General features: G+C 40.2%; 1 protein-coding gene and 1 long non-coding RNA gene across 3 annotated transcripts; one reads left to right on the forward strand and one right to left on the reverse strand.

Annotated features, from left to right (window-relative positions):
* Window positions 1-10,939: 10,939 nt before the first annotated feature.
* On the reverse strand, window positions 10,940-67,082 carry LOC141988105 (uncharacterized). The gene is made up of 5 exons (XR_012639658.1): window positions 67,023-67,082; window positions 39,806-39,959; window positions 26,025-26,230; window positions 11,827-11,930; window positions 10,940-11,058 (listed from the first exon to the last, which is right to left on the reverse strand). It is a non-coding gene; the product is annotated as an uncharacterized LOC141988105 (long non-coding RNA).
* A 51,756-nt stretch (window positions 67,083-118,838) lies between these two features.
* ISL1 (ISL LIM homeobox 1) lies at window positions 118,839-130,710 on the forward strand. 2 transcript variants are annotated; one of them, XM_074953936.1, is made up of 6 exons: window positions 118,839-119,354; window positions 120,131-120,320; window positions 123,182-123,441; window positions 125,782-126,068; window positions 127,508-127,675; window positions 129,812-130,710. In XM_074953936.1, exons 1-6 carry the CDS (start codon window positions 119,327-119,329, stop codon window positions 129,926-129,928), a joined length of 1,050 nt encoding a protein of 349 aa, XP_074810037.1. In that variant the 5' UTR covers window positions 118,839-119,326; the 3' UTR covers window positions 129,929-130,710. The 2 variants fall into 2 exon arrangements, with proteins under 2 accessions (XP_074810037.1, XP_074810038.1); XM_074953937.1 differs by having other exon boundaries at window positions 125,785-126,068.
* The last annotated feature ends 13,469 nt before the right edge of the window (window positions 130,711-144,179 follow it).

Consider the following 144,179-nt stretch of genomic DNA (forward strand, 5'->3'; position numbering starts at 1 on the left):
TCTCAGTAGTAGCCACTGATGCTGAGCTAGCAGTATTTGCAAGAGTAACCTGCATCCACTTATGGGGTACAATAAATTACTTCCCCCAGGATCAAGGGGGCAGGGCAGTGAAAGCATTGTGACTGCATAACAATCTCTTTGCGGGGCATTTCATTTCCTGTGGTGGCACAGCAAAAGTCACCCATTACACAGGATATTGAGCAAAGGCAGCTCAATGTAGCCCTGTGTAGTTTGTTGCTAATGTCCTAAAATATCCAGAGTGGCCAATGCCATAAAAGCCTGCTTGAGTCAAAACCTATCGTTACTACTGTTTTTTTCATCATGGAGGTCATGCCATTCTGGAGACCCTATCTTTAAGGTAGAGGCCAACGTTAGGAAAGGCTGTTTCTTGTACGACTCAATGTAATGGGGAAACATTTTTTTTTTAAATATATTGTGGAAAAGTTCCACAGATTCCTATGAAACGGTTTGGTTCATTCAACCAATGACTAGAAAATAGCAGGGTGATAAGCCAAATTAGAAAGCTCTCTTAAGGATTTCTTCACATAATATTTGCAAGTAAGATCACAGTGTGACAAATAAATGAAAACACATTAAACCAGACTGCACATACAAACAGAAAACACAGTAGGCACCTTTCAGTAAGAATTAATAGTAATTTTTTCCAAAATAAATATAAAATGCAGAGCAGTTCTGAAATGATATCAAGGAGGCATTCTTTTCAGACAATATTCTCCCCATAGCGTAGGTCTTTTTCAGTTTCAGTTGTGCTGGCTATTTTCAGTACTATAGTCAATTTCTCCATGGAAACATTCGCCCCAAATAGTAAAATTTTCCTTTCATGCACTACTGTGCTTGACAAGATACAATAGAACTATAGCTTTAGCTACAATTTAAGTAGAATAGAAGTTCTTCCCCTTCCCCCATGTGACGGGGCTCATGTTGAAGGAAGACACTTATTTTCATTTTAGGATAGATGTGGGAGCCAAACCATGCTCGTTGTAATCAGGGATAATTCCAGTGGAGTTCTTTCATATTTACACAATTGTAACAGAGCAGAATCTGGCCATGTGTCTATTTCTGCCTTAATAATTCCGAGAAACAGAAAATAAGTTCTATTCGCTCTTCTGGTTGCTGCTCTGTCACTGGAAATCAGAACAGTCCCTCAGCATAAATTGGGTCATCAGACACTTCCATTATGTTCAGGTTAAAAATTGATGTAGGCAGTTGCTTCTAGAGAGAAAATACTTTCAGTTTACTCATTTTGGTAAACTTCCAATTCAAGTGTTATTTCTGAATTGGTAAGTGAATTCTCCATTGATACCAGACATTGGATATTAGAGTTGATGGCAGATAACCTCTGCAGCTCACAGTTAGTTAATGAACCAGAAAAAAAACATGCACAATGCGAGAGAGCTATACAACTGATTGCAACCCAATGACTATAAAAATTAAGAATAGACTTTGTTATAAATTATGGGCCAAATTCCCCTCTGGTCCAGGAGACACAAGCAGACCTGTGACAGAGGAATAGAACTCTACATGCCCCTGTCTTCCATGGAAGTTCCACAAGAGTGCAATTTGTGATCAGAGCCTGAATGCTCTCTTAAAAGTGCAACGATCTGCTTACTTTTGTTCGTAAATGAGGAAGGAAAGACAGCAGGAAATGAACAACTACCAACAGTGTGGTGATCCTGAGGGATAGGGGCCGAAAGCGAACTTAAGAATGTAAGATGTCTGAGAAAGTGAAGTCAGGAAGAAGGAATGTCCAGGAATTTGTTCAGGTAATGAAGGTCTCCATTTTGAGTGGGCTGTGAGGCAATGTGTAGGAGACTGGATCAGCCTTGCCTAACAGGGTCCCGTTCTGCAAACCTTTATTCACAGCAGTAGTCCTGTTGTGGCCAATGGAAAATGTCTGTAGCAGCAAGGTTTGTAGGATTGAGCCCCCCCACTGCAGGGGGAATGAATCCATGGTGCAGGCAGGAAGTTGAGGGAAAGGATCAGACACTGGCAGAGATGCCTGTGGAGTGGTGAACAAAAACTACAGAGAGGTGAGGGCACCTCTGGTCCATTGGGCTATAAGTTTGTCCACTTCAGGCCTAAAAAAAACCTTATGCTTCCCTGCTAGTAATAAGTTCTATGGCCTGATGACAGCATCACGTTGAGTTGGTGTTGCCATCTGCCCCTCGCCTCCAAATAGCCATTCCCCCGCCACAGAGAAGCACTGAATATCATGGATCTCTGCTGGAAGGATAATTCTGATGCTGAGCAGTAATGGCAGAATCCTGATTGGGAATGAGCAGGATAAGAAGCACATACAATAAGCTCCACACACTATATGCAGCATAGTTGTAGCCATGTCAGTCCCAGGATATCAGAGAGACAGTTTACTCCTTTTGGTAAACCTAAAAAGATACTACCTCTCCCACCTTCTCATTTCACAAAACTTTAGATGTTTTCAGGAAGGAAGTATGAAGGCATTAGAATGAGAACTTGGTGATATATATTATAAAAGTTAAAGAATAAATGAATGGGGGTCTATACAGACTACAATACAAAAATATTACCATGTTCTGTTATTAATCAGAAACCACATTTTATTTAATTGTTCATTCATGTAGCTCAAACAGCGAGCCACTGAAAACAAGTTTGGTTTTATGGAGTTGACACCTATTAGATGGGCAAACTGGAAGCTTTGTGTTTACTTACTGGAAAATTTCTATCCTTAGGAAAGTGTAAAGAACCTAACAACTCTTTTCCCCCTCCTGTTCCGTTTATCCCACTTATCACATTTTTGCAACTACTCTGCTGGTCACTGATTTTTCTCTGAAGTGTTCCACACTAAATGTTTTTGCACAAGTTAAAAACATTCAGTTTCACCCTGGAACATCCACAAAAACAAAAAAATTGTTTTTGCCTAATTCTGATCGCAAAAGGTTACTTGAGCTTTCACTTTAACATACAGCAAAGCTAAAACTACCTCAACCACAAACAGCAGTTCCAGGGAAAACAGCATGCTCCCATTGCCTAGGGCAACATGCAGATGATGGATAGTATAACAGATGAATCTTCTCCTCGACTTCATTCTAAACTCTCTCTACTAATTGTCATCGATATCAGTGTCACTAGACTAAGCCACTATTTCAAGTCAGCAGCCTTCCCCAGAAGCACTCCTCCTGCCTCTTCTCTTGGGGTTTGTCCCTTTGCTTGTGCAATCTGTGGCACTACTTAGTGCTGAGGCCCCTGCTGTCTCTGTGCAGGTAACAGATGATAGATATGGATTCTGTGTCTGGAGTTTGGCCTCTAATGTGTGATGTGGGTGTCACTGATGCATACACTGCTGCAGAGTAGAAGCAGCTATTGTCAACATGCATGTTGAATCACTGCAGGAAATAAATGAATTAAACTTGTGCTCACCAATATGTAATTTTCTATATACATATTAAAAACTGTCTGATTGCAAAGTCAACTACTCAAAAGTTAGGAAAGGCCAGAATTAAGGTTGCCCAGGCAACCTTAACTTGGCTCCCTTGTTAATATGCACTACGATATAGTCTTTAATTACATGATCAGATACTAATTTTTCCACAGGACCTTTGCCTCATTCAGTGCACAGGATGGACTGTGTTCACTGAATGAACAGTGATTCAATATTTTATCCTTATCATTCAATGGCCTTATGCCTTATCTACCACATACTATTCAAACCCTGCTCTGAATTCAGAATTATTAATTTTCTCCTAGAAATTTCTATGGTGCTCATCACTGGGATTTTTGTAGCACCCTGAGTGCTTCACAGACATTAATGAACTTAACTTCACAATGCCTACGGGGTGAGAGGGGTATAAAATGTCCATTTTACAGAGGAGGAATGGAAGGACAGAGGCATGCATATTAAGAGCATCAGCTAATTTTGGGTGCCCAGTCTGAGAAGTGTAGGGCCTGATCTTTTCACAGTACTTGCCATTTTATAGCGCCGTTTGTTCATAGCATAACTCCCATAGACTCAGATGCAATTGTGAGTGTTAAGCACTTCCACAAAGCAGCCCCCAAGGTCTCAAGTTGGGCACCCTGAAAATGAGGCGCACACAGTGGTCATGTGAATAGTTTGATTTAATTCACTTCTCCAGCATCACACAGTCACTCAGTGGCAGAGGCAGGGCTAGAATTCAGTTCTCCAGTGCAGCATTCAACTGCCTTAACCATGAGACTGCCATTCTCTTCCCATCATCCCCTACCTCATTCAACACATGCCTTTCAACTTCGTTCTCATTTATCGTAGGAGTGCTCAGACAACAGCCTCCTATACTACACAATCTTAATTCATTCTCTGAACACTGTCCAGCTGTGTACTGAAGGAGACAGAAGTCCTGTGGGAAAAATAATAATGTGATTATGCAATGAATCATAATACATACACACACACACACCCCCGCTCCTAAGCCACCTATTCCAATCAAAAGCCTTCAGAAAACAAACATGCCTGACATCGTTTATAAAGAACAACACTTGCAATATTTTGTTTTTTATCTACACAGTGCCATAGAAAAGGGATCAAGATACAGCCCTGACCAAAGCAGAAGCGACTCCCTTTGAATTCAATGAGAACTAATCTACTGACACTGGTGTAAAGTTAGGCCAAGATATTACCTGTGCTTCAGGCAGATGCAAACTAAGGGTCAGATTCTGTTTGACTTACTCCATGGGTAGTGGTTGAGGGAAAGGAAGGTGCAGGAACATCCCGCCTCTTTACGCCTCCAGTGCAAGGCTCAAGCACAATAATAGCCCCTCAACTTGAGGGAAAGTTAGGTACAGATTCATCACTGCTCTTATTTATGGCAGCTCCCCTTCATCAGGGCTGCCTATGGGCAGTTGTGCAACATGATACTCCCTTGCACCCCCACCCCTGCCTCTGACACCCCGCTCTGGTGAGGCTGCCCTAGAGGGCAGTGTAGGATTGCTTAAGAGAGCCTAGGCAGTGGCTGTGAAAGTGGAATTTTCCCCTGGGCAGTTGTGTGGGGGGGGTGGGGGGGTTGCGGGTCCTGTATGCTGACAGAACCAGCAGATGGGAGAATCCTTTCTATATATTTTAGCCTAGGAGATACCAGTTAGAAAGAGAGTTCTGCCTGTCTGTTAATCAGTACCACATTTTATTTTACATCCCAACGTGTGTTGTGGACCAATACTGTCCTCTGTTCACCCATTCCCCTCCGACTGTCTGGGGAGAAAAGGACTTTGTAGCCTAGGCGTACTTTTAAGACCAGCTGGGTTACCTGTAAAGAGCTGAGCCGAATTCTAGAGTGGAGTAACAGAGCAGAATTTGCTCTGCTGTCCAGAAATAGACTTGTCACATTAATGGTCAGCTGCTTAATCAATCTGCATTAGAGAGAGCGTGCTATAAGTTCAATAGTTATGTTTTAACAGTTTTATTTTAATTTGTTTAATGAATCTTGACTAAAATAGTGCACTGAGGGGAAACAGGGACTGAGGAGTCAGGGCTAATGGATGATGTTGCTCTAGCAGCCCCAAATATTTTGACACAATATTCAGATTTAGCCAGCCACTCTCCTATGCAGAACATCCAACATCATGAAGGGGCATTTTTTGTATATAGTGAGAAGAGGGTTGGCAGGAGTTTTTCCATTAGCTCAGTGTACTCTGCTGATGTCTGCCCCAACCATATTTAATTGGCATCTCCAGAGACTGCCCACTCCACTTAGCATTCAGTGGCATTGTAAGCCATTACTTGGCCCTTAAAACAAAACAAGTCCGTGCCAGGCTTGAGAAAACAGAATTAAAGGAAATATCAAAGGCAAAATGTTCACATAAGATCCAAAACATATCATAGTTTTTTTTGCCAGCGATCTTGACAGAGATGTCTATTTTCAGGTAAGAAATTAATGCACTATATTCAAAGAGTGATGGATTGTGACTCTGTACTACCTTAGGGCTGTGAGGTTGCGGTGTTCCAGTCCAATATTTGAAGGGATGGAAGCCAGCAGGGTAGTGCTGAGACTCAGGTCTGTACAAGATATGAAGGGGCAATGGGAATATTCAGGTGGAGGGTAGCATGCAACTGGCAGAGGGAGCTGAACCAATGGTGTGATAGCCGGAAAAGGAAGGGGTGATAAAGCCTGGATAAGGTGGGGAATGAAAATTCTGAAGTGGGGGATAATCGGAAGTGAGTGAATGGGCATGCTGAATTGGGGTGGGGGGAGAGAGTTGGGAAAGTGAGAGAGGAACCAGCTTGAGACTACAGCCATAGGCAATTTGACTTATGTCAAGGGTGAATTTGACTCCAGATATTTTCTATTTGAATAGATAAACTGCTAGCTGATGTAAATTGACTTCTGAAGAAAAAAAAAAGAGTAGCAAACAAGTTCATTGGTAAGAAACATTGCATCTGCCTTCTATAGAAAGTTTGGCTGGCTGATTCCATACAAGGGTTAAAATTTACATCATGACTGTTTAAGAGTGTGTGCAGGTTAAACACACTGAATCCTCATCCCATACACAGTAAGGCAGCTACAAGTCAAACATAATGACAGTGCTGATTAATTAGGTACTCCTACCCCCAGCACTTGAGAGTGATTTATTGAGACACATCTCTAACCTGATCCATTGTGCTGACTGGATTAATGGAGTGAGCTAGAGAAATTCACTGGCAATGTTAGATACAGAGCAAGAAAGCATTAACCCTTGGAGCTTTCTTATCTACCCTATTGACAGAATATTAATTATGACAAAACATACATGTCTGATCCAATTATCTTTTCATAGTTTAGCATATATTTTTATTCAGGCATAATGATTCTGGAGTGAAAGTCATTTTCCACATAAACATATTAAAAATACATGGAGATGCTGAATTTCCAGCATCCACCCTAGACAGGAGACTAAGTGTATTCCTTTAATTCTTCACCATTTGTTTTAGATTCCTAGAACAACTGATGAAATGAGGAAAAGAAGCTCCTACAGAACATAAACCAGGGCATCATTTGATTACACATGTACAAACACACACACAATGCATAATAAATACCATGTTTTTGGTGGGTCTGACTCTAAATTGGACTTTCTTCATGGATTGGGCCCCATCTCTAATATTGTATAAATTAAGTTGCAGTCAGACCAAATTCACTGCCCCATACTAACTGGAAGTCATATTACACAAGCTGCCCACAACACCTACTCCACTGGCTGACCTGGACTTGGACAACTGCATTCCACAACGTGGGTGGAACAGGATGGAAAGACCCAGCCTGTTTCACAGGCAGCCTCCATTTGGTTCAAAAATCTTTACATTGCTCTTCCCTAGAGGAGGGCAGTGACATCACTGCACCTAGCATTCCTCTCAAAGTGAACCCCTGCTTGGGCATAACTGCCCACAGAAGCTAATTGGGGCATGTGTACCATTTACACACCCATGTTAAGAGCTGGGTCTGCAAAATTGTCAGTCCCCATGAAGCAACTGATATGGTCAAGGCATAGGTAACATGAAAGTGATGACAGCATGATCTTAGAAAGAGATGAAGGCAGCAGTATCCGACCCTGGGGGAGGATGATTTAACAAAACACATATTTTCTACAGCATAAGTAGTACTTTTTACATTTACCATGGAAAACATTTTTAAATTCTGAAAACTAGAAATTCAGCTGTCTAAATATTGATAGACTAGTTTGGGAAGCATTTCATGGAGGAGGAGGAGGAGGATAATTAAACAATTTGAAAGATTTAAAAAAACCCAAAACCCAGAAGTCTAATGTTCGTTTCCCAAATCCGTATTTATCCATGAAGCCAAACTACAAAAGCAGATATTCTATCCCTTCCTGGATCTGTCTGAGCTTATTTTATCATCTCAGGAATATAACTTTTTAATCTATGAAGGAGTAACAGGCTCATGTGCAGCCCAAATAAAGTTATAAACTATGGAACATACAACCCTCTGCAGCATTCCAAGGTATAATTGAAAGATTAAATTTAATCAATAAAAAGGGTAAACCTAGGGCAGTCAGATGAGCCCACCTACCTACAGCTACAATAACTTGTTACTCTGTGTTCATGCATCCAGAGGAGGTCTTTGCTATGTGAATAACTTGCCCACCAATACCTGTGCAGTATTACATACATTAGGAATATGCATACTGCAGAGTTAAAGAATCACCTCATATTTTTAAATCTCATTGAATGTCCAGGGATTCTAGTCATTCAAGGTTATATGAACACAAAAGGGCACATCTTTTTGTTCTGTTTGTACAGCACCCAGCAAAATGGGGTTCCAGTCCATAACTGGGCTCCTATGTATTACCACAATACAAATAAAAAGGTGAGAAAATAAAAGTAAGTGTACTCAGAACTAGTTTAGTTCAGAGGATAAAGAGCATACTGCATCTGATTTAAAAATAGCCTCTATGTGATGCCTACCCTGAGGCACCTCCATTGCTCTAAATACAGCTAATATTTAGATATATGTTAACATTGGTTATACTGTAAAGTTCATGTCAACAGTTACGAACCACACTAATTTAGGACCTGAATTACTGAAGTGTAATTTGGCCAATATGCTCCCTTTGCACTAACGGACTAATTTAGCATGCAAGAAATGAGTGGGGTATAAAAACTGAACTAATTACCTTTTCAATATACTGAATGTTTCCAAACAGCATAAGTCAATTTTCCTTTAATTCAGGCATATTATTAACCTTATTCCCTTAAGTCTCATTTTGCAGCACCTTATTCACTTATGGTGTAGTATAAATAATAATTCCATGTATCAGCTTTGGTTCCTCAATGAAAATAACCTTGGCTACATTGTTTCAAGTCAGTCAGCAGCTAATGGATTCAACAAAGCAGTTAAGCACATGCATAAATCCATTCCATCCCTATTCAGCAGAGCACTTAAGCATGTGCTATGCACCATTGAATTCAACAGGACTCAAGTACTGCCTAACTTTAAGCACTTGCTTAAGTTCTTTGTTGATTTTGGGTCTTGGCTGACATTCTAGGCAGCTTTGAGAGTTTTGTTCATGTATCTATGAGAGTCATAGATTTTAAAGCCAGAAGGGACTACTTAGTCACCTAGCCTGACCTTGAGTATTACATATCATAGAATTTCACCCAGAAATAGAGATATAGGGTACAGGTTTCAGAGTAGCAGCCGTGTTAGTCTATATCCGCAAAAAGAACAGAAGTACTTGTGGCACCTTAGAGACTAACAAATTTATTAGAGCATAAGCCTTCATGGGCTACAGCCCACTTCATTGGATTCATAGAATGGAACATATAGTAAGAAGATATATATATATACATACAAAGAAGGTGGAAGTTGCCATACAAACTGTAAGAGGCTAATTAATTAAGATAAGCTATTATTAGGAGAAAAAAAAACTTTTGTAGTGATCATCAAGATGGCCCATTTAGACAGTTGACAAGAAGGTGTGAGGATACTTAACACAGGGAAATAGGGTAGGCACACTTTATAAACTGTGATGATAAATAAGCACCTAAACAACTCAGGTAATGGATTCTTATTTTACTAAGATATACTGCTACTACAAACCATATATGAAACTCTTTATGTCAGTAGAAAGGCATTTTCATACAGTGGGACAGTGATAGATCTTTATTAAGTGCATTCCCCTTGCTCTTCTGAAGCAACCAGAAGAGAGAAGACAGAGCATGGTGTACAGGGAAGGGCTGTGATGAGGAGGTTCTCTTCCAAATGTCAAAATATTTCTGTTTGTGAAGAAAGACAAAACTTATCCTGAAGTCTTCATGAGTAGAGCTGGATGGGAAAGGGTTGTCTTGTCCCACAAGAGTTGGATTTTTGAAATCCATCCCTCGCTCACCCCATACACCTGGTTTGGGACAAAACCCAAGAGATTTCAGATCAGGTCAATCAAAATGTTTTCCTAATTTTGAAACATTTGATTTTTGTGGAAGAGCTAAAATTTTGAAAGTCACTTTCAACTGAAAAACAAAAACTTTTGTATTTGAAAATGGAAAAACAAGACACTGACAATTTTGAAAGTTGTTTTATTCAAAAAAAAAAAAAAGATTTTCAGATGGAAAGATTTATCAGAACAGAGCATTTCCTACAGACAGTTTCAATGAATCAGCATTTTGACCAAAGATGTTTTGTTGCCAAATTCCCAACAAGCTCTATTTACGAGCACTTCTGTCTAGGCTCTGATACCATGCTTATTACTGTAGCATCTGAGTGCCTTCAAATAGTACATTTAGCAATGTGTTTTATTCTCTCCAGAGGGAGAACTGTGTGTGCAGTGTAATGTTTTCATATAGTTTTTTGTCTGGAGATGTTGCTTTGTGTTAACATTACAGAAGGCAGGATCAAAAAGCGTGCTTTGTACTTGCAACAGAATGGGGTGAGGTTTGTGATGATCTTCAGTTCCTGTAGGAATTTGGTCCCCAGTCAAGCGCTGGCCCCTCGCACATGATCAATGGAAGAAAAAAAATTGAAGAGTGAGCAATTTATGTTACTAATACTGTTATGTGGCTTTGTTAAAACTTTATAGGGAAGGTATTATTTGAGGAAAGCCTGATTTACTCTTCAGTTAGCTCACAAATATTTTCCCTGTCTAAAGCCAGTCAGATTACATACAAAAAGGCCGTCTGATCCTGGTCAATTGAACTTATATGGAGATTTTCTATTTAATACAGTAGATTTCCCAGAAGAGGTGAAGTACTGTCTCAGTGACAGATTTTTAGGGGGGAGAAAAATGGGGTTTAAAATTCAAAGTGAAGAGAATGTAGAAAAAGTGTATATGAAGCCTCTCACCTCAAGGTCACTAGTTCAGATTTACCTCAGGCTCACCTTCCTCCGCAGCAGGTGGGTGCTGGTCACTTACCCAAATAATCTTGGTATCTCTCATTTAGTCATTTCCCGCTATTGTGGGGGCCTTTGGCACTGGTGTACCTTGGTTCCTCAGATTCTTTGCCCATGGCACATAATAGTCCCTTCTCCTGTTGACTGTAATACTCTGGTGTCTAATTTTGGTTGTTGGGTTTAATGTGTGTCTGCTGGATGATGGTGGTTTCTGATATACAGAAAATTGGATTAAATTATCTTCTGGCCTTGAATTCTGTAATTAAGTCACTGTTTTCTCCGGACTGTTTACTGGTTTATATTAAGGATCTGATCGAAAGCCTGTTGAAGTCAATGAAAATAGTGCCCCTGACTAACCGGAGTTGGATCAGGTCCTAAATGAGGTGGTGATTTCACTCTAATACCTACTGTCCACAAAAACAACCCATTGCAATTATAAGGCATAGCACTAAAGAGTGTTGTTACAGATTGTTTCTCTCTGAATGGGTGCTCTTTGGGAAGTGTTGATTTAACACCAGGCCTTATCACTCTCTGTGGTTGCATGGCAAACCCAGCTGCACTTGGAAACTGTTTTTTTTCTGCCAGCTCACTGGCATAAATTCAGTTTTATTCCAGGCTTACTGTTTGTTATAAACATAGGCCTAAGTTCTGAGGGATGCATAGACTCATGATTACTACCACATCAAGGAGCGCCACACGGTCTGACCTTCCAGCAGGATGATCGGACAGGTGCAGTAGAACTAATAGAGTGGTTCCTGCATCATCATCAGGACCCATAGACCCCCAGCAGTGCTAATCCTACCAACTTTCACTAGAGATGTAGGAAGTACCCAAGAGAGCTCCAGAAGACAAAGGCAATAAGGGACCATCCCACATTTTCCTACACAAAACATTAAAGGAAAAGCTAAATGAGGAGGGAAATGATATTCATGCATAGCTGAAGTTTGGAAAAGTTTTTCATTTCTTCTGGGCCACTCACCTTTGAAACAGTCCCATGCATCAGGGCATAACATTGCTCTTATCCTCAGCTCCAGTGCCTCCTGGTGGCCATCTGCCACTCACCAGGTCTTCCATGGCTGAGACCTGTGGGTATCCAGAAGATCCAACTGAAAGTTCATAAAGCATCCCAACAAAAAGAATTTGGTTTCCCCTCTTGGGCAATTTCTCAGCCCATCTTTTTGGGCTGAGTCTTCAGCCCCACCCAGGCACAATATTACTTATGTTGGGCTTCCATACCCTTCCTCAGGTGCTGGTAAGGGAACTCAGACCCACCCTCTACTCTGGGTTCTGGCCCAGTGACCCTGTATTAAGCAGCTAGGTCTGCTTCTTCAGACATGCTGCTGTTTCCCTGCTTCCTATTTCTATGACCCTTTGTGCTGTTTCTCCACAGCCTGTACTTAATACAACCTGTCATAAATATAAAGGGAAGGCTAACACCTTTAAATCCCTCCTGACCAGAAGAAAAAACCCTTTCACCTGTAAAGGGTTAAGAAGCTAAAGATAACCTCGCTGGCACCTGACCAAAATGACCAATGAGGAGACAAGATACTTTCAAAGCTGGAGGAGCGGGGGGGGGGGAAACAGAGGGTTCTCTCTGTCTGTGTGTTGCTTTTGCCGGGACCAGAGCAGGAATGGAAGTCAGAACTCCTGTAAAGGGCTAATAAGCAATCTAGTTAGATATGCGTTAGATTCTGTTTTGTTTAAATGGCTGATAAAATAAGTTGTGCTGAATGGAATGTATATTCCTGTTTTCTTGTCTTTTTGTAACTTAAGATTTGCCTAGAGGGATTCTCTAGGTTTTGAATCTGATTAGCCTGTAAGTTATTTATCATCCTGATTTTACAGAGGTGATTCTTTTACTTTTTCTTCAATTAAAATTCTTATTTTAAGAACCTGATTGCTTTTTCATTGTTCTTAAGATCCAAGGGTTTGGGTCTGTGTTCACCTATGCAAATTGGTGAGGATTTTTATCAAGCCTTCCCCAGGAAAGGGGGTGTAGGGTTTGGGAGGATTTTGGGGGGGAAAGATGTTTCCAAGCAGGCTCTTTCCCTGTTATATTTGTTAGATGCTTGGTGGTGGCACCAATAAAGTCCAAGGGCAAAAGGTAAAATAGTTTGTACCTTGGGGAAGTTCTAACCTAAGCTGGTAAAAATAAATCTTAGGGGGGTTTTCATGCAGGTCCCCACATCTGTACCCTAGAGTTCAGAGTGGGGAAGGAACCTTGACACAACCTCAGGCCTCTGGCTTGTCCCATGTCCTTGTAACTTTTCTTTTTTCTGTGGAGGGAGGGGAAGCTGATAACCCTTTGCCTCTCTCAGGCTCCACTAAAGTGCTTTCACTGACCCTCTTCAGAGCCTCCCCCACGGAAGCCTAACCTGTGCTTACAGAGTTCTCCCTTTATTGCTTCTTGTCTTAGCATGTTTTCCCTTACTGCCTCTCTTTCGCAGGGATCACCCTCCTCCTTGTAGGCCCTAGCTCAGTGATTCTACCCACAGAACCCTGACCTGCCCCCTTTGTGTTTCTCTCTGCAGGAAAGTGCTACCTTCTCCAGGTCCTTCCCAATAACAGGAAACCCTCTTAGACTTTCTTCTCTCAACTGACCTCCCTCAGCTCCTAACAAGGAGCAGGTGCCTAATGGGTCTTTAGCTAACTCTGCCTCCTCTGGCTGGGAGGCAATTACTTAATCACCCGTCAGGTGCAGAGCATGGCTCTTCTTTTATAGAAGGTGATGGGAGTCACCGCCTCATCAAATCCCCCACCCCCCACCATCAATGCAAGACACTCACCCTCATCAAATCAATTCAAAATGGTCCCCCCAGTAAATCATTCCACTAACTTTCCCCATCCCCCAACCCTATCAGCAAGCAGTGGAGCAGTAAAAAGGGAACCTGTAACAGAGGTCCCTTCCTCCAATCTGTGGGTAGACACCAGTGCAGGCTCTCTGGCCATTGGTGGGGTATCACTAGAAGTATTCTTATCCTTCTCATGTCTCAGGTGGAAGTTGCAGCATTGTTGGGATGTTTATTCCCCATTCAGGTGGGGAATGGGAAGAATAGTACCTGGATTTTTCATACCCCATCTCAGGCTAAGATGGGTGGCAGCTCAGAGCAGGCATCATCATGTATACACCAGGTCTTTGGTGGGGGTAGCACCAGGATCTTTACTCACCCAGGACTCAGGGAGGCAAGAGACAGGCAATGATACAATCCTTCCTGAAGTGGCCCAGTGTGCAGGGGGGACTGCACCATCTTTTAACTAGTGTAAAGGTCTGTCACAGTCTGCTCCTTAAGATCATGTGGACAGTTCCTCACCATGGAGTCAATGACTGGCAGGGTCAGGCCCAAGTATAGGGCATTTCCAGCTTCTCAGTAATTTAGCCCTCCCAGAGTGTCTCAGGGGAGTTTATATTTCCCCCAGTTTTATATCTCTTGCATGTTATATAGATACCCTTCAGATGTTTTGGTTAGGTTTCCAAAAGGTAAAGAGAATATTTGGACATAGATAAAAAAGAGAAATAGAAACACTCAAAAAAGCTGGACTGGCTCCAACCACAGAGAGACAAAAATATTTATAGGGATTCCCATTACCAAAATCTATTCAGGTTTCCACATATAACCCCGCACATCTGTTTAACTGAATGAGTTTGATACTTTTTAGGGCATGGGGGAAAGTTAGGAGAGATAAGATGTATGTATCTTCATGCACTTGTCAAATATTATTTGCAGGATTCTGCTAAAGGATATTTGGCTACGCCATTGCTCAAGTCCAGACTGCATATACACAATATGCACACACATGTTGGTGTTGGGCTTTTGTACTTATTTAAGAATGAAACGGATTTATATAGTATTTTCAGATAGCATTTTGAGTTATTTGGAACACTGATTGCATGAAAGTTGTAGTTTGATGAATTAAAGTCTGTACAATTTTGAAAAGATAATGTGCTAATTTTCATATGAGGTGAAAAATATGTATTTGAGTTATTTCAATTTGTAATCTGACAATTTCTTAATAGATTTAGCAGCTGCTAGGAGTGTTTAAATGCCTTTACTTCAAGATAGACTTCCAGACATTTTTTTAAATTGTTCAGTCCAGAACAAAGTCAAAGGGTTTGCACTGCAGTGATATTTTATTCCCCTATGCTGAACTCTATATTTTAGTTTTAGGCTACTTGATTTCACTGGATGTGCTCTCTAGCCTTTCAAGTTTATTTGTATTGGGCAAGAAGCCAATGGTGTTAATGCATGGAAACCAGGTAGTTGTCAGAACTACTGTGGCAGCATGTCTAATTTTGTTATATTAAAGCTGTCACAAAACATTGAGTAAGAGATTACATGAAGTATGCATAGGGCAAATAGTTTATAACTTAATAAACTAATAAAGTTTTGAACAAGCTAAACCAATTCCTTTTATGTGTCCCCCACCCCACCCTGGTTTCTCCACTCCCATTTCCCCACTCTCCTTTAAACCAGTGCTAGAATGACTGGTTGAAACTGAAAACTTTTTCATGTCCAATAATAGAACGCAGACTTTTGATGATTTAACTAGAGTTACTAATTACTGACTACTCACAAAAACAAAACAAAAACCAAAAACAATACATAGACACACTATTTCTTGATCTATTGGGCAAGTCAATTCACCTTCCTGTGCCTTATTTTCCCCTTTGTTCGTCTGATCTATTTAGATTGTAAGCTCACTGGGGTAGGGACCATCTTGTCCTATCTATATGTACAGTGCCTATAACAATGGGATCCTGACCTTGGTTGGGGCCAAACAATCATTTAATCTACTGATCTGACCAAAGAGTGGCACAAATTCATATTTAGTTCATTATAAACAAAATATGCATTGGTATCCAGGCATAGCCGTACCATATGCCCCACTTCTGTGAGTGTAGGCCACAGGGAAACAGCATATCCTGGCCCAAGAAACAGAAAAATGGGGAGTGCTGCCTCCATAGCTAGGCTGAGATTGGCCTACAATGCCCTAGGACTAGAGCCTCTTCATGCTGCTCCAAGATCTCTCAAGCAGTGACATGTCCCTGTGGCACAATAACATTAGGGCCTCAAGAGAATTAGATTCACCTAGCAACCTGCAGGGGAATCTGCTGCTGGATAACAAGGAGACCGAGAGTTCCATGAAATGGGAATTGAAGCAGGGACAAGGGATGGCTTTAGCTTCCCTCTCCTGTGTTTCAGTTTAGCATGCTACTTTATTTGCATTGTGAGACATGATCTGAGATGCCCCTTAATGCATACCATGGAACAACACTAAATTCAGACACAAGAGGGCAGCCCCATACAGAGCCCCACTGAAGCAGTTGTTCCTGCCAAAGAACCATAACTTGAAGCGCAGTTCATTTTTCTAGGTCCCTCTTCTCTCCTTTCCCTGAAAGGCCTTCTCTACATATCTGTGCTCTTCAAAGCACAGCAATGTCCTTCCCTTGATTCTGTGGGAGTCCCTTCCCAGCATTCCATGTGTTTCAGATGGCACAGCTAGGAAAGGGCCAAAGATGGTGGGAATGGTGACTCTGTGCAGGATGCTCACCCACACAAAGTCAAAGGTCTTTGTTGGTCCCATCAGAATTTATAGCCCACTTTCCTTTCCGAAAGTTGCAACTCAGTTGAGGAAGAATTCTGGGGCCAGTGAATTCCCAAGCTGCTCTGTCTTGGAGCTGGAGGGGTTTGTGAGAGTTTGGATCTGGTGTTAAGACAAAATATCCTGATAAAACTCCATGGTCTGAGCAGATCTTAGGAAACCCAGTAGTTAGAGAGTGAAATCAGGGGACAATTTCTCAGGTGGGCATTCTAGGGAAACTTCCTTACCCTTAGGTAGGAATATCCTGCTTGTAGGTATGATTTGGAACAGAGTTAATTTTTTTTACTAATGATTATATTTTATTTTAAAACACAAATATTGAAAAGATTAGAGAGCTGCAAGCAGAAAACACAGATTTTGGAAACACTTTCACTGGCACTCATATATATATAGATAGATAGATATAATGATTGGCTTTTAACTGAATCCAGTAGCAGAAAAACGCTGCTGATAATGTGGATTTCATAAATTAGAAATGAGAACGCATCTATCAAGGTTATTAGGAGCCTGCCATAAAGAATCCCTGTATTCCATTGCCTGAATAGTTAGCAGGTAATTTGGCACACCACTGGGAAGTAATTCCTCTTATTTGAAGGGGATAGGGGCTGGTATTCAACCTTGGAAAAATATTTCATTTGAAAATCTATTTCTAGTCTGTATATAATAGAGAGAGATTTAGAGGAATTCATATAATGTAACAAATCTATTTCAGCAAAGAATTGAAATGGAAAAAGGTATTTCTCATCTCTTATTCATCCTGCCAATGTATAAATTTAGGAAATTCTTTACATTTTACTATCAAGAAAACTACATAAGTACTACCCTCTTTCAGAAGAAAGAAAAGTCAGTGAATATTATACAGGACTCTTGACAGTTCGTTTCCTTTGGGTACCGTGATTTTACATTTGAATTTGACCCAAATGATGTGCATGAGAAGTGTTCAGCTGGTAAAAATGGGTCTTCTGTGAAACTGTCATGTTTTTGGCTCATTTTAATGAGCGGTGGTTTCATGTCAAAGAGACACTTCACAATTGTTACAACTGGCAGCATTTTTTAAAACTAAAATAGCCTGATTAGAACTGCAGTAAGCTTGTCACCAGAGACTCGTACTCAAGCCCCTTCAATCTCACAAGCTCTCTGCAATTTGCTTGGCATGAAACTGGCATGAAAATTGTGCCACTGAACTAATGAGGAACAGAAAGAGCTCCAGTCTCCAAAGCCAGTGTATCTTTGGACACCCCTCTGTTAACATTCAGAATGAGATCACTGCATCATTTTGTTTGCCTAAATATTTTTTTCTACAAAGCTGATCACGTTAGGTTGGAGGATTACACACTGAAATAAAAGGAAAGAGTGTGGACAGAAACCTTTTTCAAACCCCCACCCCTCCAAAAAAAACCCAAAAACCCAACTAAATATTCTCTGTCCCCCAGTGCCAGGAGATTTTACTCAATTGAGAACAGCAAGGGAGAAAAACCTTACACTGAGCTGTAGTCATTTCAACTGGACCTGAGTTTTTTTTCCCCCCTTGAACACTAGCATGTTGGCTTCATGCTAGAGTTTTCTTTGCCAAATGAACATCAGTAAGAGTTACAGATAATTATCTCAAAGAAAAAAATATTCATTTTTATTGCCCAGTAGCAACACCTATTCCTGTTGGTGCATAACTGCTTGCATAGTTTCTAAATTTTGCCTGAACACTGATTGTAGGATGTGGACTGATTAGAAATATCAGGTCTGATTCTACAGTCAGTGTTCAGGCAAAGTCCAAAGCCATCCATATTTAGTTAAGAGCCCTCCATAACTGTAGAAAGCTTTATGCTTATTTAGTATCTGTTCTGCACTGAAAAGTCCCTGCCCCGAGGAGCTCACTGTGTAAGATATCGACAAATGAGATACAGTACATTGGCCAAATGAAGCGAAAAGACAAAAAGCAGTGAGAAAATAGAGTAAACTCACACTATTTCCCTCTTCTCCCTTTATTGGGCTTCTTTATGGATTTTAGACACAGCCCCACAGTGAGAAGTGCAGGTGTCTTTCCCCAGTGGAACCACTAGGAGTCACTGTGACTCAGCAAGGCACAGTGCCCTCTGGAGCTGTCAGTTATATGGCTGGGGCATGTCCACATCACAGCCTTTTGGGCATGGAGGCAAACTCTTCTCCATGGACAACCAGTTCTGCTGGCCAGTGCAGTGGGGAATGAACTATGGCCCCCAACTATGGCCCCCTTCTGTCTGCTAGCTCTGTGTGGGCTTCTAATAGGGGTGGGAATGCACAGCAACAAGACACTCTTGTGATTGGTGCATGCAGTTACCAAATCTGCATGCCAAACTAGGTAACTGGGTGTTCAAGTTACCACATCAGAATACACAAATCTCATTATGGTAATCTGCGTATTGTACCCCTTACAATGTTTCCATGGACTTCAGTGGATGAGGCAATGGATAACCCAATGCAGAAGAAAAAAGTATTCTCTTTGTGTTCTTTCAAGTTTCATGACATGTAAGTGGGGGGAGAAATAATCACAATTAGTGTTTTTGGACCTAACCCTGCAACCCTTACTCATATATTCTTACTGTGGATTTCAATGAAACTGCTTTAGAAGGTATGGGTCCCAGGAATAGGTCCATACATTGTCAAGTACAGTTTAAAAAGAAAGATTCCCATTAGTAGAAAACATGACTCAGTTTTCAGGGGCAAGACTAATTTTGAATTAGAAAAATATATTAGTCTAAATAGGGTTTTTAAATGTTAATCATATCCAAATTATAAAGAAAATTAATGTATGCACTAACTAACTAACAGACAATATGTGCTGTGAAATGAGAGGGGTGTGTTAAAACAGAACTGCTTATAATATCTGGCACAACTCCCAGAAATCAACCCATTTCAGGTTCTCCAGGCAGTGCCAAATAAGTTTTTGTTTTCCACCTCTACGAATGTAAACACACATGGTGGTGGGGAACGGGGAGGTCTCAGGGTCATTCTGGCTTTGTCCGCTTCTAGAGCACATCTCCACCCACAAATGCTTCTGAAGCTCTGATTTCCAACATTATTGTAGCATAAAAGAAGTTTAAAAGAGCTGCATGTATACTTCATAGGAAGGTAATAAGGCATTGCAAGACTAACTTCACACTTCGCTTGTCTGTCAAGGGGGTTTCTCCTTCATAACAATACCCCAATGTTTTGGTAGGCAGGCTCCAGTCCACTTAGCAAGTGAGGAGGCATGGGTGGAATGCCAGGTATGTCTACAGAGCAAAGCAGTGCAGGCAGCCTGACGCCAGGAGAGAATAGGCAGGTACCTATTGAGTTACAGGATTTCTACAAATCTAATCCACGTGTAATGTGAGACTTATTACAGAGTCAGCCTCTGCCAGGGCTGTGAAAGTCTGGGGATATGAACAGCCCCAGAAACAATGATCTCAGTTAACTCATTACAACCCAGCTCTAGCTGACCAAAACTAATACTCTTAACCTTGTAATGCATTTTATAAACAGCGATTACAAGCTGTATTGTAACAAGCATTTAATACGAAATGTGAGTAATTATTGATAGGGCACTAGATAATACTATTCCCACAGCAACATGGATATTCCAGTGGGGTCTGCTTAATATACCTTATGAGAGCTATGAAAAGTAGCAGCTAAACAGACCGATTTAATAAAATACTTAATACAACCAATACGTTATTCTTAAATTACTGAAAACTACATAAATCACCAAATGTGTATTTCTAAGAAGGAATTTTTTACAAATAAAAACTTAATGCAACCTGTATAAGAGAGATTTTCATTCATTTTAAAATGATAAGTCCCTATTTCACTGTTAAAAAACAACAGGACAGAAATGTTATCAATGTCACTAAATGATCATTAGAAATAAAATATTCTGTTCAGGTTTTGGATACCAAGACAACATGCTGCAATTTCACTTCAATTATTAAAAAAAACAGATACCTGGCAAATACTCTGTTTTCTCTAAAGTCATTATTACATTAGATAAGGGCCTTGATGGCCCTTGGGCAATAACCACTGCCCCAGCTATCAGGAGTATCTTCCTTGCCACCACTCTCCCCTTTCCCAGATAAGATCCCTCCCATCACATCTTACAATTGCCTGACCTACCCAGAACTGAACAAGGCCTTGCTCAATCTATCAGCAATTTCTGATTCTGTTGACCATAGAGAGGAGGACTGGTGTTACTGTGGCTAATAAACCATCAGAAATGTTTCTAGAATTGCTCTCCAGTGGTTCAGGTCACACCTGGAAGACAGGAACCCAAAAGGGCTTGATGTATCAATTGGAATCAGCATTCAGGCTCTTGTCTTGCACCAGGCTGCACATTTTGTTCCTTTCCTCAGGATATTTAATCATCACAGGAGGCCCTTAGGACAGGTATTAATAGCCATGGCATACAATATTATCAGTATGCTGCCCCTGATACTCATCTGAACATTTAGGGTCCCAGACTCCAGCCCAAACCTAAACATCTACACCACAATTAAAGAGCCCTGTAGACCTGAGCCTTGCAGGTCTGAGTCAGCTGAGGGAGGCCAGCCACAGGGGTTTAATTGCAGTGTAGACATACTCTTACTGACACATATTCTGCTCCAGCTACCTGAGGGGAATTGTACACTGGATAATAGAAGAGTTTTCTTATGTTGACGCCAACCAAGTCAGAAGTTGACAGTTGATTGGTGTCACCCTCAGGATAAATTCTCTGCCCAGTTAGTTCCACGTTTGTTTCGTTTTGTTTTTTGTTGACGGCCACAGCCAGACCTTTAAATTTAGGGTTCCTATCTTACCACTTTCTAACCATGCAAACTAAACTGCTACAGGTGGTTAAGGATGCATTTCTTCCATAACTGTAACCTGAAAATAATTTGTCCCTGGAAGTGATCTCATCATAGCCTTTCACACCCTTGTCACCTGACTAATATAAGTCCCTCAACTACAAGTTACCAGGCACCAGCAAAATGATTTCAATGACTTCAGTGACTGCAGAATGTAGCGAGGTTTGCTCAGCTGAGGTGAACATGTGTGAATATTAAACCTTCCCTGAATTCTCTGCACTGTAAAATGGTGATTACCAGTTTATTATTACTTACGGAGCACCAACAGTGTGACTGGTGTGACAAAACAGAAGAAAAGACATGGTCCCTGCTTCAAGGAGCATAAGACCCAAGTTAGATTAGTCAAATCACTTCTTGGTGGTGCTGTAACCCACATTAGAGAAGTGTGGGACTTTCTTCCCTTTAGTGGCGGGTCTATACAAGAGGTTTGTGAGTCTGGTACTGTTTGCAGTTAGGGACCATACAGACAGATTTTTTGAAGGTATTTTACATGCTTAAAGGTGCAGATGAGGGCCTAGTGATATTGTCAGAAATGCCTCAGGAGTTAGGAATCTAGGTGCTTCTGAAAATCCCAGGAGGTAGCTATCTGCATCTTTAGGCACCTAAATACCTTTAAAAATCTGGCCTTAACGCCCTGATCCACAAAGATACTTAGGTGCCTAAGTCTTGGCTTTAGGCTCCACTGATCCACAAAACTCCTGCTGAGTCCTGTAGGTGACTGAACTCACTCAGTGCCTAAGTTTTCAGGGTAAAAATTCCCTAGGCGCCTATGTTCCCGCCTCTGGGCATGCCCTGCTGCCTCCTTCTAGGCATCCAGACACCTATTTCCGGCCTGAGTCCCAGAGCGACCAACACACCAGGGAAGATAGGTGAGTGAATGCCTATCTCTTGGGTGAGACTTCATCCAGTAGGTACGTTCACAGGTTGCCTGCTGCATTCAGTCCCACTCAAAATCCAGCCAAAGGAGAAGGAGGTGATGATACTACCCACCTCTTAACTTTTAGCCAAGTGGTTAGAGCATTCATCTGGGATATAGGAGACCAGGTTCAATTCCTCCTTCTACATGAAGGGGGAGAAAGGATTTGAACAAGGGTCTCCAACCTCTCAGGAAAGAAACTACTGAGTTATGGGATAATCTGATGTGGGACTCCTTCAGTCTCACCTGAGGAAGCTGTTACACTGTAGATAAATAATGAACAAGTGTTTGGAGCAGGGGGACTCCACTCTGGGTCTCCCACCTGCCAGATGTATGCCCTATCTACCATGCTACAGAGTCATTCTACTTAAGGCCGGATTTTTAAAGGTTCCCAATGACTATTTAAGTATTTATCCACAGTAGAACAGTCATTGGGCACCTAAATACAGTACCTTTAAAAATCTGGATCTAAGTCCATTACTTCCCAGTTTTAATTCCCACTGCCATTGGTAGCCACTAGAATGTCGAATGGGTTAGGACTAAAGGGTTTTTTTACTTTTATTAACACTTAGTGAAATGGTAATACTGTAGGTAATGTAAATACATATTAAGAAATATATCTAACAGATATGGAACTGGAGCTGAACATGCTTTGTCTAAATGAGCAGAACCAAAATCCTCACTACAAAACCTCCTGAACTTTGTAGGTAACAAGTCACAATCAGAATCTAAGCTTACCCCAAGATCATTTTCTTTGAGCTAAGCCCACATCCAAGATGCAAACCCATCTTCAATAAGAATAAGTAAACAAAAATGTTTTAGTGCCACTTCCTTGTGTAGAAACAATATTTTCTTCTCCATTCCCCAAAAGAGTAATAGAGGAGCAAAACTATGCTACATGCTGATTCTTAGAGGCTAATAAATACTTCTGAGTTGCCCACTATACACTTTTTTTAAAAATCATAATCTTTCTCAACAGAAACTTTTAAGTCTGTTTTTTGAACAGCCTGGCACAAGTTGATTTGTTACATCTAGGCTGTAAGATATTTGAGTTCTACACTGTCTCACTCCTTCCTACAGTCTCTCAGTCTCTCTTTGCCCTCTTTACTCCTCCCTTTGATTGGTCTTATCCCTGCTTAACCTCTGTGGTAGGTAAGAAGACACTGTTAATCAATGCTTACATTTTGTAGGCCTCTTAAAAATAGCATTCACAACCTGCCAAAGCAAGAATGTAGAAGGTAATCTATAGTAATCTTCTCAACACTAGGAACACTTTTGATTAGGATGATAGCATATTTGAAAGGGTAGCCATTTCTAAGGGAAATATCTTCTCTGTGAAATACAAGCATATTAAACCATGGAGTGTAGAATTTTCTCTATATTTTAGAACAGTGAAATATACAATCTTAAAGAACCTCACTTAATTAACTCCACTGAATGCTACAAAGCACTATGTAAACTATTGGATTCTGCTAGATTTATTGCAGTTTTTTTTGTTTTTTGTTATAACACAGCTGGAATGCATGAAATACAGTGGCCATTTCTTTTGTAGTTAAATGGATAAAGATTTTTCTGCATACATTACTCTTTAACACATGCACATCAGCTTATTAACTCAAGCTTGGTCATTCCCTGTAATGGAGGCTAAAAGTGCTAGCTTTTCCAAATGTCACTTCCATTTTATGTAATGCACATTCTTTTCCTCTAAGTAATGTGTGACAGCCAATCATAAAATTTACTATCTTTCTTTTGATGTACACTCACCTTTTCCATGGGTACAACATTTTCTTCTTGATTTGGTGTGAAAGATAACTGAAGAGTGTCAGGCTGTTAAATTTAGATTCTGAAGTTTTGTTTTATTTGTTAAAACATGAATACATGTAGAGTTCAGTCCAGGAAACATGTGTGTAAGTAGTTACTCACATAAGTAACTTCACTGAACCCGTTATTCACATGTTTTGCAGACAGCATCCATGTTAACATCTTTCAATGAGTACTCCCCCTACTCCAGATTAGCAAACTAAAGCTATTTAAATAAGATGCTTTTTTTAGTATACCCCCCAAAATACTGACAATTTTCTTACATTAATCATGAGATTCCCCATGAACTACTGGTGTTGTTTTTTTTCATACTGAGACTTAGGAATTCACATTTCATATTCAGTTACAAAGCTTTCTAATAATAAGATTTCTGGTTTGGGAGCAGTCTTTCTTTTCACATGTTTTTCAGAGTTTTTCCCAAAGTCGAAAATGATGATAAAGATGATTAACATCTTGCATGTTAATTTCCTACCCACACACATTCCCTTTCCTGAAAGTCTCTGGAACCTTTCAAGTTACTCAACTAAACACTTTTTTTTCCCTCAGACATTTGTGGAGTACTTTGGAGGAACTTGGCTCAGTGACACTTAAAAGTCTTGTGCATGTGTTTGTGTGTGTGAGAGAGGGATACAGAGAATGTGTTTTTTGGGAGAGTTGTCTGATTAACAACCTTGTTCAGTGAAGTCTTATCAAAGGCAGCGGAAGGGCAACCGCCCCCACACTGGCCAGCTAAAGTGAAGGTACTACTGTGAAAGGTGAAAGCCAGGTTAGTTTATGCTCCATACCTATTCAGTCTTTGGCCTCTTTTGTTGGGGCTGCCAAAAGAAGTATCAATCAGAGCTATGCAAACTATTCACATGAATCACCAAACCCACTCATACTTAGCCTTGGGTTTGGGTACCTCACAATTTTCACACCAAACTTCTAAAATATGACCAGTAGGCTAGCGAACTTTGCATAGGTGGGAAGCTGGCAAATTCCTTCCCACCAGCCAGTCTTCTCAATCTCTCACCAACATCCTTGAAGTCAAAGCTAAAGGCTTCTCCTGAGTCCAACTAAGGGCATTGTTTCGAACCAAATTAACATAAATCAGAGGCTTGTAAAGTCACCTGTGTAACCTGATCCCTTTTGCTGTACTCCAGGGGAAGGAACCTGGCAGATACTTGGCCAGCTCCCACCAGAGTAAGCATGCTTAGTAGATGGGTGTGTTATGCTGGTGACGCCAGCAGAGGCCAAATGAGCAGTGTGTTGACTGGTGGAGATCTGCCAAATTGATTGTGAAGTGAAGGCATCTGTTGGCTTTAAGAAAGCAGTCTTTTAGTGTCCTTAGTTGCTAGTCTGTTATAGTTGTCATTTAGCATTATTACTCCCTACTCTACAGCTCTTAGTAATTTGAGTGGTCTGGGAGTTTCCCTTCCAGTAATGGTCCCAAAGACTGAGGACCAGCAGGGATATTGGGGACAGTATATTTCTGTTTTGTATATTTCTATGATGTTCCATTAGGTAATTATTGAAATACAGGAGAAGTTTGATTCTCTTTCATATTATGTTACATGATGTTATTAATAAAGAGGTTATCTATCATTAGCCGCGGAGTATTAAGTAGCAGCAGAATATAGCTACTCCAGTTATTATTTGATCCCACTGGGGTTGTGGGTAGCAACTTGCTCCCCTACTACATATGCACAGTCCAACAATCAAGTCAGCATTTGTCAAACACTGGATTAAGGAAATTCAGGGCCCTACGTACAGAGATATGGGGCCTGCCACTGGAACCTCCCTTATCCTGGAGGGACAGAGGTGGAGGCAAGGCCCCAGCTCATTTCTTTGGAGGAGCGATAAAGACCTTCTCTCCCCTCAGGATCATCAGGCATGACAGCAGGACCCTTTCCTCCTGGGAGTGGCAAAACTCCCTCCCCATAGAATCAACAAGAATGGCTATCAGCAGAGATGCTGGCAGAAAGTAGGGGGTCTGCCAGTACTTACCACAGCCGCAGGCGTGTGTCTGCATGGGTGGGTGGGACACACCCAGCTCAGCACACTGCATCTCCTCTTCCTGCCATACATCAGATAAGAGAGCACTTCATCGCTCTCAGAGTAATGTTCAAGCTGTATGCAGACTCAAGCAGATGTTGCTGTATTGCAAACCTGGACCATGTTTTCAAGTTTTTCTTGGCTCGATCATTGCTAGACTTAAACAACAAACAAAAATCACAAAGCTGAGATTCCAACATAATCATATGACTCCAGGAGCTAAGGACCAAAGCACAAGATAAAATACCTATGGTTTGAACTAATACCACCTTTGGCCTCTCCAGCCAGATCATTTTACACAGACTGTGAGTTAGCTATGCTCTACTTTCATGGGATGAAGTACCCCAACTCCTGGCATCCTGTAATGGTACATTTCACTAGGGTTTTTTTAGGCATAAATTAATGGCCAATCTCCCAAATGGGCCAATCTCAGACTGGGAAACAGCTCATGTCCCTTGATAGTACCTTAAGCTTAGGCTTTTTCATTTAATCTTTGTCTGAGGCCCACCAACTAGTCAGTTTTACCATATAAAAGTTGCAAATGTTCACTAAAAGTAGTTTAACCACATAACAAGAGCCAAATGTATACAACAGTCTCACAGTCCCAAAACAGAAAATTGGAATTACAATAAAACCTCAGAGTTTTCAGACTGACACCGGTCCACCACAAACCGCCTTTGGAACATGAAGTACGCGATCAGGCAGCAGTAGCAGAGACAAATAAACAAACAAACAAACACAAATACAGTACTGCACTGTGTTAAATGTAAACTACTAAAAAATAAAGGGAAAATTTAACAAAAGAGATTTCACAAGGTAAGGAAACTGTTTCTGTGCTTGTTTCATTTAAATTAAGATGGTTAAAAGCAGTATTTTTCTTCTGTATACTAAACTTTCAAAACTGTATTAAATCAATGTTCATCTGTAAACTTTTGAAAGAACCATAACATTTTGTTCAGAGTTACAAACAACCTCCATTCCTGAGATGTTCATAACTCTGAGGTTCTACTGTAACTGGTTAGAGCCAACTGCAGATAAATAACATAATTATAAACCACAGTATAACATTTACAGCACCTGTCCAACAGAGCTAATGGATGTGAGGACTTCCCAGCATGAGGGGTGCAAAGAGTAGATTAGGCCTGGCTTTCTTCTGCCCCATATTTAAAGGGCCAGCTTCACTACTGGCCAGCCAACTAAAGAGCTTCTTCTGGCACAGCTGTGGGGACCAATCAGGAAGCTGCCCTAAAAGAGCAAGCAGTAACTGGCAGTCCTCCCACAGCGTTTCTGGCAAGTATAACTTGGTTACTCTCTATGGAGTGGAGGGGGCAGCTGAAAGAGATTAGTCTGAAGTAATAGCAGGATATGCGTTGTGAAAGGGAACCCTCCTGTTTATACAATGTTACTTTTGATATTTCCAGTTATCTTTTAAGGATTGTAAAGATTGCAGAAAATCTATTAGCCCCATAATGGGCATAGATTATTTATTTATACGGTTTAAGGATTTCTAGAGTGATTCATAATGAAAGAACAACTATAAAAGACCACTAAATATGTATCCATTTGTATTGGAAATAATTATAACTGTTAGGTAATGCTGGAAATAATGATAAATCACTGCTCCAGATCCAGCAGTGCAACCTGGTTTAGTAATTAACTCAATCATTAATTTTGGCCAATAGAGATTATGGTTAAAAATGGTATCTGAAAATGAAATACAACACCACTAGTTGCATTCTGTTACTGTGTGTTTGTGTATTAGACCCCTTATTTTTAATTTGCTGGTGCACTACAGATAAACTTCAGAAATTTTTCCACCCTGCTTCACCAGTTCATCCCAGTGCAATCTAGAGGGACCAGTCTCTCCAGGTGTGAGATAATAAATTTTCAGTCATTTTTGATCCCATGTGTGTTTTCAGGCTATAACTTCTTTTGTGTGTGGTTTGGTATTGGTTTTGGTTTTTTGGAGGGCAGGAGAAACCTTTTTGTAAGACAAAACTACATTCTTTAATGAAAACCCAACCTAAGCTGGTTATTTCATTCAGAAGCATGCTAACAGATTTATTCTCTCATATGCTTAGTAATTTTATTAATGTTTTACTAGGTTTTTAAATATTGATACTTCAGCAGAAAAGTAACAATTCTATAAAAATACTCCGATTAACTCACAGGGTCCCAACCTCAATATTGGTATTTCTTACCCATGGAAGACTCATAACATTTTTCCCTATGAAGTTTCTCCTAGATACAAATTACACAGTTTAAATAATGAATGAGGTCATTATTTAAAGTGTATAATTCACTGTTTTATTTCATAATAATACATTGAAAAAATTAATGTGCAATTTCCCAAAAGTTTTAGGACTAAAATTTGCCCTGAGTTTGCACCCTCGTGCACACAAGCAAAAAGAGGACAGACACAAAAGAAAGAGTTAAAAAAGAGAATTAGCAGACAAAAGTTATTTGATTACATTGTGTATTTTCTTGCTATGGAAGGTTAAAAAGGGGATCCATTAAAGCAAATATTTATTTTAAGAATTGTTCTGCAGATGGATCAACAGCAAGGTGTTCCAGTTTATGTTTGTGAGGAAACCAGAATTTGGGGGAAGATTTTCCCAGAAGAGTAACACATGCACGTGCGCACACGCACACACGCACGCACGCACGCACACACACTCTTTAATAATTGCCCTTGCTGTCCCTTTGTAGTCCCAGTCCCTGAGGTTTTCTGTAGAGTGGCTGGGCTGCATAGTTTTCAACACTGAACTCCAAATGAGGTACATACCAGAGACCACTGTGACAGACAGAGAGAATATTCACTAACCGTTGCAATTAAAATAAGTCATTGTTGTTTTGCATACTGGTCAGCTTCCTCCTCTAAAGTGCAGATATGTAATCTTGGAAATCTTCCTAATTCATCTTTGTAAAACTAAGATGCTCAAGACATACTGGTTGCATTAAACAACATTATTTTGCCTGCAACTGTATTATCAGCATTACAGTTTCTCTGCAAGACCTAAAAGTTATTTATCAGTCGCTATTATTTGACAGGGCAAGTTATTTATTTACAGGTTTTCGAATTTGCATGCAAGTTGATTTGCTGTTGATAATTAGATTGTTGTAACTGCCAAACAACCATGTAAGATCTGATATGAGTATAGCCAAACATATGCTATAATTTCATGGAGAGAAAAATGTGCCAATTGATTTCATTTTATTTGACATTCCTTAATTTGCTTATATTCATAATTATCTCAATCCTCTTTTTTACCTTTTTACGATAGAAGATTATAGTGTACTATCTATGCTTACTTGATTTTTATGATTGTTGAGTTTTTTAGTAAATAAAATCCCAATACCAAACCAATAATTATTGAAAATAGTATGTAAGGCCATCCCTGGTATAAATCAGCATAGTTACAGATCTGGCCCCATAATCTTAAAAATATTGTTATATTCTAATTGCTGCAATCCTTTTATGAAATGTATGGGTTGTCCTCTGTTGATTCTTTCTTGTATGTACCTAAATACAAAAAAAAAACCAAAAGTTTTTCTCTGAATAATGATGGCTGTTAAGAAAATTAGGTAAATATCAAAAATGTCTGGATGTTGGTTACATCTTTCTGTCACTTGCCAGTACAATAGATAGATTATATCTGCAGCTGAGGATGCAGAGTTTCATTTAAATATATATGTACACACATTACAGGCAGACAGAGGCTGTTTCATTCTGCAATGATTGAAAAAAGGACAAAACCAGTCACATGTTTGAGGCATTCATAACTGTATATGCACTAACATATAATTGTTGCAGTGACTGTTTCACTTTTCTCTTCTGCATATTCTGATGGTCCCAGAGCTGTTGGATGTCATGAATCTGTGAACTAGGTAGAAAGAAGAGGAAAAGAAAGTGACTGCCTTAGTTTCTAGGATTTATCCAAAGAAGATTCTTCTTGTAATCTACGGCTGCAAGGGATAAAGATATTTCTTCAGGTGAGATGTTAAAGAAAGGATCTTGTCCATCTATGCTCATTGTGCAGAGGGGAACTGAAGATTCCATAACCTATTTTAAGGCAATGGTGGAAGGGAGCAAGAACAGTGGGAGAAGGTGAACCCCAAAATACTGGCCAATATTACTTTTTATAATAAAGGCAAGTTCTGCTGTACAAGAAAGTGTGAGAGCGAAAGCTGAGAGCATATTGACTACATAATTACTGTATTATTGGTGTATCTGTGTTTGTCACATTATTTTGTAAAAGTGCATAGGAATATTTTAAGTATTGAAGATATTATTTAAAACAATATCTATTGTGTCCTAGTTTTTCCTTTTAAATATGGATCTACTAACACTGTAACCTACTGGAGTATGTGTGTTACAGGTCCCCCTCTGTGCCCGATCCACAGAGGATATGTGTCTCTTTCAGTCTCATCTAAACAGCATTAGGCTGTTTACATCTCATCTGTAACATCTGTAATATCTCAGAATTTTTACTTTGGAGGTCCCTAACTGAATCCTGGTGTGTTGGACAAGATGGCAGCCATTGCAATATCATCACATATTGCTCCCTTTCAAACATAATTGATTCTGGAAGCAATACAGTCTGGAGATACAGGCAGTTGCGCAAGGCATCAAGGGTCATCAAATTCCATAGCACTATGCGACTTCTGGCCACAGTGTAGAGCAACTGAAGATAGTGCCATTTTGAATAAGCAAATCAGCAAAGCATGCACCTCTAATAATGGTTTACCTCAAGGATCTGTGCTGGCTCCTTCAACATCAACCTTAGTGACTTATCTGACAATTTCATGTACGTTCATTTATGCTGGTAACATCGCTCTTGCAGTACCAGGCAAAGACCTCACCGCAATCCGTGACACCTTCTCCACTGACCTCAAGATAATGGCAGAATACTTTCAGTATTTGAAGGTCCATCCCAATGCCTCCTGAACCTTAGTAATAGACTTTTACCTAAACAACAAAGCCTCCAAGGAACCACTCAATGTCACCTTTTGCAGTCAGCTGGTCCGAAATGAGCCCTATCTGAAGTACTTGTGTGTAACCTTGGATTATCCCAAACAAACACTGGATTGCTGACCCGATTGTTTCCCCAGAAACAGTGATCTGCATTGAACCACTTTAGAACATTGCATGGCAGATGCTGTCATGGCTTACACCTTTGGAAGATGAAAGGAATGTACAGTGTGACTGTGGACACCATATTGTAAATCAGTATCCACTATGATCGTTAGTGTCATCTCAAATCAGTCATGAAGAGATCAAATCCAGATTAGTGAGCCCGTGGGTAATCTGAACATTGCTATTCACGTCTCTTGCCGTTCAAAAGAAGATTATTCTGGAATCTCGGGACAATTTGTATTTTGGGTTTTCTACCATCAGGATTGCAAAATCTTTTTTTTGTTTTGTTTCAAGTTTAATTTAATTTTTTCCCTTTGTGAGCTGCAGATACACAGCACCAGCTTTCAGCATTATATGATAATATCAATGCATTAAACATAGGGATTATATATGTTCAACTGGTTTTTTTAATACTTGGATGAGTTTGTATATTCCCGTAGGTGAAAGTGACAACATCTGTTCCTCCTATGTTAGTATCTCTAATATAGGAGACATGCTTGTGTGAATGAGAAGTAAACACTGACTTGGAAAGGAAGATATATTGTATAGCATAGCATTTATGGTTTTTTTGTTGTTTTATAGCCCCTCAAAAGGTTAGTTTTTCCTCACCTTGCAAGAATGACCAACATGCTTCCTAAAGGATATAACCTCTCCAGATCTCACCTATCACCCGCAACCAATCTGTTGGCAAATGTTGGAGAAAGGATTGGGCTAGATGGACCACTGGTCTGACCAACCCACTGTGGCAGTTCTTAGATTCTAAGTGTTATAGAGGAGATCTCAATTAATGGATGTATAAAACAAGGTACCTGTGTCTGTGATCATTGTTTGAAAATATTATTAAATTATCCTGTATTTGCTAAACCAGTTGCCTGGCTAGTTGGTGACCACTTCTACTCACTTTTTGGAACTGCATGATGGACAAGGCCTCATCACAACTGATCTTGATCCCCCTTTCTAGTTGTGCTTGAACTCAGCTTAGTGTTTGTTTGAATTGAGACTGTTATAAAAATGAATATGCTCAGAATAGTCTGTTCCTTCCTGCATAGTTTCCTTACATTTCTATGTAGTGACTGATCCAGCTATTCATGCCAGGAGCTGAGCTCAAGTTCTGCTCTATAATTATTTAATTCATTAAGCATTTAATTTAATTCACAGCTAATTCAGGGGAACCTGCATTGCTCCAGAAAGAGCATCAGAAATGTTCCATCTCAGGGAGGCAGGAGCTTCACAGAGACTTACAGAGACTGCAAATATGCACTCTTTTATGGGATGCAATTTACTTTTGCTCAAACTGAGCTGCTAGTTTCCAGTGCCCAGAGGGGACAAAGCCCTGGTTTTGCATCCTTTATGTCCCTTTGGGGTACAGTGTGTCCTCCAGGAGAGCAGGAAGGGGTCAGTCCCAGCACTTCTCTCAGTGATAAGACTATAATTATGTAAGGCCTGCAAGTAGGCCATATAAAGTGAGGGAGGGAGCTCTTTGTGTCAATTACCTCTTGCCCTCCAACTGCAGCCCTTGTAAGGGCCAGGCAGAAGCTTCACTTTAATTACTGTATAAAATGTTTAAGTGAAAAATTAGCAATTGGGGGTGGATTTTTCCAAAAGCCTCAGTATTGGCTTACCGCAGCTCCTCTTCAAGTCAGTGGGAAAAATTCCACAGACTTCAGTTAAAATAAAGTTAGGCCAATGCTAAGTGCTTTTAAAAAATCCTATCCTTTAAAATGAGCTTGCAAGACTGAGGTCTTGTGTACACAGAAAAGTTGACTGGTGCTGTGGATTTAAGCCTATATAGTTATACCAGTATAATTTCCCATCTGGACACACTTATTCCTATATAAGAGGGACTTTTTTCCAGATTAGTTTGTCACTTTGGAAGGGATTTAAGATAAACTGAAAAAAGTCACTTTTATTCTGGAATAAAAGCAACCACATGGGGATTTACCAGTAAAACTATATTTGTTTAACTATATCAATATAATTATACTGGTATAACTGGCTTCTCTTTAAAATGTTCCTGGTTTACCATTTAAACTTTTAAGCTATTCAGGATTATTTTCTTCAAAGGTAACCTTATGCCCAATTTTAAAAGTTATAGCTTTATCTCAGAATTATTATTTTTTAAAATATACCATAGTTTTTTTAAGAATCATGTAAGATCATGTAATAATCGCAATGAGATGCTCCATGGTTCACATTATGGAGCAACAATGACTCACCCTGGAATTTAACAGTACTTGGTCCTTGTCCTCATGCCTAATAAGCAAGGCATGTGATTATTAGACCAAACTACACATCCTGGAGGTGTGTGTGTTGTTACTTACAAGCAAGTCCAGCACCAATAGTAATCCATTTTCTGCATGGATTATTTTGTCGCTGTTATAGATTAAACAATTCAGGGCCAAGAGATGAGGGCATAAACCATACCTTCAACTGATATTCTGTTCTCAGAACCTGTAATTTTCATACGTCTTACTAGATTACTGACATCACTGGGACACTGATTTACAAATCTTCAATGACTTAGCCTGGCTTTGCTCTACTTGAGTTGGATCATATACTCATTTTCCTTAAATATTGCCCTTTTCATATAGAATTTTCAAGAAGAAACATGGGACCAGGGCTCTCAGCTGCAGATATAATTTTATTAATAGAAACCACCTTGAATAAAACTGTTAGCCTAGTTATCATGTTGGCAATTCTCTTTGTCAAATCCTTTATGGGCCTGATTTGTTTTATACTTGCATTTCTTGGTCACTTTCACATAGTATCACTTGCCTCAGCAATATACAAGTATGCTGCTTCATGAAGTCTTGGCATTGATCTTTGATAAGCAAGATTTTCATTCTCAGGACTGTTAATATGTGTATGGTTTGAATGTGTGAGTGGTTTGAATTACAGTCCAGGAGCCCCACCCCCATTCCTCTCCCAGTTCACCCACTTCCCGTTCCATACACTCTCTGAGCCCCATTCACACAGTACAGTAGAACTGGGCTTTACTACATATATGCACTGTTCCTCCCATGAAAGACACCAACCCACAAATTATGAAATGGTACCTGTCCCTCTGGCTGGGGCAGCACACCTTGTGTCCCATCAAGGCACAGCTCACCCTACTGCAAGTCTTCTGGGTCTGTTTCTGTCTCTCAGAAGTCAGGGTAGTGCTGCTTTGGACCTCAAAGGTAATCAGGAACAAAAACACACTGAAAGGCATAGTTGTCTCCAAAACCTTCAGTGGGTCCCCACCCTTCTGGCGAGGGCTTGTTTCCAAAACAGCCTGTGCTTCCACTGATCCCCTTCCCAGATTCTGATTGTTGCTTCCAGAAGGGCTTATCCAGCTGGCAAGTGAGCTCCATCCCAGGGCTGCAATCAGACATCTCTCCCCGACAAGAAAATCACAGCTCTTTCCTCCTTCCTGATCAACCCTGAACTGGGCTAGGCCCTCTCCTTTTATCTATTGTCTTCAGGTGCAATGGACCAGTGCCAACTAGATCCACAAGCTTTGCCCATGGAGAGCCTGTCTCCTGACTTAACACCCTCATTGCCAGTTTGGGGCCTCCCTGCCCCATCTCAGTATAGTCCAGACATCTGCCCCCAGTCTAATATAGCAGAACCACACCTTTGTGCATCAGGCAGGGTCTTTCCATTGACATAAAAAATGGGACAAGATTTCCTTTAAAAATTATAAAACTCCCTACTAGTGGATATGGTAAATCTGGAGCTACCTTGATGATAAAAGAGGGAGATGCTGTCAAGGTCCCTTCAGTTAGAAACGTGCTTGCCACACTGGTCCAAAGCAGTTTGAATCTGGTGACCTAATGGGCGTGCTGCAAAGCCCATCTCTTTGGTGGAGGAACAATGTCAATCATTGTCTTCTGTGAAGCAACTTTGGGCACTACAAAATAATAAATAATCAAAAAGTAGACAGAGCTACTGAGGAGAGGGAGCTTGCTCTTTTAATTGAGGTTTTGTTGATAGGTCAAAAAAACCAAACAAACCTGAGAAAACCTATGAATCGGGGGGTGGCGTAAATATTATTAGCTTCATAATTACCTTTCTTTTCAGGATCACAGAATTTTAAAAGTAGTCATGGGGAAGATGGATTGACAAGAAAAGGGGCTGGTGAGATGGTCAAAGGTACATGATAAAAAAATCACATATACATGTCAAATAAATACATCACACCACAATTTATCACATGACTATCATCTCCACATACGCGATATCCAGTCATCTTGTCCCTGGATCTGGCAATATTGCTTGTACATCCTAAAAAGATAAGATGACTCAATGGAGACAATATAAGCCTATAGTCACATCCTTATGCTAATCTTCTCCAAGGGCCCATTCTGCATTCTGAACTACCAGTTCTGTTGGCTGTGAGAGAGTAGTAGGAAAATAGCACAATACCTGCTATGTACTCTTGTGTTCACAGTTCACTAAGGCTGGACAGCCTATTAGTTAAAAATATCTGATGCAATAGTTCAGTTTAACAAGACACATTAGTGAAAAATCTTTAACAGTTAACACTCCACTGTGTTGATTTGGATTGAACCTCTTATTGGGAGGAGATGTTTTAAAGAAACTTTAAGAAGCGTTGCTTAGGAAAACAAGTGCTAGTTTTAGCTTTTCTTGTTCATTTTGTGCTGCCTATTCAAATATTGACATAGAATAGTATGTTTAGGCACTGTCTAATGTCCTACTAGAGATTTTGCTGTTGCACAACCATCATAATTTAGCTCCTGATTAGAGCTCAACGGGTTTTCCTGTCCCTGGGAAATTTTCATTATTTTGAAAAAATTTACTGTCCCTAATAGGACAAAGTGTTGAAATCTCAACAATCCAAAAAGCCCTGTTTGTTCGGATCAGTCAAAAAGTTTAGTTTCAATTTTGACCTTTTAAAATATATTTTTACTATAATTAGCTTACATTTCTAAATGAACAGTCATAACAAAAAGATTGTCCTGAAAATATCTAAATGTGATGTTTCAACGATTTCACAACTTTTTTTCAAAGACATTTTTGAACAGAGAAATTTGTTGAAACTGACCTTTCCTCTGAACAGCTTCAGTTTACATGAATCACTATTTTCTGCCAAAAAAATTTCATCAAAAAATTCCTGACCAGCTCTAGTCCTGAATTGAAGCCTATTGAAGTAATTGAATAGCTTCCAATTGACTTCAGTGGAATTTGGATTAAGCCTTTAGAATCCTGGGTCCAATAGCATAATTCATTTTTTTGCCTTTTGCAGTTGCAAAATAGCTACTGCCTGGATGGATGAATTCCGAAAGATGCAAATGAGCATCTGAAAGAAGCATATCAAAAATGATTTGGTCAGGAAATGTTGCAGGATTTCCAGGACTTCAAATGCCAGAAATATCATGACATATCACCCAATATTTTAAAATTTCCTCTTCTAGCTGAAACCAGGAAGTAGAGTTTTCTTTAAAAAAATACTATATTATATTTATATTTATATTTCTAGTCTAACTCTGTTTTTAAGATATCCTTTTGAATGTTGCTTAAGAAAATGCACTGAAAAAAATATATTTTAAAAGCTTGACCGGGCTTTTTCAAACCTCAAAGCTTCAGGCTGGAATTTTCAAAGGCACCCAAGGGAGATAAATGCTGAGTCCTGTTGAATTTCAGTGTAATTTGGGCATTTAACCCTCTTGTGCTCTTTGGGAACTCCCACCCACAGGCTTCAGGCACACATTTATGTAAGACTTTATTTTATCTAAAACAGGCCACCTTGGCATTGATAACTTCAGGCTGGTATGCAGAAGGGAGACCCTCTTTAATTTCAGTTGTAGGACTCTTCTAGAAAAGTAAAAGACAAGACTGTATGAGGGCTTGTCTAGGCTTGTCAGAGTTTTAGGAGTTTACATTATCTTAGACTTCTGGGGATTCTTCAAGAAGCCATATTAACATTGTAATAGAAGATGGGAAATGAGGACCCTTAATTATAGGTACCAATTTCAAAGGTAATAGTTGACATGGCCTAACAGTGGCTCTCACTTACCTTTGGTTTAACCATGTTTTTAAAGTGGAATCACTTTAGATTTCTTGAGTTAATCCCTTTTGTTGTGTGTGTGTGTGCATGCGTGTTAGTGTGTATTGTGGAGAGAGAGAGAGAGATATGGTCATTTACAAAGACTGAAAGGGGACTTTCTAGTCCAAAACATCCTAAGATTTGCCTAATATTACTTTGTGCCCATTTAAACCCTTTAAATTGTCATCTTAAGGTTTGGTGTTTTTAAAACATCGGTCCTTTGTTTCTCAACCTTTTCTTTAGTATGGCTTTCATGAATGGATTATGATGGTCAGGCTGTAATACCATGAATGGAAGATTTAGGACCTGTAATCTTAAAAACACGGCTTGGCGCCAGTAGACAAACAATGTACTGCCCAATCTGTTATCTCAGCCTACTAGGCTTTCACTTCTTACCTGCTTTCAAAGAATATCAATTCATCCATGTAGTCTAGTAAGTGGGAGGCATAATCTTCTCAAACAGGTAGTTTGCATTTCCTGGGTTTTTTTTTTTATATACTTCCCTATAACATACTTTTCTATTTGGTAGCACAGCCCAACTCAGTTGAATTTGCAAAGCTTTAAGCTTGTTTGAAAAAGGATCTCATGCTAGCAAGATTTTTAAATTAAACACAAAAAGTCTGAGCTGATTTTTAAGGGGATTTTTAGTCAATATGGATGCTGTAGTTAATAATGCCGTAATATGACAGCATAAAACAAAACTATGTCTTTGGAAACGAAAATTATTTTAGATTGTTAATTTAAGAGTGCTCTTTATTAAACAGATTAATGTGGTATAAAACAGTACAATGAAAATGTAAATAGTGTCACGATTTATCACTCTCAAAGATCTAGAAATAAATATGCAACAGCAAATGCAAACAATAGTAAAATAAGCTAGGGCTGCATGGTACTGAATGGCCTAAAGTACCAATGGTACCCAGGTGATGAGGCCCTTTAAGTGATCACACAAAATACTGTATTTCTTAAAATACTGGTGGTATTTGTGACATTCAATTGAATAGCGATATAGTATAATCTGAGGACTAGAAACTGATTTTATTTACAGTACTGTAAATCCAAAATAACTCCATCGATATCAGTGGAGTGATTCTGGATTTACACTACTGTAACTGAGTTAGACATCTTACCTCTGAAGGTTAAATTGAAGTGAGAATGATGTTAGAATTGTGCTGCCAGAGAACTGTACTTCCTTCAGTTGCATTATTACTCTCCAGTATAAAGGGCAATGTGGTTAGTAGAAGAAAAAGCAACTTTAAAAAAGTTATGTCTTTATTTGGTGGAAGAAACTTCTGCTGTACTTTGAATGTAAAATGCTACATTTTTATTTTTACAGTAGTGTACATCTGAGAGGTGTTAAGCAAATAAATAGCATTCTCAAAATCCACTTGAGGCTCTGATTTACGAAAATTGGAGACTTCCTTGACCAGGCTTTTGTAACGGTTTTCCTGTCGGTATTGAAAACTCCAGGATGTTCAAAAAGTAGGTAATAAAACTGCCATATGATATTTCTGGAAATTCAGATGAAAAAGGCCAGTCCTGTTTCATTATTTCAATTGAAAATGGCTACAATTAAAAGAACACCCCCCCACACACACACACACTAATGTTAGAAAAAAGGAAAATATATAGAAAAGAAGAGTCCAGAACACTCATACGACATCGTTACTGGAAGCCAGATAGGTTGTATATTGTAACTTAAATGTTTAAATTACCTGGAAATATCACTGGTCTGAAAATTTGTATCAGAGGTGTGTGTATATCAATATATTGTTTATATACAAAAACAACGAGGAGTCTGGTGGCACCTTGAAGACCAACAGATTTATTTGGGCATACGCTTTCGTAGGTAAAAAACCCACTTCTTCACATGCATCTGAAGCTTATGCCCAAATAAATCTGTTAGTCTTTAAGGTGCCACCAGACTCCTCATTGTTTTTGTGGATACAGACTAACATGGCTACCCTCTGATACTTGTTTATATACAGTACACACAACTAAAATTCCTGGCAGTCAACGCAATCTAAGTCAATGTCATTGCACAGAAGCAACTGAGAAGAATTTGGCACATGATCTTTTTTTGTGCTGTGTGTATAGATGAGAATAAGGGGGATGATATTTAGACAATAAGGGCAACACTTTCAGAAAGAAAGGCATGAGGTGAGAGGTAGTAGCACTTCCCAAAATCACAGGAGTGTGAGATAAATACGGTAAAGATTATGAGGTAGTCAGATACTATGGTAATGGGGGACATATTGATACCAAAGACAGATATGTGCATACAAAGAGTCACATTACCAATTATGAGTCCATATTTGTACACAGTTACCAAATTGTCCATGCACACTGAATGTTTAAAAATTCAAGCAGATGCTTCAATGCCTAACCAACCGTTTACTCATGTAAATACTTAACTTTCAAATTATCACACTTTTTCACTTGCTAAATGTAACTGAGATTTTTATTATATCCATGTTTAAATCTAGTCAATAATAGCAGTTCTAAACTTCATATATAGAATCAGGCTTAAATAGAAATTATACATACCTGTATACAGCTTTTAGACAGCCTAATATTCAAGGTATTTGGATCCAAGGTTTTGGTTTGGGCCATTTTTTATCAATCAATAGCCCTTTGAAGACTTCTAAGTAAAAATAAAAGCATTCACTTCAAGCTTTCGGATCTGTCCCTTTTGTCCTTGCTGTCTGTAAGTAACAAAGTAAACAATGCCAAACAACATTGCAGCGGTAACAAAGTAAACAATGCCAAAATAGATTTTTACTCATTCTGAACAGAAGACATTCCAAAATATATCCAGACACTGTTCTAAGCAGGAACAAATTACACATAAATACACATTTTGTGCCAGAATGTGTGTGGTATCATTCATTTAAATTACAGCAGGCTTCAATTGTGGTCATTGTGCTACAATATCATTGTGTTAGGTGCTGTACAAATCATAATATGATATTTTGTCTAACCCCCAAATGACAAGAGTTTAGACAAGATTGCAACATATTAGTAAGTAAAGGGTATTTTTTTTAAAACCTAGGTGCCTAATTTCACACTCCTAAATGCTTACTTAGGCCTGGTCTACACTATGGGGGGGATCGATCTAAGATACGCAACTTCAGCTATGAGAATAGGGTAGCTGAAGTCGATGTATCTTAGATCGACTTAGAATCACTTACTTTGTGTACTTGCGGCACGGGATCAACAGCTGCCACTCCCCCATTGACTCTGCTTCCGCCTCTCACCCTGGTGGAGTTCTGGAATCGACAGCAGAGTGATCGGGGATCGATTTATCGTGTCTACACTAGATGCGATAAATCGATCCCCGATAGATCGATCACTACCTGCTGATACGGCGGGTAGTGTAGAAGTGGCCTTAGCCTCCTGCATTTTCAGAGATGATTAATATCTGCAGTTTTTATTAACTTCAGAAGGGATTTGTGGGTGATCAGCGCCTTTGGAAATCAGATCATTTTTATTAGGTGCCCAAACAAACTGCTAAACCATAGGCATCCAAGTCTGAAAATGTTGGCCTTAGTAGTAATTTAAAGATAGGTAAATAAAGAGACAGTTTTTATGCAGATCTTCATTCAGGAAAAACTCCCATTGGCATCCACGGCTTTCTAAAAGGCTAAGGATCCTTTGAGTTACAGAAGACTGGACATTCTGCAGTTCGTAGAGCTAGCTGACAATTTTTTGACAAAGTGCCAATTTGTTAGAAAATGCCAATTTGTCAAAAACAAAAGTTCTTGCGCTAAAGGGTTGATTTTGACAAACTTTCATTGAGAAAGTTTCTCTGGTCCATGCTGGAATTTCAGAGAAAGAAAGAGTGTTCAGAATAGCTTTGTGATTAGGACCCTCACCTGGGATCTGGGAGATCTAGATTCTACCTGAATCAGTTAGAACAGAGGCTTGAACTTGAGTCTCCAACATCCCAAGTGAGCCCAACCACAAGCTATTCTGGTCCCTTTGTCCCCATGCCCCCAAAATTCAAGAGGTTCAGTATGGGAAAAATCTTTGAAATCTCAAAAAAATTCAGCTTTAGCAGTGCCTTAGACTGTATAATGCATATAGCTAAATTCAAGTCTAGCATTCAAAAACAGCAGCAGAAGGATTTCCAGTGAAAATCCAGCCATCCACTGCAGAAGATTTAACTAACTTTAATTAATGAATGTATATACATCTGAAGTAAGTTACAGTGCCAAAACTAACATTTTTATTGAGAGCCACCATTGTGTTTTTTCCCTGCTGTCTTTATCCTCATGCTCTCGTTTCAGTGTTTCTTTTTCCCTTTATTACTTCTATTTTAAAACTTTACATCGATGGGATTTCTTTGTTTTGTTACTTTTTCCTCAACTTTAGTTTTCAGCAATAATGTTTTTCGTTGTAGCTATTCTTCCTCATCTTTGTAACAAATCTGCTAGCCATTTAATTATACCTTGATGCTTTATAATTCACAATAAACTGAAAATGAAAGCGAAGTTCTCATAGCAGCAATCGAGAAACATAGCTATGAAGAAAGATCACTGTTGCCAACAGAGCATTCTGTTGGAGCTGGAGAAAATAACACTGATTTTGTTTCTTTTGTGTAGTTTCTTTTTCTGCTCATTGAAGTGAAGTGAGAAGCCATTAACAGGACAGACTGAGTGGTGCAGTGGTAATTTTGGAAGTACAGGTATTCTAAGCCCAACCTATTGAAATAAAAGGTTTTCAAATAGAAGCCGGTGGCAAAGTCCTTGTGGGAAGCATGAAATAGGAATTGAGACTGTAACTAATTTAGAATGAAATGGAGGGAAGGGAGAAAAAGTTGAAGTGTTTTATAGGGCTGGATCAACCCAGTATACATCCAAAGGCCTTGTGCAAATAACTCTCCCACTTTTAACCCTTTAATTCCAATGTACCAATGAGTGCATTAGGAGCCATCTTGCTGAAAAGCAAAATCTTGTGACACTACCAATAAATGAGGGAGAGATTCTGCAAGTGTTATTCTTACTGATTGGTATTTATGAATTCTATTTATTGACAGGATCACAGGATTGGACCCTACATGAGAATTTAATGTAACTTAATTGCAGTTTAACGTTTGCAAACAGAACATCAATATGTACAAATGAAATATTTTGTTCAACTATAAATACCTTTCTTTAGTATTGGAAGCAGTTGGAAACTGGTTAATTGTTTAAAGAAATGCTCCAAAAATGATGTTCTCAGAGTATTCAAATATTACTCCTCATATTACGTTACAAAAAATCTTGGAGATTATTGGGGAAAAAAAAGGCTGTTTACTGACAGAAAGTTGGTGGTAGAAAATTAAAGCAAGCTTAGAAAAAAATATTTTAAAAGTCTCTTTTCAGCAAGATGCCAATAACTAGTAGGATATTCAGGAAGGTGAATTTAGATTTTAAAAACAACTTTATTTTCAGATAAATTTAGTAATTCATTTATGTAAGGAATATTTTCTACTCTATGAATTTTCAAGACTGAACAAAATCAGAGTTTCCCTATAACTGCAGTTATAATTAAAGAATGTCATCCAAATTTGTAACAGGATCTCCCTGCAGCGCATATATTTTATCGTTACACCACAAGAGCACAGGCTATGTTACCACAGAAGACCCTGTTTTTATAATAATTATTCAATAGAAATTTCTTACCCTTATGTGTGACCCACAGCTTAAAGAAAGAAATGATGGAGCAGATGGAAAAGCAGAAGATAGTTTGGGCAGTGTTTCAGGAAAAGAAGTATGGACTTGTGTTTAAGATACAGATCTGGGATCCGGGTGTTCTGGATTGTAATCTGGCTCAGACTTCTTTTCTGATCTTGGGTAGTTTCCCTAAAATCTCTCCATGCCTCAGTTTTCCTATCTGTAAATTGTTGATAAGAATATTTCTCTACCTCACAAAAGTGTGGAAGAGTAACTCTATTAACATTGTCCCAGACACTGCATGAAGAAAGACAAGACACCAGGAGTGTACGCCAAGACACCAGGCTGCAACTTTGTAAACTAATGCATCTGGGAACTATCTAGCAATAGTTCGTCCACTGCAAGTCATCCTTCCTGTTCAGCATTCAAGCATAAAAAAAGAGAGCCGTGACAGTGCAACATTCAGGCTTTCTTCTTTCTTGCATATATGCCATTGTCTTTCATCAAGCACCTCCTGAAAGTAGAGTTCTCTACAGTTTTAGACATTACCCTATACACAAGCATATTAGCCTAGTATAAAGCTCTCCGTTGGAAAATTATCTTAATACTTCCTTTCTAATCCATTCCAACAGGTGGAAGGCTGCTGTCAACCCACTCCCACACAACATTAACTTGGTCCAAGCACTGTGGCTGTGTCCCCTTCACTGTGGAACCATTACCTTCACTGGCCACCTGCCAAACTGCAGCCAAATGAATTTTACTGCCTGCATACCACCAGGTCCCTGGACTGCTGATAGAGAAGAGCAGGTAGTCCTACAAGAAAAGTCAATGGAGATAGCCAGAGTTCAGAGCCCCAGCAGGATGACTCGCAGGAGATTGCAAGAGAGAACACAAGACAAGAAGACTTGCAGCCAGAAAAAAATAGGAGGAAGGCTGGAGAATCACACCAACACCAGGAAGAGGCAGGTCTATGACATTGGTGACTCCCTACTAAGAAGAACACACAGCTTTGTCACCAGAGCTGATCTGAAGAACAGAGGGGTGTGCTGTCTGCCAGGAGCTAAGATATGGGATGTGGAGCCTAAGGCTGAAGAGAATCCTGATGGGAGCAGGAAAGAGTACACTGATTGTCCTTCATGTGTGAACAAATGATAAATCTAGATTCTCCTTGAAATATATTAAGGGAGATTATGGCAAGCTTGGGAAGACACTTAAAGAAATGATAAAGGTGATTGAGTAGCACTGAATATTAATGATGAGGTAGACTGTAAAGAAATTAGAAGTGATGGAATGGATAAAACAAAGTCTGTTTGGGTCAAAATCACTTTGGGGAAGAAAGCTACCAGAGTCTCCGCTGGGATAGTGCTGGGGTGTGCTACAGATACCCACAATCGGATTTGAATATGAATAGAGACCTCTTTAATGTTTTTAATCAAATAAATACTTCTGAGAATTGTGTGACTATGGGAGACTTTAACTTCACAGATACAGAATGAAGGACAAGTGCTACTAATGATCGTAGGGCCCAGATTTTTCTAGATATCTAGGTAGCTGACAGATTTCTTTACCAAATAGTTTCCAAACCTACAAGAGGGATGCCATTTTAGATTTGGTATTGGTGAGTAGTGAGGACTTCATTGAACAAGAACTGGTTGTAGGCAGGGCCGGCTCCAGCGTTTTTGCTGCCCAAAGCAGCAAAAAAAAACAAAACAAAAAACCTTGCCGCCAAACACGGAGGCGGAGTGATGGTGTGGCTGCCGAATTGCCACCAGTAACCAAAGAAGAGTCGCGTCTCCGCTGCCGAATTGCCGCCGAGCACGAAACGCGCTGTGACGGAACGGCTGCCGAATTCCCACCACCGCCGAGGCCGGATTGCCGCCCCAGAGCCCGACCTCTTGCCGCCCTTTTACATTTGCTGCCCCAGGCACCTGCTTGGTTCGCTGGTGCCTGGAGCAGGCCCAGGTTGTAGGGGACAACCTTGGTTCGAGTGATCATGAGCTAATTCAGTTTAATCTAAATAGAAGGATAAACAAAAATAGCTCTGCAACTTGGGTCCTTGATTTCAAAAGGGCAAACTTAAAAAAATTAAGGGAATTAGTTAGGGAAGTAGACTGAACTGAAGACTCAAGGATCTGAATGTAGAGGAGGCTTGGAATTACTTTAAGTCAAAATTGCAGAAACTATCTAAAAGCCTGTATCCCAAGCAAGGGGAAAAATTCAGAGAGAAGAAGTTCTCTAAACACCAGTTTTCTTTCATTTCACATAGGTCACCAAACAGCCTTCAGGTGGTAACAACTTTTAGACAATTCTAGAGATCTGCAAAATACCAATTTTAATCTTCAGGGGTTCTTGTGATCCTCTTGTAGTTTGGGTACTCTAGCCTGGGTTTGTCCCCCATGAGTTTTCTTTGAGTTTTAGGTTCACCAGCTGGCCACTTCCTAATGATACAGGAATGCCGCAGCTCCCCAAAGACTGAAAAGTGTGAGTGAGGTTGCAGACCTGCATTTCCTCATATTGGATAAACAGCAAATGGGGAAGAGATTCCTATCCTGCTGATGGAAGTGAGACCAGAACCCCAATGAAAGTTTTAGAAAACAGAGCTTAGTTTTGTGTTTTTAATAAAATTCAAAGTGGGAAAAATTAACCTGTTTTTGTGTTTGTCACTAAAGCTTTCCATAAATCTTGACTGAGATTTGAACAAATGATGTGGAGATGAAAAGCTTCTTATCATGTTAGTACTTCATCCTCTGAAGTTTTGAATTTTATAGGCCAGAACATTTAATAGTCTCATTCTTCAGAAAGTTATGTAGTTTTAGTTGATATATAGTATAAATCATGGTGTTTGTATCAGCTTGACTTCTTTTACAATATTGTCTCCATTGAGAAGTGATCATGAAAACTAGGGCAAAAATTTTAGTAAGTTAACTGTGCATTAGTTTTGGTCTTTAAACAAATAATAAAAATAATATAGAGGCTTTTGTGTGAACTTTTCAAAACACAGAAAAGTTCAGTTTATTTGGGAATATTACTGTAGTAGAGAAAATATATTTTTCAGAAGGATATCCAGTGAGCTCTGACACTGTCCTCTTTAAGTATTCATCCATATCACATTCAAGTGAATGTTTACATGCCCTGACTCCGATGGCTTATTCTATTAGCTTGAACAGAGTACTGTTTTGATTCATCATTGATTAGGTTGTCAACAGTTTTGAAATATTAAGTTAATTCATGGTACTACAAGCATGAGTTATCTGAAACTTTGTTACGCAGCAAAAGGCATAGCAGATTAACCAGAGGTGGGTTATGGTTTTGTGGGGCTCTGGGCCAGAGCAAGTGGGGGCCCTTCCCCACCCCTTCCACCTGCAGTCCTCTCCTCCCAACTCCTCCCCCACCCCAGTGCTCCTGCTGGGGAGGCGGGGTCAGGGCACGGGGGCTTGCCCCATTCGCCCACCTGCCTGATGCTCCTGCTGGGGAGCGGGGCAAGCCCATGCATCCTGACTTCACTCCCTGGCAGGAGTGTCGGGTGGGCGGATGGAGTGGGGCAAGCCCCCGATACCCGACCCCACTTCCTGGCCAGAGAGCTGAGCCAGCAGGCAGAACAGGTTGGGGTGCCCATTTTTCTGGGGTCCCCAATTGGCCAGGGCCCCTGGGCTCGGGCCCCATTGGCCCAATGGCTAATCCTCCATTGAGATTAACACAAATCATAGTTTTGGCTAGTCGTGATATTTTGGAAAGCTGGATGATTGTGGAACTTTTATATCTGTTTGACAGCCTCTTACCCAAATAGCTTCTCTGATAATATTGTATATCATTTGTGATGTTGAGGCTAATATTGGAGACAAAAATATAATGAATATCCATTAATTATAACGGCGAGTACATGTTTGTGAACATATGCTATTTAAAAATAACCCAACCAACTAAATACAAAACAAATTATATTGTTTTTTTTAGAAAGCTTCAATTGTTTGGACATATTGTTTATATCGTAAGAGCATTACAGGTGCAGCTACTGCTCTGGGGACAAAGAGCTTCTGTCAATAGGGCAGTAAAGTGGTTAACCATGGACTTGTTTATCTTGTTTATATTTTGGCACAATGACTTGGCAAGATATCTCTTTTTATCTCTAAAGCCTCTAGTCTCTCCTTGTTTCTCCTAACATGTCTATAATGCAACAAATGAACAGCTTCTGAAACGTTCCAGAATATAGGTTTGCCAAGATGGATTCAGAGCTTGCCATAACTTTGTTTCCCTGAAAATACAGTCGTAAACAGTTCAGGATATATCGTCTATGTCATAATGGAAAAAAATCCACGACAGACCTTAATAATGACTTATATTATTTAATTTATTTATTTACTTTATGTTATTTTGCTTTTGTCACTTGTTGAAACATGTATTTCCAATTGGCCAACAGCAGCACGGTATTTCCTTTCCACTATATGGCTTTTACGCTGCAACTATTTCCTTCTGGTTTGCTTTTGTTTCCATAGGAAATTTTTAATTGTGTGATTTACACTTTCCCACTCACATAGCTCCTTCCTCCCACATCTATCATTTATTTTATTCTTGAGGGGTTGAGAAATGTATATTTCGCTTCCAGATTTTCCTTCAATACCTCCATCTTGGATGTGTCAGGATTACTATAATGATGGGTTTGAGAGTCCATAACTGCCAGAGGATACTATAATGCAGTAAATACTAGTACCACAGATGTATGCATATGGATGTTAAATTATGTGTAATGCCTTATCTGATTTGTGTATCTGGATAATTTGTTTTTTAGGAGATGTGAAAATGGAATCCAATTTTTTGTTGGGAGAGGGGTGAAGAAGGAGGGTTCCTACAAAAATATAACCAATACAAAATGGGTCTGATTTTTTTCACACATTTTTTCTTAATTTGTAAGGATGGAAGTTCACCAACATTGAGCGCACTTGCACCTTGTCTACAACAGGAAAAAGTTCATCAGCACTGCTTTTGATGATAAGCAATGGTGGGGGCACAGACAATTTACCATCATGTCATCTACCTGCATCATTTGAGATAACTTCACTGCCTCACAAATTGATTTAGAACATAATTTTTTTATAGACATGAGGTGAAACTGTGACCAGAATGGCCAGTATCTGATAAATGGAACCTTTTCTGCCATGCTGTGTTAAACTAAACCTAAACTAATCCAAAGATATTATGTGTATTTGCTATATAATGAGGGTGCCATGGCATACCTTACTGTCATATATATTTTATATTTCATGAGCTTATTGACTTCTGCTCTTGATGGGGTGATATTTTCCCCAGCAGCTTGATTCTAGAATTTTAAGGCTCTGCTTCCTCAAGTAACGTAGGTAGATGACTGATTTTTGAGGAGGTTGTACTCCAGATTTCAAAATACAGATAAATAGGTGCCTAATGCTTTAAAGTATTGTTTGTGGCTCACTAACTGTCCATGATCTTTTCTCTCTTTCCCTCTCAGCTTCTCTGTTGCTCAAGGAAACAGAACCACTTAATTTTTCTCTCAGGTCTTAATTTACGACACTCCCTTTCAGTTTACATACCAATTGTTTGAACAAGATTGGACGGAACTCTCTCATTTGGCCCTCTGAAGCTAATTGCATTATTTCAATAGCTCTATTGGTTCCAAGACTTGAACTAATTTTGTGAAATTTTCTGACGTTACAATAAACAGGATTTCTTGGTTCTAATTGTGCTATTTTGTTCATGATTGTAAAAGACTAATTCATAAGGGTGCGAAGCTCCACTGAACTGTTCACTGCAGCTCCAATTACAAATCTAGAGCTATAAAACTCTACTTATTATATTTTTGCTTTCTAAACAATCCTTGAAGTTTTATGAATATAGTGTAAATCCTTTTACAGCTCTTTGAAACTACCTCTTCATTATGTGCAGTGTGTTTATTTTGCTTATATGTATTGTCAGTTAAAAATGGAAATATGAGTTGGAAGGATGATTCAATTTTTATTTCTAAAGACTAACAGTTTTAAGTAACCATATTCTTATATACAGGACATTTTACAAGCAAAAGAGTAGAAACCCAGATCTTTTTGTAGTACTGATGTTGAAAGTGTTCTTGCAAAACCTCCTCAACTTTATACCAGGTGTTTTACTTGAGACTGACAATTGTTTTTAAAACATTGCTGACCCTTTGAGCCCATGCCACAGGTTATTATATGTTTACATAACTCATTACAAATAAAAAAGAGAAGATTCTCTAAATATTAGACTAAAATGGGAATTTACTTAGAAATACCATAGCAGGACTTACCAAACAAAGACTGGCTAAAAAAAAAAAAAGAGCCGTGACTATTGCAACCCTACAGTAGAAATGAAATAGCTATGGTTAGAGTGGCACATTTTCATTATAAGCCTGAGCTAAAGTCCGTTGAAATCAATTAGAAGATTCAATTGGACTTCCAGGGCTTTCCGTCATTTAGTCAGATCCCTCTATCTGAAAAAGTTAGCCATTCAGCTAAAGTTCTACATGCTAGTTCTGAGCCTAAATGGTCCCTGACTTTCTACATGCAGTCATTTTTGAGTTACCAGAGCCAGGTGAAAACAATCCTATCTTCAAGACATCAGATGCTAATTCTGTGCTCATATTAGCAGGAATGGAATTGCCATAGAATGAGAACAATAGCCCTTACCATGTGTGACAGAATTTGGTTTAGTTATAGTGAAGTTATCAGTATCCACGTACACAGAAGAGGACAGAGTCTATGGATCCTAAGAACGTGAACCTCACTGAGGACAGGGAGGAGGCGAGCAGGACCGAACTGTAGTTTCTGCAGGAATTATGCCTAGATATGGCACTCTGGTATAACTTGGACATAACTCAGTCAAAGTCACTGAGTGTCAACCTGGCCCTATTGAAATCAATGGAATTTCCCCCAATGGGATTTCCCCCAATGCCTTTTTGGTGAGGGAGGAGCCTTGGAAAATATGCTTTTATTCATTGCAAAAGCCCAGTTACTCCAATGTCAGAAAAACACAAGCCTGAGAAATTGCTGTGATTTTCTTATACCAAAAAACGACACCCTATGCTCAGATGAGTGATATCTATCTTGGTGTGATTCTTCAGCAAAATTTCCTGCATGACCTTTTAGCCATTGCCGGTCCAAGCAGTGATTTTTGGGAAAGTGAGGCAAAATGAGGCAAAGACACTGCTAAGACTCACCTTAATTGCTTATACATTGTACCCTGTATCTGTCTCTTTAGATTGTAACATCTCTGTGCCAGTCACTGTGACTCCCTATATGTCTGCACAGCACTTTGCACAATTGAGCTCTGATCCAATTGGACCTTCTGTATGCAACCATGTGATTAAAATAATGATAACTAGGGTTGTCAATTAATCACAGTTATCTCATGCGATTAACTCAAAAAATTAATTGTGATTTTTAAAAAATTCGCAATTCATCACAGTTTTAATTGCACCGTTAAACAATTGAAATGTATTAAATATTTTTGATGCTTTTCTACATTTTCATATATATTGTATTCTGTGTTGTAATTGAAATCAAAGAGTATATTATTTTTATTACAAATATTTACACTGCAAAAATGATAAACAAAAGAAATAGTATTTTTCAGTTCACCTCATACAAGTACTGGAGTGCAATCTCTTTGTCATGAAAGTGCAACTTACCAATGTTGATTTTTTTGTTATATAAAATCATGCATCCGATGAAGTGATGAAGTGAGCTGTAGCTCACGAAAGCTTATGCTCAAATAAATTGGTTAGTCTCTAAGGTGCCACAAGTCCTCCTTTTCTTTTTGCGAATACAGACTAAAACGGCTGCTACTCTGAAACTTACCATACAATGAATGATTACTTTAGTTCAGTTGATCAGTAAATAATAGCAGAGACATACTCTATTCTGTATTGATATCCTCATATTTCTACAGAACACACTCTGCAGCTCTTCCCAGCTGACTTTATGATTTTTGCAAGAGCACACTGTAGGGTTTCCAAAGTCTGCTGGTGATGGGAGCAGAGTTTGCAAGCTCCATGAACCGAATGATTTTGAGACAGAACTTTTGTAACATTCATATTTAGACAACAAATGCTCAAAAGTCAGGACATAAAGTCAAGATTCCCATTGTAATGTTAATGCACCTACACTGTGAATCTTGTGTGAAATTATGGCCCTTTTAAGGTAAATAGGAGTTTTGCCATTGACTTCAATGGAGGCAAGATTTCACAATGCTATATTTTATGGCACATATTGACATTAAAATTAAGGACTGCATCATGAAAGCTGCTGAGTGCTATTTACTCCTATACAAGTCAATGGGTACCGAAAGTGTGTAGTCCCTCATAGATTCAGGCCTATAGAAGCAACACAGGGATAAAAAATGCAATAAATGTGTACTAAGGATCCAGGGGTGCAAACACCCCTAGCATATTGCTTACTATTTTAATGGGACCATTCATGAGAGTAATCATGATACTTGGAAGCAAGTGGTTGTAGGATCAGGGAATAAGAGAACTGCAAATTTTCCATTTCTGTTGCATTAATGTATTTTAAAAATGTTTTAATATATATTAGACAGTTCTTTTTATATTCACCGCTGCAGCAAAATATTGTTCTACTACTGGAAGATCTGTAAAGCCTTTAATTTGTTCCACCTGTGACATTTTATTTGCTTTGTTGGTATGGTGAATATTGCAAAGCTTAGCTAATTTTTTTTTTCTTTTATACTATGTTCAAAATCTAATACATTTCCATTTTTGAGAAAATCCTTCATGGTCTGATTTTCAGAGGTGCTGAGCCCCTGCAAATTGCACTGATTTCTACTGATCAGCAACTCTGAAAACTAGGCCCTGATTATTCCTCCCGCTGCCCTATCTTCAAAATTCTCTTTTACTAATCTAAAACAGAAAATTTCATACACTGCTAACAAAGGAAATGGAAATGTTTCTTTTTATTTGTTGTGGTAAGGCAGGTCAAGTCTTTTAAATGTCAATTTTCTTTTTTTTTTATTAGTAGCTTATTGTGTACTTCAGTAAGAATGTATCATTTCTATTTGATTGGCTTAATTTGTACAAACAGTATGGAAAGCCAATTCTCTTGTGGTATAGTTCTGCTGTGGATATACCTGTAGATTGAGTTACTACTGAAGGGGGAGGGGAGTGCTGATTTAGGATGATAAGAAAATAAACCCAAGCAAGCAATAGATATGGAATAAAAATGTAACACTTGCCAGGAAGCTTATTCTCAATATAAATAAGGATTAGCACTAGAGGCTGTGCACCAAATACAGTCTTAGCACACATATGTTTGAATATTACACTGTGAATACATGAAAAATGACTTCATAAGCATGGCATTTTTCAGTGGAGCAATATTTAGGTCACTTGCTATTGGGTTCAGTCTATGCTAAATGTCTGTGTTTCAAGAAACACCCTTATAAGAAGGGAAAGTAAAGAAATTCTACCTGCCTAGTGGGTAGGGTTGGAGGAAAGAAGCCTTTCCCCTAGCAGGAGTGTGGTTTTAGGGAAGGAGAAGTATGGAACTACACAAAATTGTAGGTAGTTATTTTGAAGAATAGTAATCTACTTGTTTCTGGTTGTTGTAGGCAGGAGAAGCTAGACAAGTGGTTCCACAAGCTTCCATAATGCAATTACAATGGTCCATAGGGGTTTTATTCTGCACAGAGACAAACAAGGGGAAATAACCACATGCTGTAAAATCATCTGCAAGACTCTGTATGCATGTACAGGTTCAACAGCTTGTGCTCAAGTCCTAGATATGATTTAGAGAGCGGGCTATTTTTTGTGCACACAGAACTCAGACTGCAGGTGGATGGCAACAGATGATCACCATCCAGGGTGTTAATATAAGGTTAATTGCTTGGATCAGGTGGGCCTCTGCTAGCAGGCACTGGCACTTCAGCGTTATATATAGCTGTGTATGCTATCATAAGGCTGATTATGAACAGAAGCCAGCTGAATGATCTATAGTCTATGGTCTTGCCACCTGAACTCCTCAGTGCAGAAAGAAAAGGGGCCATCTCTTTTTTTTTTCCCCCTCTTAGATTCTTGCCCTATTTGAAGGTACAAAAAGAAAAACCATTGGTGTTGTGTTCCCTGAGCTGATTGCCAAAGACACAATTTTTGTTTTTGGACAATAGTCGTATTCCATAACACTACCTAAGTCTCCTCTCAAAGCACCTACCTTAGTCTTCCCATTCTGTGCCTAGGAGTCCATGTTACTAAATAAGGAATACAGAGGAGGAAAAGAAAAAAAAACAGTTTCAGCAGTGTTGGCACACGGGGGGTGTGTGAGAGTTACAGATGCAATAGGACATCCCTTCTTAAACTCTCCTTGAGGTATCCAAAGTGAGAGGCCAAAAAGGACTTTGGTCCCTGACTGAACGATTGGCTATGGAACAGGTTAGAGTGTATGATTGTGGTTTGAGATTTTCTGTGTGGTTTACACAGTATTAGATGCATATATCGCTTACTGTTAGTACCCCTGAGAAGGAATTTGGCCATGTTAAAGTTGCTATCTAATTGCTGCCTGGCTCTAGACTTTTAAAAGCCAAGGGGCAAAATCCTGGCCCCACTGTGAATTTTGCCATTGACTTCAATAGGGCCAGGTTTTCCCCTATGTAAGGGGAAAAAGTCTATTTTTAAGTGCTATAAAAAAAGCACAGAAAATAAAATAGCATAGACCTTGGGATAGACATTTCACTAGGTTCCCTTGGACATGACTCACTCATGAATGCTAAAAAGAGATTAAAAACTTGTGTTTTGTGCATATTCTCGATTGGAAAAGCTAGGGTTAATTACAATTGTCCAATAGACCACCTGTGTTAATATGGTGGGTGGACAATGATGGATTCAGTTCAGTTCAGTTCATAGCAGAAACTGAATTGGGAAAGCCAGGAGAAGAAAGTGGTTTGAATAGTTCAGGTACAAACAGATGATAGAAGGAGTATTAATAATAGTGCTGTGCGTGTGCACCCATTAGCACATGTAATTTCTGAATAAATTAAGTAATTTAGTAATCATGCAATTTTCTGTTGCACATCTGTGTGTTACTGATGTGATTCCCATCACTGCAATATCTGAATACCTCAAACATTAATGATTTATTATATATAACACCTCTGTGAGGTAGAGAAGTATCATTTCCATTTTACTGATGAGGAATGGAGGCACAAAGAAATTATGTGACTTGGCCATAGTCACACAAGAAGTTGGTGCCAGAATCAGAAATTTTACCTAGATCACCTAAATTCCAGTCCATTGTTTTAACCATAAGATCATCCTTACTCTGACATGTAGAGGAAGTAATTGTATGTGCAAGGAATGAGCAGACAAACTTTGTGTGTGCACAAAAATATGAGATTTTTTAAAAGTGTAATCCATTGTGTACAATCAATATAGGAGATGTGAGTAGGAGATACAGCCTCTTATTCCTCAAATGGAATATTTTAAGGCTACTTTGTTGGGCCTTATCAGGTTAATGATTAAAATAGTTGCCTTTTGAAGAACAAGTGTGAGATTAGACCTTGATGATAATTACATCTATACAATTGTTAGATTACCTACAGCTATTGGTAATGTTCTTAATCAGATAGGGGCAATTTGATCTATTTTTCTTCAAACTTAAATCAGAAATGCATTTTGGTTTTGGGGTTTTGGCCATATATATATATATAATATGTATCTATAAAGAACTCTACTTCCTATAAGGTTTGTTTTATATATATATATATATATATATATATATCATAGTTTGGATCTCAAGATTGGTCTGAATATATATAATGTTTTTCACAGTGCCATTCACTAGGGATGAATATTTTTCAGACCAATCTTGAGATCCAAACTATGATCTGTTCCATATCTTGTACTTCTCATTATTTGCCACATTCTAACTGTAAGTTTTCTCTAGTGAACCAGATTGTAGTGATTCATTTCCTTTCTGCTGCTGTTATCATTCAAAATAATTATCTATCTTTTCAGTATTTGTAGGTTTGGGATAGTATCTGCCAGAACATATTAAGCTGGGTTTTATCCAAATGTATGCTGACAGCTTTCTGTAAGATTTTTTATAAGTAGGACCAAAGTGTTTAGCAACATTGCTTGGATTTGCATGAGGAAATAAAATCAATCCTCAGAAAGAGATTTTATAAAGATCCAAACACAAAAAAGCTGTATGGACCAGAAAATATCTATCTATATAAAATAGTAATTGGGTGTCTAAACTATCTCTTCTTTAATCTTTATCTTCATATAAGAATGGACTGAATAGACAGAAAAATCACACCTACATTTGAAAGTTTGTTGGGGAGGCTCTGAATTGAGCAGATATATTTTTCTTCTCCATGCAACTCTAAATAGCATTTATAGGCCTAGTGTATACAAAAACGAGAACAGAATTTCATAGAAGAGAACTCCTGAGAAGATAGCCACCAAAATATGCACACCACCACCTCCTCATGGCCATAAAGGGACAAATCCAAACCTAGTAAAACTCCATTGACTTTGAGGAAGTTAAATCAGGCATCAGTCCAGTCTTTTTTCAGTCACAGCCAGTACTTTTTCTACTTCCACCATCCCCACTAAGCTGTTTTATCCATTCTCAAGATCTATTTCGCTTACATAATTGAATAGTATTTAAAGAACACAGTATTCTTTATATTCAGTGCTACTAAAACTATTTTCAATGACATTTATCACTGCAGACCAGTAGCAAGTTTAGTACACCTTAGAATTCTCTTGTGGATGGATAGGGGCTCCCCCAAACCTGCTCTGGACCCTGCTGTCTGTTGTTTATATTGTCTTTCCTCCCCCCAGTTCACAGCACAGGAGGGGTTCTCTGAATCAAACAAATGGGCAAAACAAAGCTCCCTTTCCCTCTCTTTCCCTTATGAGAGAGGGGATTCTGAATGAAAATAAAGGCAGAGGTGGCCTGTCCTTCAGGCAGTCTTTCTGGATTCACAGTCTATTGCCCTTTAGTAGGGTCTAACGTCAGCTCATCTTTTTGGGGCATACAGTTTTGCCACTGCTCTGGACAGCTTTGGGAGCAGTGTGAAGTATGAACTCCTGGGAAAAATCAGGGATGAAGACCACAGGCGCCTTAGACCACCACCATCACCAGCAACTTAGGGGGAGTCTTTTTCCATACCCAGGTTTCTGCCATTCATCTCTGAGCATATTCACATTCCATAAGAGGGCACTCCCTCTTTACGTGCCCTGTCTGGAATAGCTCATTAACGGGGTAGGAGTGGGGAGCCTGGTTGCAGAGTGATATCCAGACGACAGTCTGAGAGTCCCACTCCAGTTGTTTGTGGCACCTGGTGGTCCCACTGGCGGTGTTGTATTTGTGCCCATTCCCCTTGGACTACCTTTGGTCTGAGGGATGGTCAGGCCCCTCAGAGAGTGTTGCTGACTCTGGTTCATGCTCCCAGGTTTTGGGTGATTCTGCCTCTAGTTATCCTTCAGCTTCTATAAAGTCCTTCAGTAGCCTAACTACTTCTGATAACGTCCCTGGGCAATGCTGTAGGACCCACTCCTCGCCTTTCATGGGTAATATCTGAATAAATTGTTCTGTCACAATGGCCTCAGGCACTTGGGCCCCTGATCATTCCTACGGGTGGAGACACTTCAAACAGTGTTCCCTCAACCATTACGCAACCATTTGGGGTCTTTTCCACTTTGGGGTAATTCTCAGATCCAAACTGTTGACAGTTGATCTCTTTGGAAATATCCAAACAGTCTAAAATGGCAGACTTTACTTGCTTGTGATCTTTGGCCTGCTCCAAGCCCAGATTACAATAGGCTGCCTTTGCTGGACCATGAAGTATGGGGTCAGAGTCACAGCCCATTGTTCTGGGGGTTACTGGGCTGCTAGTGCTATCCTCTCAAATGTGACTAAAAAGGCTTCAGTATCATTGTCTGGCCCCATCTTGGTTAGCATCACTGGTACATGTGGAGGAACTCCCGCAGCTGAAGCATGACCCCCGGTACTCCCCATGGGTGTAGGGCTGGTACTAGCTGCTGTAGCACTGCTCCAGTTCCATCTTGCATGGAGCAGGTGATCGCTACTTCCTGTAAGGTTTGTTTTCTTAATTGCTTGTATCAGGTGTAGTTATGCCTGAATTTAACACCATTTGTGGGGTGATAATGGCTCCCTCAAACCCTCTCCGTCTGTCATTTATACTGTCTTTCCTCCCCCCACTTCGCTGCCTGAGTCAGACAAAGTGGCAAAAGAAATGTTGCCTCCCCTCTCAAGCAGGGAGAGCTGGAAGTCCTGGCACAGTCAAGGAATTATGACGTGATTGGAATAACAGAGACTTGGTGGGATAACTCACATGACTGGAGTAGTGTCATGGATGGATATAAACTGTTCAGGAAGGACAGGCAGGGCAGAAAAGGTGGGGGAGTTGCACTGTATGTAAGGGAGCAGTATGACTGCTCAGAGCTCAAGTATGAAACTGCAGAAAAACCTGAGTGTCTCTGGATTAAGTTTTAGAAGTGTGAGCAACACGGGTGATGTTGTGGTGGGAGTCTGCTATAGACCACCGGACCAGAGGGATGAGGTGGACAAGGCTTTCTTCCGGCAACTTACAGAAGTTACTAGATCGGAAGCCCTGGTTCTCATGGGAGACTTCAATCACCCGGATATCTTCTGGGAGAGCAATACAGCAGTGCACAGACAATCCAGGAAGTTTTTGGAAAGTGTAGGGGACAATTTCCTGGTGCAAGTGCTGGAGGAACCAACTAGAGGCAGAGCTCTTCTTGACCAGCTGCTCACAAACCGGGAAGAATTAGTAGGGGAAGCTAAAGTGGATGGGAACCTGGGAGGCAGTGACCATGAGATGGTCAAGTTCAGGATCCTGATAAAGGGAAGAAAGGAGAGCAGCAGAATACGGACCCTGGACTTCAGAAAAGCAGACTTTGACTCCCTCAGGGAACTGATGGGCAGGATCCCCTGGGAGAATAACATGAGGGGGAAAGGAGTCCAGGAGAGTTGGCTGTATTTTAAAGAATCCTTATTGAGGTTACAGGGACAAACCATCCCGATGTGTAGAAAGAATAGTAAATATGGCAGGCGACCAGCTTGGCTTAACAGTGAAATCCTTGCTGATGATAAACACAAAAAAGAAGCTTACAAGAAGTGGAAGATTGGACAAATGACCAGGGAAGAGTATAAAAATATTGCTTGGGCATGCAGGAGTGAAATCAGGAAGGGCAAATCACACTTGGAGTTGCAGCTAGCAAGAGATGTTAAGAGTAACAAGAAGGGTTTCTTCAGGTACGTTAGCAACAAGAAGAAAGTCAAGGAAAGTGTGCACCCCTTACTGAATGAGGGAGGCAACCTAGTGACAGAGGATGTGGAAAAAGCTAATGTACTCAATGATTTTTTTGCCTCTGTCTTCACGAACAAGGTCAGCTCCCACACTACTGCACTGGGCAGCACAGCATGGGGAGGAGGTGACCAGCCCTCTGTGGAGAAGGAAGTGGTTCGGGACTATTTAGAAAAGCTGGACGAGCACAAGTCCATGGGGTCGGATGCACTGCATCCGAGAGTGCTAAAGGAGTTGGCAGATGTGATTGCAGAGCCATTGGCCGTTATCTTTGAAAACTCATGGCGATCGGGGGAAGTCCCGGACGACTGGAAAAAGGCTAATGTAGTGCCCATCTTTAAAAAAGGGAAGAAGGAGGATCGTGGGAACTACAGGCCAGTCAGCCTCACCTCAGTCCCTGGAAAAATCATGGAGCAGGTCCTCAAGGAATCAATTCTGAAGCACTTAGAGGAGAGGAAAGTGATCAGGAACAGTCAGCATGGATTCACCAAGGGAAAGTCATGCCTGACTAATCTAATTGCCTTCTATGACGAGATGTGGATGAGGGGAAAGCGGTGGACGTGTTGTTCCTTGACTTTAGCAAAGCTTTTGACACGGTCTCCCACAGTATTCTTGCCAGCAAGTTAAAGAGGTATGGGCTGGATGAATGGACTATAAGGTGGATAGAAAGTTGGCTAGATTGTCGGGCTCAACAGGTAGTGATCAATGGCTCCATGTCTAGTTGGCAGCCGGTATCAAGTGGAGTGCCCCAAGGGTCGGTCCTCAGGCCGATTTTGTTCAATATCTTCATAAATGATCTGGAGGATGGTGTGGATTGCACCCTCAGCAAGTTTGCAGATGATACTAAACTGGGAGGAGTGGTAGATACGTTGGAGGGCAGAGATAGGATACAGAGGGACCTGGACAAATTGGAGGATTGGGCCAAAAGAAACCTGATGAGGTTCAATAAGGATAAATGCAGGGTCCTGCACTTAGGATGGAAGAACCCAATGCACAGCTACAGACTAGGGACCGAATGGCTAGGCAGCAGTTCTGCGGAAAAGGACCTAGGGGTTACAGTGGACGAGAAGCTGGATATGAGTCAGCAGTGTGCCCCTGTTGCCAAGAAGGCCAATGGCATTTTGGGATGTATAAGTAGGGGCATAGCGAGCAGATCGAGGGACGTGATCGTTCCCCTCTATTCGACATTGGTGAGGCCTCATCTGGAGTACTGTGTCCAGTTTTGGGCCCCACACTACAAGAAGGATGTGGATAAATTGGAGAGAGTCCAGCGAAGGGCAACAAAAATGATTAGGGGTCTGGAACACATGACTTATGAGGAGAGGCTGAGGGAACTGGGATTGTTTAGTCTGCGGAAGAGAAGAATGAGGGGGGATTTGATAGCTGCTTTCAACTACCTGAGAGGTGGTTCCAAAGAGGATGGTTCTAGACTATTCTCAGTGGTAGAAGAGGACAGGACAAGGAGTAATAGTCTCAAGTTGCAGTGGGGGAGGTTTAGGTTGGATATTAGGAAAAACTTTTTCACTAGGAGGGTGGTGAAACACTGGAATGCGTTACCTAGGGAGGTGGTAGAATCTCCTTCCTTAGAAGTTTTTAAGGTCAGGCTTGACAAAGCCCTGGCTGGGATGATTTAATTGGGGATTGGTCCTGCTTTGAGCAGGGGGTTGGACTAGATGACCTCCTGAGGTCCCTTCCAACCCTGATATTCTATGATGATTCTATGACACTAAACTGGGAGGAGAGGTAGATACACTGGAGGGTAGGGATAGGGTACAGAGGGCCCTAGACAAATTAGAGGATTGGGCCAAAAGAGATCTGATGAGGTCCAACAAGGACAAGTGCAGAGTCCTGCACTTAGGATGGAAGAATCCCATGCACCGCTACAGACTTGGGACCGAATGGCTCAGCAGCAGTTCTGCAGAAAAGGACCTAGGGGTTCCAGTGGATGAGAAGCTGGATGTGAGTCAACAGTGTGCCCTTGTTGCCAAGAAGGCCAATGGCATTTTGGGGTGTATATGTAGGGGCATTGCCAGCAGATCGAGGGATGTGATCATTCCACTCTATTCGACATTGGTGAGGCCTCATCTGGAGTACTGTGTCCAGTTTTGGGCCCCACACTACAAGAAGGATGTGGAAAAACTGGAAAGAGTCCAGCGGAGGGCAACAAAAATGATTAGGGGACTGGAACACATGACTTATGAGGAGAGGCTGAGGGAACTGGGATTGTTTAGTCTGTGGAAGAGAAGAATGAGGGGGGATTTGATAGCTGCTTTCAACTACCTGAAAGGGGGTTCCAAAGAGGATGGATCTAGGCTGTTCTCAGTGGTAGCTGATGACAGAACAAGGAGTAATGCTCTCAAGTTGCAGAGGGGGAGGTTTCGGTTGGATATTAGGAAAAACTTTTTCACTAGGAGGGTGGTGAAACACTGGAATGCATTACCTAGGGAGGTGGTGGAATCTCCTTCCTTAGATATTTTTCAGGTCAGGCTTGACAAAGCCCTGGCTGGGATGATTTAGTTGGGGATTGGTCCTGCTTTGAGCAGGGTGTTGGACTAGATGACCTCCTGAGGTCCCTTCCAACCCTGATATTCTATGATTCTATGATTCTCTTTCCCTTTGAGAGAGGGGACTTTGGGTGAAAACAAAGAAAGGTAGATGTGGCCTGTCTCTCAGGCTGTCTTTCTGGATCCAGCTGTATGAGCTTGGTCCCCCAGAGCCTATTGCCCCTTCGTGGGGCCTACCTTCAGCCCCTCTTCTTGGGGCATACATCTTTGCAGCTGGTCTGAAACTTCAGGAGTGGTGCGGCCTCCAACTGTCCCTTTCTCAGCTGACCTGTCTCTGTTGTCAGTGATCTCTGAGGTGGAGCAGTCCTCCTCCTGTTCACTACCCCTGCCTGTGGCAGGTATCTCTTTTTAAGATCCTTCCCCTCCAGGCAGAACAAGCCTTGGAGGTGAGCCTCATCATTAGCACTGAACAGGTCCAGAAGAGCTCGTTAGTCTCCTCTTCACCAGAGTGAGGGCATGTCCCTTCAGAGCTCTCAACATCTTTCATTTTATATATGGTCCCCAGTGTAACACCATAGCAATTCTGGTAATAGCCAGAGGAGTCTATGCACCTTTAGCAGCAGTGAGACATAAGGGTCAGTGTGAAACTTTGTAAAAGAAACCACATACACATATTTCAGTTGTATACACCAATGGGGCCTGAATACTGGAAGGTGCTCAATGTGAGTAAAGCTGGCAGAATGTGCCTATAGCTTAGGAAAACACATAACAAGCGGATGTAAAACAAATAAGAAGGGTGAGGAGGATGAAGATAACAATGATAGGAACATGTCATTGCATATGTACAATCTGCATGTTTCATATCATTCTTTAAGAAAGATATAAATAATGTTATTAATCTCTGTTGAACACCATTATTAGATGGCAATTTACTATAGCCATTGCAGTAGTTCAAAGAGTTAAATAGGTCCTAAACTAAAAAAATCAGTCATATTCACCCAGAGAGCATAATATTGTTCTTTCTTGTAAATAGTGCTCTAGTTCCTCAGGTTATAAGTCAGGTGACTCTCATTAAGTCAATCATCATCAAACTGGCTTGACCAGCAAGTACAGAGGAGAAGGTAATCTACCATTATGTAGGCATTGAGTCTAGACAGTGCTATTATGCTGAACACCCTGTAGCTCAAAACATAACTACTTAGATTGCTCAAATAATAACTGTGGCCAGCCAGACATTTTCTGTGGCTGGAGCTGCTAGTTTCTAAAGGCAGATAAATATATTAAATCTCTATTACAGCATTCCATCATGAGCTACACTCAGCCGTAATGTCCCATCTTTTGTCTGTAGCGGCTGTGAAAACATACCATGAATGCCAGCCTACACCAGGCATGGGATAGTCCTGTTGTCTTATTATTTGTGGCTTAATTATAACAGCTGTATATAATTCATATATAATATATCATCACACTGAAAACAGGAACAATGACAATAATATTACCCAGCGTAATTCAGAAGAGTAGTATTGTTTGCTTCTAGCTTTAGAGGGCAAAGAATATGTAGTCATCACTCTTTAATCCACCGGAGTGTCAAATACTGTTTGCACACGGGGGAATGCCTCACTTTATGGCAGGTTTCAGAGTAACAGCCGTGTTAGTCTGTATTCGCAAAAAGAAAAGGAGTACTTGTGGCACTTTAGAGACTAACCAATTTATTTGAGCATAAGCTTTCGTGATGAAGTGAGCTGTAGCTCACGAAAGCTCATGCTCAAATAAATTGGTTAGTCTCTAAGGTGCCACAAGTACTCCTTTTCTTTTCACTTTATGGCAGTGTCATTGGATAGAAATCAGAGGACATGCTAGGTGTATCTAGGTACTGCCTATTAGACATAAATACGGGTTAGAGGGAAGCACTCATCTCTGAGCTAGGAGAGACTGGGTTTAAATTCTAGACCAGATATGGGATCAGGCCTAATGCTGACCTAGCAATGTAATATGAGAGTTAGGGATGAGGTGAGGTTAATGTCCCCTTCTCAGAGGTACTCTGCTTTCATGAGAAGTTAAAGCTGAAGTCTCCCTTCCCTATCTCTGATGGTTGTCCAAGATTAGGTTAAAGGTCCCACAGCATTTTTTGAAACCAGCAGATTTCAATCTTGCTAGTCTGGCCATTGAGAGCAACAGGAAAAGCATGGAAGGTAGACGTAAGTATTTTTAAAACCTGGCTGACATAGGGCTCGATTGGGCAATTTAGGCACAGACTATAGTACAGGGCAGTGAGGAATGCCTCCTGGAGCTCCCAGGCACACAGAGATAGTATACCTGCCTGTCAAGGCTGATTCCCTACTTTGGCACTTTGAGTGCAGAAGGTGGGGGCCTACAAGGATTCTAAAAATTAATGCTGGTCACTGCTGGCTTGTAGTAAACTTCCAAGGTTACAGCTTTTCTCTGACCTTGGATGGGTAGATGCTGCCACCACCCAAGTACAGAACCCCTCTGAGAACCCAGGAAGGCGCACTTGGGAATTCCTTCCTGTGGGGTACCCGCAAGCCCTTCCCTCCCTCCCCCCACTCATCCCTGGAAAGAGCTGAGAAAGAAAAACAAAGGAAATCAGCTGTTGCCACCAGCTAATTAAACAACATATGCACACAAACCTCTTAGGACACCAAATCCAATCCTGTTCTAAAAAAAAGTTAAATTTTATTAAAAACAAAAAGAAAGAAAATACATCTGGAAACTCAGGCTATTGCTAGATTTTTAAAAAAAACACATACAAGGATTAAATATCAAGAATAACTTTCTTGAGGTCCAGCGTAAAGATTACAAGCAAAAAAAAGCATTTGGGGTTAGCACAGAGGAGTCCACAAGCCATAAAGAAATAAAAAAAGATAAACCTAATCGCATCTTCCTAAATATTTTCTGATCTACTTGCATATCTGGGGTTTTAAATGAGTAGTTTCTAGGTATGATACCAATGATTTTTCATACCTGCCCCAAGCTTCTTACAGCATAGTTACCCCCTGTCTGCCTCTCCCCGAGAACAACCACAAATAGACAAAGGGAAAGTTTTTTCCCAATTTTAAAAAGTTCTAGCCTTCCCATTGGCTCTTTTGGTCAGGTGCCCACTCCCTTCCTTTTACCTATGCATCACAGGGAGACTTTTTAACCCTTTACAGGTAAAGCAAGTAGAGAACAGCTGCTAAGAGGGATTTTATAGCTAACTGTCTGGCTGGGTGTCCATAGAAGGGAGTTACCCCCCCCCCCTTTCATTTATCACTCTGCCACTTAACCTTTTAGTAGGGTGCCACTTACTTCTGTACACACAACTGGCCTTCTTCTCTGTCTGGTGTCTAGTGGGAGCCAATCTGTTACTCTGTCTCCTCCCTGTACCATTTAGGACACTTTGTAAACCTGGAGGAATAGGAAGGAGACAGTCTCTGAGTTATTCAACTTTCTGGTACTTTGATTGTACCTGGCCCTTATGTGGACCATACAAAGGGAAGGGCCATGATTTTGAGTTCTTCCCTGACAGACACCTAGGAAAGGTCCAAGCAGAATCTGGCCATTGGTCTGTAGAAGCTGTACCTTAGTTTAACTAGTATTTAAGAATCAGGAAAACTGGATTCTAATATCCAAGGGCTAAACTCTGGTTTCATTTACACTGGCAAAAATCCTGAGTGAAGTCAATCAAATTTCTCCGGATTTTTACATAGACCTAAGACCCCAGTTCAGCAAAGCAATTCAATATGTGCCTTACATTAAGCACATGAGTAGTGCCATTAAATTCAATGAGACTACTTACACACTTAAAATTAAGCTGTGCTTAAGTGTGTTGGGGAATCAGGGTATTAGTGAGATCAGTATCTTGACACAAGTGTGTGTGAGCTGTTACACTGTAACCACCTAATTTATCTACACAGTTACTGAGCTAGATTCAGTATCTCAGGCCATAGTCCTGCAAAGAGCTCTGTTTTGACAGACCCTTCCTTCCACACAGCTCTTCTGAAGTCAGAGGGGCTCTATGTGGGTACCACTGTCTGCTCACCTGGAATTCACGTGGTACTGGGGCCCAAGTCATTAATACCTGAAGTGCTTTGGAATACTCTGAGAGTGCTTTATAAAAGCAAATTCAGTTTCTTTCTAGGTTTGGATTCTCACAAGTGCCGAATCATTGGATGTGCATTGTTTGTCCACAAGGCTCAAAAGGATTTAGTAACTGAGCATCTTAGAGGCAGTAAAAGTGAACAGCTGTTCTAGATAAAAATTTAGTAAACAGATTTATACATTTAAAAAATCAAATTTTACTTCTGATGCCAGTGTAACTTCATTCATACATCCTTTTCTGTCCACACAAATGCTTTCTTTGTGTATATAATCCCCCATAACTCATAGAGCAGAGTATTTATTTTCTTTTGTCATCATCCGTGTGTATGATACAATCCATCCAAACTGAAAAAGATGTTCTAAAATACCACATAATCCAAGGATTCCCGCTAACTGAAAAACATTCCTACTAACAAACTGCTGCACAACCAGCCTCCCTTTATGCCACAGTAATTCATATGACTGTTGATTTACATAGCTGCAGAGAGTGGGCAGGTAAATCAGTTTTTATAAATTCCTTCCAATAATCCAGTTTGAGGGAAGATAATAGTGAAGATGAAACTGAGTTCAATCACAGTTCTGTGTTAATGAATTATTTTCACAGGGACAAATCCTATATTTGCTACACAGGTGTTATTCCCAAAACGTTGTTTTCCTGAAAGAAAACTGGGGGGAATTATCTCTTGTGATCAGAGATATGAAGACACAAATTATTAAATGACTCTCACATTTACAAAGTTTAGCACCAAAACATTATGGTGATGGGTACTTTGGAAATGCTGATAGACAGCTAGATAAATATAGAATTAGAATAGAATAGTTAAAACCGTTGCTGTTGGAGATATTTGTGCTGGTAAAACTGGTGCTCCTAATACTGAGTCCTTAGAAGCAGGCAGCATGTAGGCACAGCTTGACTTTCTGGATCAGGCAGATTAAGAACATAATATTTTCTACACAGTTAATGCTGAGACTATGGTTAATTACTTAGCAGACCCTAAATCCCACAACTGACTTTCTGTCATTTCAATGGAACAAGAGAATGATACGTCCAGTGTGCAAAAGCTGGCAGGGAACTATCTGGTAAGCTTTCCAGCTGGTACGTAATCAGAAAAAGCATTCAGCATTTCAGGTGGGTTGCCTGCTAACCAGGCTATGCTTTAACCCTCAATTATCATAGAAGTTGGTTTTTACTAAGATAAATTTTGCATTGCTAGTCTATAAATTTAACCAATGGTTAGAATAAAAGTACGGGGACCCAATCCTGCTCCTATTGAAGTCAATTGATATGTCTGACTTCAGTGATCACGATCCTAGAACAAGATTTTCAAAATTGGGTGCCTAAAGCCCAAATAAGTGGCCTGGTTTTCAAAAATGCTGTGCACCCATCCTAACTAATTGGAGCAGGCCACTAAATATAAATTTAAGAAGAAAACAGACTGGGTAGAGTTCAACCTGCTGTTTAAAGGTGTGGCTTTAATGTTACTGCTTGAAAAGAAATACAAGATGTGCAGTGTGTCAGATTGAATGTTGCTGTTGGAATCCAAACTGGTGCCTTTCGTCACTTTTTGTGATTGTAACTGTGTGATCTGAATGTTGCATTAAATGTACACGTGCATTTAATTTACACCACACGCAGCAGACAACAGTAAAGGCTGATTATAAGATACAAACGTATCTGCACTCTAATACTAAAGCATTACAATATCACCTGGGCATTAAGATATTTCTTTTATAAATTTCTATTTTATACCAAAGCATCTAAAAATAAAAATCCAAAGTTATAGGAAATGAGAAAAGAGATGTAGAAAGAAGAAGAGTGATACCTAGGTTACAGGTATATAGCAATATAGGAATCAATTTAAGCCAGCTGGCCTGTGTTTAGCCTGGGTGCATGAAGAAGTAGTAATTGATATGCCCAATACTGGATTGCAAGGTACATTTTCCAGGATTTTCTGAGTAACTTCACATTAGGATCTACGTGGAACACAGATCTTGCCATAATCAACATGTTTATCCATGGCACAAGCAAATATTTTCTAGTTTGGACCCAAAGAAGAAAAAAAATGAAAAGAGGGAGTAGGGAAGAGAGAATGGAGCCTGAATTCTGATCACCAGACTCACATGAGTAAATCTACTGAAGTTAAAAGGGCAACTCACGTGATAAGCAGATTTAACCCAGGATCCGTGAGGTAAATTGGAACAAATCCACGGAGGGCTTTTAAAACAAGAAAGACAGTTCTGAATGTATGTTAATCCAGGATAATATTTGATATGCAAATATATTACAAATATTTCAGCTACAAAAAAGTGGGGAGTTTCTCTAAAATGAATGAATGAATGGACAAATGAATGAATGAATACATAAATAAGGCAAAAAGAAAAGGAGTACTTGTGGCACCTTAGAGACTAACAAATTTATTTGAGCATAAGCTTTCGTGAGCTATCGCTCACTTCATCAGATGCATTCAGTGGACAATAAATAAGGCAATCTCCTGACACCTACATATTTATTTTAGAAAATATATTTAAATGTATATTGGTTTATAGGAGCATATATACAGCAATTTGTTTAATAGACTGCACATGGCTAGATTCACAGTATATTACTCATTTATTCAGCTCTGAAGTGCATATTTGAACCTTGTTCTACATGTAGACCCCTTGCTTTTAGGAGAACTGCTCCTGCTTTTGTGAAGTTATGGTTAGAGAGTGCAGAGTCTTTAAATTTCTTTTGGACCTCTGTATTGTACTGATGTTTTTCAAGAAAATCTGTCCACGCTTGTGCTGATCAGAAGGCTACAGGTATTTTCTGCCACATCAAATACATTATCATCATCCTTACTGTGTTAAACACCCTACCCTGCTAACTGGAAATGGAAAATTATCCTCTAGCTGAAGTGATAGGAATCTGTGATTTGGTACAGGCAATGCATGTTGAATCATTGCTGTCATTCTGAAGTTCTGAGTAGCCATGCCATGCAGCCCAAGTGACAATCCTGGCCACAAATTTGTTATAATACTTTTCTTAAGTGAAGGTGAATTTTAAAATTATTTTTTTTAACCTGGCACAAAAACCACAGAAACTAAAAGAATATGATGAAGAAAAGACAATATTGTTTTGCCATCTTTGATATTTGGCCAAAAAACACATCTCCATTTCACCCCTAAGAAGGAGTATGACAGGAAGAATATGTAATATTGAAAAACATGCAAATAAAGAATTGGAAACCTTAAACAGGAAATCCTGGTTCCACTCATCAGAGTATTTATGACGGTGAAAACCAGTCCCTATGTACTGGTGGGCGAATAATACAAAACCCCCAATATTTTATTTTTAAAATTTCATGAAATTTGTTATTTGACTACTATTACTTGGGGATGTAGGTTCATAAATGCATAGAAGGTATCAAAAGAAAGACATCCTATTAATTAAATAGATTATTGTTGCAGCATCCAGTTTTGAGGCTGAATATGGGCATCCTGGAAAGGAAGAAAAAAAATCTTTCTACTTAATGAAGAGAAGTGCCCATCCAAGCACATTCAGAGTGTAATGATAGTGCACTTTGGGGCCAGTCATGGAAATGTCCAAATCACATTACTGTCAGAGTCAATAGCATAACCATTGATAAATCTAAACATAATACAACACAACAACCCAATAGATTTTTTTAAATGAATAAGTGCAAGAAGCATAATATGCTAATATCTTATTACTATATATTTCCTAAAACTAAATTATAGCATAAAATTGGGTAAACTATGAAACTTCCCTATACTTAATCGATTCTCCCCATTATAAACTCCTCTTAATTACCGAAACTCAGAAATTCTGAATGGCAGTGGATGGAAGTATCTACCTACAAAAGAAGCCACATTATTTTTCATTTTTAAATGCTGCCTTTCTGCTGATCCAGCAGCTCAGAAAAGATGCATATTATGCTGACGATAAGTTTTTTTTGGATCTAGCACTGAAGGCTCTTTTTGGATCTAACACAGAGCAGCCATATGCTTCAGTGTGAATTTTATTGTGGCTTAAGGGAAAATAACAAAACAACAAGGAACAAAAGTAAAGTCTTCATGAGAGGCGTTAAAGGAAGCCATAAACTGGAGAGAGAGTATTGTTCTTGCCACATGTGATGCATTTTCCTGCATCCACCAGTCCCAGTAGCTGGCTGAGGCTGGGCTGAGCAGGCTTCATGTGCTGGAGACTGAGTGCAATATTTAAAGCGTTATATAACTCTAATAAATCAACTATATCCCACAAAGCAGCATAAGAAGAGGAATTTCATATATGCTGGGGACCAGAGACATATTTCCACATGTGTGGTGTATTGTATAGCACATTCCTTACTACTGGGCCTCTTACCTGCAGTGCTTTGAGCTGATACGGGCCAAGACTCCTACTTAAAAGCAGAACTCTCTTTCTTTCTTTTTTTAAATCAATTGCTTCTTATTTGTAAAAACAACGAGGAGTCCTTGTGGAACCTTAGAGACTAACAAATTTATTTGGGCTTAAGTGTTCATGGGCTAGAACCCACTTCATCAGATGCATGGAGTGGAAAACACAGGAGCAGGTAAAAATACATGAAAGGATGGGCATTGCCTTACCAAGTGGGAGGTCAGTCTAATGAGATAAATCAATTAACAGTAGGATACCAAGGAAGGAAAAATAACTTTTAAAGTGGTAATGAGAGTGGCCTGTTACAGACAGTTGACAAAAAGGTGTGAGTAACAGTAGGCAGAAATTAGTATTGGGGAAATTAGGTTTAGGTTTTTTAATGACCCAACCACTCCCAGTCTTTATTCAGGCCTAATCTAATGGTATCCAGTTTGCAAATTAATTCCAGTTCTGTAGCTTCACATTGGAGTCTGTTTTTGAAGTTTTTTTTGTTGAAGAATTGCCACTTTTGGGTCTGTTATTGAATGACCGGAGAGACTGAAGTGTTCTCCTACTGGTTTTTGAATGTTATGATTCCTGATGTCAGATTTGTGTCCATTTATTCTTTTGCATAGAGACTGTCCAGTTTGACCAATGTACATGGCAGAGGGGCATTGCTGGCACATTTCACATTGGTAGATGTGCAGGTGAACGAGCCCCTGATGGTGTAGCTAATGTGATTAGGTCCTACGATAGTGTCCCTTGAATAGGTATGTGGACAGAGTTGGCACCAGGGTTTGTTGCAGGGATTGGTTCCTGGGTTGGTGTTTTTGTTGTGTGGTGTGTAGTTGCTGGTGAGTATTTGCTTCAGGTTGGGGGGCTGTCTGTAAGCAAGGACTGGTCTGTCTCCCAAGTTCTGTGAGAGTGAGGGATAGGTTGTAGATCCTTGATGATGCACTGGAGAGGTTTTAGTTGGGGGCTGTAGGTGATGGCTAGTGGCGTTCTGTTACTTTCTTTGTTGGGCCTGTCTTGTAGTAGGTGACTTCTGGGTACCCTTCTGGCTCTGTCAATCTGTTTCTTCACTTCCCCAGGTGGGTACTGTAGTTTTAAGAATGCTTGATAGAGATCCTGTAGGTGTTTGTCTCTGTCTGAGGGATCGGAGCAAATGCGGTTGTATCTTAGAGCTTGGCTGTAGGCTGGATGAAAGCTGGATGCATGTAGGTAAGTATAGCGGTCAGTAGGTTTCCAGTATAGGGTGGTGTTTATGTGACCATCGCTTATTAGCACTGTCGTGTCTAGGAAGTGGACCTCTTGTGTGGTCCAAGCTGAGGTTGATGGTGAGGTGGAAATTGTTGAAATCTTGGTGGAATTCCTCAAGGGTCTCCTTCCCATGAGTCCAGATGATGAAGCTGTCATCAATGTAGCACAAGCTGAGTAGGGGCGTAAGGAGACGGGAGCTGAGGAATCACTGAATATCTCTAGGCTCACTAAGGGAAGAAGGATTGCCTTGTGTTTAAGCCACAAGCCTACATCTCAGGAGAGCTGGCTTCAGGTCTCAGCTCCTTCATAGACTGTCTATATGATATGAACTTGGTTATGTTGCATAATCCCCCATCTCAGTCCCCTGTCTGTAAAATGGGGATAATAATATTTCTCTACCTCAGAATTGAGGATCAATTCAATAATGTTTGTGAGGAACATAATAGGATCAGGTCAGTTTTGAGTGTATAGTAATCAGCCTTGTGCCAGAGGTGGAATTTGTTTTCTGTAGCAGTGGCCAAATCCTGTCTACCATATTTACATGGACTCTGAAGTCAATGGGATTACCCATAGCCCCAAGGAAGCAAAGCATTTAAGAATACACTTAAGTCCCATTGACTTCATTGAGACTTAAGGCCCTAAAAGAAATGAATTTATCCTGGATCTATGGGTATTACTTCAGTAGAACTCAAGTATGTGTTAAAGTTAAGCACCTGATTAATTGCTTTGGCCCCATCTGAATAAAATGAGTGGGACTCAACCCTTTTTCCAGAGTACCATTCTCTTACTCACCTACTTAAGAATGGCTTAACCCCATGTATGATCAGTCTCTATGATGACACCTGTGATAATGTACCAATAGAAATAATACAGAAGTGCTGATATAAATGAAATGTACATCAGTCTAAAATGATGCCAGAGTCCTATAATAGTTGTTAAATATTCCAAAATAACACCATGAATAATATCATATTTTCTAAAAAATCGAATGAAACCAAGAGAGAGAAAGAACCTGAATTTAACTAAAGGGTTTGACTCATTCTAGGGGACACATCAGCTTCCAGGGGTGCAGACTATAGCAAGCATCCTCTTGCTATGAAAAGCCCATTCTGTTATGAATCACAGTGATACAAGCGGTCTACAGTCCTTGTTTTGCTGTGGGGGATGTCAGACTGCACCACTGCAAAAGTGGGTGATGCTGGCCAGTTCTGGGGCAGGGCCAGCTGTCAGGAAATGTGGGCATTCAAAGCATTTTCCTAGACAGTCTCTACTGGCAGAACCCCTACGCTGATCCAGTTGCAATTTAAAGATGCCCTTTCTTGCTGGAAACCAAAATGAGAGTGGCAATGTAAGCCTCAACTGCCCTTAGCTGGAAGTGAGTCTGGGCTCATCTTCCCAAAGAAGGGGGCTCCAATTTACATCCCCTTCTATGCCAGTGGGGGTGAATTGATCCTTATGTTTCCAGATAATATTATTATTTTATTTTATTAATTTGACTGCAGTAGAACTCATGACACTGGGGTTCCTAAGTGCTAAGTGACTGGGTTCCTGAGTGTCCCTATGTCTAGTGAGGCTATGGACAGGTGTGGACAGCAGAAAGCAATGTCTGTAAGTGAGCTCCAGCTAAAGTAATGGTCCCTGTGCAGATAAATGGAACTGAGGTAATCATAGAATCATAGAACTGGAAGGGACCTTGAGAGGTCATCTAGTCCTCATCTGCCTGCACTCAAGGCAGAACTAAGTATTATCTAGACCAGCGTGGGCAAACTATGGCCTGCGGGCCACATCCGGCCCGCGGGACCCTCCTGCCCAGCCCCTGAGCTCCTGGCCAGGGAGGCTTGCCCCCAGCCCTTCCCTTGCTGTTCCCCCTCCCCCGCAGCCTCAGCTCACTGCGCTGCTGGCACAATGCTCTGGGTGGTGGGGTGCAAGCTCTTGCTGGGCCACACAGCTGCAGAGCCACAGCCTGACCCGGTGCTCTGTGCTGTGCGGTGGCGTGGCTGGCTCCAGCTGGGCGGCACAGCTGCCTGTCCTGGTGCTCTGGGCGGCGCGGCTGTAGCATTGCCAGCCACCGGTGCTCCAGGCAGTGCGTTAAGGGGGCAGGGAGCAGGGGGGTGGTGGATAGCGGGCAGGGGAGTTTGGGGTGGTGGTCAGGGGGCAGGCATGTGGATAGGGGTTGGGGCTGTCAGAGGGTGGGGAACAGGGGGGGTTGAATGGGGCAGGAGTCCCAGGGGGACAGTCAGGAAGGAGAGGGGGGGGTTGGATGGGGCAGCAGGGGGCAGTCAGGGGTGGAGGGTCTGGGGGCGGTCAGGGGACAGGGAGGGATGGATGGGGCAGGGGTCCCGGGGGGGCCATCGGAGGCTAGAAGCAGGGGGGGTCAGATAGGGGGTGGGGGCCAGGCCATGCCTGGTTGTTTGGGGAGGCACAGCCTCCCCTAACCGGCGGCCCTCCATACAATTTTGGAAACCCGATGTGGCCTTCAGGCCAAAAAGTTTGTGCACCCTGATCTAGACCATCCCTGGCAGGTGTTTGTCCAACCTGCTCTTAAAAATCCCAAATAATGGAGAGTCCACAATCTCCCTAGGCAATTTATTCCAGTGCTTAACCAATCTGACAGTTAGGAAGTTTTTCCTTATGTCCAACCTAAACCTCCCTTGCTGCAATTTAAGCCCATTGCTTCTTGTCCTATTGTCAGATGTTAAGAAGAACAATTTTTCTCCCTCATCCTGTAATAACCTTTTATGTACTTGAAAACTGTTATGTCCCCTCTCAGTCTTCTCTACTCCAGACTAAACAAACCCAATTTTTTCTATTCCCTCATAGGTCATGTTTTCTAAACCTTTAGTAATTTTTGTTGCTCTTCTCTGGACTTTCTCCAGTTTGTCCACATTTTTCCTGAAATGTGGTGCCCAGAACTGGACACAATACTCCAGTTGAGGCCTAATCAGCATGGAGTAGAGCGGAAGAATTACTTCTCTTGCTTTACTCCGTGTCTTGCTTACAATACTCCTGTTAATACATCCCAGAATGATGGGGTTTTTTTTGCAACAGCATTACACTGTTGACTCATATTTAGCTTGTGATCCACTATGACCCCCAGATCCCTTTCTGCAGTACTCCTTCCTAGGCAGTTATTTCCCATTTTGTATGTGTGCAACTGATTTTTCCTTTGGTCCTGGTGCATTCTGGCAGAAGCAGATTACCACTTTGTGGGGCCCTGGTCCAGAGGAAATGGGGGCCCCTCTCCACTCCTTCTGCTTGAAGTTGCCCTCTGCCCTTCCAGTGCTCCTGCCAGGGATCAGGGTTGAGGCATGGGGGTTTGCCCCACTCCCCAGCAGGAGCACTGGGTGCCCAGAATGGGTCAGGGAATGGGGGCACCCATTTTTCCGGGTCCCCACAATTGGCTGGGGCCCCTGGGCATGGGCCCAGTTGTCCCAGTGGCAAATCCGCCACTGATTCTGGGTGTGGGCAGACTTGGTCTTGGTGGATTCTGAGTGTGGGCAGACCCTGAGGCACCTGGGGAGACTATCTTCCTACAGTGTATCCACGGAGATGTTAAACCCTGTCTCAGTGCATGTGTGCAGTTGACTGTAGGGGAAAATACAAAGTCCCTTGCAGTCAGGCTGGCCTCAATACTAGCCTACCCCATTATCTTGGGTCAGAATTGGGAGTATTTCTCAGAGGTATTGAGGGGGTTTAAACCAACTGCAGAGACCCCAGATAAAGTAGTCGAGCAGGCACAGGGAGATGGAAGACCAAAATCTGCAATGTTGCCAGGTGTAGGGAGGTGCTGAAACCTGGAGAGAGGGGATCCAGCCAAACAGAAGCTCCCCAGAAGGAACTCCTAACAACAAAGCAATATTAGCAGTCCCCCCACCACCCCTCCCCCGTACAGGAGAGGGACATCCTAACCAGAGAGACTGGCTTCTTAAAAAAACAGAGGGACGATGAAACCTTGAGCAGCTCCTCATTTTCCAAGTGTAGACCCTCCAGGTCCAGTGTGTGATAACCCTAGACATATGCTAACAAGCTCAGAAACATGTGGCATACTGGAGGACTTGTGGGGGCCAGGGGAGGAGGGAAACACGAGAAGTTTTCAGTGAAACAGGGAGCGCTAGGTCAGGGAAACCGAGGAGAAGGAGAGGGAGGCTGAGCCAACTTCCTGAAAGAGCAAGACCTGGACAGAGGATGGAGAACAATCCAGAGAGTAGTGGCAGGGTATGTCCTGACAAGGAAGCCTTGGTGGGCAAACCTACCTTGATAATCCAGACTCAGGGACAAGATAATTCAGGGGAAGAGAGGGATCCCAAGACTGTGTCTCTAGAGGGACAATTTATGTGTGTAGATATAAGCCAGGAGCAAAGTACACTGGAGGAAAGACCTCTGGGATGTGATTGGTGTAATGGACCATGGGAAAAGATGGAGCTATTGGGGAAACCTCCACTTGCTAAATGTACCTTTTGTAGGTTGAAGACAGGAGATCCTCACTGGTGGTCCATGGAAGGCCAGCCCCAAAGAGTACAAAAAACCCCTGTAGAATGCCAACCCCTTACAGAGGGTAGCAAAGAAGAGCTCTTCTGTATGCAAGAAAAGACATCAAGTGAAATAAGTGGCAGGGTGGGAGATGTGTGACAGGGCACTATTAGTAGCACCCTGGTTACTCCAGCACTGGGAAGAGTGCAGACTTAATTGAAGCCAGTTAATCAAATTCCATTGGGGATTATTGGCACTTGGGTGGTGATAGCTGGGGCAATTGGCTCAGTAACTGGGAGGCTATAACTGGGAGAAACAGGAACTGGGAGTGGGGGTGAGCTCAGAGGATCAACCTGAGCTAAAGAATAAAAGGTACATGGAAACCTCCTCTTGCTGTAAGACTGCAGTACTCTGTTATACTTTGTAAGGAAAGAATAAATACACACATGGTGTAAGAGTAACAACCTGGTGTGTGTTTGTGATTGCTAGGCCACATGACCTGGCCAGGCAGTGTGATACACAGGGTAGCAACAGAGGCGCCCTGTGACAGGCGCATATGCATATATTTAAGTGGGGATACTGGGTACTACTACTTCCGAGTATAGAGTCCAAGTTACTTGCTAAATGGCAAGGACCATATAAAGTAGTCCACCAAGTTGGGCCAGTTAACCATGAAATCATGCAGCTTAACAAGAGGAAACTCAACCAGGTCTACTATGTTAACTTTCTGAAGCCATGGGAGGAGCAAGAAAGCTTATTATCACATCTTACCCCCGCACTCAAAGCCAGAACTGGGTCCTCAAGTGCCCACCTCACCAGACCCAAACCCTATACAGAGGAGGGAATACCTCCACCTAGAACAGAGGGCCCAAGTGAGATGATGTTTGCCTCCTGGCTGGGGAAGACTCACCTCATGCACCATTATATCTAAATGGAATCTGGGCAACTCATCTGGGAGAATCCATGGCCACTCCCCAAAAAATGCAGGAATCCTTGAGGCAAGAGGTCCAGGCAATGTTGGAGCAAGGGATCATTGAAGAATCCTGCAGTGAATGGTGAAGCCCAGCTGTATTGGTCCCAAAGCTGTACAGCACTGTTCTGTTTTGCATAGACTTCAAAAGGGTCGATGATATCTCCAGATTTGATGCTTACACCATGCCCCCAGTAGACGAGCTTTTGGACTGGCTGGTGAGGCCCGGTATATCACCACATTAGATTTAACAAAGGGGTACTGGCAGATCCCACTCACACTGGAATCACAGGAGAAAACCACCTTTGCCATGTCATTTGGTCTCTATCAATTTAGAACTATGCCCTTTGGGTTCCATATTGCCCCAGCAATATTCCAATAGCTCATGGATCAAGTTCTTCAACCACATGGCTCATATGCCTATTTAGATGATGTGGTCATCTACAGCTGAGAATGGGAGGAATATCTAGCACAAGTCTCTGCCCTACTTTGGTCCCTAAGAGGGGGCTGGGCTAACACCAAACCCAGCAATATGCAAGACTGAGAAAGAAGAGGCCACCTACCTGGGATATGCTTTCTGAAATGACCAAGTCCGGCCACTCATGGACAAGGTTCATGCCCTCAAAGTGTGCCCACTCCCAGTCAAGAAGAAGCAAGTCCAAAGGTTTTGGGGGCTTGCAGGCTACTACCACTGATTTATGCCAGGGTTTTTGATGATAGCAGCCCCCCTCACAGGCCTAAATAGGCTTAATCCTTGGACCAATGCACCAGCTTGGGGCCTGTGAGAAGGCCTGTCAGAAGTTGAAAGAACACTTATGTAAAGAGCCTGTCCTGTCTGGTCCCAACTTCTCAAAAGAGTTTATTTTACAAACTGACATCTCAGAAGTGGGACTAGGTGCAGTATTGTTCCAGGAAACAAATGGAGAGTAACATCCAATATTCTATTTGAGCCACAAACTTCCCAAAATGCAAAGCTCCCCAATACTGATATTTGATCTTATGAGTTGCCATTGCTTCATGTACCACTTATACATGATAAAAAGAGCGTCACCTTTTTAAATACTCATTTTTACACAACATTTGGATTCCTGATTGAAAAGGAAATTGTTGGTAGTAGTTGGAAGTTTTTAAACCCCGTGATTTCATTATCAGAATCCTGTTGCTACTTCAAGTCAGGGTATTTTTTTAAAATTCAAAACAAACTATGAAGCAACAAAATAACTTGGGGTAAACTCAAGACCAATTAAAATACTATTGCATTGACATATGTTTGCGAGCAGTTGTTTAAATGTATTGTATGAATGTTACATAACATTATAACAAACAGTGTGCTGAGTGCCCCTTTGTTGCTAATGAAGATAGAAAGACATTCCTTATGGCTGCATCTTAAAGAATGGTACACATATCTCCAGCCTAATGTAAACAAGGGTCCTTTGATAGTGACATATAAAACACCGAGCTCTTTACTAGTTGAAATAATGGATACGGTGAGTCCAAATGTTTTGGACTAAGATTTATAGGTTTACAAAGAGAAACCTGTTTTTCTTATAAAATTAGAGTAGTCTGCTTCCACCTTGCCAAATAAAGTGTCTTGAAAAGGTATCAATTATTTAATATTAGACGTTTACATTATATACTGTAACAGGCAAAATCTATCATAACAATGGGTACTGAGTGTTGAACCACCACCTTTTGTTTTATAGCAGCCCAAGACAATATATTGACTTTGGATCTTTACCATCTTGACTTTGCACCTAGATATCATGATGCACTATGAAGGGACAATAGACACTCCTTAGTTAACACTACAATTGAATGTCCATTAGAAGCCTGATTTTGACACTCCCTCTCCCCCCCCACCACACACAATCATGTTGACCCCCAAATTGAATTAGATTCACCCATTGCCAATCTGTATTCCACACAATAAAATGCAACAATGCATGTTTTCAGATGACAGACACTGTGGAGCTAGGACAATATTCACATAATCAAATTGAGCCAAAGTAATTCCTGCTGAATCTGCATGGAAATCAGTGAATTACACCATTGGATTAATTTAACCCAGTGACTTTAAAGATTCACTTTACATTTGACCTGCTGACGCCTCTCATTATTGAAAGCCACAGATGGCCATACTGATCCAACTAGGTCATGTTAAAAAGCAGTATTTGAACCTTGACAATTCCTATTCAAATTCCTTACTTATCTAGATAGACACATTCCAAAGCTGAGCAAGGTCTTAGCGTTAACCCTTGATACTAAGGGGTTCTTTGGTGCTTGCAAGTATTGCTAATATGTTCTTTTTTCACTAGCAATTATTTCAAAAAATCCTGAACTTTGGCATCGGAGGGAGGGGGTTGGTGAATTATAAATGGTTATATTAACCCATTGGACAAATGACCTTCATTGCAGTTCTGGAAGTAGCGCATTTGGAGAGCTAGTTTATACTCTCGGCCAGGAAAATAGCATAGACATAGCTGTTAACATCAGCCAGGAAAAGAGCAAAACTCTCATAGGTGATGAAATATGATTCAAAATGCTCCATGTATGGATCTAGCTGAAGATAAATTCCTCATATAATTGTCAGTTAGAGAAAATCACCAACTATGTAATTGCTCAGAGACTCCAGAGGTTACAACAAATGAGAAATCAATCTGAGGGGGACCCTTTAAAATGCTAACGTGGTACAAAAGCAATTTCAAATTTTCTTAAGTAATGCTACTCTGGAGGACTTTTAAAGGCATTATCATTCAAATCTTTACCTTGTGGTTGGCCTCTGAAAAATCTGTATTTGTATTTCTTTCTCTGAGCTTTATCAGCCCAAAACATCAACAGTAACCCATGCCATTGAATATGTGGTTGACAATAGAATTATCCTTCTTTTCAGCGCACGACAGAGGAGATTGACAAGTTAGGTGCCCAACTCCCCTGGACTTTACCCTTTGTGCCTTTGAAAATCTTCCCTGTTTTATACAGATCTTGTGTGTTACACCTGGAGCTTGGTTCTACCAAGTGCAGGTGTACAGTAGAAGGTGATCAGAGGGATGTGGAGGGCAATGAAAACTGATCCTGAACCAATGAAAGCAGTGCTTCCTGGCAGCCAATTTGTTTCTGCCTAACTGTAGGAGAAGGCCAAAGGGGAGAATGTTCCTCTAAGCTCCTCATTAACATCTCCCACCGGTTTTTTTTTTTCCTTAGTAATTTCTAAGTAAGGAACTGGGTTCACAAAGGCCTTGAGACTTATTGCCATATAGCTTAAATATATTTGGGTCAAAAAAAGGGCTCCACCGGCCGTTACCCAGCAGAATTGCAGGAATAATTGTTCATTTGCTTACAGTTGCCTACATTTTGAGACTCTACATAAGCAGGATCTTAAAGCTTGATTTTAAACCAGGTTTGGGTTTGAATTCTATGCAGTGCTGCATGTGGAAGTGCAAGGTGAAAAGAGATGAGCAAACCAGAACCCCAGGAACTCCCGATCTGGCATTAAGGAGAGCAGAAGTACAGCCTGAGAAGGCAAAAATGAGCTACCTTTCTCATTAACATAATGAGATTTGTGTCTCTCCTCAGGCAGGGCCATTTTTCAACCACGCCACACCCCTTTGGTCCTTGTGTACTATGTAAGGAAGTAGACAATTAGGGGACTTGAGCCTGCTCACTATGAAAGCTTACATTTTATGTCTATCCTTATTGAAGCCCACATACAGCCTCGCCCACACTTGAGATGCAGCACTACAGCCTTGCCTTCCATCCTATGAGCTGGGCAAGGTTTAAGGTCATCGAGTACCAGGCATCCATTTTGTGCCATAGGACGGGAATATTTGTTAATTTTAGTAGATACTCAGGGGAAGGACAAATTCCCAGAAAGCCTTATTATGGCATTTGGTTCAAGCATCAGGCAGGGTATTTCCATATTGTGACCTCTTTACAAGGGATCCTGAAAATGAAAGTTCTTCAGTGTGTGGGTTGGAACTGCTTCCTCATTTGTCATAATATGCAAAGGTGCAGGTAGAGCCTGAAATCCTGACCCCCTTCCTTAACTTGCTTACCTGTAGATGTGTGAGTTTTGAAAATGGTGGAGAATATCATCTTGGTTTAGTCTTGTCAATGTCTTTCCTCTCTCTCATCTTTTTTTTCTACAGCCATTATCTCTCACACACTGCTTTTTCTTTTTGTTCCTGCAAGAGGTTTCCCTGGACCATACTCAAACCATTCCTTTTTAAGGGTTTATTTTAGAGATAACATCAACCTCCCAATTATATGGCAAAGAGCATGTCCCTTTATCACACACATGAATAATATTGTAAGTTTGCTATACCTTTATATTTAATTAAAACTAATGGCAGATATGAGATTTTGTTCTCTACCTGTGTTTCCACATGACTATTCTGTCTTTGTTTCACTATCAGTTTTCTAACAGGATTATTTAGGCGGAATTAAGAAAACAGATAAAAACTTATTTAAATTAATATTTTAACAGTTGATTTAAAAATTATGAAAATATTAGGACCAAAAATCGAGTTTACAATTTTTTTAACCTAAACGATGGGGAAAAGCAGGATGGAAAGAACCTCAAAAGCCTGAGAATAACAGGAATAAATTAAATATAATGAAAGAAAAGAAAAGAGAACAAAAAGATGATGCCATTTTGATTCCAATGACTTCTTTTTTATTTTAAAGTATCTTGTGACTATATGTGACTATTTCTCCATTCTTTCAACCCAGTAAAACAAGTGAAGACTAGCTATTTTTAGAATACTATGAGCCAAATTCATCCCTAGCTGACTTCAACAGGAATTAATTTCACCCATTACTTTTATAGGAACTGACCATGCAAATTCTTACTCTGATTAGTGATCCTTATCCATGTGACTTGTCCAGCTGAATTCAATAGGTCTGTTTCTGTGAGGATTACTCATCTGAGCAAGAGTGTTCAAGAATTGGGTCCATATACTATGTTTAGTTTGCAAATATTGACCACATAACCAAGGCTTTCTTTGGACTTTATTTTATTTTATCCAGTAACTCGTAAATTAATGCAGAACTTCCAATACAGACCTTTTGCTGTCTATTCATTACTTGCAATTGCTGTCTGTGTAATTTCTTTATTAATGTACAAACAAAACATGATGAATTAAACATGCTATTGCATGTACTTTTTGGCAAGCATCAAACATGAGGCAATTGAAGACAGTTATTTTTTCCAGCTGTACAGTGCTAGCACATAGTAACATTTAAATAATACTGGAGAAAGTATAATAGGTATTTTGGTTTTAACAATACTATCCTTTAAGCTTCCAAACTCAATAATTTAGACTAATTATTTCTGGTGATACCACAGTCATAGAGAGAAGTGCCATAGAGAATTTAAATTATTTCTGATATGAAAAAAAGAAAAAAATACTGCAAAAATAATAGTTTTATTATAGATCAGTAGTTGAATACATATAGATCAAAGTCAAATCATTGGTGTAAATATATTTCCACAGGTAAAGAAGCATTTCTAGCATAAATAAACTTATTTTGCCCTTTTTTTTATGTTAGAGAACTGCATAATGGTTAGAAAATAATGCATCATTGTTTAAGGTATTACATTAAAATTTGCTGTAAGGATGTAAGTTGTTCCTAAAGTGACAGTTTTAATACTGTATCCAAGGTTTCCAGTACATTCATCTGTATAACCTTCAGTTCAAGGCCACCTCTACTAAGCAACCACTGCTGTTGTTGTTATTTTGCTGGTCCTTTGGCTTGTGGCTTTCTCTAGGTTCTATTCCGTTTCGTAATTCCTTCTCAGGGGTTTTGATTTTATTATAAATCCATATATATGTTAAAAAAGGGGTTGGACTCAAAATCTTTCAGCAAAACCATACAGCCCTAGAATCTTAAAATACCATCTTCTATCGACAGAGAGGGAGCGTCCATCATCCTTATTTGAACAAACATTTACAGTGGTGTTCTACAGTAAAGACTCAAAACATTGCAGTATCACTGTTATAAGATTTTAGGCCATTTCTGCTCTCATATTTACAAGGACAACTCCCAGTGAGGGACCTTTGTACCTCAGAAAATCATATATTCCAAGTTGGGCCCCAAAACTTGAGGCACACAAAATTAGTGAATACTTCCAAAAATGCTGGCCCCAGTATTCAGTTATACCTGATTCTGCAAACTATTGCTATTCAACAAAGCACATAAGCATATTCATAGTTTCATGGAGTTTAAGGACAGAAGGAACCATTAGATCATCTAGTCTGACCTCCTATCTATCACAGGCCATTAAAACTCACCCAATACCCCTGTATTGAGCTCAGTAACTTGTGTTTGACTAAAGCCTAACTTGTGTTTGGCTAAAGCATATCTTCCAGAAATGCACCTAGTCTTGCTTTGAAGACATGATGTTAAGAGATGGAGAATATACCTCCCTTTGTAGTATGTTCCCACAGTTTATCACCCTTACTGTTAAAAATGTGTGCCTAATTTTTAACTTGAATTTGTCTGGCTTCAATTTTCTTGTTATGCATTTCTCCACTAGATTAAAAATCCCTTTCATATTTTCTTCCTGTGAAGGTACATACATCCTGTAACCAAGTCACCTTTCAATCTTTTTGATAAGCTAAACAGATGGAGCTCTTTAAGTCTCTCACTGTTAAGCATTTTCTCCAAACCTCAAATCATCTTTCTGGCTCTTTTCTGCATCCTCTCCACTTTTTCAAAATCCTTGTTAAAATGTGGACATTGGAACTATATTGAGTATTCCAGAATCAGCTTAATCAATGCCATGTAAGGGGAGTAACTGGCTACATAGTAGTTCTGCTGTAAATAACCTAGGAGTTATATCTATCACAAATTGAATATTAATCAACAATGTGAAATCCTTCTGGGATGTGTCAAAAGGAGTTTTGTATGTAACAGGAGGTAACTGTTCAGCTTTAAGAACGAGGAGTACTTGTGGCACCTTAGAGACTAACAAATTTATTTGAGCATAAGCTTTCGTGGGCTAAAACCCACTTCATCGGATGCATGCAGTGGAAAATACAATAGGAAGATATATATATATATACACAGAGAACAGGAAAAAATGGGTGTTGCCATACCCACTATAACGAGAGTGATCAGTTAAGGTGAGCTATTATCAGCAGGAGAAAAAAACCTTTGGTAGTGATAATCAGGATGGCCCATTTCCAATAGTTGACAAGAAGGTGTGAATGCATCCGATGAAGTGAGCTGTAGCTCATAAAAGCTTATGCTCAAATAAATTTGTTAATCTCTAAGGTGCCACAAATACTCCTTTTCTTTTGCGAATACAGACTAACACGGCTGCTACTGTGAAAGAAGGTGTGAGTAACAGTAGGGGGGAAAAATAAGCATGGGGAAATAGTTTTACTTTTTGTAATGACCCATCCACTCGCAGTCTTTATTCAAGCCTAATTTAATGGTGTCCAGTTTGCAAATTAATTCCAATCCAGCAGTTTCTCTTTGGAGTCTGTTTTTGAACCAGACAGTCTCTGCATAAAAGAATAAATGGACAGAAATCAGAAGTCAAGAATTATAACATTCAAAAACCAGTCTCCCTGGTCACTCGATTACAGACCTAAAAGTTGCAATACTACAACAAAAAAATTCAAAAACAGACTCCAAAAGGTTTTTTGTCTCCTGCTTCTCTTCCTACTGTATTTTCCACTGCATGCATCCAATGAAGTGGGCTGTAGCCCACAAAAGCTTATGCTCAAATAAATTTGTTAGTCTCTAAGGTGCCACAAGTACTCCTTGTTCTTTTTGCTGATACGGACTAACACGGCTACCACTCTGAAACCAGGTTCAGCTTTACTTGGCTTTAGTGAGGCCTCAGCTGGAGTATTGTGTCTTATCTGGGGCATCGCACTTTCAGAAAGATGTGGACAAATTGGAAAGAGTCCAGAGCAACAAAAATGATTAATGGTTTAGAAAACATGACCTGAGAGGATAGGTTAAAAAAAATGGTCATGTTTAGTTTGAGAAAAGAAGATTGAGCAGTGGACTTGACAACAGTCTTCAGATTTGTTAAGAACTATTATAAAAAGTATGGTGATCTATTGTTCTCCATGTCCACCAAAGGTAGGCCAAGAAGTAATGGGTTTAATTTGCAGCAAGGTTAGATATTAGGAAAAGCTTACCAACTATAAGAGTAGTTAAGTACTGAAATAGGTTACCAAGGGAGGTTGTGGAATCCCTGTCACTGGAGGTTTTAAAAAACATTTAAACAAACACCTGTCAGGGATGGTCCAGGTATACTTAGTCCTGCCTCAGCCCAGGGATCTGGACTAGACGACCTCTTGAGTCCCTTCCAGCCCTACAATCCTGTAATTCTATATACACAGTTAAAGTATAATTAACTTCAAGCACATGCTTAATTTTCATTGAGTTAAATGGGACTTAAGCATGTTCTTAAGTACTCTGTTGAATTGAGGACTTAATATGTTAAAACCAAAGACCAGCATTTTTGAATGACTTCTTTTAATAGCTTTATTTTTCACTCTTACCAAATACACTAATAAAACTGATTTTTTTAAACTGTCCCCGAATCAATTAAAATAATTGATTCTTTTAAAAAAATTTTAATTGTGGATAAGTACAGGATGTAACATTTGTCTTCTGTTATGTCTCTGCCTCTTTGGATCTGAAGTATTAGTACAAACATTTCCATAGCTACACACTGAACATGTCTGGCCATCATATTACCATTCCAAGCTGTAGAAAATATTCTTAAAGCATTTATGTCTCAGAACATTTATAGGTGTAAGTTTAGGTGACTATGGAGATGATTTCGAAATCATCCATTAGCAAAGCATTGTCAAAGCGTGTATCCTCGTCAGTATCATTTTTGTCCCTTTCCACAGATACATTTTCAAATGTTATTGCTCTAAAAGTAACTGTCAATGTCTCTATGCTTCATACCGTAAGAAAAATAATAAAAACCAATATTACTTTCATTATTTACTGTACAAATGTGTGAACAGATCTAATCATCTTTGGAGCTGAGGCCATGATCAGCACCGAAGTAAAACACATGCCAAAATGCTTTAAAGTAGGAATCATATTACTCATGGGCTTAAAGCTAAGCATATGCTTAAGAGCTTTGTTGAACTGAGTCCTGGATCCTTGACATATTAAGGAGTTTTCACAATTAAAGGGCCCGATTCTGCACTCATTCTTACCTGAATAATCCTCATTCACACAAGTTGTCCCTGCTGTCAATGGAACTGCATGTGTGAGCAAGGATTCCCACATGAGTAAGGGTTGCAAGATTCATTCCTTCTACCAGATTTTTCAGACAACTTGCTGCTCATGAGTTAATATTAAAGTTTATGCCTTGAATTTCTTGTGACTAATTTAAAGGTCATACTTCTTAACTGTTGCAAATTTTTGCCTATGGAACCTTTGACATTATAAAATGAAATATAATCTCATAACACTCTAAAATTCATTCAGTTAATGGATTTTGTTTCCTACTATGTGCAGTTTCACATCTTGAAAGCATGGCATTCCAATTCTTCAAGAAAAAAAAGAGGAGAATATTGTGTAATTGACTATGCAGACACCTGTAAAGATGACTAGGAAGCAAATATTCTGTATCTAGAATACTAAAGGGCACAAATTTCTTGAAATTGAAAGACGTTAACTTAAATTTAAAAGGTGGTAGTTAAAAATTATTGTTTGTTCCAGAGTTTGCCTGGGAAGAAAAGAGTGTCAGTTTCTGGCATTCCTAATTCATGTTGAGTGGTATCTTACTCTGAGAGTAGTTCCATTAAATCACTGGAGCTAGTCAAACTGCTACTCAACAAAAGTAAGGTTATCAGAATGTGATCCTCTGGGAGTGTATTTTCATGCTCACAGAATGTCCAGGTAGTAAACTTATTAACTCAACAAATTATCAAATTGTTAAAGTAATACTTACAAGGATTCATCTTTTTTAATCCCTGGAACATATGCCAGTCTATGTAATTTTATGACACTGAGGATACATCTACACTACAAAAAAAACACCTGCAACAGTGAGTCTCAGAGCCTGGCTCGTAGGGCTGATGCTATGGTGCTAAAAATAACAAAGTACACTTTTCTGCTCTGGCAATTAGATTTGGAGGTGACACTATCACCTTTGTGCATGGAGATCACATCAAGTCTTGTCTGGAAATTTTCGATGCATTCCACCTACCAACACCCTTGTATTCAGCCTTCTGGCTGGTGTGCTGTAGGAATACAGTAATATCTTTTAGATGACGTTAAATCAAAGTTTTCCAGAGATTAATGATTACATGGTAAATTTTGAAAAAGAGAAGGGGTTATAAATCTGGTGTCCTGACAAATTTTTTCAGTAGTCTTCATAACCCCTCCCTAAGACAAGGGCACGGTCTCTTTGGAAACAAGCATTCATGCTCAAAGAGATGCCCTGTTCAAAAAAAGCTGCTAAAAGATTAACGGATATCTAATGCTCTAGGACACATTGCAATATGCCATTTTTGGAATGCCACAGTTTCACGGTTGCCTTAAAGTATAATTTTATTTCTTTGCTCAGCATACAGAATGCAGATGGCTCTATTTTACACTGGGTTATTGAAACACTGGCATTTTGAAATACCATAGTATTCAAGACCACACATTTCATATATATATATATATTTATATATATTTATATATATATAAATCCTGGTTTGAAGATTGTGAGACAGCTTTTGGAATTTTAGTCCAAGAAAATGATTGCTTCTTTTTACATTATTATTTCCTGTAGCAAAGGTTGCTGCGTGAATAAACTGGTTGTCAGCAGAAAACTTAAATCCAGTAAATATATCTGAAATAACTTTTTAGTTTTTATTTCATATTCAGCAGCATTTTAATAGGATGCTCTGCAGCTGAGTACACTCTTAAAAGAAGAAAGTGGTTTTTTTGCACAGTATACCAGAACCAATGAAAATGTTGCCTTTTTATCAAAATCTCTGTTTAATATGTTAGCTTTAAAAGGTCAAATGTTTTAATTATATTGTCTTTTTGAGGAAAAAACTAAAACTTATTTGCTCTAAACATGTGAATAAATGCTCCTGATACTGGATATTGATTCTCTCAAAGATTTCAGATCAGCATATTGATATGTTTAGGGATTTCAGTGGAATCTTTGCAGAGGTAAGTACATAAACATTTCTATTATTTAAGCAAGAGATTTAGATTTGTTATTTAACAAATAGTTCTTTAAAATATTACTGATATATATTGGGTGTCTACATTAGATCCCTGCCTTTTAGGGATGTAACAAGCATCCTATTGTTGTCATAACTGAGATTCACTAAAACTAAACAGAGTGTAGCAATAACATTGACACTTGCTTTGCCTGTAGAAACCTGCAGGCTTACTTGTACTTTGTGTCTACCAGATATACCCTGGGGAACCAAATGCCAGAAATTACAGCACTGAAATGGCAATAGATGTGTTTAGACCACTAAATAAGATATGACATATAGGTTTTAATTGATACATGAACAGCAATATATGACATTAAATGAAGATATCTTGATGATCTGTATTAAGTCTTTAAAATGTCTGTAAATGTGGTGCTTGTGCAATGTGTTACATTAACATCCCTGAAGTCTGAAGCCTTCTATTTATCTCTAGAATAGTTACAATATGAGCAATAGAAATGCAGGTCTCTTCTTACTGCCCCACCAATGTGTCTCACACCTGAACTAGAAGGACAGGGACAGTACTTCACTTTTACTGATTGGCTTCTTTGAGGGTCCTATTCTCTGAGGTGCTGAATAGCAGCCAAGAAGCATTGAATTCTGCCCCCAGGATCAGGCCCTGCAATTACTAAAAAGGCAGACAAATTGGTACTAGTTGTGGTGGTAGTTTTGTGTTCGGGGCACCTGTCCAATTGGAAATGGAACTCACTTCACGTAGACCGTTGAACAGCCCTGAAACTGTGACCACCTTTGGGCCTAAATTACAACACATGGGCAGACTCCTGCACCCATGTGCAGCCCTACAGACTTCTATGGGGCTTTGTGCAGATGCAGGAGCTGGCTTAGATGAGTAATCTAAAAAATCAGGGCCCTGGAGACTACTGCCTTTGGCTATATCAAGAATAATGATGTAGAAGTGAAAGGCCTGATTGGCCCTCCCTAACCACTTGAACCACCCAGCCTTCTATGAACTCACTTTTGAAACAAAACTATTAGAAAACATTTGATTTAGAAGACTAAAAATACCAAGTGTCTGAGAATGAACTTTCATATAAAAGAGATCAAATTGGAATAACTCTACTTTTCTATTTTTACTGTTCTATCTTCACTCTTTGTATAAGCAAAAAAAGGCACATCATTTATTCCTATGGATATAATACACATATCACTGTTCATGCCAAAGGGGATTCCAAGATATCTGGCATGTGCTGGCTTCTATAGTTATGATTACTATATAGAAGTACCTAGACAGATACATATACTACCACTTTAATGCACCTATTATCAGAGCCATATTAGACTTTTAGTTATACTGGTGTAAATCTGGAGTATCTTCACTGAAGGAAATAACTAGAGAAAGTTCAGAAATAGCTCAGGTCGGACATTGAATTAATTGAATAGTTTTAAGTTTTTCCCTGCTGGAAATTTGGCCACATCGTCAAAAACAAAACAAAACAAAAAAACAAAAGCCTTAAATTGGGCTATTCTGAAAACAGCTGACAGACTGCAGAGACTCAAATCTGAGAACAGCTGGCAGGCTTGAATAGAAAGTAGGGTGTTGCAAGCCAGAACTGAGAGTGACTGTCAGAACTCTGCATCCATAGTGCTTAACCACACTGCGAACTTGATTCTCCACTCAAATCTTCACTTTGAAATTGGTAAGAACAGGCATTACAGCGGCTCCAGTATAAATTGGATGAATAAACCCACACTTTTGGATAGAGGTACAGGCAAAAAGGGCCCTATAAAAGCTAAGTGGTCTCCCATTACTTCCTCAGAATATAAGTATTAAGTCCAAGCCAGGAAGACATTGTAATGGACATATTTGGGGCCAGATTGTCCACAATACTTCTACAAGCAGAAGGAACCCATATCTGTAGAACTGGCTGAGAGGGCATAAAAGGGGACACTGGCATGATCTCTCCTCAGGAATGCAATAAAACTCCATCCTCTGGAGTTTCATGAGGATTGGGCTCTGTGGAATTTCAAGGACTTGAAGAAGAAGAAGAAGCTGCACTTTATATCATTCCCCCCCTCCACAAAGTAGTAGTGGATATGTTTTCAGATTGCTGTGCCTAAGTTAATATTGCTTGGAGCAGTAGTTACAGTCTTCATGTCTCCACCACTCTTAGGAGTGGGAGAAGGGGGAGTTGTGCAGGCATAGAGTGGCTGCCCAATAAAAACAGAATTCTGCAGGAGTCATGCCTCCCGGGAGAGAGAAAATCTGCAGCACACAAGTAATTTCTCCTCAGCACTGGGGATCTCTTCCTGTCATATCTCCAGGATCTATGAGATTGAAAGGATGCACCCTTACCTCCTCCAACATTTCCCTAAAACACTCTTCCTTGAGAAGTGAATATAAGGATGATGTCAGTCTCCCACAGACATATCCTGAGAAGGGTAGAGTTTGCTCCTTAATGTCTGAGATAGGCTTAGTTCAAGAAAACTTGAACGTACCTTCGGAACCTGATAAAAACATGGTTTGATCCTGTCTACCCTTCACGATGGAAGTAATAGCAGGGGTGTGTTTTGTTATGATGCAGTCTTCCAGTTTGGTAGGGGAGATCTGAAAAGAGGGGAAGTTGGTAGGGCAGAGAAATGCAAGAAGGATGAAGAGGTGAAGGTGTTCACACCTGGAGAGATGAGATTGTGAGAAGTGACAGAGAGAAAGCAGCTGCTAGATGAATGAAAGGAGCAGTGAGGAGAACAGAGATATACAAAAGATCCATGATGTAAACTGTAGAAAGTCCTCAGGCAGTTTGTCAAACAAGGAGGGTAATTTTGAACTGGATTCTGAAATCTATGGAAAGCCAATAGAGTCATTTATGGCTCAGAGTGATGTGGTCAAATTTCTTGGTATATGTAAGGAAGCAGGCCGCAGCATTTTGCATTCCAGAGACCAGAAAATTGGGGGCATTTGAGAGAAGGGAGATGCAACAGTCAAATAATGCCAATTGTTTTGCAGGAGAGAGATTTCAGGCAGCCTAATTCAGGGGAAGTAGTATGTAGGGGTTAGTAGGTAGATTTAAATTATATGAAGCGCAAGAGGAGAAGGAAAGTTCAGGGACAATGGAGCACATCCAAGAGCGAGAGCGGGGGAGGCACATGGGAGGTGAGAGTTAAGGACAGAGAAGGGTTTGGGGGGAAGTTCTTCCTATCCTAAGCAAGCACTTCTGTCTTTGAGATGTTCCGCCGAAGGAAGAGGAGACAAAGTCCTGAGTTTAAGTCAAGGCAGAATGTGAGGAATCATTAAAGGTGTCAAAAGATACATTCCATTCAATTAATAAGTGTCATCAGTGTGAAAATGGAACATGTAGTTATGTTTAAAGGTAGTTAAATAAGATGACTGATATGGTACATAAAAAAGAGCAGAGAGCTGAGAATTTAACCTTATGGGACTCCCGGAGCCAATTCCTGCTCTCATAGCTGGAGTAACTTTGTTGAGTTAAGCGGAGTTAGACAGTATTTATACCCATGTTACAGAGAACAGTATGTGGCCCATATGCTTACAAGGATTGCATTATGCAATTTGGGTTAAGATGAGAATTGGGATCTTTATAAATATGAACGGAACATTAGTGGACTTCTGATTTTAGTGAAGGACATTTTAACTCAGTAGATAAATACACCCCCTTCTCCCTCATTTAAAGATCTATGGATTATGCATTACAGAGGAGAAATATGTTGTTATAGACTTACCTTTGGTCTTGTGTGGGTTGAAGTCTGCTTCTTATATACCCCATTTACCAGCCACACTAGCTGCTTGTTTAGCTCCTTTGATACACAATAGTAGACACGATGACATGATCCATGATCAGAGGCTTTTGGGGTATAACCAGGCACCCAGTGGTCTCATGTGATGTAAAGTGTGGGAGGTCTGAAGCAGTATAGTAAGTGGAGCCAGAACTGCCCACGGTTTCCCTGAGATAGGCAGGGCTGGAATGAGATTTCTTGTGCATCTTTGGGCTCTGTATAGCTCAGAATCCATAGCAACTGCCACTCTATACTCATGCTTCCCAAGGAGATAATGCCTTGACAGCTCTATGCTGTGAACCACATGGAGTTTTCTGAGTTACTTTTCCAATTCCACACATTGCTACATCTTTGGCTTTTACCTAGGAGAAGCCTGGGTCTGATAACCTCTATCACATCCAGATCTTCAAACACAGATCTGTGAAAATAATCTCTCAACATTCTGAGGCCATGTGTACATCTATTAAATAGCTGAGAATTAGGCCAGTGATACCAGCCTCTCATTTCCATGTAGGATAAAATTTAGTCACAACATTATGAAAGAAACTACACAGATGGAAAACTTATGACCCTGATCCTGTAGCTGAACTGTGATCAGAGAAGAGCTTGGGGGATGGGAGAGGGATAAAAGTGGATTTATGCCATCTTTGTGTTCTCCTGATCCTAGGGACCCAGCACAACTTAGAGCAGCTGAAGGGGCTGTTACACCCACAAAGGACCAGCTGGAGCTCCAGGGTCCTACTGACACATGGCCTGTGGTGGAGGTTGTGAGAAGAGGGAGTTATACGTCTAGCATAGCAATCCTAAAACATTTGGGGATTCCCACATGTCAGCTGTCTGACTGGGCCACCTTTATAACCCCTTTTTTCCACTAGAACAACACAAATGGGCTGTAGTGGAGGCCACAATCTGACCCTACATGTAAAGTGTAGTGTAATAATCTACTTATGTACATGGATGAATGTATAGTGTGTGCCTAGCAAACTTTTGAGGAAAATCTCAGAGCACCAGATACGTGCAAATTACAGGGGGTATTGTATTTATTCTTGGAACTCCTGTGACCCTAAACCTAAAGGAGAGAATTTTAATTGGAGAAGGGGGAGATTATTTGAATAGTATAGTTTTTCTAAGGTCCCAAAACGAAAAACCCACACTAAAATAACAATATAAAGTGTGGAAATGGAAGCTGGTTTGGACCAGGCAGGCTGGCAAATATAACGTTTAACTGAAAGAGGCACCAAAAAGTTTTCTCTCCTATTAAAAACCTAAAGAATTTTAATTTAAACTTAATTAGAATTTCAAGTAAAACATTACACATTCGCCAATCAGCAGGGAACATGCAAAATAATGTCCTTCAGGAAGTTGGTTTGGTTTGGTTCTGACAAGCTGCCAACTGTCAAACTTAAGTAAACATTTTCTTAAGGAACTTGCATATTCACAGATGAAAATGTACAGGAGCTGAAATAAATACAGGAAAAAAGAGGTACTATCAAATCTGGTTAAAGTTTACCTGTATGGTGGTTATATTCTGCTTCTGATGGTGGAATGATAGTGTATAGGATTCCAGTGAAACATTTGTTTAAAGATTTCTACAATAGCTACAAATGTTAAGTGCTTTCCTTTAGATAGATAGATAGATAGATCGATCGATCAATTTATTGGAGTTGTGAGGGCTTTAGCCAATGCCTTGTTGTATAGCCACTGGGGAGTCACATGGCTAAAACATCCTCGCCAGTCTAACAAATTTACTCATAAATGTCAGTATATCTAGTTTAAAATATAAGAAAAAGCCCTGAAGTATCAGCGCACTGCAGCAGAAATGGAAATCACAGACCCAGGCCTGCAGTCAGATGCACATAGGCAGGCCTTTAAGCTGCCCAGGGGTCAATAAGGCTCCACTCAGCTCAGGGGTCAGCTTGTACAAAGCAGATTGCAGGATCGAGGTCTGGATTTGTAATCTTCACCTTTCCCTCTTATCCATCAATCTACTCATATTTTTATAATGCATTCAAGACGGGTATCTGAAAACTTATAGTGGAAATGCACTACTCTGTTATTGTATGTGAACTATGTCAAGTCTGCTAATGGGATTCCATGGGATTTTGCTTAATTAAGAGATGGAGAATTTGGCCCAAATACTGAACTTCTAAGTTAACTTTTGATTTTATTGCAACTCTGACAATATTTAGTCCTTTTCTTGAAACCCCAGCAGATTAAAGGATAACTTCAGCTTTTATGTAAAAACAAGATTCTAGTGCTCCTGGCTACAGAAAAAAGATTAAAAACACATGACCCACACTCCCTCTTACAGCTCAAACACCGTAAGGCAAATAAAAAGAACCCAAAATGTATTATTTTAAAAATTGTCTTAAAGCCAGTTGAATGGTTATTGGGGCCTGACTCACAATTTTTGAATGCTTGGAGTTGGCAATACTGTAAGTGTAGAGTTAGGGTACTCATTGTTTCTTATCATATTATAGAGAATGCAAAAGCCATACTTGATTGTACTAAATTCAGTATTGTCCCCACTTACGGCCTGATTGACTTGCAAATATTTGTCAGTGTTGGATGTCAATTGTAAAAACCTGCCCAGGAAATTTATCAAGAATCAGATAGGCAGCCCACAGGAATCCATTAAAAAAATAAATAAAAGAAGCCACTCAACATCAAGCAAAGGAAATGTATAAGGCCAACCAAAAGAGAGAACTCATGCAAATCACTTATTTCTTGCCATTGCCTAATGGAGTGCACTGAAAGTATCTCAACTGGGGCAAAACAAGAGTGTTAAAATAGAGATTGCAAAAGTGAGGAATAATTTCAGTGTCCTCTGTCATAAATATAAAGGGAAGGGTAAACCCCTTTAAAATCCCTCCTGGCCAGAGGAAATCTCCTCTCACCTGTAAAGGGTTAAGAAGCTAAAGGTAACCTCGCTGGCACCTGACCAAAATGACCAATGAGGAGACAAGATACTTTCAAAAGCTGGGAGGAGGGAGAGAAACAAAGGGTATGTGTCTCTGTCTATATTTTGTCTTTGCCGGGGATAGACCAGGAATGAAGCCTTAGAACTTTTAGTAAGTAATCTAGCTAGGTACGTGTTAGATTATGATTTCTTTAAATGGCTGAGAAAAGAATTGTGCTGAATAGAATAACTATTTCTGTCTGTGTATCTTTTTTGTAACTTAAGGTTTTTGCCTAGAGGGGTTCTCTATGTTTTGAATCTAATTACCCTGTAAGGTATATACCATCCTGACTTTACAGGGGGGATTTTTTTTATTTCTATTTACTTCTATTTCTATTAAAAGTCTTTTTGTAAGAAAACTGAATGCTTTTTCATTGTTCTCAGATCCAAGGGTTTGGGTCTGTGGTCACCTATGCAAATTGGTGAGGCTTTTTATCCAACATTTCCCTGGAAAGGGGGGGGTGCAAGTGTTGGGAGGATTGTTCATTGTTCTTAAGATTCAAGGATCTGGGTCTGTAGTCACCTAGGCAAATTGGTGAGGCTTTTTACCAAACCTTGTCCAGGAAGTGGGGTGCAAGGTTTTGGGAAGTATTTTGGGGAGAAAGACGTGTCCAAACAGCTCTTCCCCAGTAACCAGTATTTGTTTGGTGGTGGTAGCGGCCAATCCAAGGACAAAAGGGTGGAATATTTTGTACCTTGGGGAAGTTTTGACCTAAGCTGGTAAAGATAAGCTTAGGAGGTTTTTCATGCAGGTCCCCACATCTGTACCCTAGAGTTCAGAGTGGGGGAGGAACCTTGACATCCTCCTTGGAGCTTAGAGGTACAACTCTAACCAGCAGTCTGTCAGGGTTCTGATATTCACTCCGAAGTGTAGGGCCTGGGGGTGGAGAGCACAGATGGAAATAAGATGGTGGGTAGGAGAGGAGCTGCAGTGGGAGGAAGGAAGAAGAGGGGTCTAAGGAAAACAGCAAAGGGCGATTCTGACATGAACTGGCCATGTGGCCAAGTGAAGAAGAAATGGCCCATGTTACAGGGAGGTATCAGGAGGAAGTGGAGCGTCTTCCATTGGACTGACTGAGCTCCATCATAATTGTCACAGAAGAAGAAGTGGTTGAGCTGTCCAAGTTACATGTACTATAGGGAGAACACTGCCTGGAATTGTACCTTCATAGGTGTTAGACACACATCATTCAGCCAAAGGCAAATACCAGAATTTTTTCTGGAATTCAAACTGAATCATTATTACTTGGTAAATTTCAGTACAGCCTTAATGGCTCAGAACTCCAGGACACATGAACAACAAGATCTCCAGTGCAATGAACTTACAGACTAACATATACACATTGAATTAGTATCAGGGGGTAGCCGTGTTAGTCTGGATCTACAAAAACAATGAGGAGTCCAGGGGCACCTTTAAGACTAACAGATTTATTTGGGCATAAGCTTTCATGGGTAAAAAACCCAGTTCTTCAGACACAAGATCCACCTGGGGAAGTGAAGAAACAGATTGACAGAGCGAGATGGGTACCCAGAAGTCACCTACTACAGGACAGCCCAATAAGGAAAATAACAGAACACCATTGGACATCACATACAGCCCCCAGCTAAAACATCTCCAGCACATCATCAACAATCTACAACCTATCCTGGAAAACGATCCCTCACTCTCACAGACCTGGGGAGGCAGGCCAGTCCTCCCTTACAGACAGCCCCCAAACCTGAAGCAAATACTCACCAGCAACTACACACCACACCACAGAAACACTAACCCAAGAACAAATCCCGGTAACAAACCCTGTTGCCTACTCTGTCCCCATATCTACTCTAGCAATGCCATCGGAGTACCCAACCACATGAGCCACACCATCAGGAGCTCATTCACCTGCACATCTACTAATGTGAGATACGCCATCGTGTGCCAGCAATGCCCCTCTGCCAGGTACATTGGCCAAACTGGGCGGTCTCTGCATAAAAAAATAAATGGACACAAATCAGACATCAGGAACGGTAACATACAAAAGCCACTAGGAGAACACTTCAATCTCCCTGGACATTCTATAACAGATTTAAAAGTAGCCATACTTCAATAAAAAAAATTTGAAAAACAGACTTCAAAGAGAAACTGCAGAGCTACAATTCATTTTCAGATTTAACACCATTAATTTGGGTTTGAATAGGGACTGGGAGTGGCTGGCTCACTACCAAAGCAATTTTCCCTCTCTTGGTATTGACACCTCCTCATCAATTATTGGGAGTGGACCACATCCACCCTTATTGAATTGGCCCTGTCAACACTGGTTCTCCACTTGTAAGGTAACTCCCCTTCTTTTCATGTGTCAGTATATTTATGCTTGCATCTGTAATTTTAATTCCATGCATCTGAAGAAGTGGATTTTTTACCCATGAAAGCTTATGCCCAAATAAATCTGTTAGTCTTTAAGGTGCCACCGGACTCCTCGTTGTTTTTGTGGATACAGACTAACACGGCCACCCCTCTGATATTTGACACCATGAAGTGGAAATCCATCAACCTCATCAAAGAACTTGCACAGATACAGACAGACATCCCTTTCCTCTCCAAGTGCAAACAGATGGACATCATACCAAATGGACTGAAGGTAAAAAATCCATTGCAATCGACATACTACACTGACTATGGTGAGAGATTGTGCCACACACTCTCAAAGAAACTGAGGAACTATCTGATAAGTATCCTGTACAGCAGACAGGAGAAGATCAAGAATGAGCTCTCAAAACTGGAGACTTTCGTACAAAACCAACCTTCCACACATTGAATTAGGAAATTATATTAATGAGACATTAAGATCTACATTTAGAATCACAAAATAGCAGGAAAGGAAAAAATTATGCATTATTAATTCAGCCATGTTGCAAGTAAACAAGCCATGCTGGGGGGACAAAGAGGGGTAGTCCCTGGAAATCAGAGGGCCAGTGGGGGACAGAATCCTACATCACTGACCAGGGAACATCAGTAAAGAGACTATGTACCCCCTATTTAGTAGGCCACACAGCTGCTGTATCACACACATTGTGGAAAGAATTGGTTAGACGGAACTGAACCGAGCTGTTGAAATGGTACATAGGGAGAAAACTAGCCTCTGCAATTGCATTGACTCAAATCATGTAGGGCTTTATAGATCAAAGTCAACACCATAAATTGACCTGGAAGCAAACTGGAAGCCAGTACAGTCTACAGGAGTAATATACTCCATTGGTAAGCAATGCTAAATAGATGAGAAACTGTGTTGTGAACTAGCTGTAGATTGCAAGTGGACTTCAAAGCTAAACCAAGTAGAGAGCACTGGAGTAATCCAATGGAGTCACAAAGGCATGAATAACTGTGGCAAGGTCTTATCGGAGCAAAGGATTCAATCTCTTAGACAAATGAAGGCAGAAAAAGGCACTCCTGGAAATCTCAGCTACCTAATAATCCAGAAACAGCTGGGCATTGCAGACTGTGAACTCGGGGTATACAAGAGGGACACAGGTATCACCTCATTCTCTCCTTCTAATTGTATCTTTCCAACATCCAGAAAGATTCATCTATCTAGTCTGGACTGAACCAACTCATTTTCATCAATGCCCCAATTGCAGCATAAGCCAAGAGACCATGCTGCCTGAGTCAGGTGACTAATAGTTGTAGTGCTGAGTGTTGGCAGCCCAATGTCTCAGTAAAACACCAGCAACTTCACACAGGACCTCATATAGAACCCATTGAAATCCAGGGTTATAAATTCCCACTGATTTCAAGAGGCTTTGGATCAGACCCATACACATTTACAGAAGAGTTAAGAGAACAGAGTCTTGTGATACCCTGATTGAAGATGACCAGCTATCCACTGTCATCTTCTGGGACCTCTTGGAAAGGAAGGAATAGAGACTTTGAAGCACAACTCCATCAAGTCAGCAACTGCAACCAAAAAAAAATGGTTTATGCAATGTTTGTGAGTAAAAGTCCAGAGATACTACTATTACCTAGCTTTTACATAGCACTTTCCATCAACAGATCTCAAAGCATTTTACAAAGGAGGTCAGTATTAATAGCTCCTTAATTACAGATGGGGAAACTGAGGCACAGAGCAGTGACATGACTTACCCCAGGACACCTAGCAGGCCAGTGTCAGAACTGGAAATAGAACCCAGCCCTCCCAAGTCAAAATCCATTGCTCTATCCACTAAATCATAACTCCTCCCTGACCTGGATTTCAAATTTAAGATTAATATTGAAGTTCAGATTTAAGGATTTTTTTCAGGCTTAACCCTTAAAATACATTCCTTAATTATTAGCAAGGGGCAGCAAGTTATGATATGGAAGGCAGAAACTCCAGATTTCAAATCCCAGCCCTACTACTGACTTAATGTGTAGAGTCTTCACCATTCCATAACTCTCAATTTTATCATGTTTCAAGGGATATCAATCATTCTAGTCCCAAAGTTACACACATCCTATACGAATTTGATATGCCCCTCCCATTTGTTGCTGAAAGTTTTTTATCTCAGAAATAAAAAGTCATTCACTAAAGGTTACAGAAAGAGTTGTTTACACTACAGGGAGGAATCCCACAGCATTTCAAGTTTCCTGCATGAACAATTTATGTGTGTCCTTTAATCTGGGGTCAATCCATTCTGAAGTGGCAGGTTGAAAGGCATGTACCTCTCTGCCACAGTTTCCGCATCACCAAATGGGATAATAACGTTTATCTATCTCACAGAAGTTTGCAAGGGTTAACTCTTAATGTTTGGACAGCACTTTAGAACATATAAAGGATTTGATATGTATTATTATAATTTATTATTAATTTAAAGGAGCAGTTTGTTAGTTTTCTGATCATCTCTGTGAGCACCTGGTGGAATTATCATCTGCAGCTTTCTTGGTTGAACGAGTCTATAGATTTTTAATTTAAAAATTAGGACACATTTCTTAAAATATGAGATTTTTAATTGTGTCTATTTCATGTGTCCACTAAATACAAAAAAGATTAAAAACTGTGGAGGAGCTAGAAGGTGGTGATATAATTACATGGACACTGGTGCCAGACCTGTGGATTTTACAAAAGTAGTCCTTACTCATGTAAATTGTCCCATGGACTCTTATGCATATAAATTACAAGACTGGGTCCAATATCTACATTTGTAAAATGAAAAAATGGTGCAGTATGATATACAAATGAATGAGAAATGGATTAAGAAAAAAATGGGATTAAAATCTTGCATATATTTCAAATGATATTGAACACACATCTACTACACTGGTTAGCCCTGAACCACATGTATTCCTTAAGAATGGTCACAGTGGATCAGACCAAAGGTCCATCTCGCCCTGTATCTTGTTCTGACAGTGGCCAATGCCAGATGCTTCAGAGGGAATGAACAGAACAGGGCAATTTCGAATGATCCTTCCCCTGTTGTCCAGTTCCAGCTTCTGGCATTTGGAGACTTAGGGACACTGCAGTATGGGGTTGCATCCATGACCATCTTGGCTAACAGCCATTAATGGACCTATCCTCCATGACCTTATCTAATTCTTTTTTGAACCCAGTTATACTTTTGGCCTTCACTGCATCCCTTAGCAATGAGTTCCGCAGGTTGATGGTGCATTGTGTGAAAAAGTACTCCCTTTTGTTTGTTTTAAACCTGCTGCACATTAATTTCTTCTGGTAACCCCTAGTTTTTGTGTCATGTAAAGGGGTAAATAACACTTTCACTTTCTCCACTTCATTCATGATTTTATAGACCTCTGTCATCTCTTTTGTAAGCCAAACAGCCCTGGTCTTTTTAATCTCTCCTCTTACAGAAGATGTTCTATATCGCTATCTATCCCTTTCCTAATGGTTCTTAACATTCTTGTTATCTTTTTTGACTGCTGCTGCATATTGAGTGGATGTTTTCAGAGAACTATCCATGATGACTCCAAGATTTCATTCTTGAGTTGTAACAGCTAATTTAGACCCATCATTTTTTATGTGTAGTTGGAATTATTTTTTCCAGTATGTATTAATTTGCACTTAAAAACACTGAATTTCATCTGCCATTTTGTTGCCCAGTCATCCCGTTCTTTGACATCCCTTTGTAATTTTTCACAAGCAGCTTTGGACTTAACGAACTTGAATAATTTTGTACTATCTGCAAATTTTTCCACCTCACTGTTTATCCCTTTCTCCATTTCATTTATGAATATGTTGAACAGCACAGGTCTCAATACAGATCATTGGGGGGACCTTGCTATTTAACTGTCATGACTGTGACAACCGACCATTTCTTTCTACCCTTTGTTTTCTATCTTTTAGCAAGTTACTGATCCATGAGAAGAACTTTCCTCTTATCATATGCCTGCTTACTTTGCTTAAGTTTCTTTGGACCTTGTTAAAGGATGGACCTTGTTAAAGGCTTTCTGAAAGTCCAAATACACAATATCCACTGGATCACCCTTATCCATGTGTTTGTTGACACACTCAATGAATTCAAATAGATTGGTGAGGCATGATTTCCCTTTACAAAAGCAGTGTTGATTCTTCCCCAACATATCGTGTTAATCTATGTATCTGACAATTCTTTCCTTTACTATAGTTTCAACTAATTTTCTGGTACTGAAGTTAGGTTTACCAGCCTGTAGTTGCCAGGATTGCCCCTGGAGCCTTTTTTAATAATTACATTAGCTATCCTTCAGTCATCTGGTACAGAGGCTGATTTACATTTGGTAGTTCTGCAATTTCTGCAATATTTGAGTTCCTTCAGAACTGGTCACCATCTGGTCCTGGCGACTTATTACTGTATAATTTATCCATTTGTTCCAAAACCTTCTCTACTGACACCTCAATCTGGGACAGTTGCTCAGATTTGTCACCTAAAAAGAATGGCTCAGGTGTGGGAATCTCCCTCACATCCTCTGCCATGAAGACCAGTGACAAGAATTCATTTAGCTTCTCCACAACAGCCTTGTGTTCCTTGAGTGCTTGTTTGGAACCTTGATCCTCCAGTGGCCCCTCTGATTGTTTGGCAGTCTTCCTGTTTCTGATGTACTTAAAAAAAAAATTCTATTAGTTTTTGTGTCTTTTGCTAGTTGCTCTTCACATTCTTTTTTGGCCTGCCTAATTATATTTTTATGCTTGACTTGCCAGAGTTTTTGCTCCTTTCTGTTTTCCTCACTAGTATTTGACATCCAATTTTTAAAGGATGCCTTTTTGCCTATAACCACCTCTTTTACTCTGTTTAGCCATAGTGGCATTTTTTAGGTTTTCTTGCTGTTGTTATTTATTTATTTGGAGTATACATTTCATTTGAACCTCCATTATAGTTTTTTAAATAGTCTCCACGCAGTTTGCAGGCATTTTATCCTGGTGACTATTCCTTTCCTTTCCATTTAACTAGCTGCTTCATTTTTGCATAATTTCCATTTTTAAGTGAAATGCTACTGTGACAGGTTTCTTTGGCATTTTTCCCCCTCCAAGGATGTTAAATTCAATTACATTATGGTCACTGTTACCAAGCAGTTCAGCTGTGTTCACCTGTGCTGCATTTAAGAAGACTTGCCTCTTCACTTGTGGGTTCCAGGACAAGCTGCTTCAAGAAGCAATCATCTGTGGTGTCTAGAAATTTTATCTCTGCATCCCTTGCTGAGGTGACATATACTCAGTCAGCATGAGGATAGTTGAAATTCCCCATTACTATTGCGTTTTCTACCTTTGTAGCCTCTCTAATTCCCTTAGCGTTTTACAATCATGTCGCCATCCTGGTCAGGTGGAGAGTAATATATTTTTACTGCTGTACTCTTATTATTCAACTATGGAATTTCTATCCATATAGATTCTATACATTCATTTAAGACTTTTACTATATTTGACTCTATGCTTTCTTTCACGTATAGTGCCACATATAGTGCATGACCTACTCTCTGTCATTCCTATATATTTTGTACCCTGATATTACCGTGTCCCATTGATTTTTCTCATCCCACCAAGTTTCCATGATGCCTATTATATCAATATATTTAATATCCTTGTGCATAGCAGACCCAAACTTTCAAACTGTTATTCACATGAGTAAGGCCTATACACATGAATAAGGATTTGCAGGCTCAGGCCCACAAAGCCAATACCCACTACTCTTCTCAAATTTCGGAATACTGTAAATGTCAAGGATAATCTTAGCTTTCATTTAATAGGGAGGTCCCTTTTCTTTGCAGTGATAGCCTTGAAAATGTAAGCCAGTGAAAATCAATGTAAACTGATAGCTGAGGCTAGAAGTTTGTCACTGTGATTTTTCCAATAACTCATGTGTTACAGGGTTACTCTTTGTTGCCCTGTGAAGATCACAACATCTCCATTTTTGGGGGGAGGGGGAATGGAGAGGAGTGCCAGACTAACTGGTGGCTAGAGTGGACTCAGGGCTGCCTAGGCAGCCATTAATGGTGCTAAGGTCAACAGTCTCCCTCACGGCTATCAGGCCACAGTTGAATTACATCTCTGCTGAGCAGTGAGTGATCCTCTGATCAAATAAGGCGCCGCTCAATAATGTCAGAAGCAGTGTAGACTAGGAGTTTGGAAACAAGGGACACCTGAATTCTAGTTTTGGCTCTGCCACAGACTCCCCCAGTTGCCTGGACCTAACTTCTCTGTCCCAATTGTTCCATCTATATATTGGAACTAATAATTTGTATCTACCTGACAGTAGTGATATGGCTAGTGAGTGTTAAATACATCTGAGTAAAGTATTAGTATATTGGGGGGGAGGGAAGTGATTCAGGAAGACTTTGAAAGACAATGGTGACCGAAAGACAGCAGCTGCTCTAAAGTTGGCATAAAGGGAACATAGGTCAAGAGTGAGGCCACTACAGTGAATATCGATACTGCACTCCCCGTGCAGTGACACCCCCAGTGCAAGGGGCATTCAAGGGTGGAGTTAAGGGATGGGCAGGGAGTGGAGGGAGATGCAGTCAGGTTATCCCTCCCCCTCATCTATTCCCTGTTGCCTCAGTATCCATTCAGGTGATAGCAGCAGGGGTTGCAATTGAAGGTGGTCCTTAAGGCTGCCCAAACCTGCATCAGGGACTGAGCCAGGAGGCCACCTCTTCTCTAATCCTGCGTAGTGCCCCACAAAACCCATAGCTAGTCCAAGAGTGAATTTAGCTGAGAGAAAATAGTACAAAAAGTGAAAAGAAAGAAAATAGTTTAGAGATGGACTGAACAGGCAGGATTCCATTAAGACGATCCAGGGCCATAGTCAGATCCCATACAGAGACCCTTGAACCTCTCTCCCTTCCACCATCATGGCCACATGCTCTACTTTAGGGTGTTGGTGATAAGGGCCTTTAACTAAAAAATCATTGAGGTGGTGAGGGGATCCCACATCTCTTCTTCAGGCGGGCTGGGGCCTCCCACTTCCTCAAGCCCTGGCTCCTTGTCTTTGGGCAAGCTGAAGGATGGAAGCAGAGGACTTTATGCAGGGGGGAAGGTGTTGGGGGTGGTTCTGCTGTCATCCCAGCAGAGGACTCTGTTTTGTGAAAAAGGACAAAGAAAATATGAAAAATGTAACTACACATAAACTACACACACACAGTTACTGCATATAACTGCCTATATAGGTCCACATTGGTTCCCAATGCAATTACAGAATATCATTATATATACTTAAATTAGTTACATGGTCATCCTTCGTTGTAACACCAAAACAGAGATGCTGTGGTTTGTTTAGGATGTCTTTTAACACCTTTCCAGTTCCTGTCCCATCCCTACTGCTTTTCCATCTTTTTTTAGTGCCATCATAGCTTGAATGAAGATGACATTAAAGAATTCATGAAATTATACTTCATCTTTGTGATATATTTTAAGCCTAAGAATTCCATTCTCAACAGTATTTTGACTGTATCTGAGTCATTTCCAGTCCTCATTTTCTTTTCTGAAAAACCACTTTTGTTAATTGTCAGAACAAATTGGGTTTGTCTTAAGTACAATTTTAAGTAGCTATTATAAATTTTGTTTCTGAAACCAGACACAGTTTAAAAATACACTCAACTAATGCTGGAGAGAAATGCTAATGATAGCATTGTGCTTTGGTTTGTGACTTCTTGAAAAAGATTTACATTTGTAGCGTATATATGAAAAAGAAAAAAATATATATCAAGGGCTTTGTCTTACAACCTTTATTCACATAAACCTTTATAACAAATGGCTCAGTCCCATGTGAATATACCATACATACCAGTAGCCCCATCAACATCAGTGGGACCACTCACATGAATATGTGTTAGTCATCAGAATAAGGATTTCCAAGCTAAGGCCCAAAACTAGGTCTCAGTACAAACCTGGACCTGGCACAACCTTACTCATCCAAGTACTCTATAGTCATGCTTTTGACGCAGTCCTACATTATAAGCAAACAAGGGAAATGTGGTCTAGATGAAATTACTCTAATGTGGGTGCATAACTGGTTAAAAGACCATACTCAAAGAGTAGTTACCAATGGTTCACTGTCAAACTGGGAGAGTGTATCTGCTGGAGCCTCACAGGAGTCAGTCTTGGATTAGGTATTATTCAATATTTTCATTTGTGACTTGGATAATAGAGTAGAGAGTATGCTTTTAAGAGTAGAGGGTGATCCCAGGATGCGAGGAGTTGCTAATACTTTGGAGGACAAGATTAGAATTCAAAAGGACCTTGACAAATTAGAGAACTGGTTTGAAATCAACAAGACAAAATTCAATAAAGACAAGTACAAAGTACTTCACTTAGGAACAAAAAATCAAACGCTTGACTACAAAATGGGAAATAACTGTGTAGGTGGTAGTACTGCTGAAAAGGATCTGGGGGTTATAGTGGATCACAAATTGAATATGAGTCAACCACCTGTTGCAATTGTGATAAAGGCTAATATTATTCTGGGGTATATTAAAAGGACTGTTGTGTGTAAGGCATGGGAGGCATTGTCCTGCTCTACTCAACACTGGTGAGGTCTCAACTGGAGTTCCTTGTCCCTTTCTGGGTGCCACACTTCAGGAAAGATGTGGATAAAATGAAGAGAATCCAGAGACGAGCAACAAAAATAAAAAAAAAAGTTTAGAAAATGTGACCTATGAGGAAAGGTTAAAGAAATGGGCATGTTATATTTGAGAAAAAGAAGACTGAGGGGGTACCAGATAACAGTCTTCAAATATGGTAAGGGCTGTTATAAAGAGGATAGTGATCAATTGTTCTCCATGTTCCTGAAAGTAAACAAGAATGCGTTTAATCTGAAGCGAGGGAGATTTAAATTAAGGAAAACTGTAAAGGTAGCTAAACTTTGGAATAGGCTTCCCAGGGGGGGTAGTGGAATCCCCATTATTGGAAATTTTTAAGACCAAGTTGGATGAACACCTATTAGAGATGGTCTAGGTTTACTCGGTACTGCCTCAACACAGGAGACTGGATTTGATGACCTCTTGAGGTCCTTTCCTGACCTATGCAACTGGGCCCTGAAATCTGTTTGAATATGAATTATCCACACAGGGAAAGGTTTGCAGGGCCAGGTTTACAAACAAGGGCCAACATCCAGAAGAACCTTGTCTGATTTCTGATTAATATTTTATGAAGACCATGCAACGTTCAGCTGTTTTACAGTTATTCCCCTGAAACCAGGCCAAATTTGCCAGTTCCAGAAACTCTCTTTGAGTTTTGGAGTTCACATGAGCCTCCAAATTCAAAATGAACTTAGGTACCGCAGAACCACACAAACCAACTGCCTCATTTCAAAAACAGAAAGCAAAAATTCACACAGATCCCAGCAAATTGATATCAATCAGATTCAAACAGCCCTTTGTTACACTTTGTTCTTATTGTCTCATTGCTTAGACTCTTTGAGCCTGATTCTCCACTCATGTACACTAAGGTAAACCCTGAGTAACTCCAAGGAAAGCAGTGAAGTTATTCTGGAGTAAAATCATTGTAAATCAGGATAATCAGATAATCTGGATAATCAGTGCCCTTCCTCTTCATGTGTGATAAGAGGTTACCTAGTCCAAATGTGCTTTCTCTTGGACAGTAGAGGAAGTCTACTGTTGAAACAATGATGGTCAATGGGATTCCCTGTTAGAACGTTTCCAAAAACTGCATGTTGTTACAGGAACATACCAATTCAGCTCATCAGTGAAATAAAAATAATGGCTGCTAAAAACACAGGTCCAAATTCTGCCCTCACTGGCCTGAATTGTGCTTTTTGAGGATAGTGACAGTGAGAAGCAGGGCAGGGTCCAAATCTAGGACTCAAGTGGACATGATCTGCTGCTATTGTGGATATTCACACTGCTTCTTTTCTAAAGAGCAGCAGGATGACTCTCGCTTTTCACTAACACGCAGCTGGTTATGCTCTGTTCTCCCTGCTTCTTTCCCCAGTGTGGGTCCTAGGAGTAAGGGCAGGATTTCACCCAAAGTCACCCAATAATATGTAAGCAACCTTGTAAACATGTAAAGATGATAGATGCCTGGGTTCAGAAAGGTACTTAAACATTCACCCTAACTTTAAACTTGAATGTAATCCCATTGACTTCATGGAGACATGACCTTAAAGTTGGGCACATGCTTAAGTGACTTGCTGAATTGTGATCTAACTGCACAAGAGTCCACTGGCACAATAACCACAGAGTCACAGGTTATTTTTTACACTGTAAAGAAATGGGGAGAAATCAGAAGCAGGAAGCCTGCTAAACAATCAGTGGGGCCACGAGACGACAGAGGTGCTTATGGAGCACCCAGCAAAGACAAGGTCATTGCGGAGTAGCTAAATGAATTCTTTGCATCAGTTTTCACTGCAGAGGATGTGAGGGAGGTTCCCACACCTGAGCCATTCTTTTTAGGTGACAAATCTGAGCAACTGTCCCAGGTTGAGGTGTCATTAGAGGATGTTTTGGAACAAATGGATAACTTACACAGTAATAAGTCACCAGGACCAGATGGGATTCACCCAAGAGTTCTGAAAGAATTCAAATATGAAATTGCAGAACTAACAATATGTGGTATGTAACCTATCACTTAAACCAGCCTCTGTACCAGATGACTGGAGGATAGCTAATGTGATGCCAATTTTTTTTTTAAAGGCTCCAGAGGCTATCCTGGCAATTACAGGCTGGTAAGTCTAACTTCAGTACCAGCAAATTAGTTGAATCGGTAGTAAAGGACAGAATTATCAGATACATAGATTAACACAATATGTGGGGAAGAGTCAACATGGCTTTTGCAAAGGGAAATCATGCCTCACCAATCTATTTGAATTCTCTGAGGATGTCAACAAACACGTGGATAAAGGTGATCCCATGGATATAATGTACTAGGACTTCCAGAAAGCCTTGGACAAGTCCCTCTCCAAATGATCTTAAACAAAGTAAGCTATCATGGGATAAGAGGGAAGGTCTTCTCTTGGATCAGTAACTGATTAAAAGACAGGAAACAAAGGGTAGGAATAAATGGTCAGTTTTCACAGTGGTGACAGATAAATAGCAAGGTGCTCCAAGGATCTGTGCTGGGACCTGTACTGTTCAACATATTCATAAATGAGTTGGGGGAAAGGGTAAACAGTGATGTGGCAAAATTTGTAAATGATACTCAAGATAGTTAAGTTCAAAGCTGCCTATGAAGAGCTATGTCGATAAGTGCAAAATAATGCACACTGGAAAACATAATTCCAACTAAACATACAAAATGACAGGGTCTAAATTAGCTATTACCACTCAAGAAAGAGATCTTGGAGTCATTGTGGACAGTCACTCAGTGTGCAGCGGCAGGCAAAAAAGCTAACAGAATGTTAGGAACCATTAGTAAAGGGATAGATAATTAGATAAAAAATATCATAATGCCACAATAAATCCATGGTACACCCACACCTTGAATACTGTGTGCAGTTATGGTTGCCCCATCTCAAAACAAATATATTCGAATTGGGAAAAGTACAGAAAAGGGCAACAAAAATAATTAGGAGTAAGAACAGCTTCCATCTGAGGAGAGATTAAAAAGGCTGGGACTGTTGAGATTAGAGAAGAGATGACTAAGGGGGAATATGATAGAGGTCTACAAAATCATGAATGGTGTGGAGAAAGTGAATAAGGAAGTGATATTTACTCATTCACATAAAACAAGAGCCAGGGGTCACCCAGTGAAATTAAGAGGCAGAATACAAAATAAAGAAGTATTTCTTCACACAGTGCACAGTCAACCTGTGGAACTCATTGCCAGGGGATGTGGTGAAGGCCAAAAGTATAACTGGGTTCAAAAAAGAATTAAATAAGTTCATGGAGGACAGATCCATCAGTGGGTGTTAGACAAGATGATCAGCAAGGCAGCCCCATCCCCTGGGTGTCTCTAAGTCTCCAACTGCCAGAAGCTGGGGCTAGACAACTAGGGATGGATCATTTGATAATTGTCCAGTTCATTCCCTCTGAAGCATCTGGCACAGGCCACTGCCAGAAGACAGAAGAACCATTAGTCTGATCCAGCATGGCCATTCTGATGTTCTTATTTTCTTAAATAGAGCCAAGATTTTTGTTTTTACCTACCTGCTGATCAACATATACATAAATTCAATATCCTGTGAAGTTCATATTTACAGATGTTGATGAATCTCAGCAAAAAATGTTTGTACAATAGCTTTGCTTTTATTAGTGCTCAATTGTTGAAGCTCATACGAAAGCATAACATTGTAACAAGTTCTAATGCATATATATAAGTTCAATGCGGGTATTTATTTTCTAGAATTTATCCAATGTCATATTTAGCAATAGTGGAAAAGCAGTACTGTTTAGTTATGAAAGGTGAGGAATCTGCCACTGATTAACTGTGTGACAGTAGTCAGTACACAACCTTGTTCCATTTCAATCTGTGGCAAAACTCCCATTGACTACAATTGCAGTAGAACTGGGCCCTTAACTTTTTGTGATTTTACCCATCTGTAAAATGGGCATAATAATAATTTCCTACCTCACAGAGCTGTTGTGATGACTAATCTAATGTATCCCAGTCCTGCAATCCTTATTTGTGTGAAGGCCCAGTCCTGAGCACCTTCCATTCCTAACCCAGTATTAAGGACTGAGGCCTTTAATATTTAATTAAGGTAATAAATGTTTAAAGTACTTTAAGATAATCTGTTGAAAGGCAATGTGTGAGTGCAACGTATTGTTATCATTAATGCCAATAATTACACCATTGTTAAAAAGTGAATGTTGATTTTTAAAATCCTTCTTCAGTGATTCCTATAAATGAATGTTTTCACTATATTTAAGCTTTGTGCATATGAAATACATGATTTTTTTTTTAAATTTCTGGGCATAACCTTTTGCTAGATTTATGGACTGAGAGGGCCAGATCCGCAGGTGGTATGAAGAGCCATATATCCATTGACATCAGTGAAGCTACATTGATTGACCCCAGCTGAAGATCATAGATTTTAAGGCCACGAGAGACCACTATGTTCATCTATTCTGACCTCTGGTCATTGAATTTCACCCAGTAATTCCTGCAGTGAAGAGATTTCTGCCCCCCCCCACCCCCACTTTATAAGTGAACACTATCAAAACCCCTAGTTTCAATGTCAGTAGAATAACATTTATACTGCAGCCTAATTAGATGTACATGATGCTTACAATAAATGAGGCTGACCCCAATTATCTTTGAAAATCCAAGTATTACAAAATATAGCAACAAATAAAAACATTCATATCTTGCCACACATGGATGGGAGATGGTGCAGTGCAACATGTGGTGCCAGTATTAGGGTTTCTGGTGTCATACAGCAAATCAATTTCTAAATTAAAAAAGAAAAGTAATTTCAGGTTTTAAAAAATCTGATAAGAATTCTCCATCTGCCATGTGCCACAGTTGACAGCTGCTTCCTTTTACATAGCTAAGATCAACCTGACCTTAGCCAATCAGTCTGTGTGGGATGTATGTTCATTGTTGAACATATTAGTAGAGAAGTATTAAAGCTTGGCAGAATTTTCTGTTCTGTTCCTTCTGTCTTTTACACTGATTAATACTTATCCCCCTCTATATTGTTCCTGTCTGTCTCGTATTTCTTCTCCATGGTAGATGCCTTTTAAAACTAGCTTGATTCTGGCTGTAGTTGACCTTTTATGGGGTAGTGCTGATTCACATCAAGCTTTTATAGGCCTGTTAGTTTCTGCACATGTGCAAACCAGGGATACTCTCTGACCTACAGAGAAGTTTTCTGAAACAAGAGTATTTTATTTTATTTTTTTAAATCCATGTTTAGGAAAAGAGAAAATGCTATGCAAATCCAAGCATGACAAATAAATGTTTACACTTAGGTTTTGTCATTTGTATTAGGAGTGTTTGTTGAAAAGAATCTAAACAGACAAATGCTTTCTGTTACAAGGGAAATGGGGAAACTTTTGCTGTCTAATGCAAAAAAAAAAAATCAGATTTGGCACAGCCTCAGATGCCAAACCTAAACATAAACACTATCTCCCATTCCCTGCCCTTCCCTCCCTCTTTAATCCCTTGATCTCTCCCCATCTCTTCTCTCTCCATTTCTTATTCTGTCATCCTCATTCCTTTATTTCACCCCTCACCATCTGTTTCTTTCTTTCTTTTCTGTTCCCTTTGGCACTGGGATCAGTTTAAGATCTTAGTTCACCTTTTCGCCTTTCTGGTTCTACTTATTCCACTCCACCCCTTCCTCTCTTGTTTTCCCTACTTCATTCATCCCTTTTCCTTCCCTAGTTCCTCTTTCTTAAATCCTTATTCTCTATACCTTTTTACTTCTCCATGCACACAAGCTTCTTCCCACCACGCAGCACACACACATAGGTGTGGCCTTCTGATCATTACCACCTTTCTTACCTCCCTTCAGTTAACCACTCCCAACTACAGTGAGGATGAGACACATTTTACCCTTGCCCACATCAGCAGCCCCTTTGCTGGTTCTACTTGCACCACTGTCTAGAACTGGATTAGAGCTACATACTGTAGGGAATGTCATCAAGTACCATTTGGCGCATATCTTCCTGAGGTTTGCCATTTACTGACCAAGCTTATGAAACACATCTTGTCTTTTTGTGTCACTCTGGAGACCATTTCTTCTTGTTGTGGGGCTAACGATTCATACTGGATAATGTCCAATACGCTATTAAATCAGTTCCGAAAATAGAGGTGGTGAAAATAGCACAGTGACCCAAATCTGAAATTCTGACATATGATAAATTCTCTTATTAACATCATAGAATGTAGTTATATACAGTTTCCTGGTATGCAAAACACTATTATCCCATAACATATTTCATGCATAAAGTTTCCTCAGATGTGGAGTTCATCCTTTAATGTTTGTTTACATGGGAAAACAGAAGCTGTATGCAATAGAAATTGATGAATCTCTAGATATGTATGCAAATAACCATACACATACAAATGTACATCATATACAGACAGAACAAATGATGACAGGCAGCTTGAGATCTTGCTGCACTTATCTCTCATACATTTATTTTCATGAGGTTGGGCGGAGCACAGAATTACAAAGAAACAAAGCCACAAGTGGCTCTGATAATGGTTATACACTCCACATTAATGTTATAAATGTGCAACATATGTATAAGCTGTATCTGTTGCCCTAATGTTCATTCCCTTTCTATATATATACATATCCATATAGAACACAATATGGTGATATGATATACCTTTCATCTTCATAAGTAATGGATGGCATATGTCCCACTAGTGGGGGAAAATGCTAAGCCATACGTATGTTGTGCATGGCCATTCCTAATGTATGATTTATGATTTATTGAAGGCTTTTATTTGCCGCTGTTCCGAACAAAGACCACAGAACAGTGGACAGTACATAAAACTACACTTTTTATTTTCATGAATCAGAGATGGTTGCATGAGTAGCCATTGTTCATCTCTAGTTCACAAAGATAACATGTTGATTACACTTCTCACTCTCAGGATTCTTCTTTTTACCTCTTCATTTTGTGTTTAGCTACTGTAGCAAGTTTGTGTTTTCCATATGTACAGTTTAGAAGCTTCTAATGCTGGTATTAGGTAATTTTGTCTTCTCATCAGAATATAATAAACTTATGTAATGCTGTTGTGTGTGAGCTTGTTTGTGCCTAACCTACACCAATATATACAAATATATATACACACACACGCACCCTTTGTATGTACAATATTGGTGTAGGTTAGGCACAAACAAGCTCTAACTGTTCCAAGTCCAAACCTCACCTCCCTTAAGATTCTCACTAGCACTTATTTGGTCACTGATTTTTCAAGATTTATGTTTCCAAGCTGTAAATCAACAGTAGCCAATTTAAAGGGGCAACATTTCATGCTTTTATACATATTTTTATTGCATGAACTCAAATAATTAGTTTTAACCTATCTGTCTAAACTGTGAGGATAAATATGTGTTTGTTTGAAATAGGTAAATCAAATAATTCAATAAGAATTAGAAGGCTATAGATGCTAATTTTATTTTATTTTATTTTTATGCAATAAAATATACCTGTATAAGGACCAAATCCCAGTGACTTATGTGATATAAGGTTTAAGGCAGTATAACAGATCAACACCTGTCAATCAAAGATCCCATAACCAATTATCAAACTGCTTGTCTTGTTTCATATACAGATATATTCCTTTACTTATAATGTCCTTTCTGCCTTTTTTGTTTCCCCAGCTTTAAAATGTATTAAGAAAAGACAAATAATGCATTGAATAGGAGAATGATCATTTGGAAAGCAAAACTGGGAGTGCTGCTTTCAATAGGGATGGTTTAACAAAGATTTTGGAAGCTCCAAAAATCGGTGTTTAATTGCTTAAAGTAAAAGCATCATTTGTTTAACTAAAGAAGCTCTTTGTAATGCAACAGGCATAGATATGAATCAGATAGTTTATACACTTTCAAAATATACTCTCCACTTTGATAAAATCAGAAACTATCTCCCTTTTCCATCAAAAAATTCTGTTATGTGGGATGTGGAAATGGTAAGTACTAATAAGGTATTAAGTTTAGCTTTCAAATTCCCACCCCTGTAAATTATGGCTCATTGTCTAAGAACTAAGATATTTTCCTATCAACTTCATCTCCGATCTTCTCTGCACTCTCCCTAAAGCTCTTCAATTCCCTCCCTCCCCCATACACACTTGTGTGCAATGACTTATTCCACACCACAGTGGACAAAGTATACACCAATGTTCCAAGTTGCAATAATTGCAATATGCTGTTATCCTGGAAGGGCTTCTTAAAGCTGGCTTTCCCGAGCCTATAATCACGCTTGTTTCTGAGAAAGCAGAGATCATTATTTAGCAAATATATAAGGACGCAGAATTATCACACGTTTCCCTTTAAAATTTAAAGATTATATTTTATCTTAAAACAATGAGTTCCTTTTCTTTTGTTAATTGACTGATTCAAGGCCCCGTTTTGGAAATTGTTTCGGTCCTTGCGCGTCCAGCATCTACAAAGATCTCAAAACAACTTCTTTGGTCATCTACTCAAAAACAGTGGGTCGGGATCTAGAATTCACCTTTTGTACCTAAAGCCATTCTCAAGTGCGTGAGTTCTCACGGTTTTAAAGGAAGGAGAGAGATGGCTCATGTACTTGAAAAAGTGACCATTTTATAAACAGCACTTAGCTAGGGATTGTGCGTGGGGCTGTTATGATGAAGCATGTTTCAAATATAACTGTACATGTTTACAGACACCACCCCACCCTTCAACCCACAGGAAAATGGATGAGACCAGCTTTTCGCGTTTGGATCCTTCCCTCTGTTCCTTAGGAGTTTCTCCCTACCTATCTGTACATCAGTTGTTTTACAAGCAGGGATGTGGTTTCAAAGGATTTTTGTCTAGTTATTAAGCAAAGAGTTCATCAGTTCGAGTTGATGTATGTCTTTGTGCCAGGGACTAAGATGACAAACACCCATGCTTCTCTCCCTCTCTCTCTCGCTGGTATATTTAAGCCACAAAAGGGCCCGATCCCGCGGTCCTTAGCTCCCTTGGAGTCAATGGGAATCTGTCCTAAGTAAGGACTGCAAATCAGACGCTAACATTTCACACACACGCTCTTTCCACGTATTTCTAGGCAAGGTCCCCGATTTATTTCCTTTACTCGTACACTTCCTGACGTGCAGAAGGATAACAAAGGGGAAAGTTAAAAGCAATAAATATCAAAGCTACGTCCCCACGTCCCTTATTTTTGGCTCTAGCCCTGCTTTTCGATCGCTTTCAGTGGATACTAAGGTATAGGTAAAGCTTAACTGACCAAATCTTTGTTTTTAAACCTTTCCATGAGATTATCTAATTTTAAAGCCTTCACTTCTGAACCGGTCTCTTCTTTGTAAAGGCACATTTTTGGATGAGGGCTTGCTGAATTTTCTTGCCCGAGTGCAAGATGTTGCTTTCCTCCGTGTATTTTTGTTTATAGATTTCCCGTTTCTGCCTGGATTAAACCTAGGGACGTTTTAGCTGCCCTGTTTAGTGATAGATCTAATGCTGTCAGATATGGCAGGGAAGGGATGTTACTTCTTTAAGTGGTTGGACGATTTAATAAACCGTATTGTATTATTAACTCGAGAAGGCTCTAAGCTTCCAGAAAGCCACTGACAGTTTTTCTTGTGTTTTGATAGATTTAGTACTGATATGGTACATTTCTTCTGAACGTTCAGCAGCCAGGACTGGAAGATTAAAGATCGCACCCCTCTGGAGAATCAAGCCCTATTCTCCGGAGAATCTAATACATTTCAGGATTGATTTCTCCGCTGCATTGTTTTGTATTTCAATATTACAAAAACCCTTCCTCAGCATATTTCATTGGCACAAACCTGATTCCCATGCCGGATTCCGTGATGCAATTACAATAAATTTGAATCTTCAGGAGTCCAAAGCCGCTCGACAGATTCAATCCGCTCTATTTTAGAATCGTCTGTCTGGTCCGAAGCGTTACAGAAAAGTTTTAAACTGACCTTCGTCCACACTGTCAATTCTTAAGGCTTGAATAAACTGTCGGATAACTCTCTCCGCGTGTGTATTTTACGGGAGTGTTGTAGTGGAACACAAATATACCCCACCAGTATCTAATCTATAGCGAAGAATCAAACGTTGTCTCTGCGGAGACTTTCCTCTACTGTCTGAATAAAATAGAATGTCAACAGAAACTTTAGTCTCGTAAATTTACGCCGAAAGACTGAATTAGATCCGGTGATTGGTCTAGCCTTTTAAAAGGCAAGTCTCATTCATTAAAAATATAACAAGGATGCAACGCAGTGTCTGCACAATTCAAGTTCATGCTCAAAGTCCAGTTGTGATCTAAATTACCGCATCCCTTTACTAAAATCAAAATGACTGGCTGCCCTTATATTCGTGGAGATATATATATATTAAAAAACAATGATTTTGTCTTACGAGATAGTGCTGTAATTATTTTGTTCAGTGAATGAATCTTCTGCAGTTTTACATCTATCAAAATACATACCTGTGCCTTTGTATTATCAATAGAGAAATAGTCTTTATGGAATGGAAAGGGTTAATCACTGCTTCTTTTAAATGCACATAATCTCAACGGAGTCCCTGACCGTGGTGAAAGCTATTGATTGCTTGTATTGCCATACACTTGTCAGAAGACGACCCCTCTCCCCCCCCCCCAAAGTAAATAAATAAGGAAAGAAAAGTACAAGGAACAAATAGAAATAACAGATTTTCGGAAGTGTCTACAATACGTACAAATCCCGTTTTATGTCTTCCCCATCACATGTCTATTGATATCATAAAAGAGATCCTGCGGCAGTCTTTTTCTCTAAATACCTTACTCATTGAAACTGGCAGTTCCACTCATTATTCCACTCCCTTAAACCCGATTCTGATGCTGGCTAAATATAGAGCTTTGCCTTCACAGGAACGCGAATCGAATACACAGTAAGCAAATCAGTAGCTGGGGGGGAGGGGGGGAGGAAGAGAGAGAGAGAGAAGCTTGATCAAAGCCTCAAATCCCTCCTTTCCTTCCCAATCCTGGTTTGTTGGGGCGGAGACAGGTTTCTCGCTTACTGCACTGCACATCATTTGCAAAGATCAAGCTTAAAATTCAGTCACCTCCGCCAGAAGTATATACAAAAAAAGGGGGGGGGGGGTTGTAACAGAATTAAAACCAGATTGAGTTATTTTCAAACAAACAATGGTGTTCCACTGGAAAACAGAGGCAGTCTTTCAGAAATGGACTCCTGATTGTAATCCTCCTCGTGTTTAGGCAAATGGAGAAGAATACAGACCATCTCTGGGAAAAGAACACATGGGCCTGGAACAGAAAAGACCCCTCTCTATTAAAGTCACTTGTAAACCCCCTCGATGTTTATAATTAAGATCGGGCACATTTTTAAAGTTACACGTATTTGTGGGGGGGGGTCCATCGGGGTCTTCCATTCATTTGCTCCTGGAGGAGGTTCATTAGTATGCCACGTTCAGTAAGGAATTATTTTTGACCCGACGTAGAAATTCACAAAAGGTCAAAAAATGTGCCGGCGTTTGAGACATTGGGGGGGATAAATGCCTCTTTTGAACACAAGAGGTCGCTGCTGCGAGCGTGTATTGAAAATGTCTAAACTGCTAATCACGGCTAAATTTAATCTGCCACAGCCACCTTTGCAAACTGTGTGAGTGGGTTTTCTTGGTTCGTTCGTTTCTTGGCTTTGGTTGGTTTGTTCATAGGTGATGGTAGAAATGGCATAAGGATGGAGAAGGAGAGAGGTCTGAAAAGGAGAATAAATCAGTGATGAGACAAAATGTGAGCGTAATGGTTATCAGATGAACGTGTTAGTATTTTTAGTGCGATATTTCCATGCTATACTTTTTTATTTTACAGTGGCTAACTGTGCAATGGCCTGATATCTCCCCAAGAGTGTCCCGGACAAAACTCTCACAAACATTCCTCCGTGAGGATGACTCTCTCCACCTTGAACTGACTATCGGTTTGACGTATATATTTAATATTCAGTTATGGAATGTCTCCTACCAGATCTCACAGTGGATGATCTTTGCTTGCAATATGTTTGAGACTGGTGCACAATATACGTATTTAAGGGTATTAATGTGAAATTGCCCATTATTAAAAGTTTGCCCCAGCCACATGCAGGCTTGTTTGTTTGGAATTGTTATCATCAGCAGTAATTCTTGGTCATTGCTTATTGGGTTGCCGAGCGAAAACACCGCAACGTGTGTGTGTGTGCGTGCGTGCGTGTGAGTGAGTGAGAGAGAGAGAGACTTAAAATAAGTAAGTAAATAAATAAATAAACCCTCGCCGGTTTCAAGAAGAATTAAATGGCCACCTAGTTGCAACTTCTACTGTCCATGTAAATGTTAAATATGTAAGGTGTGTGTACTTGCAACATCTTTGTCTCCTGACATCTTGAACTCGTATCAAGACGGGCATCTTAATATCTTTACAGGAACCTCCGATTCTCTTTTTATTAGATATATCTATACCCCTGCACATTGCAAATGAAAACATCTTTCAGACTGTAGTTAGGAGTGCTACTAGATCTTTTGCTTCGTAGTAGCATAATAATCATCACATTTAAATTTAATAACTTTTTTGGCCATTCCAGCGCAACACAATTTCCGTGTGTATATATAGTCTAGTTGGACAGTTTTTTTTCTTTTGTCCAAACTCTTGCCTTGTCAGTTTCCTTTAAAAGAAAGGGACGCTGGAAAAAAAAAAAAAAAACATTTTGCTGATAAACATTGTTTAGAAGCCTCCAGCTGGAAGGCGCTAAGATAATAAGGTGATGACGGCGGTATAAGAACCCATATAGAACGAGACAGAAGCGGGTTCCAAAGAAACCCTAAAAGAATTATGCAAGGTATTGTTTCATTTTGCTTAGCGGAGTTATAACGGTATGTGGAGGATACAGCTTCACATATTTAACAGCTAAGAGAGGTTCAGGTCATAGTGTGATCAAAGCCTGAATGTTGCAAAGATATAAAGAAATGGGTACCTTAAACTTTAAAAATGTGCATGTGTTTTACTAGATTGGAAAGCTTTCAACAATTGAGAGTCAAATTATTAAGCCAGCAGCCCCTTAAGGGGTCACTGAAATTGCCTGTGGAAGGTTTCATGGCCCTAAAGTTACAAGGACTTTGGTTTTAGGAGTACCCGTGTACCGAAGTGCATAACTGAAAAATCACAAACAATATTATTGGGGACCAGCTACACAATATTTTCTTATATTTTAGTTCCCTGGAGTAGCTGAATGAAATTCTCCACATTTCTCAAAAAAGAGGTACACGCAAAGACGTATATTACCTCCAGCATTTGCATTGCTGTAAATGCAGACAAAATATAGTAAAACGAGGGTAGAATTAAGTTGGGGGTGTGTGTGTAAATAAATTAGTACGTTTGCCATAAAGAGAGACTCTTTGAGCTTTACTGTACGTGTATATCCATTATTGTCGAACCGATGAAAGTTGATAGACCTCAACTTCGGCTTAAACTAAAGGAGACGTAAAAAGGGTTAGAAAAAAAAGGGGGGGAATAAAATGGAGAGATTTTGAGGGGCAGTTTAAGGTAAATATTTATATCTTCTTCGATCTCGTGTTTAGCAGAAATCCATAAAGCCGTTATTCAGTTTCAAGAAGGAAAGAAAAAAGGAGAATGGGAAAGACAAACAATTAAACCTTGTATCTGTGGCTTTATACAGCGAGTATTTCTTTTTATCTTTTTAAAAGTAGGTTACCCCCTCATCTAACCAGGGCAAATTCTGCTGCCTAGCAAAGACAGATACCAAGGAAGGAAATAGCTGGAGCCACCCCAAAACATGGAATTATAAATACCGAAATGTAAATAGCCAGAACTCCCCCCCCCCCCAAAAAAGAAAAGTTCAGTGGGGAGGGGGATCTGACAAACGCCCAGCAAGAAATGGAGCAAAGACAGTAAAGTGGACGGTGCCAGGGGCGCTCGGAAGGAGCCCTGCAGAAGAGTGGCAAGAATAAAGTCTAGAGGGGAACACAAATGAGGAGTGGGGAAGTTGCCCCTGAACCCCAGAGCCGCCGCAGCAGCCTTGCAAGGCTGCGGCGACTGAAATATGATAATCAGAACAGCTGCTCTGCGCTCCCTTCCACCAATCGGCGCGGGACAGGCTTGACGTCCCCGCGCGTTACGTCAGGCCAATGGAGATCTAGCCGAGTTGGAGCAGAGAAGTTTGAGTAAGAGATAAGGAAGAGCCTAGCGCCCGATCAGCGCTGAGTCCGGCTCCGCAGCGCCTCTTCCAGTCCCAGCACACGGGCAAAACTGGACTGCCCGGCAGCGCGAGAGAGGGCAGTGCCGCCCGGCCAGCAGCGCCTCTGCAGCCCGGCTGCTGCCCGTATCTCACCCTCTGCTTTTTTTTTTAGCAACCGCTTTAAAACCTACTTTGGGGTCTTAATACGAAAGCGCACACCACCATTCCACTGTGGACAATACCCCCTCTTACAGATATGGGAGACATGGGAGACCCACCAAAAAGTAAGGAGGATTTTTTTATTTTTATTTTTTTTTACCGTTTTGTTGGAATCAATGTGCTGTCTGTTGAAACCGTGTGAGGCAGGGAGCTGCTAGGAGCTGCTCATCTGAACTTCACTGGAATGGTAGAGAAGGTGCCTTTGTTGCCATGCCTGCATGCTTGCTGTGTTTTAACCTCTTATCCTTAGCCTTGGGTCCTGGGTGCCTTTAAAGTTTGGGGCGCAGGCAGGATTTTAATGGTATCTCCAGGCTGCCCTGGGGATTTAGCTATCTTCGCGTTAGACTCCAGTGGGTCTGCCTGAATATACAGCACCTAGCCCATGTAGGCGAATTAACATTGGGCGTGCGAAGGAGAGCCAGTGACAACTGTAATGCTGTCTATGCTTGCTCACAATATCGAGCCCAGTGTTATACGGGAGAGGGGTTTAAACATCCACTCGTTCAGTTCCCAACGCTTCCAGCCAAACCCATATATATATATCCCCTGGAGCGAAGAAAAAATGCAAAACGAGGGAGTTTGGGTTGCGTGCAAGGCTTGCAAAATTAGAAGCTTCACACCGAAGGCTGTTCACATCTGCATTTTAACATACGTTCCGCCTCCTTTCTAAATGAGGCAAGGTTTTGATGGCACACTTCAATTACCACCCGAAAGTGCAATGCTCTTTTTAAAAAAATCTAAACCTCCCAGAGTATGCCCTATAAGGGATCGACACTAAAAGTGTGTTTATCTCTGTAGGAGAGTAAACGGTTAGTCAATCATGTATTTATTTTCATTTCAGAAAAACGTCTGATTTCCCTATGTGTTGGTTGCGGCAATCAAATTCACGATCAGTATATTCTGAGGGTTTCTCCGGATTTGGAATGGCATGCGGCGTGTTTGAAGTGTGCAGAGTGTAATCAGTATTTGGACGAGACCTGTACGTGCTTTGTTAGGGATGGCAAAACCTACTGTAAAAGAGATTATATCAGGTACGCCATTTACGCTGTTTGATTATTTGGTTAGATTTTACTGTATATAGAGACAGAGGGAGAGGGGTTTTTTTTTGTTTGTTTGTTTGTTTTTAGTAAAAAAAAAAAAAGTTAATTCTCCAAAGGTATAAGGGGAAAAGTTCTAGTCAAGTTTATTTCATAAATTAAAATGAAAAATATAAAACACTCAAACTCAGGAATAGCTAGAGTTTGTAAGGACTTTTCCTGGTAAAGCACAATTCCTGCAATATGTGCTGTGATCCTAACAAAGCAGGATAGCATATAAATATATTTTAATAGTATAGCTATTCTGGCACAGAGCTGGTCGCTTTTAAACACATACCTGAAAAATGCAGCTCTGTGTGTTTGTTGTACGAGTTACAGGAAGGCAAAATCAGATACAGAATGAAGACACTTCAAACATGTATGCAGTAAAAAAAAAAAAAAAGAGCAGACAAATAAACCTAATTACAGTAGGGCCTATTATAAAAAGTAAGATGAAGTTTACAGTTCAGTTCTGAAGGAAGAGCCGTTTATTATAAGGGTAAAAGATAGACTACAATGTTTCTTTGCTAAAATAACTGGCATGCACTCTTTTTAAATATTAACCCCTTCGTGATACCTGACTGCCTTTTCTTTCTTATCTTATCTGTGCTGATGAATTAGACAGAGCAGATCAAATTGCCCATCATCTGTTCGCGAACAATTGGGTATATTTAGATAATGGAACTGCTTCCTTCCTCACATTAAAATCTGGTAACTGATAAAATGTGAGAGTTGCCAATCCTAACACTATAGCGAAACCAAAGCAGAACTCTGGGGATGTTTATTATTTGTGCTCTTGGGTCATGTTTATCTATTGCTAGCCTTCGGTGTCATCTGCTAGGTTTGTGTATAGCAGAACTTTGGATATTAGCTATGCTGAATGGCCAAAACATTGTTACAGAAAGTTTTAGGAATAAATATCACCCATTTAAGATACCTTTGTAGATTCATTTTATTTCCGAATCAGAATAAAGCACTTGAGTTCCTCTAATGCAAATATCATAAATAGTTTGTTCCTTAAAGCCACGTTGTGAAATTATCCTCAAAGTTTTGCAATGTTGAGAACAATCCGCTCCGTTCTTAGCTTTACGTTTAAACGCATCTGGGAGCGGTGTTTTTATTTGATTTTATTTTTTAACGTTCTTCTTCGACTCTTTCCCCGTTTCAAAAGAGAGAAAATATTTGGGAGTGTGATCTGGTCATTCCGTTCCTGTGTGAATTTTATTGAGTAGGGGAAATGAGCAAATAATTGCAACTTTGAAAAGTTTCTGCAAAACAAATTTCATTTGTTCAAATTATTTAAAATAAAAGGTGTACAATTTGTGCTAGGCGACCTTGCACTAGACTCTGAGCAAATATAAAATTGTCAAGCATATGCCCAAAAAGAACTCGTACCTATTAAGCTATAATATTTGGAGATCTTTCGTTATTTTTCCTGAGATCTTATTATTCAGAAGTTTTAGATCTGAGTAGAAATTGAATACATTGTGTGTGACACACAGCCTGCTATACATACACACACAAATACGGTGTAAATATGTGTGTGTGTATAGACATACACACAACACAGAGATTGTGTGCATTATAAAGGGTATTTGGGAGAGCATATGTGTATATGCATGTGGTAAACTATTTAGGAGTGTGTGAATACGTATATACCTAATGTGTGCATATATGTTTAGAATTAGAAAGAATACTAACTTGCCTGGTTAATCAAAGAGGTTAGCTAAATAATATTCAGTATGAGCCGATACACCGTGGAGCTGTGAAATATGACTCCGAACTACAGCTAATAGAAATGTATCTCTGTCTATGTAGATAGATATTGCTACCTGAAATATCCCCCTCTTTCCGTATCGAAGAGGACTCAAGCTCCAACACAGTAGCTATTAAAGATGTATAAAACAAAGAGGCGAATTATTTGCTCTGATGAGATTTCAGTAAGGAAGTTTTTCCTTTCGTTTGTTTGAAGGCTTAGCGTTCAGCTTAAGGTGGTGCTGTTGAGGGGTGCGGGGGGGGGGGGGGAGTGGAAAGGTTGAATTAGGAGAAGGGCTGGAACGCCGCATCCTTTAAAACGCACTTTAATAGAAAAGTTACGCTACAGAAAGAAGGCGGAAGGTAGAAAGAATCTTGAGACCTGTAGTGCCTAGAAAAGTTCCTCCTTCGGTGTCCTGAGAAGGGAAAAGTAAAACTTTAGCTACTGGAAGCCCTAGTTTGCAGGAGGCGGCAAAACTCCTGAAGGTTTCATTCAAAAAAAAAAAAAAAAGAAAGAAAGAAAGAAGGGAAAAAAAGAAAAAAAAAGGGAGGCTAATAGGTTTGTGTTTGTGCAATGGATGTCACTCTCTGTCATCGGAGCCAGCCTTTATTTTACATATTATACACAAGCGGCTTGCTATAGCTCTGGAGCAGCGTGGGGGCAGCCAACGTGCCTTGAGCCCAGTGTGAGAGCGCCCGGTGGGCCCCCCTCCTCCCCCGCCGCCCCCTTTGCTGGGCGACTCAGGCTGTAGGGCAGGAGAGGGGTTAGGAAAATCCTCCCGGAGGTTTTGTGTTTGTTTCCCCCCCCTTCGCCCCCGTGGTGGTTGCGGGGGCCGGCGGGGGGGGGGTCGTCTGAGCTCTGCTGCCTTTTACAGCGGCGAGATCTGGGCATTGGCGGTAACTGAATCCGTTTTATTCCTTTCCCCTTCTGGCTTCTGTGCTGTAAAGGCTTGTTTAACTAGCGGGCGGCGTGTGGCGAGTGGAGCAGGGCCGGGGGGCTGCACACGACTGGGGGTGAAACCTCTTTTCTCCTTCTTGTCTCTGGGCCGGGCCCTGCTCAGGTTATACGGCATCAAGTGCGCCAAGTGCAGCATCGGCTTCAGCAAGAACGACTTCGTGATGCGAGCCCGCTCCAAGGTGTATCACATCGAGTGTTTCCGCTGCGTGGCCTGCAGCCGCCAGCTTATCCCAGGGGACGAGTTCGCGCTGCGGGAGGACGGCCTCTTCTGCCGAGCCGACCACGACGTGGTGGAAAGGGCCAGCCTGGGAGCGGGGGACCCGCTCAGCCCCCTTCATCCCGCCAGACCGCTGCAGATGGCAGGTACTCCTCCAGCCCACTGGGGAGGGGGGAGCGAGCTGCTGCGGCTGCGGGCCACAGCCACTCTGTGCATCAATCGGCTCTGCAGCGAGAGCGGCCAGGGCTTTGTTCCAGTCCTTCCTTCATTCCTCTGCCTCTGTCTGTGCGTGTGTGTGTACTGTACAGCCCTGTAGACGTACATATATGTGTATGCATGCCTATGGCGTGTTCTGCAGAACACGTGTACTGTGCAGAGCCAGGCACAGCTATAGATCTCTCTCTCTCTCTCTATGGGTGAGCCTTCCTATAGAAATGCTATAACCACACACATACTATCATTATCCATATATACACCTATAGAGGACAATATAAAGGCAACACATGGCACATATGACAATAGAATACACACACCTGGCTATATGTATGTACACACATGTATATGTCCGAAGGCATATCGTTTTATATCTATCTCTAAAACATTATATGTGTGTATGTATTTATATAAACACACTAATACATTATAGCTGTATATAGATTTATATAAATACGATATATATATATGTGTGTGTGTGTGTGTATATATATATATATATATATATATATATATATATAATGTGTGTGTGTGTGTATTCACGCATATATAAGCCAGTATTAAAACCTTGAAATCTAGTGGTGCACTGGAAGTACATACCTCAGGTATTGTATGTGCATTTGTCGAATGAGAGGCCTGGGAGAACCAGTGGACCCTTTGGGGCATACATTTCCTCCTTTGAAAGTGGGTTGGTTAGATAGATAGATGATAATCTAATGTGTATATATAGCACTTCAGTATTGAATCACAAATCCCTTTTCATTATTTTTTTCCAAAACATTTGGAACAGGTTGTTTTAAAACATTGGTAGAAAGGGGGTCCGAAAAGAGATAGACTTAATAACTACAGGCGAGCACTTAGGCTGTAATTTAAAACTGTCAACAAGCTAATCTTCACTAATTGCCTTTTAAAGCGATTCTGCCTTCTTGAGACGTTTTATGTGATTTGATGAGAATTTCATCTTAAACTCTGCGTTGCAACTTTAGACTGGACCCAGCATACAGGTTTACTTATACTTCTAGTTTTCGACCTTTGCATTAGATAGTTATAGAAACTGAGCTTCAGGAAGGGGAACATCTTTCACAGACAAATAAACGACACAAGATGGGAATGGAGAACTGCTATCCAGGTAACTAAGGTTAAGGGATATTTACAAACCCTGCCATGTTTATAGGGGCACAGATGCCTCGTCTGAGCAGTTTTCAAGTGACCTATGTATATATAGCAGAGAAACATATAGGTAATCAGTCCAGAATTTCGGGCAGATTATGCGCATCCCTTCAAGCATATTTGTGCATGTTATATAAGGAATATTGTGTCTGCAGTTACAAAATTACCGGTATTGGGGGGATCTTGTTCGGTCTTCATCGAATGTCTTTGCGGTTTTGTTGTGACAACGGAGAAATAAAAACTCGATTTTACAGGACAAAATTGAACACTCCTTGGCCACGCCTTTAGTAATGTTTCCCCTTTATTTCTGGCCAAGTGACATTTAGGGTATTCTAATCAATTTAATTTCTGAAGAACAAAAAATATATGCACATCGGTAAAACGATGTATTTCTAACTTTCGATATGACAATATCCGTCCATTTGGTTGCATTTCCCGACGGTTTCCATTAAAATAATCAACTGCCATGCTTTTCCCTTCCCCTTTTATGATTTTGTAATACCTTCATAAGACATAACTTCACCTTGATCCTCCACTTTCCCAAACAGCCCCTTCTCTTGGGCTCTCGGGATGCGCCTTTCACAGACAAGGTTTTCTACAATGGATGCGTTTGCTTTGTTTTGGAGCAGCGGCGTTGGTAGCCGGTGCATGTAACTGTACTCAAGGTCTCAGGCCTATGTTGTGATAGTGTCTACATACAAGAGGCAGGCACGCAAATTATGCGAAGTGCTCCCTTTTGAAACTTTTAAGCTAACTATCTACTTTTGTGGCTTCTCCATAAATAAATACTTCCCTGCCCTTGCCTATTATGAAGTAGAATATTCCTTGTCTGTCAAAGATAATACAGGGTTGATCTTCAGTTTGTTTCTTGTCGTCCACTCCTTCCCCCCTCCCAAAAAAAAATTATTTGTCTGTACAGTAAAAAATACCAATTGTGGTGTGATTCCCTCAGCTGGTAGGGGAGAGAGAAGGACAAGACTTCAGAGCTGACTGCCTTTATGGCCTTTTCAGTAAGGATCTGCCCCAGAAAGCTCTGACTCTCTCTAGATTCTCTGCCTCTTACTTATGGGGATCCTGTTCGTTCCTCCCCCTTTCCCTTGCAGCAGAACCTATCTCTGCCAGGCAGCCCGCTCTTCGACCCCACGTCCACAAGCAGCCCGAGAAGACCACCCGAGTCCGGACTGTGCTTAACGAGAAACAGCTTCACACCTTGAGGACCTGCTACGCTGCCAACCCCAGACCCGACGCGCTTATGAAGGAGCAACTGGTGGAAATGACTGGCCTCAGCCCGAGGGTCATCCGGGTCTGGTTTCAAAACAAGCGATGCAAGGACAAAAAAAGGAGCATCATGATGAAGCAGCTTCAGCAACAGCAGCCCAATGACAAAACTGTAAGTGGCTGCAGGCTGGGACCCTAATGGAACGGTCCTTCCGGAAGTGGAAACGATCCTTTGATCTTGAAATTGTACCGCGAGAGAGCCCACCTCTCCCCAGCCTTCTTTGGGGTGTGGTTTTGTCTGGGCAGATAACTGCCGCTGATTATGTGAGAGCTCCATTTTTTAAAAAAAAGTACAGATGTGGTGCAAGTTGGTTTGCCTTCAGATTCCTGTAAATATGATTCCCCTATTCTGTTGCCAATGCAATTTAAAATAGACCGTAGCGAGAGGATTACACCGCCTGCTCAAGTGGACACGCCTTTCGGTGGGGCTCAGGATTCAGTGTGCATGAGAGTAAATGTGAATTGCGAGCCCTAGAGTTTAGGGGATGTCATGAAGCCAAGCATTGTGTGATATTTATTTTACAAACGCCATGGACTCTTAAGGGGGAAAGATGCACTCCCCCTCTTCAATGGGGGAGTCAAAACCACAAATCTGATGCATTTTCTTACTACTTTCTATATTATAACGTGCATATTGGTATAGGTGAGCAACTGCGCCCGGTGCAGCAAAAGACAAATGCAAGGGGAAGATCTTGATTTGTCATCTTAGTCACAATATTTTCAGCATTATATATAGTTATGTACGCGTGCATGTGCACACATGACGCAAACAAGCTGGCTCGCGTTTAAATTGCAGGATTTAGCCAAACAAGTTGCCTTGCTCCATTTTGCAACCTCCCCTTCTCCCCCCCCCCCACACCCCTTTGAGCCTTTCAAAAAGGGACAAGGTGGATGAGGTAATTTTTTTTTTTTTAATTGGGCCAACTTCTGTTGGTGAAAGACACAAGCGGCTACTCATTCCCTCTATATTTCGTATATTGACTGACCCGAAAAAGACTATGAATTCATAAGGCTGCCTAGTTAAGTGGCATTTAAGGAGATTCATTTTACTGTGTTAGAATGCAATAAAACACAATGTTATCAGCACACTGTTCCTGAAGGCTCCGAGTCCTTTTGTACATAACAGCCGTAGCGTTTATTTTCAAAAGCTCCTCAGGCACCCGAGGTGGGTAGCGTAGAGGTTATACGATCCAGTTAAGGGCACACAGAAAGCCAGCATGGACGCAAAATATAAACCCAGGGTTGTTAACCGTTTCTTGTTCCTTACCATGCATCGCCAGGCAGTGGTATTTGATGTAAGTAGTTAATAACCTTTTAGGCAACCGGGCATGAAGAAATACAAGGATTAAGGAGAAAGAAAGTAAGCTTCCAGTGTGATAAATGCAGAAATAGCCTGACCTATAGTAGAATAGGGTAAGACGTTCACAGCAGATTAACTATGTAAATAAAGGCGACTGTATAGATAAGATAGAATAGCAGTTTATTGACTCAGTGCTTATATACAATAAAGTTAACAAAGCTCATTAACATCTTTTGGTCGGTTGTTTACAGAATATTCAAGGGATGACAGGAACTCCTATGGTGGCTGCTAGTCCTGAGAGACATGATGGGGGTTTACAGGCTAACCCAGTGGAAGTGCAGAGTTACCAGCCTCCTTGGAAAGTACTGAGTGACTTCGCATTGCAGAGTGACATAGATCAACCTGCTTTTCAGCAACTAGTAAGTGTTAGTTCCCAGACTGAATATGCTAATGTGTACAAGGGGCAGAATATTGGGTATTCTCTAAACTTGGTGTATATGTGCTGTGAGATATGAACCCGAGACTATAAATGCATTCCTGATATTCGCATTATTGCAATATGTCAGTACTTTGAATAATATGGATTTTATGTTGTTTGATCCAAAACCCACTTGAAGTCAGTAGAAAGGATCCTATTGATTTCAAAGGGCTTTGGATCAGGACCATAAACCAGTCTGAAATAGTAATTAAGATAATTATAGTCATTACATTTTAAAGCAAATCTATGGAGGAGACTAGCATTAAAAACTATAAGCAATTCATCATTTTACTCTTTGTAAACTTACAACAGCAATTACTAACATTGGGTCCACCTTTTTCTTGTTGTCTATGTAGTACAGAATTGAGTTCAGCTGTATGAATATTATGTCAACCAGACCGATGAGTTTCTTAAAACAGCGAGGGTGGGAAAGTGTAAATCTTTCTTTAAGTATGTACCACTAGGCAGATATTTATATCTACCCCCTTTGAAATTATATCTTATATTTTATAAAGGGAATTGTTATTACATAGTCACATGCAAAAGCCAAACAATATTAATGGACTGGCTTAACCAACAAGAAGACAGAAATTTAAGACTAAATTCTGTTCTTAACTCACTTCCTTATGCCTACGTCATTTGGCAGCTCATATGGGACCATATCATCTGCAATACTTAGGCTCAACAAGGTGAATTAAGGACAGAAGTTCAACCTTAACTCAATTTCCTGGCCTAAGTGTGTTTAAACCAGATCTTTAAAATAATAAGGTACGTTGTGTATGGTTTTTCAGCGATTCACAGTGATAAATAATAACGAAATATTACCATAGAGGTTTTTGATTGATCAAGCAATTTTTCAAAACGATCCCTTGGAAAATAAAAAAAAGGTGTGAAGCACCAATGTATATTTCTAGACCTTTCCTTTTAGTGACCCACTCACTTTTATGATGTTTTTTTTCTCTTATTCTGATGCTGAAGAATGAATTTGTTCCATTTGGAATGCTATGTCCATTTGGAATGCCCTGTAATTTAGCAGCCTGTTCTGTGGATACTATGATACAAATCATCTTGGTTCTAGAGCATCTTCTAGTCCCTCTGCTTAAACCAAGCCATCCCGTAGGCGTGAAAAAAAGAAACAACAATGACAAAATAAACCAAAACACTGACCTGGTTTGTTTGCTTTACTTATTTTGGGCTAATTGAACAGAAGATCTTTGAGCCCTGGGATAGACTGGCCTTTGGTGGGTACTAGGTCCAGCAACAGAATTCAATATTTTGGGATGTAATCTGGAGGCAAAATTTGCCCTATATTTTTTTATGACAGACCAAAAATAGAGCATATAGATTGAAAAATAGATGCCTCAAGAGCATTTTGTAGCATGGACACAGTGTAGTGACTGCTCAAGTGGCTGGTGCAAATTTCTGCAATGTAGGAAGGGCCTTAATCACAGAATTTTCTAACCAAGAAAGAGCCAACTGAATTGTGGGTGTATTAGAAATGCTAAACTCTCCATATTATGGACATTGTAAGATTAAGATCTGATCTCCAACTCACAGTGGCTTTGGTTACCCTTTTTACCCAATTGACTCATTTAATACAGGCCCATGGAGTCCACATCACCCTCAGGGAAGAAGATGGCTTGTTGAAAAGAAAGCACATTATGCCCGTTTTTATTGTATTATGCACCATAAAGGAGAGTGGAAAGTAGCCTGGCAGTTTCATGTCAGAAAACACATAAGGGTTCTTAAATAATTGACTGCAACACACTGTTGGGAATTCCTGAACAATTAGAATGCAAAGATCTCTGAAAGACCTGAGAAAACAGGTCTAATTAATAACAGTTTTTGTGTGCCCCCCCCCCCCAGCCCATTTTGTTCTGTGAATTGACTTAGGGGCTGATTCAAAAGTCATTCAAGTCAATGGAAAAACTCCCATTGATTTAATTGAGATTCAGATGATGCCCTTTGTAGTGCATGTTGCTTATGTATTTGTAAATCTTTTTCTTCTCCTCCTGCCTTTAATTGATAACTGTAACTACATTTGTAACCTCCCCTCTCCTTATTTTCTTTTGGGCAGGTTAATTTTTCAGAAGGAGGACCAGGTTCCAATTCCACCGGAAGTGAAGTAGCATCAATGTCCTCTCAGCTCCCAGATACACCTAACAGCATGGTAGCCAGTCCTATTGAGGCATGAGGAACAATTCGTTCAGATTTTTTTATTATTATTTTACCCCGTTGAAGAGAGTGGGAAAGTTATCATGTTGGGACTCTGAAACTTAAAAGTATTTAACAAACCTGTAATGAACCTAGCAAAGAACGCTCCATGAAATGCACGGAGTCTTGTTATAAATGACAAGGTGAAATGGTAGCAACACTGTGAAGACAATCATGGGATCTTACTAGAATAATAATAATAATTTAAAAGAGTAAATAAACACATGATATCCAGTGACCACAGGAGCATCGAAAAGACGTTTTTAAAACGTAGAGGATTTGTATGCGTGGATCTCAGAAAAAGAAGAAGCATCTGTTCATTTGACTGAACATAGAAAGAAACCGAGATAGAGAGACTGTCTATAGTCCATCCTAATCCGAATGGTGCTGTTTCTTATTGGTCATTGATTGCCAAAAAGGAGCTCCAATAGGTTTCACAACATCAGGAAAAGACAATCTAGCCCCGCATGGTTGAAAGATTCATTGCAGGAAGCAGGAGCTGCATTGGTTTGCAATGTTTGTTTGTTTTTTTAGTTGACTCTTAAGGGGTTGTTTCCTGGGTCTCTTGTAGCATGTACTGTAGCTGGGGGTTTGGTTTTGCTGAGATCCATCCTCTATCGAGAAGTCTGAAGTGACTTTAAAAATAGGTTTTTGAATTCCTATTTAAAAACCGACTTATAAAGCATTGCAACAAGGTATACCTCTACTTTGCCACAAAGCGTCTCGGGATTGTGTTTGAATCGTGTCTGTCCAAGAACTCCCCCCCCCCCCCCCCAAAGATGTGTATAGTTATGGGTTAAAACGACTGTTTCTCTCTCTCTCTCTCTCTCTCTCTGGAAATAAAGAGGAAAAAAGAAAGTTTTTTTTTTTTTTGGTTTGCTCTTGCATTGCAAAAATTATAAAGTAATTTATTATTTATTATCAGAAGACTTGCCACTTTTCATGTCATTTGACTCTATTTTTTGTTTTTGTTTGCTGAAGTAAAAGAAAAAAGAAAAAAAAGAAGAAAAAGGTTGTATCGTGGTCTTTGAATTATATGTCTAATTCTATGTGATTTTGTCTTTTTTTCTTAAATATTATGTGAAATAAAAGCGCCATATGTAGAATTATTATATCTTCAGGACTATTTCACTAAATAAGCGTTTGGAACATAGAAAAACAAAAGTTCCCTCTTTTTTTATATATTTACAAGTTCGCAGCTAAATACCTGAAATAAAATATTGCATGCAAAGTCGGTTGCTATTGAAAATACGGAATGTGATATTTTATTGCAAGTATTAACGACCAGCTTGTAAATTTCAATTTCAACAACTGTATCAGGGCTAGTTTGATGCCTTAGCTTTCAATTGATAACGTTACAAGCTTTCCCTTCCCCCTCCTCTCCTACCCTTTAAATGTGATATTACTCTAGGCATAACCAGACAATGTTGAGACACCTAAACAACTGACATAGCCAACAGAATTCAGCTTTTCTGAGTTGTATTATTTAAAAAACAATAATAATAAGAAGAAAGTGCTGTATACCAAAGCCTCGTTGTTAAGATTGCTGAAGTGACCTGTATTTGAAGTATAAGCTCCTGATAAAAGGGACATATTTTGCTTAGTAAGTCAAGTATGACTATTATTTATCAGTGTCTGCTGTCAAAACGATTGAAAAATGCTGCAGGAGGAATAGATTTGAAGGGATGTTGCTGTGAAATCTCACGATTGGTGTTTCTCTTATTTTCTTTCGACTTCCTTTCCCCGCTCCCCCCCCCCTTTTCTTCCTTTTTTTTAATCTGGGGGAGGGGTGGAAGGTGGTAGTGAAAGCTAGAAACTTGGGGGGGGGGGGGAGAAAACCAGAGGAAAGGGTAGGGTGTTTTTTTTTCCCCCTCTCTCCTTTTCAAGTATTCCCTCGTGCTCACAGCCATTACACGACAAAGGCTCACTTTAAAATAAATAAATAAATAAAAAAATCCTTAACAACTGGGATACACGGAGATTTTGAGTCTGACAAAGACAAGTTGGTTTGCATGACAGTTTCTCCAAAGCCTCATGTTTTCTTAACATAATCTTGTTTCCTCTCAGCCTCCCTCCACCCCCCCCCCCCCATCATCCCCACCCACCCCGAGCTTAGGTAAGGTATATACAAACCATTTCTACAGTGGGCGGGGGGGGGGGGTTAAAAGTCTAATATAAGGATAGAAACTGGATTCATTTTGTATGCTGAAGTGTAATACATTTTTGAATACTTGATAAATATTTAAATAAATATGAAATCTACCTTAAACCGTGTGAGGAGTAACACTTGTATTTTCATACAGGATCATAGGGTTGGTAACATTCTTGGGGGCGGGGGGAGGGAAGGGAGAGGTGAGGATGTCATTATGCCATTTGGTTCAATGCATGTTTAAATTGCTTCTACTGTTGAAAAGAGGGAATTCAGTTCCAGGGAGAGCGTCGCTCGCGGAGCACAAGCTGCGGTTAAGGGCAAGACTGGGCCCTTATATTTGGCTTTTCTTTCACTCTTTCTGCCAAACCCTGCTACACACTCTTGATGTGGACACAGGAAACAAAATAGCTTCTCGTTGCAAATGCTGGGGGGAATACCAGTGCACTAGACTTGCTTGTTGAGTGATATGTTTAATTTGTGGCAAATGCTCCGGTTCAGCCCTCCTTGAGCAAGGAAATCTCCCACTTAAATCAAAATTGGGCCACGCTGATCAGGGTTAGTCACAATATGGCTGAGAATTAGATCGTACTGGCCTAGACAAGAAAAAAATCGCAAGTCTCTTATTGTTCCGGATTACAAGGCTTTGTTTTGATTTCCTCGTTTAACTGTTATTTGTACAGGATTCATGTTTGAATTTTACATTTCTAAGTAGCTATGTGTCTCCCAGCTATGCGTACAATAGTCCATTCCCCTTTGCTGTGGAATATAGAATAGCGTGTTCCCCACTGCCCAGCTTCTGGGGCTTTGCGGCAATTTGACCCTTTGATGTGAAGTTAAAATGTGTAATTATTTTCCCTTATGAAAAACAATCCCGGACTTCTTTTATATCTTTTGTGAACTAATTTAAATGGAGCTGAAATGAAATTTGCCAATTTGGGGATTTTTTTTTAAACACATTTAGGAGCTTAGTACATGGAGTTTTTGTATACCTCATTACAGTTATCTGGATCTTTTATCTAAATTGCTAAAGAGATGCCAGTGTATAGTCTGCATCTGTGTATGTGTGTGTATTGAATCTACAGTATGAAAGTATGTCACCTCTGCAGTTTGCAAATGTTTCACTCGGAGCTTATTGGACTGCAGTGAAATAGACTGATCGGTGTCATTCTACTTCTGTTCGTTGTAATTGTTGTAAAAACAAAAAATCAAAAATCAGATTCTTGTTTATGTTCATAGTTCAAAATATTTTCTGAGCTCTTTAGCCTAGTTCTTGATTTTAAGTTTTACAGTTTTGCCTCAAGAAGAGGACTCCAATTTATATATATCCCGAGAGAGTGTGTCTAAAAATCTCTTCTAATCGTATGCCTTTAGATTGCCATTATGATTCCTGAGCCTTCCCCATCTCATTGCTCTGAGTTCTTCTTTCTGGATAATATGACTTATTCTCTGCAGCATTTCTAAAAAGTATAGAACTCTTTTCCCGACACAAATGTCTCTCTTTATGTGTTTCATCCCAACTCTTCCCCCGGGATCAGAATTATCCTTCAAGTAGACTCAGTTTTACACGCTACCAGGCAAATCTGTGTTCCTAGCGCTCAGACCTTGGGGCAGGAGGGGTGTTAAAGGATGAATTAGTTATATTAAGAAGTGCTGATTTTTTAAAAATGAAGCTACAGATAATTTCAAACAAGTCTCGTGCTGTCTGAAGATTCCTGCATTCTTGTATTTTTCTTTGTATCCCTCTTCTTCAGGAGCTTGAGAGACATATACGGCGGGACAAATTCTGCACTTACAAACGTATGTGAGTAGTTCACTGCTAGTGACTTCACAGAATACTCAGGTGAGCCAGGGCACCACGATTTATATGAGAGAGAGAGAGAGAGAGAGAGAGAGAGAGAGAGAGAGAGAGAGAGAGAGAATCATTGTTTGGATGTATTCATTTGTTCTATTCCATTCGCTAGTTTTTCCATGCACTTGAAGAAACGGAGGGTAATTAACAAAACCTGCCGGCTCTTTTTCCTTGTGTCTTGATAAGGAACAAGCCGCACTACCAATGTTCAACTTCAGAGTGTTTTGTTCACATGAACATCTTGTTTTTGATCTTATTAAATAATTGTTTAAGTTCACTCTGACTTTTGTCTGCACCAAGGTCATATTCAAAACTGTTCTCATTTCATTTTTTTCTAGGTAAATTATCTCTGAACATCCCAAACCAACGTTTGGATGAAACGCAGACGATCTGGAGTCTGAATTTCAATTTTAAGACAAGTCAAATAGCTCAACAGTAAGTACTTGATTTTATGTATATAGTTGTAAATTTCAGTTTGGGTCACTTAATTGAAAAAAAAAAAAACCAAACCCAGTGACATTTAAGCGCTCTCTATGTGTGGAGGGGATGCTCATTAACACCCTTTTACAAGATTTCCCTCTGGTCAGTTTTAGTCGAATAAAGCCAGGAACAGTTCAAAATAGCTTTCATGGGGAAGTAATACCAAGATTGTTTTTAACCATGAAAGTCACAAGTTGCAGCAGCTTCTACATGTTTAAAATCCTTAACATATTTTACAATATTAAGTCTCACTTCTGTGTGGTTTGTGTTTTTCAGCTGAGCTGTGAGTAGTTCAGAAAGGGGGCTGGAAAGAGATCCTGTTTACTGATTGTTTCTGATTGTTGTTTTCTTGATAACAGAGCAAGCCACTGAATGACTGTTTGAGCTCAGGCGCCACAAACATAAACTTAACGGCTAACAATGTCCCAGTCCGTGATGGAGGATCTGTCCGCTCCTCCCAGGGACTCCTGAAGTGTGGACAGAGAAGCTAGTTCATAAGGAGTCAGAAAGAAAGAGAGGCTGGGGTGGGGGCGGGGTGAGAGAGGCGACTCGCGGTATGACTGGCCAGAATGCGGTAGCTTTGTATATTTCACTGGCTGCACTGTCATTAGCGAGGGAAGCTGATGCAAAGTTCATCTGTCTGTCCCTTGGGAAAGAGTTGTGTGATTTATTTTGCAGACATCTGGCCTTCCTGATCTGATTTGTTTGTTATGTTTGTATGTATTTTTCCCCCTTCCGTATATTTTCATTGTATCGTAACCAGATGCGGGATTTTTTTTTAAAAAAATCAAACCCTAACGTGACACTCAGCAATTTGGGCCCGATCCTGTTCTTATGGAAACTAAAACCAGTTGTTGCTAGTATGGACGCCAGGGCGACAAGGATCGGGTCCCCTAGGTTATAAACCAGCCGCGCGGCTGTATGTCCTTGCTGTTGCAATTGAATTGATTCCCGGTAGCTATGGAGCTCTACGAGGGAATTTGCAAAACTGGGATTTCAGCAGTACGTTTATTTATCTCCCCCCACCCCGCAGATTGTGACAAAGCAAGGCGAGGAGCCGTGAGAGAGAGATAAAAAGGGAGGTGGGGTGGGGGAGGTGTATGGGAAATAGAGACACCGACCAAACCAGATCTCGGCTCCTATCTATGGGGCAGACCTTGAGAAGCAATAGGAAGAGGAAAATAGGGTGTTACTGTGTCTTTTCTTTCGGAGGCTGTTCAGGTTGGTAGATCTCCAAGGCTAATCCAAACAACGAGCTTGACTTGTGAGGTCCGAAGTCTAGACAGAGCTGGTGGCTCGGCGGCTCCTTATCTGTCTTTGGAATCAGCCAAAAAAAGACTTTCTTAATGTCCACAGCAGCTCTAGGATCTGCCAGGCCAGGAGCCACCACACCTCGCAGACAGGACAACAAATACACCACCTGGAGGCTTTACAGCTCTCTTTATTGTTCTAATGGTGAATGTTTCAAAACATTCAGCTGCCTGTCTCTCCCTCTCCACCCGCTTCCTCTCCCCTCCCACAGGCGAAGGGTGTAAACAAGATCGCACGAGGAGTTTACGAAATTGCCGGTTTCTTTTAAAAACCTCTGCATTATACTGCTCATTTGGGGATAAGCCTCCACCTGACTGCCAGAAAAGGGAATCGTCTCATAGGGACCCCGAATCGAGTCATGAGAGTCAGGGTCAAAAATCGTGTTTAGATCGTGTTGCTTAAGTTCAAGTTTTGTGTGTGTGTGTGTGTGTGTGTGTGTGTAGCTAAACTCCCTCTTACTCCTCATCATTAGGGAGCTATCGAACCAATTCAATTAAAGGAGAGGAAGTCAGCTCAGATCCCAGATCTTCTTTGGGAACTGGAAATTAACCTCTTTATGCTAGGTTTGTGGATACTGTCTGCAGGCAGTTAAAATGGTTTGGTGCAGTTGAAATGAATGAACATTTAACTCAATAGTAAACTTCGTTTGGGCAACCAGGGAGAAGGGAATCCTTGGTTGTATGTCACCCCGATTTTTTTGATCTTTCAAATTTTTTTGGTTCCTCGTTTGTCTGGACGATTTGTATAGGGTCCCTGTGTTTTCTTCTCGTACTGTGAATGCGTCTATAAGAATTCTATTTCTATCTATCCAGCAGAGACAGGAGCAGATTCGGATCGCGGCAGTTACAGCGGTGTAAATCCGGAGTATCCCTTTCGGAGTCGTTTCTCGGGGTTTACACCGGTGTAATTGAGATCAGGGCTATAATCATGCTAGTCTATTTTGAGAGAAGGAAGTTGATTGCTATAACCATAGAGCATTGCATACTATTTTCAGTAGATATTGTAATTGAGGGTACTAACCTGAAATTAGGAAATTTGTCTGTAGCCAGCAATTCAATTCCTATACAATTTGGAAGGCTGCAGTTTGTGGATGACCAGTGTTTCTATGTTTAGACTTCATAGTTATAAACACCTTTGTGTTTGGAGCACAACAATTACAACTTATAACTTTCCTAATAATTTCTCATCAGACGTTTAAACAAAATAGGAGGATCTCCAATGTTTCAGGGAATTCAGGACTACATTTTCCCCAGAAAAGGATTCTTAACAGTAATCCTGGCACTATTTTTTTCCCTCATGGGTAAAACTTGCTGTTTATTTTGATCTGTCACAAATACAAGGTGTTGTTTGAATTGTGTTAAACTTAGCAGGTATATAGAGATAATGTTAGACGGGTCACTGGGCATGATTAAGTAAAATATGGTGGGAATTAACTTGAAAAGTTTATGAAGGTTTTTACTACAGCTCATAAGTTATCCTTCCTATAGAAATGTGATGCGATGAATAAGTTCTTATAATTAATATGACACTTTTAAAATAAACCAGGGTTTGGAGTCCAAATATTTTATCCCAACATTAATATCAGGATACAAACTATGGGTCCGATCCTGCAAATGCAGAGCAGAATTCTCCTCATTGGTGTACCTAGTCCCATGTAATTCATTGGACTACTCCTGGGAGTAAGGATTTTCAGGATCAGGCCCTATATATTAGTTCATATAGGGCCTTCTGCTTCTGTTAAAGCCAGTGGAAGATTTACCATTTACTTGTATGGATGCTTGAGCACATAGCTCCTAAGGTAAATAATTATCTCTGGACACTGTCCTACTACCACTGAAGTCAATAGCAAAAGCCCACAGACTTCAATGGGTGGAAAATCAGTGCCTAATTTTGTAGTTGAAAATACCAATTTTTTCCAGTCGTTTTTCTCTACTTTGCATTAAATATCTATTTTACCATATATAGCCACACAGTATTTACCATCCAAAACTATTAACCCATCAATACATCACTAAAAAGCACCTTGTTTGGTAATAATTAGAAACCTGAGCCAAGACACTTACAGAGCCCAGTGGGCAAAATGTTGTGGAACCAAACAGCCCCTCCTTTACTCAAGTGTAGCACCCTAGCAGACACAATTGTAGGAATTCCTATTTCAGGGACCACTGGCAGGAAAATATATTTTATGCAAATTGTCTAGACATTATTTTACAGAACTTAGCAAAACTAACAAAACAAAACAAACAATCCTCCCCAAAACAAATAAAACTAATTTAACAACCTAAATATTTCTGACGTTCTAATTTCAATGCACTACCCCTTTGCAACATGAAGTGGATAAGGTTTCGCAGGAGTGGGCTCTATCTGTGTGCATTTAAGAGTTTACATATAGAGAATTATCCTGAATTCCTTCCACACCCATTGAAGCCAGTGGCAGTTTGGGGTGTACAAGAAATCCAGGATTCAGTCCAATAAAAGTGAACTGAAAAGCTTTTTAATTTCCCCCGTCTAAATCACTATCACTGAAGCAGTATAGTAATTTTACTCACTTGAGTAAGGGCTTTTAGGATCAGGCTCTTCTTGTTTTGCCCATCACCACTGAAGTCAATTAGGTTTTGCTAAGGAATTCAGTGGGAGCAGGATTGAGCCCCTAATGGCTTGTGAGCTCACCTAGTTGTATCAGTTTTGTTTAAAGAAGGTTTCAGTTCAGTTGTCATTTTGCCTCTCCTTGCCTCTCAGTGTAATGTAACTGGGAGGGGGGGGACAAAACAATATTCATATGGAAGCAGTATATTAAAGTTAGTTGGATACTTATACTTCACAATTTTTTAAACAGCAGTTTTGTAAATTCTTATTTATGGACTTTATAAATTGCAGCACTTTGAACTGGTAAACGTTCAATGCCATTTGTGTCTACCATGTAAATATGTGCATTGATGTATTTTACAACACAGACTGTAGGCCACAGTCTTCAAGCTCTCCATGAATCGAACACTCATTGACTTCAATGGAGCTGTGCCTCTTTACTTAAATTTGGCCCATTGACTTTCATCACTTTTCAAAGTCAAATATCTCTGCTGATTAAATGTAGGTAATGTCAGAAACAATTAGGCTAGATCATGGACTGATCACATGCCAAATTTTTTTTCATATACTGTATTATCATTTTGGGGTAGTAGGAGTTGAAGAATTAGCCATTAAAATTGTCCTGGAAGGAAACATGTCACCTAAATTCTCAGCTCAGCAGTTTGTAGATTTTTTTTTAAGATTGATTATGTCATTTGGAAATGTCTGAGTTTGCTCTCTCCAGCTAACTTCCCAACACATAGCACCCAAAACACATGAGAAAACAAAGAGACAATAGAAAATCTATTAACGTTTTAACTACCATGAACATTAGTTTTATAACTATTCTGTTATTAATTTTCAATTTTATATAACTTTTTCCAGTAAATATTTTGTCTATTAAAATGTTTTTCTTGTTTGAATCAGCTAATTTATTTAGAGATTTATTTTACTATTCTTTACTGCTACCCTGGGTTTGTGCAGTGCTTGATGAAATCTTAGGCACTCTCATAATAAACATGAACAATAATCATAATAATTAGAAGCATAAAAAGCCTGCTTGGTGACTTTAGCACATGAAGACAATAATAATTTGCCTTTATGGACACAAAGCCAGCTCTTCTAAGCATTTAATTTATTCACTCACACACAGGTTCAAATTCGGGTCTGCTCCTGCTCCCACCCTCATTGCAAAACTCCTGACAAGTTAATGGGAGAAGAACTGGGCCCCAGAGTTCACTGTGCTTCTCCAGGAAAAATGGGAAATAAGAATGAAAGGTGTGAGAAAAAACAGTTTAATCACTGACAGTACATTTGTTTTATGCTGCAAAAAGTGAGACTTTCTAAAACAAAAGGCATGATCAAATGTTGGGCTGAAGAATAGGTTCATACAAACAATACACTTATTTAGTAGGTTTTTTATTTTGTTACAATCAGGAATAAATTGAGTGTGTTATGCCTTTCTTTCTTAAATTTTTTTTTTTTTTTTAAATCTTGCTTTAGGATCAGAGGTAGTGACTGGGCCAAAGAGAACAGGGTACCATTGAAAGCAACTGTTAAACAATTCAAAGCACAAAAATTCATCAAAAGTTAATAGTATGGTCTGCTGTTTCACCTGTTTTAATGACATTGATAATTGAGCTGTCTCTAACTAGTGGTTGGTGTGAGTTTCTTTGTGTTGTACAATATTTCTTTTTGTTTGTTTGTTTTGGGGTAAAAATGAGTGAAATCAGGCTGAGCTACATGTAGCTGTGGATGTGGGACAGGATCTGAAGAGGACAAATGCTAAGTCTTGTCTTACAGAGTTTAGGCCAGTGATGCTAGCAGAGGTGCTGGGAGCCCTTCATACTACAATCTGCTTCAGATCAATATCCTTTTTGGCTAATTAAGGCTATTGGGGGGAAAAAGAGTGTCAACTGCTGTTGGAGCACATCAGTGTTTCTCTTAGGGAGGGCATATTTCTGGCTTCACTTATGGATGATGTGGTGCGGCCTTTACTGAAGCAATCATCAGCTGATACTGACAGCCTGGTATCTGTTACCATTCCTGGTTATAATCCTGTGCAGAGTTGTGGCAAGACAAACAACTCCCAAAGTATGTGGGTGCCTCAGATCTTCATCGGTCCAGGTATAGATCTAAGAAGAACACTGAGGTTAGAATTAGAAGACCTCCTAATGATGGATGAAGATCAGATGTCCATGCTGCTACTGTTTATCTATTGCATGCTTTTGATATGGCTGAGGTGACGTATTGTTGACAGGTCTGTGAACCCTACTGGGAGTAGACAGGTCTGTAATTCAGTGGGGCTGTTAGAGTGTAGTCCTGGTCAATTGTTCTTCTGCCCCAAGAGTTCTGTCATGTTTAATCTGCAGGACTCAGCCCTCCTCCCCCACCTCCCACTGCTGCTCCTCTTGTTCAATGTACATTTGGGTCTATAAGTATTGCTAGTGAGAAGACAGTCTATGGTGTTTACAGTATGCTAATGGCACCAAGCATAGAGGGCCCAGATTCTCTGCTGCACAAAAGATCTAGCCAGCCTTAGCAGTGTGGAGGGGACAGAACAAGGGAGAATCTGGCCCTGATATCTGTCTAACTTAGAGTGACCAGATATCCCGATTTTATAGGGACAGTCCTGATATTTGGGACTTTGTTTCATATAGGTGCCTATTACCCTCTGCCCCATCCTGATTTTTCACACTTGTTCTCTGGTCACCCTAGTCTCATCTGACTCACTCATTGCTCTGAAGTGCCACCCACTGTTTGGGTGAGATTGAGGAATAGATGAGAACTGGCTGGCTGAGCGTAATCTGGGTAAGACTTGAGGTGATGCTGGTAGGTTGAGGGAAGCTGCCAGCAGATATGGCAAAGATTGTATCTGCCCTTCTTCCTGAGGATGTGTTTCTGCCAGTTCACAGTCCGGAGGTATTACTGAATTCTCAGCTATTAGTTGATCATATTGCAGCAGGTTGAAGGATAGCCTTTCCCCCATCATTTTCTCTTATCTGAAGGCTGTTATTGCTTCTTTTGAATGTATACCTCATCCTTATGATCCCGGGCCTTGCCACTTAGATTGCTGCAATGCAGTCTATATTGCATCAGATAAATCACTCTGAACTGAAGCTTGGGCAGAATGCTGCAGCTGCTCATTAAGTTGTGTATCTTGCTGGGAACACATGACACCAGTGCTCCTGGATCGACACTGGCTGCCTATTAGTTTCCAGGTGGAGTTTAAAGTGTTATTTTTGACCTACAAAGCTCTAAGTGGTCTGCGACCTGCCTACTCGAGAGAATGATTCTCTCCCCATGTGATATGGTCACAGCTGCAGTCAGTGGGAGGTGCTGAAGTTGAAGCCCCTTCAGTATGAAAGAAAGGCAGCTGCCAGCAGTGTGTTTTCTACAAGGGTTCCTCTCTTTTTGAACCTTCCCTTTCCCCTTTGGTCTGCAATAGTTTGAATATGTTGACCTTCAGGGCATACTTCAAGGTCGGTCTATTCACCCAGACTTCTGGGGGGAGGGAAGGGCACAAGAAGGTTTGGTAGCTGTGCTGAAAGAGGATATCAGTTAGGGGTTTGATTCTTTCTCTGGATAGTTATTTTCTAGTTTGGGGATGAGGATTAGCTGCTTAATTTTTTTCAATCTGATTTTATTTTTAATTTGTGGCAAAGGTGCTTTATGCCTCCACTTCAGTTCTGGCCCCTTCCATGCAAGAAAGGGGATATCCATCTACACAAGGGCCCCTTCACACACAGACCTGGGCGGGGGGACGAGGGACGACAATTCCCTTCCTCCCCAGGCAATGAAATTTCAAAAGACAGGATCAGCTTTCTAGAGTTTGTCTGAACTATGCTGTGTGATTCAATGGCAGGGATATAATTCTATACTGAATTCCATAGGATGGTCCAAACAACTTATAGAAAGGTTATTTTCTATGGGACTTGTTCAAAATGGTTAAGTAAATATAACCAGTGACAATTGATTTAAATCATAAAGAGATCATTTTGGCTTGAGTAGCAGGAAACAGCATCTTCACAGTGAAACTGGGATAGAGAGTGGAAGAATTTCCCCAGGGAAAGAAATGGAAACTCTGTGGGCTGGGACATTTAAAATTAGCCTGGACAAAAAAGTAGATGGCCACAGGGATAATCCTACATTGGAAGGGAAATATTTTATTATCATAAACATTTATTCAAAGCTAAAATGGTGCTAGGTATTTTACAGACAAGTAAATTAGACACAGTCCCTGCCCCAGAGATCTTAAAAATCTAGATCTAATGGTAGACATGACACAAGTGAAAGCAACAACAAAATGGGAACAGTGGGGTAAGAACAACAATAATATTGGATGGTTTCTCACAACCAAGAATTTATGAGGAGACTCCAAATAAGCTTGATTCTTAATTCTGGTTGTCACTACAGTATCTACCAAAACAGACTGTGACAAAATAATTTATTAAAAAATATAATGTAATTAATTTTAAAACAGATTATTTAACAATAAATTAATCTCTTAAGTGGGCAGCATGGTTACAAGTGGAAAACTATGGATATAATTTTATTGCTGACTCTGTGGAATGCTTATATTTCAGACTGCACACAGCATTCTAAAACTGAGGGCCACATATTCAAAAGGTGGGCCCTTACTTTTGTGGATGCAAATTTACAAAATACCTGGAAATATATTCCTATGTTTTTATCCTCAATAGTATAAACAATGTGGCACTACAAAACAAAACAAACAGAGTAAAGGTATTCAAAGTAGTAGCTCAGATCATGAGGTCTAGCTGGATCTTGGTGTGGGAGGCTTGGGTAGGGACAACCGTGTCTTTAGTTTAAACCTCCTTTGTGCTCCTATGATCCTGGAGCCAGTCAGGTGCCAATTCAACCTAAGGTTCAAATTAGGTCAGCCTCAGGGCTGCTCTAATTTATGAAGGCTGGCAATAGCTCCCTAGGGGTCATTGTACAGCTGAGGCTCACTGAATCATAGCATTATCTGTCCACACTTCATTCCATCCTGAATGTATCCCCCTCCCACTCCTGACACATCCTATGTGCAGGAGGGTTTGGCAGAGAGTCCTACTTCTGTCCCTTTTGCCCCACTCCCACAACACAGGGCGGCCAGAGCACGCATTGAGGAACTGACCCAGGATGTTTAAAAATGCCATATGTCTACTGAATAAGCTAACCCTCCCCAAAGATGTTTTGAAAGAACGAGTTCTACACTTAATCACCCAAATGTTCAGTCTGTTTGCCCCTAGAGAGTTTCAAGGTCATAAAGAAAAAGTTAGGGATTTTCCCACAGCAAGGCTCAGTCTCTATGAGGATTGGAGATTCTGCTTGGTTCAGCCTTTTATATCAGAATACAGGGGCAATGTATTGTCATTTAGGGACTGACTGAAAACCACCCAAGCTGCCTGTCTGTTGGCTTAGTTATGTTTTACCTACTCTAATATTCAATAAAGTTGTGGGCTTTTCTTCTTCCAGCCAACATGTGTGTGTCTTCATTTGAGCGTGCTTTTTGCAACCTTGATTCTGTATTTCTCTTTCTAAAATATTTACAGCTTCTCTTTCATTTGTCTCTGTCCTGGCTCTGTTAATTCTCTGTCATGATGTGTTAGAGTCTAAATTGAGTTAATTGAAGAAAGTAAATGTGGCATAGTGATATTTTAAACAGAACCTCACAAAGCAGGTAAATCCCACTTTCTCAATATCTGGTAATTTACACAGGCCAATGGTCACATTCTGCCTCAAATTATATATTGGTCAATTCCAATGACTGAGGGCAGTTTCCTGGGGGATAAGTCAGGACAGAATTTGACCCTTACAGTTTGCCTTGGTGGTCTGATGCAATCATATTTATAAAGTCATACATTTTTA

The sequence above is a fragment of the Natator depressus genome, chromosome 5, assembly GCF_965152275.1.
Source record: "Natator depressus isolate rNatDep1 chromosome 5, rNatDep2.hap1, whole genome shotgun sequence".
NCBI classification, from domain to species: Eukaryota; Metazoa; Chordata; order Testudines; family Cheloniidae; genus Natator; species Natator depressus.

What these genes read in the sequence shown, in the direction of transcription:
- ISL1 (XM_074953936.1), top strand. Translation starts at nt 119,327, where the DNA reads ATGGGAGACATGGGAGACCCACCAAAAA. An exon ending in TGTAAAAGAGATTATATCAG is followed by an intron (nt 120,321 to 123,181) that starts GTACGCCATTTA and finishes GGCCCTGCTCAG; the next exon opens with GTTATACGGCATCAAGTGCG. An exon ending in CAGACCGCTGCAGATGGCAG is followed by an intron (nt 123,442 to 125,781) that starts GTACTCCTCCAG and finishes TTTCCCTTGCAG; the next exon opens with CAGAACCTATCTCTGCCAGG.